This window comes from Acipenser ruthenus, chromosome 16, assembly GCF_902713425.1.
Source record: "Acipenser ruthenus chromosome 16, fAciRut3.2 maternal haplotype, whole genome shotgun sequence".
NCBI lineage: Eukaryota > Metazoa > Chordata > Actinopteri > Acipenseriformes > Acipenseridae > Acipenser > Acipenser ruthenus.
The window spans coordinates 21,532,785-21,653,867 of NC_081204.1; the positions used below are offsets into that span (position 1 = coordinate 21,532,785).

Below are 121,083 nucleotides of genomic sequence, written 5' to 3' on the forward strand. Positions count from 1 at the left end.
TGTTCCTGTATATATAATTATTTGCCATGATTTCTAAATTTCTAATTACGCACTACGCTGCTCAGCTGTAGTTGTACCACTGGCTGGTAAAGCAGCATGCTTTGCCTGTTAAGTCAGAGTTCTGGCTTAATAAACTGTTGCAACCCGGTGTGAGTCTGCCTTCATTTCCACGCAGCGCTACAGGATTTTGAATTATTAATTAAAAGATGTGACTGGTTTGCTTAATTGAAAGTGATTGTTTTTGAAGAAAGACTGCCCATTGCTGATCTGTGTGAGTGAGTGCATGGGCGCATCTGCATTCTGATTGCAAATAAGCAGAAGTGCATTATACCCAAGGGGACCATAAAACACTTTCATGACAAACTGCCCCTTTAGATAGGCTAGCTCTTAGCAGCATTGGAGTCAATACAGGAGAGAATGCAAAATGAATGGTAAGGGTTACAATCTTTATGAACAGAGCTTAAAGATGTCATTCATAACCACCTGCTGAAAGTGAAAGCAGAAGCATGCATGTTTAGAGTTATAAGACTCTCAATAGTGTAAACTTAGAAATACTAAAATGTTTCAACAAAAAGGGTTTATCAAATGTCTTTGCGCATTGAAGACATTGGCTGGGTTCACGCCCCTTAGAAAGTCGATACTCTCTGTCCACCGTCATGATTTATGTGACGTAGCATTTGGAAGGAGAACTTCTCTGGCTAAAAGAAAACTACATGGAAACACGCACAACCCGAAAGTACTACCAAAATAGAGTGAGAAAAAGGTGAGACTTATTGTTCTTTTTCAATGGAAACTGTACCATTGAGAAAGACTTTTAGCTGAAGTGTTTGTCATTGAATTTAGTATCTTTTATTATTTCAAAAGCTAATAGTAAAGGGGATTTTGTGTCTCTACAGCTAAAACTACCACGAGGAATGTAACAGAAGGTCAATTAAAGAATAAAGTAAACTGACACCAAGCAATCATATGCAGTCACCACCACTTAGAACGTGTGCGTTTGTGTTAACGTGATTCACCCACAGTAAGCGATGGACGGTATAAACTCCCACACAATAACCTGACATTTAAAATGTCCCCCAATCACCAGTAAACAAAACAAACAAGCGTGCATGCGGTTAAAAATATTTATTAAGACACTAATAAAAAAGATGTATTAAAACCTATGAATGTAAAAAGTACAGTAATCCGTCGCATATCCGACTGCGATGGGACCAGAGTAAGGGCGGATATGTAAAAAGGCGGATAAATGAATCCTGTTTTAAATACCATTATACACAGCTGTAACAATTACTATATTCACACAATTCAACTTTTATTAGGGAACTCCTGTAAATTCCTTGTTTAGAAAAATACAGGGTATTAATGTGTGTGACAGCTTGTCACCAGCTTTTTGAAGCAACGTTGGTTTGTTTGCTGACTGACAGAGTTCCAAGCATGCTTTAGCAAAGGCACAGCATCTAACAGAGACATTTTATTTACACTGAATTTTTGTGCTGATGCTCATCACTTTTCTCTTTCTAGCCATGCTTGCTTGCTGTTGCAGTCAGTGCTGTTTTTTCAAAATGTAAATAAATCCGCCACTGCGTACAGGGATTAAATAGCCAAGGTACAATACAGGAGTAAACAGCTGATTGATCGATCTGTCAAGCTTTTTTACTACAGTAAGGCGCTGCCATTTTATTGAAATCAATGTGAATGACAAGGTAGGAGGTGAAAACAGCTGATTTGTGGACTAATAAGAGCGATTACTACAGTATAAGCAGTGTGTTTGTTATTTAAATGTATGTGAATGGCACATAACGAGATCCAAACAGTTGAGTTTGCCCGAAATATATGGCGTGCTTAACATGGTATAAATGATGCCTTTGTTATTTAAATCAATGGGAATGGCAAACAGCAAAGCTATCTGTCCGATATAAATGGCTGCCCGAAATAACCCTGTAGGGTGTAAGTGGTGGCGACTGTATCTGTTAAATTGAACATGATTGAAGTGTAAGTGGTGGCAACTGTATCTGTTAAATTGAACCTGATTGAAGTGAAGTTCAGACTAATGGAAGATGAGGACAGGCTACAATATGGCACCAAGAGTGCGCCCCTCACAGCTCTGCAAGCGAGAGAACTGAACACTCCTGACTGAACACCCGCTGCCTGTCGTTCAGTCCCAGCTGAACACTCCTGACTGAACACCCGCTGCCTGCTGTTCAGTCCCAGCTGAACACTCCTGACTGAACACCCGCTGCCTGCCGTTCAGTCCCAGCTGAACACTCCTGACCTGAACACCCGCTGCCTGCCGTTCAGTCCCAGCTGAACACTCCTGACCTGAACACCCGCTGCCTGCCGTTCAGTCCCAGCTGAACACTCCTGACCTGAACACCCGCTGCCTGCCGTTCAGTCCCAGCTGAACACTCCTGAACTGAACACTCGCTGCCTGCCGTTCAGTCCCAGCTGAACACTCCTGACTGAACACCCGCTGCCTGCCGTTCAGTCCCAGGTCTCTCTCAAGCAGAGACTGAAAATTGTACAGAACTGTGGGTGTTTCCATTTCAGACTACACTGGGGCTAGGTTAAGAGCATTTTGCCTGAATAGCCAGACAAACCAAAGAAGAAAGGGATCAGAGATTAGCCAGCTGGACCCTCCCTAGGTAAATGTACTGAGAGCTCTATCATGGGACATGGTTAGGGTTGGGGTTACTGCAGTGTTATCTATAGGCTGTGCAATTTCAAGGGATCACAGAGCCTACCAATATTTATAGATACCATGTATTGCTCTGAATTGTAAATTATTTTGCAGAGAGAGAGATAGAGACAGTGTTCTCACAGTAGCGGTTCAGATTTTGTAATTGAGTGTTGGCAGATAATTCTAATTCAATGGGTGTAAAGTGAAAGTAATACCGGCATTATTACAGAAAGTAGGAGGAGGTAATTATTGTTTTTTCTTTTGGTTTTGTTTTAAAGGGCCTCTGAAAGCTTTTCCCATTGCAGAGTGTTGAGCGTTTGAACCTGCCTAAGTACCTGAAGCTTGTGAAGAGAATGGGCCACTTGCAATTTTTTAAATCCTAGATGCACTGGTTCAGGAGTCATGAACAATAATTTTGAGAAGTAAGAGTCGGTCACACTCAACTGTCCAGATAAGGGTTTGGGTCTAGGAGTAACTTACCCTCTAATTAGCTCTGCTAAGAAATTTTAACACTGAGAGAGTAAAATGTATTGTCAGGGGGTAACATGCAACATTTCTTTGAAGTCATAAGTAATCTCGATAAATACTGTACAATCTTTAATGGTAATTAAAAAAGAGCCTTCCATTTTAACTGCAATGTTACTTTGTGTTTGTGGCAATGTGCCCCGTCCCTGTGTGCATTTGTGTGTTGCGTGCGTGTGTTAATGTCGGTGTATAGTCATTGGTACACGGGATATAAACGGGTCTGTGTTTCACGTGCGATTTAAAAAGGTAGATTTGTATTTAGGCACGAGGAGGGCACAAATCACTTCACGTGCTGGTTAAATGTAATATGTGAGCACGGGGTTGCACAGAATTAATTCACGTGCTGGGATTCAAGTGAATAATTAATTAGTAATTGAATCCCAGCACAACAGTATATATAGATGCACATTTTCATTCAGTCGGGGTTGGGTGTTCGAGAGTGGAGAACGGGTGAGAGAGAGAAGGAGAAATAAGTTTAAAATATCAATTGCTATTACGTGCTGGTAGGAACGGCACAATACTTGTTTATTTAAAACTCACCGTGTTTGTTTGTGTGTCTGTCCGTGCACTGTATAGTCTGTTTTGTTTGTCTCTTTATTTTGGCGTGAAGTGCCGTGTCCTGTTTTATGTTCAAACCTTTTATTTTCTGTTCTGTTTATTAAATGCTGAGCGACAGCATTCGCTCAGCTTCACCAAACCACATCTCTGTCTGTTTATTTCCTGCTTCTGGTCTGACGCCACCCACTCCGGCCGTCTTTGTGACAGTGTTCTACAAGGTTCTTTATCGGCTCAGCGAATTTTTATCACACTGGTATCACACTGACTCTGCAAATTAATTACGTTACTTATATTTTAACATTAAATTCTTAAACTCAGTGAACATGTTAAAACTTCAATATAAAGCCATACAGATACCTGTGCAGCTTTGAATTTCTTACCCTGTGATTGGCTGCAAAGACAAAAGAGCTAGCCAGAGACTGGATGATGTTTGTTGGGTTGTTTTTTCTTGTGTACAGTTTCCTAGTAACTGAAGACAATTTATTCTGGGAGATGTAGTTGTTAGTGGAAGTTTTAAGGGAGGCAGACAAGCTGTGCAGCAAAACTGCTTATCTGGAACGCTGGTCACACTATATTTTTATGTTCATGGTTAGTCAATATAAAGGATGTCCCATAAATCAGGCTTTATAGTAATATAACATATGTTCTGTCACATCAGGTGGCCACACCGCGTTGACTATCTGCACCACACAGTGACATTATCTGAATTCATTCTTCCTTACTTAAGACATTTCACACCTGAAAGAAATAGAGACAACCCAATCATTATGCCTGTGATGCCTGACTTCTGGAACACCCTATCAGTATGGCTATAGTTTTTTCACAGTTATCACGGATTTCACGATTTCGGTGAAATTTACCCACTGCCATATAATATAAAGTTCCCATGTGAAAATTCCCATTTCTGAACTAATAGTGTAAATATATATTTTTTATCACTTAAAAATAAATACAACAAACGTTTGCCTTATCGACGCACTACCTGTTACACTGCATTCTGGAACCTGGCAGCTGGTTTAGTTTGCTTCTGGTAAATGATTAGAACACCAGCTGCATCAAAGATTGAAAATATTTATGTTAAAGATCGCTCTGTCCAGTACAAGAAGGGGGCATTTCACTTGAACTCCTTGGGGTTCATCACATCTTCCAGACACACCCAGTTCTCACCCAGTTCAAGCCTTTTGCTCTAGTCCGGGGGATATCTTTTCCACCTTTCTCAACAGATCAGTTTCAACTGCTTAATACTTCTCTTCAACTCGATCCAGCAATGAACCTTCTGTCCAAAACATTTAGTCAAAACCGACACTTATTGTAAGCAACATAACACGAAAATACATGGAGAGTGTCAGTACTTCTGGATATCACAGTATACTGCACACATACAGCTTCAGATACTGTGGTCTGGTGTGATTTATTTTATTAACCTTGGCTTCTAAGTGAAAGCCCTGCAATTAGATTAGGTTGAACTACTTACAGCAGATGCACTTAACACAAGGAGAAACAGATACTTCTAATATCTCTACACACTGTTTTTAATCATTACACTTAGGAAAGCAGAACCACAGTGTCTCTTTCTCTCTGGCAGAACAGAACTGCTGATCTACCTCACACTCACAGCACAGGGTCTATTCTGAGACCCCTTGAACACCCACAAAGCCCTAACTGGTCAGGGCAGGTCATCTGAGGAAACTGTGACATCTGATTGGTTGTTAGTTATGGGCCATATCTGTGACACTGACAGTGGCTGTTTTGATCATTCAAGTTCTGTGTATAAACCTACCTACCCTAGGAATAAATCTTAATTATGGCGTCACTATCCTTATAGTGGCTTTTAAAAAATAACGTGTAACAAAAACTATGATAAAAGAGTGTAATTATTGAATTTCTTTTTCTGAATAAAACAGTTATCTGTCGCACAATTTGCTTTTTCTGTTACTATAAAAGGATAGCGGTGCTGAAATAAGATGTTCCCAGGGTAGCTAGGTCTTGTGGTTCAGGTTTCGTGTTCGGGCACAACAGGGTGTGACTGTGGTAGTATTGTAAAGTATTGGAGAACAATGTTTATAACATTCTCACAAATCATTATTGGTGTCCCTATTTCACCAGGACTGTCTTTTGAAAACCCCTCCAAAATGTGATATTGCATCTGGCTCTGTGTAAATTATTAAACAAATTTGTAGTACGCCGGAGGCAGCAATTACTTTGGATTCTAACAAGGATTCCTGATTAAAAGCCAAGAAACGTGTTAACAGCACATCAGGAACTATGATAGTGTGATAAGCCTCACTCTATTTGACGCTGCTTCCCTTTGGGGTTGAAGTCACTGGACTGTAAACAGAACTCCGAGGGGGAGACTGGGCAGTTCTGAGGCTGCTATCTGAACTGCTATCACATCCCCTCAGCTCCAATTTAAACCACTGCTGTTTTATCTGTGGGATTATATATGACCTGTCTTTCAGAATCTTCATCTAAAAATCCGGTCGGTTGTACTGCTCTCTGTAGCGGGTGGAGGGTTACATGTGACCTACAGCACAGGAAGTGCTTTGGTAGCAAAGGGTCTCCCCTGGTAAAGGCATGACTGCATGATGTGCAGGGCGAGACATGCTCCCTGGCACAGGGTGTATCCCTGGCTGAATGTGAGTAATCATGATGGGAGATGCTACATTGGGGATTAAAATGGGAATAAAGTAATTATAAACTCAAAAAAATTGACTAAACCTAGCGGTTGTCTTTCTGAAAAGATAACAGTTACAAACAGTGCTTCGATGTTGCTGTTGTTTTTTTGTGTAACAGACCGTTCTGCACAGGTAATAAGACATAAAGCAAAAAATATATAAATGAAAGCAAAGGGAGCATTCAGAGATGGGACAAAGGCAATCTTATCTTGGTTCTATTCAAATTTCAGAGATATCATTACAATGCAAATAGAAGTTTCTCTGCAGAGCAGGTCATGCAAATGACACAGGGAAGCATGTATGAATGATCTGTATAGTGTGGACAGACAATAAGCTCTTTCTCCAACCTCATTCTGGTCCCCATGGGGAGCTGTATATGTCAGCATACCAATAAAAAGCTCAGGGCTACAACAGCCTGCATTTCCACATGAACCAGCCTTATAAATAACTGTAAACTTGTGACTCTGGAACTGGAGGGCTTGCTATGAACAACAAAGCAGCATCATATGATTCACATCACACACACTCTGGGAGGATTTATACTTGGGTTATGCTCAATGTGATTGTCAATGATGTTTTTAACTAATTAGTAACACTTTGAAACCAAATAAAGCTCAATGTCAGTATTATTCAACAACGTCAGGCACAAGGCACCATTTTGTTCAGAAATGGTCAACAGGCGGCATAATTCTCTTCTGTTCAGATAATATTTAGTTTTATACGCTACTGTATGTATGGAATGTGGATTTTCTTTGTTCTTTATTTAATTAAAGTAATTATTATTTTTGTATTTATCTGTGCGTGTGTGTGCGTGCGTGTGCGTGTGTGTGCGTGCGTGTGCATGTGCGTGCGTGCGTGTGCGTGTGCGTGTGCGTGTGTGCGTGTGTGTGTGCGTGTGTTTTTCTCCCTGTGTTGTGTATATCAGTCTTATATGCTACCAAAAAGCTATAAGAAAAAAAAGATAAGAGGGCAGCAATTACTCGCAATTAATAACAAATTGCCCAACCCCACTATACCAGAAAACATTTCCCACTTAAGGAATCACCACACCTACAATTATCTCCTACCCTCTCTGTTTTTTTTTTCTTTTTCTATCCTTTCTTTACCTCCTAAACATTTTCTTATATATTTCACTTTCTACATTTCACTTTCTTCCTTGCCTGTGTGACCTGCTGTATCTAGCACCATTCACACCACTGCCAGGTTAGTGTCTATTAAGTGCAATCAGCACAGATCCATTCCTCTTAATGGGACCATTTACCTTTACAACCTGGGGATGCAATCCACATCACCCACCTATATAAGACCATGAATCAACACTGAAGGCATTGAAAAAGACTTCGAGCCAAAAAACATCAGCCATTGAATTTAAGTTGTATTTAGTATTTCTAAATGTAGCACTATTGTTTTATAGTAATAGGTAAAATAGGTATTTTTCAGGTTGCAGTCTGAGATACTCCTGTAAGTCTGGCACACACTATAAAACGACGAAATCTAGTGATCCTTCTCTTAAGGAATGGGTGCCTCAATTATATTTATATTGAGCATTCTGGGAGGGCAAGAGAACCATGAGAGTGTTAAACGAGACGACACTCTTATGCCAAAAGAGACAGGGTCAACTGTACATATTATCAATCACTGCAGCGTGGTGTGCAGGGTGAGTCGTACAGTCAGGGGAGTGCAGGGGTCCTTGTAAGTCTCCTCTGGTAAAGGCACGGCCGTGTGGTGTGCAGGGTGAGTCGTACAGTCAGGGGAGTGTGTGGGTACTTGTAAGTCTCCTCTGGTAAAGGCACGGCCGTGTGGTGTGCAGGGTGAGTCGTACAGTCAGGGGAGTGTGTGGGTACTTGTAAGTCTCCTCTGGTAAAGGCACGGCCGTGTGGTGTGCAGGGTGAGTCGTACAGTCAGGGGAGTGTGTGGGTACTTGTAAGTCTCCTCTGGTAAAGGCACGGCCGTGTGGTGTGCAGGGTGAGTCATACAGTCAGGGCAGTGCAGGGGTCCTTGTAAGTCTCCTCTGGTAAAGGCATGGCCGTGTGGTGTGCAGGGTGAGTCGTAAAGTCAGGGCAGTGCAGGGGTCCTTGTAAGTCTCCTCTGGTAAAGGCACGGCCGTGTGGTGTGCAGGGTGAGTCGTACAGTCAGGGCAGTGCAGGGGTCCTTGTAAGTCTCCTCTGGTAAAGGCACGGCCGTGTGGTGTGCAGGGTGAGTCGTACAGTCAGGGGAGTGCAGGGGTCCATGTAAGTCTCCTCTGATAAAGGCATGGTCGTGTGGTGTGCAGGGTGAGTCGTACAGTCAGGGGAGTGTGTGGGTACTTGTAAGTCTCCTCTGGTAAAGGCACGGCCGTGTGGTGTGCAGGGTGAGTCATACAGTCAGGGCAGTGCAGGGGTCCTTGTAAGTCTCCTCTGGTAAAGGCATGGCCGTGTGGTGTGCAGGGTGAGTCGTAAAGTCAGGGCAGTGCAGGGGTCCTTGTAAGTCTCCTCTGGTAAAGGCACGGCCGTGTGGTGTGCAGGGTGAGTCGTACAGTCAGGGCAGTGCAGGGGTCCATGTAAGTCTCCTCTGATAAAGGCATGGTCGTGTGGTGTGCAGGGTGAGTCGTACAGTCAGGGGAGTGTAGGGGTCCTTGTAAGTCTCCTCTGGTAAAGGCACGGCCGTGTGGTGTGCACAGTGAGCATACTTGCCAACATTTGGAAACTGTTCAGTGGGACGCTCGCCTCGGGGGGGGGGGTCATACGCCTCATACCCATGGGAGGAGTCATACGTCTTGTGACCGTGAGTGATCATACAATAAAGCACTAGCTGAGTCTCTGAAGTGTGGCATGTTTGTAAACTGACAAGAGGCGGGGTCACCTGTACATATGGACTTATTATGGGTCATCTTCATAACAGCACATACATATTTTGAGTTGAATGTTTTACTGTCATATTACTTTGGCATATGTTTTAAACTAGACTTGTACAAAAAAAACCTGAAAGTCAAAATTACCTTCAGGTTACTATTTACTAAACCAGTGTAACTGTGAACGTTTTTTAAAAAAAATCTAATAAAACACAATGCGATGTAAAATACAAACAATGCTAGAAGGGTCTCCATCTCAGAGACGTATTGCTTCATTTTACCTTCTTAGAATTCATTGCTTCATAGAATTTATTCTCATACATACTGGCTAATTAAAATCTTGGCCACTCATTGATCAATTACAAATGAGTACGGAGCCAATTAAGTGACAATGAAAAACAGACTCATCTACAGGCTGTATCATTCCATTACATCCAGTATTAAAATCCAAGTCCAATGAGTAAGATATTCTATATTTACACGTCTGCTTCCCAGGGCAGGAGAAACACATCCTCTTCAGCCAGGGAAATTTGCATAGTTGCTTTCACTTTATGTGTTTTTTTTTTCTTTTTTCTGGCTCATATTAAGTATTCACCATGCTTTACCACACATTTCTTGTCACGTTTGTCACTTGGAACATCGGCAGCAGATTGAGGTAGAATAGATTTCAACTGGGACTCCCCTCAGCCCCAGTTAGGATTGTGGGCTGCCAGAACCAGCAATCAATGCGAATGACGCAAGAGACAGTATTTAAATATCCGCCTAAACACAAAAAGAAAACAAGATGAGCATGAGGGCTGAGAATATATTATACCAGGAGTGTCCAATCACAGCCCAGGAGGGCCATTCCACTTCAGGTTTAACAGGTAACATGATATAATTAACTACTTCAGGGTCATGATGGAGGTTTAGTTGGTTGAATTGAACAATTTTGTTTATTTAGTTTAGTTTATTCACTTTGTGCCCGCAGGGCCAGCACAGGTACATCTCACTTTGGCCACCCCTGTATTATACTGTCAGGGAAGTATTGGTAGGTCGGTGAATCAATTTACAAAGGCAACAATACAAAAACATGATGCATGCAGGTGATCTTTGACTGTAGTCGAAGGTCCAGTTGCAGATTGCACTGCTGATGGAAGTGGCTGCAGCCCCAGTTTGAAATTGGAACAGGATGAGATTGAAACTTGTTTCACAGTACAGATCTACAGTAAATGTTGCATCTGTGATTTACCTTGCCTGTCCATGCTTTCACTAGGCTCTCAACTTCGCTATGCTTGTACTGTCACATACTGCAGTAATTTTGTACTTTTAGTGCAGTCGCTCCTTTGCCTGTTGGTCTAGAAGTCACTCTTATATTTTTACATGTTATTCATGTAGTCCTGGCAAGAATATTTGTTTTATATGGTACATTTGTCACTCCATGGAAGCAAAAACCTACTAATAAAGAGCAGTGCATTTCTCCCAGCAATCTGTCACATAGATAAAGAAGCACAGCCAAGCATTGGTTACGAGAGGCCAAAGACAAACAGACCTTGCTTCTGGAAAGGACCCTACACTAATTGATGCATTACACCGTTCATCGGCTGGTAGAACCTGCTCGTCTCCAGTTCCAGAACACACGGAGTGTAGTATGAATAGAGAGCTGAACTCACTGTGAGTCTCTTCATCTCTTTGATGTAGCTCCCTGAATTTAGGGGCATTATGAAATTAGAATAAGTTCATTTTATATCTTGATTTTTGACCGAGGTTTTAGAGGATAAGCAGCCTCCAGCACACCGCACCTTCTCCCAATTAACCAGTAGAAATATAACCCAGCTTCCCTAGTTTAATTATGGTCATGTGCAACCCCCTGCCTCCCAATCTCAGCCCTTTCAGCGACCCCCTTGGTTTACCTCAAATAAAACTGTTTTACACCTCTGTTACTGGACATGAAACATGCAATTTGTTGGTTTGGAATAATTGAATGTGGGTCCTGATCCAAATCTACAGTTTTTACCCAACAGAATGAAAACAATTGTAATATCTAGGATGACGGCAAGCTCGCTGTAGATACGTTCTTACTATACTTGCTTTCTTTTTAAATTAATCTTTTTACATATTGCTGAATAAAGCTGCTAAAAAGCCCCTTGACACTAATCCCTCGCTTGCATGCCAATGTATCTCCCAGGTTAATGAAAGTACTAATTAAAGTCTACTCATGTGTTAATGAATTTCCCTAGGAAAATAAGTATTTGGTGACAAGGACATTGGTTTTAAATTAACTTACTGTATTTACATATGACATTATTAGAACGCTGTTTAAAATTACCTGCAAATCACAATGCTTAAATTTCAGACTCATTTTTGTGTTTAGTACATTTCCAAGACAGTAAGTATCATTGCTGGGGACTCAACAAGCACCCAAAAGGGGCGAGAGGGTTGTTTGCAGCCATTGAAAATATAGCAAGGGCACTGTTGTTGTTGAATATAAGGAAGTTTTTGGTAGCTATTTGAGAGGCCCTGCTCATGAGAAGACAGATACACATACAGCGTGTTTAGCAATATTGCAGCCTGCTCTTTTCTCATTTGGTTTAGCACTTTAAAAAGCAATCAAACTGTGCGTGTGTCGGTTAGTGCGTCCTGTAACAAATTTAAACCTGGACTTTACTGTCGCACATTCTTCCTCTTTGCATGTTAATGGGTAAAAATGTCCTGGGACCAGGCGCGGCAATAAATCTGATGTTAACGACTGTCTAGTGGAAAGAAGCAGTACAGGGTTTCCATGACAACCAGGCATGATTCATTACTGCACACAAGGGCTTATAAACTCAGTGGGGGTGTTTAACAGTGTTGTGCAATAGTCCTCCTGTCTTTGGTACGTTGTCAAATACCTGGCTATTGTTACTGAAGAATAAGCTGTGTATGCAGTTACCAAGGCCCCTGACTCTACAATAACTGCACTGTTCCACAGTTAGGAGCTGCTATTGCCATGATGGAGATTTCCTGCTCACCACAAATCCAATTCAGCAGCTAATACAACTGTAAAGTCCACTGTCTGTTCCTTAGCTCCGGTCATTAGGGAACCACGCTGCAGAGCTGTCTGTTTAGCAGCTAGGCATCCGTTGATAGATTGCATGGGTCCAGTAGCAAGCAGAGGAATTACTGCAGTGTGAAACACAAGCCTCAGCTGATTAAGGTCAGCGCTGTAATGTAGGCGCATTTTAAGGTGGGACTACGAGTATTTGCTTCCATTATATTGCTGGTGTAGTATACTTCATTGAATAATGTATGTAAAAATAATTTGGTTCATTCGTGGCTAGGCAGTAAATTCTCCATGTAATGCACTCTATTGTCTAAGGGGCCCTCAATAATTTATTGCCTCAATATCACGGAATAAGTGGAATTATTTTTAAAACTATATTATTGTGATATGGGGGTCAGCATGGGTTATATAGAGAATAATACCTAGGATTTAAGTGGGATAATTCCATTCATAATCTATGAGAGGCCGAGCTGAATGTAATTTTGATAAGTCTCAACCACACATATGTATGGATAAAGGGAAGCGTAGCCTGCAAGCCATTGTACATTATATTGGATTTCAGGACTTTACAGTAGAAGGCTGACATCATTACCAGAACAGTTAGAGGCATCGACAGAATCAGCGCATCCAAAAACCTGCAGCTCCACGGGTCAACACACTCCTATTTTTATATATTTTGGGTGTGCAATGACAACTAATTCTCCACAAGTGTAACAGGGTGGAGGCTTGGCACGAACCAGCGATCCCATGCGCTGCAAGCGAGCGTCTTAACCACAATGCAGAACAACCAGGCTTGTGTTCATTCATGGTTTTAGCTTTTAACCTCTTCTCATCTCACCGACAGGGGACAGAATCCATCACAACAGTGTATCACACAACACTGTCCATTACACAAGCATAATGAATTGCTTGTTAGAGAACATTTACTTAAGGTAATAATACATTACAATTGGTATGCTACAATATGGGAAGTTTCTTGAGTCTCATCGGGAGATGGGAGAATCATGCTGTAAATCAGGAGACTTGGCAAGTATGCATGTTATAAAATGTTAACCCATGTTATACAAATAAGATTTCGGGTTGTGGTTTTGCGGCATTTATATCAAGACAGTATTTCATTATAAAATGACCAAGCAGCTTAGTGTTACAATGTCTGCGTTCATCAGCTGGACTATCTGTGTGTTTAGAGCCATTTCAAATGGGTGCTTTACTGTATTTACATGAGTATTTATACATAATTACAATGTTAGTATGCATAGTTACAGTGTACTTCATGTGTACATTTTGTACACTATATAACCCTAACCCTAACCCTAACATTAACTCTATCCCTAAGCCTTTTCTGATACAGTTGTATACTTGCATATATAGTGCAGAAAGATTTCCACATTCAGTGCATTGTAACTATGCATAATAACATTGTAATTACCGGTATGTGTAAGTACACATGTATTTACTAAATAACTACTATGTAAATACACAGTAATTAGAGACACTGAGGGGTAGGTTTACTAAGATGGGCCAGTCACAGCGCAAGCACACAATTTGCATTTCCGTTGCGACACTTAACAAAGTAAACATTTTGTCATATTCACTAAGAAAACATATGTTAATGAAGACAGCCGCAATATACTTATTTGAATATGTGTTAGGTCTTCTTAGCGAGATCTGTAGCATTATACATTGCGAGAGTCGTGTGACAGTGTTCAAATAAATAACGGGGACTGAGTTGTGGTTCACTGCAGCAGAGGGTGCTCGAAGGATAATGTCTATACATGCAAGGGTGCAAGAATCAAAATAACATTGTTTATGTTAAATGTAAACGTCATCTGTACAATGCATTCTGTTCCGTCTTCATTTGACCATTTTAATACTGATATATATATATATATATATATATATATATATATATATATATATATATATATATATATATATATATATACTGATTTTCCACGATCACGGAATCACGGACGGAATCGCGGAATTAGGCTTTGGGAACGGAATTGGCATTTTGGGAATGGAAATTCTGCTTTGCAACTGCACCTTAAACCCTCCCCCCCAAAAAAAAAATCAACAAAAAACCTGCGCAAACAGTCTTTTACAATTGTCCTATATAAAATAATGGATTGCTTTGAAAACTACACCACCCAGAAGCCCAGCGATGACGCTTGCATAAAACGTTTTTGCATGTTTATTTGGATCAATGGATAACGAGAAAACAGGTGGTGTTGTGGGCGTTACGCTGATGGACTGCCTGTCTCTGCTGCGGCGCTAACTTTGTACTGTGTGAGTCGAGTTGTTTAAAAAAGCAACTAACTCTTTTGTGAGCTCTATTCTGTGGAAAAAAACGGTCGTCACCCCCCGCCCCCCCCCCCCCCCCCCCGATTAAAAAAACATAATTGAATTTATGTATTAATTTATTTAGTTATTAATGGAAATATGTTACTCCATCACCCGCTCAACACAAGGAAACGACACGGTGGTTGAGGTGAAACCTTCGTTTTATAACGTATTATTTCCAATATATCATTAACTCCTTAATAATACTACGTATTCAGAGTGAAAATTGTAGATTCAACTTGAGTGGACCAATAAATACTTATTTATTTTACCAACTGTACCGAACGCAAAGCCAGTGAATGTGTTTATTGTGCAATGAATGTGTGTCAGTAGTTAAGGAATACAATATGAAAAGGCATTTTTAAACCAAACACGGAGCTTCTGGAAATACTTATCCAGAGGGCACAGTACTTAGAAGCTCTGCTAGTACTTTTTAATATGTCACATACATTTTAAAATGTTTGTAATGATACTCTGTTAAATTCTCACAATGTTGTATTATTAAAGTACTATTCATATGGTCATATGTGTAAGTCTTGTTCAGTATATGAATATTAAGTTATGTAATTTATTATTGCTTAAACATGTGCAGATTAAAATACTCTGGCCCGCCTACTCCTACCTTTTTTTTCAAATCTGGCCCCCTTAAATTAAAAAAAAAACTAGTTGAAGAGCCCTGCTCCAACTAAGGCAACTCTATCAGTCCAGGGTATAGGAGAAACACATGCAAGCAGTTTCACAGCAAGTACAAAACCAGTCTGCGTTGTTGGAGATGAAACTACAGATGGTAGAGATAAGTGTCCTGAACATTGTCTTTAATTTGTAATTTTATGAAAATTGTATATTTTTGTAATAATGTCTGTATATTGTAATGCCAGCAATAAACTGCTTTTTCAAAACCCCTTTATTTGTTGACTGACCTACGGTACATTGTTACTACCAGTGGACTGCTTGAAAAGTACAGTATCTCAGGGACTTAAAAAGCGAATTCAATAGATTTTTAATGTAAAAATGTTATTTAGGTTCAAATTACATCGTTAATTCTTAATAAATTGGTAAAAACATAATTGGTCATTTTGGAAAACGGAAAAAAATGGAATTGGTCATTTTGAAAAACGGAATTTGCCATTCCCAAGTATGGAAAATCAGGAGCCCTACACCAGCCCCTCGCTAAACCGCATATGTTTGTCCAACATTAAGAGGTGTCGGGTTTTAAAAATACAATAAAATCGCACATGCATACATTTATAGTGTTCAATGTATTTTAAATGTATAAGTCACTGCGCTGAAATTATTATTATTATTATTATTATTATTATTATTATTATTATTAACTTGGCAGCCTAGACAATTAACACAAAATAGATGATGGTGCCGCATTGACAAGTTAGGACAGTCAGTTCTCATTAATACGAATTTCAAGAGACCAGCAACAAATGTTGCATAATACTGTACCACTAATTCGTCTATAAGCCAAATGCATACTGTCAGTTTTTATTTAAGTTAGTCAGTGGTGCAGTGCCATATTGTGCACAATTACAAACCACCTGCACATTAATAGAATAGGTGTGTTTCCTGTTCCTGTACAGATGTTTAGAATGAGCTGGAGGGGTTAGCGGCACATGTGTGCAGTCTATTGCTCCCAACATGTTGATTAAACCAGAAATGTAATAGAAATTTGTTTTCAAGGCTTGTAAGTACACCCTGCTTTTAAGGAAAAATAGGTATTTGGCTGTTCGCCTCAAAAATGCATTGAGCACAACTGGCAATGCACGAGAACACAGAATATATTCAGGGATTCTGTTTACATAACAAGTTCATCAGTCATGCCAGACCATGTTGCACAAAAGCATATGTTTCTATTATTTTGTCCAACCTCAGTCTATAGCATACACGTCCTACAGTCTACACGGTTCAGTTCAGTTCTTGACAAAATAGCCCTGCCACACAATCCTTCACCGGTATATAGGTCTAAATTGTATCCCTGTATTGATTTTAGTATAAAGGTATTTTCTTAAATGGGCCAAATTGTGTATCTAAAATCAGTATTAAATACTTAATTTAATTAAATATTCTAACCCCTTTTAATCCTTTTCCGTAATAATTATTACTGGTGGGGAAGCATATTAATGAAGCGCAGGTTTCAGTGCACAGCTAACATGCTTCCCCCACCCAAAAAATCTGCCTTTTGCTGAAATAGTTGGTAAGCATGGCAAATAATGATGTAAGCAGAAACAACAACTGAAAACACCATGTAACAGTTTATTTTTTCTTTTTGGTTCCTGGGTAGTAAGTGTTATTTCCTAATTGCTTATGCCTCAAAAGTATAGAAAATGGCTATTATTCACCACAAACTTTGCTTTTGTGACCAGGACAGTGATATTTTGAAATTTACCTATTTCCAATGAGAAAACGGGCGAATTTGTGTCTTTTCGTTCACATAAAGTCAGAAAAAAACAACATATGAATCCAAATTAACATGTATTTATACTAAAGTAATACAAAAATGACTAAGGTAGAGGCGTTCAAAGTCCAGTATATCCTGGTGGAAGCGCTCGCCTTGCTCCTCCGAGTACGCTCCCATGTTCTCCTTGAATTTATCAAGATGAGCATCAAGGATATGGACTTTGAGGGACATCCTACAGCCCATTGTGCCGTAGTTCTTCACCAGAGTCTCAACCAGCTCCACATAGTTTTCGGCCTTGTGATTGCCCAGGAAGCCCCCAACCACTGCAACAAAGCTGTTCCAAGCCGCTTTCTCCTTACTAGTGAGCTTCTTGGGGAATTCATTGCACTCCAGGATCTTCTTTATCTGTGGTCCGACGAAGACACCGGCTTCGACCTTTGCCTCAGACAGCTTAGGGAAGAAGTCTTGAAGGTACTTGATGGCTGCCGACTCCTTATCTAGAGCTCTGACAAATTGTTTCATAAGGCCCAATTTGATGTGCAGTGGTGGCATCAGCACCTTCCGGGGGTCCCAGCCGTACTCATCATACTTCAAGGCGTCCAGCAAGGTCTTGATGCTGTTGTAATCCTCTTTGAGGTGCACCGAGTGAGCCAGGGGAAGAGACAGGTACTTGTTACCATTATGGAGCAGCACGGCTTTGAGGCTCCTGGATGAGCTGTCAATGAAGGACAGTATAACGAGAACATGATGGGAGACTACATTTGGGGGCTGATTTGTGAAAGTGATTTACAGTATAATCGTAAATCTCGAAAAATTACTCACTTCTAAATCTTTTGTAGTCATTTTTGTATTACTTTAGTATAAATACATGTTAATTTGGATTCATATGTTGTTTTTTTCTGACTTTATGTGAACGAAAAGACACAAATTCGCCCGTTTTCTCATTGGAAATAGGTAAATTTCAAAATATCACTGTCCTGGTCACAAAAGCAAAGTTTATGGGGAATAATAGCCATTTTCTATACTTTTGAGGCATAAGCAATTAGGAAATAACACTTACTACCCAGGAACAAAAATTGTGTTACACAGTGAAATCATACAGTACACATATAATAGGATAGTAAACAAATAATTAATTAAATATTATAAAACAAAAAGTATTGATAAAAAGCCCTGTTCAGAATGACCCTGCAAAATGCTGGCTTTTCCACAGGCACCCTTGGGCAAAGTACTGTAGCATTCTGCACCTGCCCTATTCACGTGTGAGAAGAAATGCAGCAAACCACCTGTCCTAAACTGGACCCTTAATCATTAGCATCCAAAACCAAAAAGGAGACCATGTGACACAAAGGGCTCCTCTTTCAGCCAGGTGTCAATATTTTAACAGCGATTCCTAAGTGCATCATTTCCTATAAGTGAATACCACTCTGGAATTACTCTCAAAAGAGGAATTCAGGGGTTGTCACGACAACCAGACGTGATTCAAAGCGGCTCTGATAGGTCTCTACCTCAGGCAAGCAACTAGCCTTGAGAGCTGAGCAGATGCTGGGCTGGACAGCCAATCACAGGTGAGCAGGGGAAAGAATGACATCATAGGCAAATTAGGACAAACAGTTGCAGTGCTGTGTTTGCAGTCTCCGCTTGCACAGGAATTTCAGAGCTGCCGGCTGTGAACCTGCATGGAGAGGCAGGTCTACCTGAAAAAACCCCGGCTTGTTTTGGACAGGCAACTCTCTTTATCATTATGTTTTTCCTGCGCATGGTTGAGGGTGCGGGGAATGTATTGGAGTTTATGCAGAAATGTACACTTTTTGGTGAATGAAATGTGTTTTTTTTTAGCAAGTCATGCTGGCTGGTTTTGGTTTTATACATTTAGCCCTGCTGTTTGCTTATTGTTGAGTAACTACTGGAAATGATATCAGTGACAGAGGCTCTTTAAAATGGTTTTACATTGCAGTATCATTCTGCATTTCTTAATTTTCAATTCATTTACTGATCCTGCTGAAGCTGAAATACTGGATTTTACACACATGGCTATATTTATGTATTTGTGAAAGACATTGTCCGGGTTTCCGTGCAACATAGAAAGTCGTCACTCTCTCCACAGTCATTATTAATGTGACGTAGCACGCATACACCACGCACATGTGGTATAGCAAGTGTGCGTCTAAGGGGCACGTACATCGTCTTCTCATGTTAAAAAGCCGTACAAATGACAGAAAACTCTGGTTTGTTGCATGTAAATATGTTCAGAAGTCGAACATTATGCTTAAGAGACTTCCGCACCGAAAATCCCGTTTGTGACGTAACATATACTATACGTAAAGGCCGTGCCAAGCAATAGTTTATTGGCAAGCGTCTTTGACCAAATAGGTAGAAAAAAAAAAAAAAAAAAACCACACACACACACAATAGGAAGGGTTTAGAGCGTTTTTTTCCCCCATGACATCATTTATTCAGTGTTTTTAGATTATTGCTATTTGACCATAAAAACTGCTTTGTAGTTAAATTGTTTTATAAGCAAGGTTATAAAACATACTGAAGCTACTACCAAAAAAAATACACTGCAAAAAATACATAAATAAATAATGAAAACCTTTTTTTAACGTTTATTTATTTATTTATTGCATTTTACAAAAGCATTGCAAAGCACTGTAAGTACATAGCAGAAAAAAAGAACAAACCACAATACATTTGTATAGCATGTCACACATACAACTGCCACAATCACACCATTTAAATAACAGTATACACATAATAATACAAAAGCAGCAATTTTAAAGTTACATTAAAACCCACTAAGATAAGAAAGCCGTTTCATAAAAGTGCGTTTTTAGTCTTGGCTTGAAAACTAACGGTCCCAGCTTCCCTGACAAACGAAGGCAGAGCATTCCATAATTTAGGAGCTCTACAAGAAAAAGCCCTTCCTCCCGTGTTGCTTTTGTTGACCCTAGGAATAACCAGCAGCCCCGCATCCTGTGATCTCAGAGTGCGGTTTGGAAGATACGGGGTCAGTAACTCCTGCAAATAACTAGGTGCTAATCCATTCAGGGCCTTGTAAGTTAACAGCAAAATCAGAAAATCAATTCTATACTGCACAGGGAGCCAGTGTAAAGAGGCCAGCACAGGGGCAATATGTTCGCATTTCCTGGTTTTAGTCAGAATTGTAGCGGTGGTATTCTGAACAAGCTACAAACGGGATACCACACATTTTGGTATACTAGAAAAAAGTGCATTACAATAATCAATTCTAGATGAAATAAAGGCATGCATTAGTCTCTAAGTGTGGCTATATTTCTCAAATATAAAAAATATACTTTAGTAACTTCCCTAATATGAGTCTCAAATGATAGATCAGGATCAAAGATGAGCCCCAAACTCTTAAAGGTTTTGATGAGAGACTGCCAGGGTCGAGCTCTTCGTGATTGGTCATTGGATAGCTGATTGCTTTAGCCTAGTCTGTTCTGTCCCTTAGCAATAAGATGCAAATCATTGTACACCAGCTTTAAGTAGCATCTATCATGGGAAGGAAAAAAAAGGCATGTTTGTACCGAAATATGTATTAAATTATAGCCGTATTATTGCTGCTGTCTTGAGCAAATGCATTGAGCAAGATTTGTTTTAAAACTACATAAGATAAAAAGAAAAACCTTGGTTTTAACATCAGCTTGCTGCAAGACTACATTATAACGAAAGTCCCGGTGGACAGCACAGATACATTTGTTAAACTCGCATGGACTACCGATATACTGGTTCATCAATAACAACAAGGACAAAATATCATATTAAAACATTGTACTGGTGAGAGCCTTGCACTGTCACTGCGGGATTCGGATTCACATATTATTATTATTATTATTATTATTATTATTATTATTATTATTATAATGTGTAGCTGGTATTTTAGCTCCATTCGTAGACTGTGTCAGATTTGCTGAAGCTACGATTCTGTAAGAAAACGTGTATATTGTATATGTGCATGTGTATCTATCCTGCGGATGAGACGTGTGACTCTGCAGAAGAAGCTGCATAGTTCACCCCTAGTTTTTATTACGTTATTTTTTTGGTGGTCAAATCAGGCAGGCTGCCTGCAGTGCTTTAACACATCCTAAAAAGTTAATGGAAACCCAGTTTAAGAAAGCTGTATGATATCAGTCAGTCGTCGCCCAAAGCCAAATTGGAAGTCAGACAGAAACATTGAAATATACCCTCCTGTGTTTTAATATTAAGTAGATTATTTGCATTTGGAAGGAGAATTTCTCTGGCTTAAAGAAAACTACATGGAAGCACACACAGCCCGAAAGTACTACCAAAACAGAGTGAGAAAAGGTGAGACTTATTTTTTCCATGGAAATTGCCCCATTGGTGAAGATGTTTCTCTGCCTCAGGGAGGTCCATATATGGCTTAATGAGCTCCACAAAACAGCTGTTGTGATTCAGAGGTGTAGACTGATTAATAATTTAGGTCAGTTATTATTTCGAATCCTTATCAGAGCTGTTGCATTGTTCATTCAATAAAGGGACAAAATGATTGTATTTGGTAAAAGGTCTAGACAAGATCACCAACTACCAGAGAAATGGATCGGGTCTCGATAGGCAAATCAAGTGGGACAGGTTGTGATCCAAATCCACTGGAGCATTTTAATACTAACCAGGATGTTTTGTATCAGTGAAGGCACTCAGTAAACACTTGTTACAATGGTCAAATGGGTCCATCTCTGATTGGTCTCAGTAATCGTTAATTAGAATTTATGACACTGCCGCAAGTAAAGAAATTACAAAAGGGTAGTGAAAAGGTAAATATTTGCAGTCCACCGTACGATTCATGCAGAACACAATCTGAATGCCTGGGTTAGTGGGCTCAACCCTCACAAAATCACCAACCAATTCAGCACAATCCACATAGACTGAGCCGCAGGACTGCTTGCAGAGCTGTAAAGGGAAGCTTTTATTATGCCTGTCTTAAAACTGTAACCAGCACCACTCACCTTTAAATGACAATACATTATCCAAAATAATAGCAGTAAAAAACAACCCAACACAATGAATTAGTTTAAAACAATTACCATAAGCCACTATGGTTTGTGGTTTCTGCTCTCTACCTCTCCTTCTTTCTTTGTCACAAAATGGCCCCTAAACAAAAGATCAATCCTGTCTGGTTCTCCTCTAGTTCTGTTGGCAGTATTATCATGTTTGCTGTCAACCAATGGGCTGTGCTGCAAGGATGACATCATGGGCTAGGGAACAGCAAGGCTCCAGTGAGGCAGGCTGCTGAAAAGCCAGGGGTTGGGGTCAGGAGCCGCTTTGGCAGCAGAATGGCAGGCTTGCAGATGGACTGTCACTAGGGTTCAGATATCAGGGATGTTTCCATCAGAACACTACCATCAAAGGGGCAGAGAATGACAAGATATAATTCAGGTAATACCTGCATCTCTGGTGTGTGTTTTTATTAAAATAACAGCATTCTCTATATTTTTGCTGTGGATTCTGCATTTCTAAAGTGGAAATGGGGGTATTGATGTGTTGTGTGTCTGTCAGTGCTGTAAATAAGCACAGATAGTCAATAGGAAGGTTTGATGGTTGATGTAATCTCCTTTTCAAGCTTTTTAAAACACTGTTCTTTTTCATTCCATTGCTGCTGTTTTATTTTTAGGCAGATCCAGTATAGGTGCAATGTATGGTTTGACTGGACTTTTTTTTTTTTTTTTTTTTTGCCAGTATGCTCATATGCTCAGCAGCAGTTCTGGTTTAATAAGCAAAATGAAAGAGACATACATGGCGATTACTGGGTCTCAGAATGCACAATTTGGTTTGCAAATGATTCTTTTTTTTTTTTAGTTTATTTTGGGTGAATGATGAGGCGTGTTTGTTTTATATGAGATTGATGTACCTTTGTTTTCCATTGCACATGATCATGTTTGAAGATCTGTCGGTTTTACATACTGTAGGTAAACATCCAACTCACATAATACTACTCGTATAGCAAGTCAGCGATTCCTGTTGGAAAAATGCATGCATTCAGAAAGAGATGGAGGGGCTTCAAATACAGAAGATTACATTGTATCGAGTAGATGCTCTTCGGTTTAGGGATTGGGATTGTGGGGATGACCAGAGGCTTTTAGATCCTTCTATCATAGATCCATGGAACCATGGAATGATTTGGAGAGAATCATTTTAAATGAATGCTTCCTATCCATCTGTTAACATTCTGGACTGCAGTTGTCTGAACTGAGCGCCAGTACAGTAATTGAATGCATATGCTTCAGTCTGAATGTTTCATGCTATTTCCGGAAGTGTGTCTCATAGAACAGAGATCAATGGTGGCACAATTAGATACTGCTTAATCATATGGTTCATTATCCTCCCAGCTCGTACCCTTTCACCAGTGTAACCTGTAATCTGTGACCCTGTATGACACGTAACCTTTTCACTTGACTAAACGGCTCAGTTAATTCAGGTGAATTTCCGAGGCCCCGCCAAAGGCTTGAATTATAGCAACGGGATTCAGAGAAGGACTCCCGTCAAGCCAGTGGATCCTCAATGGATCGAGCAGTGTCTGAAATCCAGAGCAAATCGATAGGTAAAAACTGGAGGGTTTGGGTTGAGAAACTGCTGTTCTGAGACTATTGAGCTGTGCTCAAAGACTGTGTGTCTCACTTAATCCCTCTCTTTGGAGCGCTGCTTTCTAGTGAAATACAGGTCTGCGGATGGATCACTTACAATTGTGAACTCAAGAGGCGCAGTACTGATCTAGAACACATGGAGGTACCACCCAGCAGAGGGACTGTAGCTGTTAACAGAAACATGGGTTATGTGGTATAATGACCACTGTGAGGTCAAGAGTAGGACACCTTGGTCCTTTGAGACAGGTCTCGTTCCAACCCTGCTCTAATGAAGTGAATGGCAATCTCATGGTCCCAATGCATGCTGATTGTGCATTACATAACAAACAGATCAAATTAAAGCTCTTTCCAGGCCCTAGAACGGACTTACCTGTCACACCTACAATGCAACATTCCTGAAGGACTGGAGTTACTTCCACCTGTTCAGGTAGTGGGTTCTACTAATATAAGAGAGTCCAGGTACCTATTCACATACCTCTGTGAATATTGTTAACCCATTTATAATGTGCTGTTTGAATCTGGATAGCTGGAGTCACTTTGCAGCTGGTACCTGGAAACACAGCTTTAGGTTAAACTCGTTTTCATCTTTTTGGCTGCTCATCTGAACTCCGAGGTGCAGGTCATCCTCAAAGATTGCCCGGGTTTCTTAAATTGCCTACACTACTGCAGTACATTATATTTATGTCAGAGATTTTTTTTTTCATCTGGGGTCAGAGGCTAGTATGCTTAGAGAGATTGAAGAACTGTAGAGGTCTTGATTATGGTGTGTGTTTTGGAGGCTGACAGTGGTAAGTTCAAGAGTGGTTTATCACCAAAGGATGTTATTAAGAGAAGAAATGATCTGTGGCACAGAGAGATGGTTCACTTTGTGGTTTGTGGCTTGGACTAAAGTTCAGGCTTGCTTTGGATAGTAAAGGTGGTTTGGACTGGAAAGGGTCATTCAAAACAAAATGTTACACAGAACTGCTGAAACTAAAATAAAAGCACCTTGTTTTAGCTGAAGACAAAAGTTGCAGTATTAAATGTATACAATTACTCAGTATATATTTTTCTCAATTTTCTTTTGCTCGTCTATAAATGGTCTGTTTCAGATTTGTGTTTCCCTATTTTTGTATCCATAACCTGGCATTGATACATGATAGAGCTGACATGTTTGTGCTTCTGTTTTTAGTATATATAAAATGTAGTTCTTCAGCTGCAAGCAAACAACAGCGGGACTCTCCCAAAGACAGGTTGTTTTTATCTCCCATTACTTTGCATAGCTAAATGTCGCTTTGTCTTCCTATGGTATGAATAAACAACAATGAAACATATTATATATATGTGTATATATATATATATATATATATATATATTGTGAAAGGACTCACCCACTCGGGTTCGTTGCCCCTTTAAAAAGACGACCCAGGACACTCAAATGGATTTTTTTCAGCGTGGTTGCGCTATTTTTTTAATAAACACAAACGTAACACAAAGCACACAAAATAAACACCTAGCTCTTTCTGAGCACTAACTACACACGCAGGAACCTAACTATCACAGGACGGCTAAGCCGTTTCCCTGTTCCACAAAACTTAACCACACAGGTTTGCACTGTACCTTTTTCCTCGGGACTGCCAGGAAGCAGAGCACTCCTTTCTGCCTCCTTCTCTTTAGCAGCCCCGAGCAGACTGCTTGCTCTCCTTTTAAACCCCCGCACCTGGGTCTAATTTCCAATAACGCCCAGGTGCGGATGATAATTAATAATAAAACAATTAAACAATTAAACTAAACAATAATACAATTAAGAAATCAATTAGAAAATCAAATGAAACAATAAAGCAACACAAATCAAAACTGTGCATTTCTATAGCAGGGAGGTTTTAACCCCCTCCCTGCTGTTTCTCATAACCCGCTACTTCACACATCCCCCCCCCTTGTCTTTACAAGACACAGGCCACGAGACGGCCACCTCCTCCCCTAAAACACAACCACCCACCCTCAAGTCCATAAATGTCCTTTCTTGCCCTCTTCCTCGGGCAGGCTTGAGGGTGGATCGGTCCACATCCCGGCTCAGCCAGGTAAGGACCGCGCACCGGCGACAAGGGGACCCAACGGTTCGACAGGGGCGACCGGAGCGTAGACCGTGGCACTGGAGGATGCAGCAGTGGGCAGAGATCTTCCCCTGGGTACCGGCGCAGTGATGTCCGATCACCCAGGGGAAGCGAAGCAGCGAACAGGGGGAGTGACAGCGACGTCTGGCAGCAGCCCAGCGACGTCTGGGTGCTCGGGGAGAGCGGAGCAGGGAACCAGGGGCAGAGCTGTGGCCAGTGCTGCAGACTCCTGGGCTCTAGGTCCAGCGCAGGAAGGTCCAGGAAGACCGGCCGGGTGTCCTGGAGCAAGGAGTGAGGGACTGGACGCAGCAGCGCCGGACTGGACCGTAGGGGTGGTGGTCGGGGCTGTGGTGGAGGTATGCGTTCCACCTCCTCCCCGGGCTCCAGAAGCAGCGGCTCCTCCCCTCTAGGCTCTGGCAACGGCAGCTCCTCCCCTCTGGGCTCTGGCAGCGGCAGCTCCTCCCCTCTGGGCTCTGGCAGCGGCAGCTCCTCCCCTCTGGGCTCTGGCAGCGGCAGCTCCTCCCCTCTGGGCTCTGGCAGCGGCAGCTCCTCCCCTCTGGGCTCTGGCAGCGGCAGCTCCTCCCCTCTGGGCTCTGGCAGCGGCAGCTCCTCCCCTCTGGGCTCTGGCAGTGGCAGCTCCTCCCCTCTGGGCTCTGGCAGCGGCAGCTCCTCCCCCTCTGGCTCGGGAGGCTGCGGAGCTCCACTAGCCTGCTCCCACTCTTGGAGCAACAGCTCCAATTCTGTTGGCTCCCTCCTCTTCACTGGAGCCAACCCCATCTCTCTCTCCCATCTCTCCAGCTGCTCTTTCTGAGCAGCGGCATTTCTATTGATCTGCTCGATCATCTGTAGTAGGTCCATTTTCTGGGTCTTAGGGGCGCCCACACTCTCTGCCACCATATGTGAAAGGACTCACCCACTCGGGTTCGTTGCCCCTTTAAAAAGACGACCCAGGACACTCAAATGGATTTTTTTCAGCGCAGTTGCGCTATTTTTTTAATAAACACAAACGTAACACAAAGCACACAAAATAAACACCTAGCTCTTTCTGAGCACTAACTACACACGCAGGAACCTAACTATCACAGGACGGCTAAGCCGTTTCCCTGTTCTACAAAACTTAACCACACAGGTTTGCACTGTACCTTTTTCCTCGGGACTGCCAGGAAGCAGAGCACTCCTTTCTGCCTCCTTCTCTTTAGCAGCCCCGAGCAGACTGCTTGCTCTCCTTTTAAACCCCCGCACCTGGGTCTAATTTCCAATAACGCCCAGGTGCGGATGATAATTAATAATAAAACAATTAAACAATTAAACTAAACAATAATACAATTAAGAAATCAATTAGAAAATCAAATGAAACAATAAAGCAACACAAATCAAAACTGTGCATTTCTATAGCAGGGAGGTTTTAACCCCCTCCCTGCTGTTTCTCATAACCCACTACTTCACAATATATATACAGTATATATATATAATAATTTAGTAAATCGCAGTGTAGCATTCCCAGTGTAGTGGCTGTTTTGAAATGGCCTTGTATTTAAATAGCTAATCTATGAGTTTTAGTTTCAGTTTTGTTTAACACATTTTTATGTGTAAATATCTATCACAGTTCCAGAATTACTGTGAAGACACAGAAACACTTGGTAGATATGTTTATATGGAAAACCATTACTTTAACGTATCGTAAGGGGTGAGAACGTACATTTAAACCACCAGCACCAACACCTCCAGAAAACTGATATGCGCTTATACAATCACCTGTTGTAATGGCACTTACATAGCGCACCTTACCAACTTTGGAGGATGCTTGGCACTAACCCAACCGATCACCACATTCCAAAGACCTGACCGTAAATGAAGTGAATGACAACCAGGTGGTTTGAAGCGTGCATTATTGAGGTAGTGTGGACAGGGTATTATAGTGTGGACAGGGTTTTATATTGAGGTAGTGTGAACAGGGTATTATGTTGAGGTAGTGTGGACAGGGTATTATAGTGTGGACAGGGTATTATATTGAGGTAGTGTGGACAGGGTATTATATTGAGGTAGTGTGGACAGGGTATCATCCACTGCGTTCACTCTCCCTACACAGATATCTCAACTGGAATGTCATAAGGGATCAGCGATGCCACAGTGACCTGCCACCTGGTCTCCATGGTACACCTTCATTGACGTATTCTGGGGCCGTTGAACCTTGACTATGCCAGCATCGGTCACAGTATCACAGCTGGCCCCCACAGGACAGCAACATTATTCACTTACAAAATGTGGCCTTAATAGAGGGTGGCCTTACTGCTGAAGGGACAGCGAATTCCTCGTCACTAATCAATACCATTTGATTTTGATTATTTAAAAGGTTCTTAGTTTAGAAAACATAACTGGTACCACTTTATAGAATATAAAAACAAAACAAAAAAGCAATTGGCATTTTACAGCATGGTGGTCTCATTGGAGGAGATTTTAACAGAGGCTTGATGATTTCAGGACATTAGATTGAGGGCTTGAACATTGAAGGTGACTTAACACTGCAATCAATAGGAGCCAATCAGGACTACAGCAAGTGGACTTCATTGTGAGGAGCTCTTCTTTACTGAGGATGCCTTTAACTAGGTTTCACTGTAGATAGATACGATGTCCACGTCCTCTGGAGAAACTCACCATCATGGTAGAATGATAGAAGCAGGAGAGGTCAAAAGGTCACAATAAAAAAAGAACAAATTCCACACGGCTAAAATCAATCCTTAGATTGACCAGTAGAGAAACACAACAGAACCCGAGCCACTCAGAATCACAACAGAACCCGAGCCACTCAGAATCACAACAGAACCCGAGCCACTCAGAATCACAACAGAACCCGAGCCACTCAGAATCATAACAGAACCCGAGCCACTCAGAATCACAACAGAACCCGAGCCACTCAGAATCATTGCAAATCATAGAAATGTAAGGGAGGGTCAAAACATTAAAAAAATGACAGAATTGAAATGGCATTTGTAGCTGTATGTTCTTAATGTAAAAGGCTTGATAGAGGAAACTGTTTTTTGCACAATTGAACCCAACTACTGTATAATATATGGCTGTGAGGAGACCTCTCTGATCAGTACCGGGTGTGTGTAAATTGTTATGGTAACTGGAAAACGGGTTAGCCATTCAGTGTGGTTAGTTAGAAGAAGAAAAAATAAATTAAAGTTTAGTTTAGCACTCCATGTGGGAGTTAGGTTTGTGTTTTGTTTGTGTATGTGTTATTTTGTAAATAAAAGTGTGAAGCAACACACTGCAAAAACAAAGTTCCTGTGTCAAGTAATTCAACAAACCAGAGCCAAAGCCTCGTTCACAATCCATCCATCCATCCAGACATCCATCCAGAAATCCATCCATACATCCATACATACAGACAGACATCCATACATACATCCATCCATATATACATCCGTCCATTCATCCATCCATCCATACATACATCCATACATAGACAGACATCCATACATACATACAGACATCCATACATCCATACATACATCCATACATACATACAGACATCCATCCATATATACACCTGTCCATCCATACATACAGACAGACATCCATACATACATCCATACATACAGACATCCATCCATCCATATATACATCTGTCCATCCATACATACAGACAGACATCCATACATACAGACATCCATCCATCCATACATACATCCGTCCATCCATCCATACATACATCAATACATATTGTTAATGGGTTGTAAATGAAACGTGAAATTAAAATGCTGAATTACTGTAGGCATGTGTAGCAATTAGGGAAGTCAGCAGGAAATATAGAGCAGCTGGTCTAGAAATACCATCTAATACATCTTTACCAGTCAGGTGTAAAAAACAATAAATATGCCAATATATAATTCAGATGTAAAACTGCAAAGGGCCTTTGATTGATGAATCCTTTGTACAAGGTGGTTAATATCAATCAATCATCAATCCAATTTTATTTGTACATAGCGCTTTTCCTGTAGAACATCTCAAAGAGCTGTACATAGCACAAAACACATCAGCAATTGTTAATAACATCAGATACATAAACAAAAAAAAACACATTAGAAACAGCATTTAAAATATGGTGAGATACTGCATGCAAATGTGAATTATGACTTATTCTGCTACTGTATGTTTAGGATACAAATTATACAAATTATATTTATATATACGATTAATTAAACCGTTGCTTAAAGATGTCATTATTAATTGTTAAAAATAAATTTATATTATTTATGTTTTACAGTTAGCCTTAGAAATACATTCTAACTATATATATATATATATATATATATATATATATATATATATATATATATATATATATATATATATATATATATATTTCTACACAGCTGAAGAAGGGCTTTTGTACGAAATGTCATGAAATAAATGATTTTTAATCATTTAAACCCTTTGCGTACATCCAAAAATAAACTTTTGCATGTAATTAAAGAGGGGTATGTAGATATTTAATAATCTGGAGTTGGGAACAATGGGTGCATAACTCCAACCTCCAGCACCACTAACCAGCTGGGGTGTCCCAGTACTTTTTGGAATTAGATTATCATTAAGAATGGTTGGCCATCTGGCACTATCATCCCACTGCTCATTACAGATCAAGCCCATTCTACTGAGTTATAGTCTGTCTTCCATTGTTTATACAGGTCTAATTAAAATACTGCTTCTTACGATTGGTCCAGGATTGACAAGTGACAGCTGTGTCATCCAATCCCTCAAGCATTCTAAAAGCATTTAAAACGCATTTACTCCAGATGACTTTAATTTGTATAGTCAAACTGGATACCAAAAGGATTGTTTTGACATTAAAAATGTCACGAAAGTGAAAAAGTGCTAATAAGACTAACGATTAAATGACTACATTTATAATGCAAAAACAAAAGCCTTGACTAAATTTTACATGAATGCATTTCTAATAGCGCTTTCCCTGAATGAATAATCAAACCATGTTAAGCATACTGTTCAATTCTAGTATTCCTAGTTGGGGCAGCAGTGTGGAGTAGTGGTTAGGGCTCAGGACTCTTGACCAGAGGGTCGTGGGTTCAATCCCCGGTGGGGGACACTGCTGTTGTACCCTTGAGCAAGGTACTTTACCTAGATTGCTCCAGTAAAAATCCAACTGTATAAATGGGTAATTGTATGTGAAATAATGTATAATGTGATATCTTGTAACAATTGTAAGTCGCCCTGGATAAGGGCGTCTGCTAAGAAATAAATAATAATAATAATATTGTGCGGGGTCTCAACACCGCAGAAGAACAAATTGTTGAAGCACAGCAATGTTATGCTTTCCCTGAATGTTATTTGCAGCTCACCCTAATGATTTTGAAATTGCTTCCTCGTAAACGCCTTGTTCTTGTTACATAGATTTTACAAACACTTTCTGTGAACCCTATTTGCTCTGCCCACGGTGACACGACAGCACCAGGGTTAATGAAGTGTCGGCCTCTCCCATCTGTGATGGTGCGTGTCCTTTCACTGATGACTGAACAGGCTATTTGCTACATATTTTGTATGACTTGTTTCTTCTAAGACATGAATCACCAGACCCAGACGAAAATGTGACCGAAGGGTGTTTTTAATCTGCATTGACACAGAATGACAATGTGTTCTCACTGTCTGGCTGGAGTGGCACTATCACCCAGTATAATCAAACCTCTTTGCTCTGCAGATTATGCACATTACTGATTGATGTGACCAGCTCACCCATAGCCTTATAACACATAACATGTTGACAAGACTAAAGGGCAGCATTAATTCAAGGGGATCAAGGCTTTTTTTTGCAAATACAGTTAATCCTAAATGAACTGGTCACCAAAGGCACTATTCCTATTGAAAAGCGTTAGGGAATATTCCCTTACACGCTCATCAAAGGCAATGCCGCAGTGATACTACAATGGGAATGCAGCGCTGTTTGTACGACAGGGTAATCTGGTGTGAACAATGATGCAGTGACACTGCAATGGGAATGCAGTGCTGTTTGTACGATAGGGTAATCTGGTTTGAACAATGACGCAGTGACACTACAATTAGAATGCAGTGCTGTTTGTACAATAGGGTAATCTGGTGTGAACAATGATGCAGTGACACTGCAATTAGAATGCAGTGCTGTTTGACAACATTAGAAATGAACGGACCAAGGCTGGGATTTGAGGCCTGCTTTCCACATATAACCCCCCCCCCCCACACACACACACTTGCAGGCCTTTTTTAGTTGAATAAAATATTAGGTTGTTTTTGAGATATTTAATTTTTATACAGTAAACTCATTAGTTTGTTATAGCTGTATATAAAAACGTGTTAGTAAAATCAAGTTTTACAGTTTGTATTTGAGTGTATTTATCATAGCCGTGGACAGCAGTGTAAGGCCTCATCTCATTGATTAAATTAAACAGGTACTCTGCTTCACAGTTTATAGGAATATCAGGAGATAAGACCTTTCTGAAATCAAATTATTATTCATTTATCTAATATGACAGAATACAAGATTCCACAAAGACCATCTCTATTAATGTTGGGACGTACATCTAACCTGAATTTACCAGAATACAAGGGTAATACTTTACGATGTTTGCAGTAATGTTACTGTATGATATGTTACTCTGTTCTTTATATAAAAGCAAATAAAAAATTAAAAACATTAATAAATGGTTTATATTCATAAGAAACCCTAAGTGTATTCTCAATGCATATATTCTATTAATATGTATATAATAATGTATTCTATTAATATTTATAACATGGCTTGGAAAAATAACAACCTCTGATTGGTTAAACGGCGTCACATGACCGTACGTATATATAGGGTATAGCGTATGGCTTGCATACTAATGAGCTGCTTCACACTTAACAAATCACTACACACCAGTACATTCTAAATTCCATGACAAACTGCCATTTTATTTGTTTATTAGTTACAAAACCACTGCCAAAAATGAGTGGCATTTCACCTATTTCCTTTAATATATAGGTGATGAGGAACAGCTAAATGAAACAGAAGAAAACAGAAAACAAACAAACAAAAAAAAACAAAAAAAAACTAAACAACTACAGCATAGGCTGGTTAATGTACTTAAAGAAAAAAATATGGACATTCATTTTATGGAAATAAGTCCAACAAATCTCAACAACATAAGGGAATTTTATGCCAGTGCATGAAGTTCAACTGAGGACCAGAATTCAGTCTCCAGTTTTATAACGCTGAGCTGGACTAAATACATATTTTATGCATCTTTGCTGACAGCGAGTTTAAAACCAGCAATAATGTATTCCTGTCAGTCAGGAAAACTCTTAGAAAAGCAGGTAACAACAAGGCCAGACACCACCCCCCGAATTACCGGCCTAGATTTGAAGCATTTGCGGGAAACTGAGGTACTGTCCCCTGACACCACAGTCAGATTGGTGCGTAAAATCTGGTTCGACCATCAACTTAATCTGGCACGACTTGGACACGAGGGTGTCCGACAACTAACAAAAACATATTTTGAGATCCAAAAGGGTGAAAACGTACTAGAATATGTGTGCCTCTCATATAACGAGTTTTCAAGATCCGGCTTCAGTCTCCATCGCAGCTGCTCCCCTTACTTCCTTAGTGTCATTAGAAACTCCGCCCATCATCACAGCTTGTATTCAGTCCTCCAGTTTCTAGTGAGATCGCACTTTCGATGCAGAAAATCACAATATACTAACGTGTGCAATTTATTTTTAATAAGCGAACAATGAATTAAATTAAATTAAATTTGGGACTATATTACACTGCGGATGTATACACAATAAAAGGTTCTGGTTTTGTCTTAATTTAAATGTGTTTTAATTATTTTTATTAGTTTTCTTCCCACAAATGACAGGTAGCCGTGTTATAAGCGGTACAAACCACTTCGGGCCTATTCTATTAATATGTATATCATAATGTATTCTATTCAGCCAGACGGGCCTCCCGGCAAAGTGGCTGTCGCCGCGCGGCTGAAAAAACCCGATCCGCCCGTCTTGCAGATGCTACTGTGCCTTTAACAATAAGGATTGATTTCACTTCTAGCAGACTAGATAAGTTGCGCGTTGCTGGGTGAAAAAAAAAATCTTGACACAACATTTAACCAATCAGAGAGTTGAAGGGGCGGGTTTTCTGTGTTTAGCACTCCGAGAGGCTAAAACGTTAAAAATGACGGCTAAAAAATAACCAATTATTTTCAAAGCAAAAATAGTGACAATGAATGCAGGGGGTCAAAAATAGCCGGTCGATCCATCGCCTAATAATATATTTGCGCCGCTACTTTATTAAAAAGCTGTATAGTTACAATGCTGTTAATGTGTAAATCCTTTTGCAAGATATACAGTTACACTATCCCTAACCTTAACCCTAACCCTAACCTCACAAACCCTATAACCCTCACCCTTTTCTGATACAATTGTGTATTTACATATATCATGCAAAAAATGTACACATTAAGAACATTGTAACGATGCATACTACCTTTGTAATTATGTAAGTACTACTATGTAAATACACAGTACTTAGAGATACTCAATGTAAAGTGTTACCCAGTAAGGGTTTCCATATATCCAGAGAGGCACCTACTCAATTGAGATGAAGCTTGGTCTTGGTTATTCCATGTGTGTGCAGTGCGTATGGGTCACATGATTAGCTCTGACATGCATGGGTCCTAAGGTCCTGCATTATGAATGTCTGGAGGAGCCTGGTTTGAGCCGAATTCAAGAGCATGTCATCCACCTCTTGCCACATGATATACAGTACAGGACCAGCCACAGTACATAACTTGGCACTGGAGTGGAAGTGTGAATGCCCAGTTAGCAGGTGCTTTGCTGGGCAGGAAATCAGCCTCATTAGCACTTACTGTACTAGGGGGTCTGGAAGGCACAGGAGCAGTGGATAAGATCTAGCCCATATGTCACGTTTAAATCTAATTAAATGAACCTGGTCAGAAAAAAAACACCCCACAACCATTCACAGCATTATAGAAAGGTCACCAGGAAAGGTTTTTTTTTTTATCTACAGTGTTGTTTTGTATAAAAAGCTAGCAAAGAAAAAAAGGAGGGGGGGTTGGGGGTTGGGGGTTGGGGGTTGGGGGGGGGGGGGAGTGATAAATCTGCTAATGCCGGTGTAAATAAGAGGCACTTTGCAACCGACTTGAAAGAGGAAGATGCAGCTTTTATATATTACAGAATGTCAGGGATGGCATTTGGATATTTTCCAGTCTTTTCATTCCGTTGCATCCGTTATTGGATTTGAATTCTCTGCAGCTGTAATTGCATCTCCGCTCTGTGAAGATTCAGAGCAGCAGGAGTAGGTTACCTATTCAGTGTCTTGGCAGATGTTGGTTGCCTGCCAATAATATTCACAGCAGTAATTAAAAAACCTGGAGGCTAATGGAGATCCCTGCGTTGTGAGATCTCTGTTATTTTGGGAGCCCTTATCTGATACGGTTAAAAGCACCCCACACAGTCACATCAACGAAAGTTATTGAAATAAATCAAGGAATATGGATTAGCTTGTATTTGCCGTTTGTTCTTTTGAGGGTACCATAGAGGCACACCCATTTTAAGATCATTCATAAGTGCAAAAACAGAGCAGATTTTTCATTTTGAAATTCAACTGCGCTAATAAATGTGGGCTGCCATAACACTGTCAATGTGGTGCAGGACCACCGTGTACAGCCAGGATGTGACAAGTCCTACAATTATTACTGCCCCCTTCTGGTAATTGATGATAAAATGAATCGCACCTGCGATGTTGACACACCAACTTTCTTTGCAACAGCAGCCTGAGAAACCACAAGAGACTCCTCCTTCAAGATTTCAACATGGTATACGCAAGTTACACAAGTCACAGCGTAATCATGTACTCTCTGCACTGCACTACGCAACCTGTCGTGCTCTGAAAAGCGATCTCCATTCATCATTTGAGAATACTGTATCCCAATTAAAAGAAGTGGCTTCCCAATTAAACAACATAAATAGCATTGGGAAGAACCGTCACCCGGAGTTGTATCCCATTTAAGCAGCAATCCCGATTCAGTATCCCGATTAGGCGGCGCTGACTGTATTTGAATCTACATCATTGCAACACGGGTTGGGAAATATTAAAACATGAGTTATGTTACGGTTTTAAAACAAATACTGTAGTATTAAGGTGCTCACTGAATGTAATAGAACAACTACAAAAACTGCCACAGGCTTCCTATTGATTGAAGCTTTATGAGTCTCCCTTTAAAAGTTACAAGCAGGAGAAGAATCAATGAATAAAATTAGCAGACATCACAAGCTAAAGATATGGAAATCCAATATTCCAATGAGAACGATAGGATCGCCTTGGGGGGCTGTATTTCTAAAATGATAGCAACTTGCAAGAGTTTATAAAAGACTGTGAAATTGAAATAGATCTTGTGACTGGGGCCTCCAGCTACAGCTCCCTGTCACAAGACAAGCTTGTGAGCTTCCTCACCTACAGGGGGGTAGACTGGAGACGTGGCACATTCATACTGCATGGCTTTCACGCCTGTGCAGCCAGAGACCTTGCTGCCTCCACATCACACTGGGGTCATGAATTATGCCCTTGGAACACTGTCTGCATCATTTAAATCAGTTCAATGTTGCAGCCCTGCCTTTAATAATAACCATGTGATATAAACCAGATGATCAGAATAAACAAGGATGTGATATTTGAGATATACTGTAAAAATGACTGCGATGCCTGAACCAAGAGTCTAACAGGGGGGGGGGGGGCGCACGGAGAGTGAGTAAGGGGGGGGCACGACTATGACTAAAGGGACAGTTCTGTAAGACTTGTAGAACCAGAGAAATTAAGTTTGAAGTGGTGAGAGTGTCAGTGAACCTGTAGTGAACGGGAGACAAGTGTATAAAAAAAATAAAAAATAAAAAATAAGGCACTAATTTTTAACAAAAACAGTCCAGAGTTAGCTAAATATATAAATGTTAACAAACACATTCTTAAAAGTGGGAGTGTAACCACAACTCTGCAGCACACAATGCCAAATGAAACGTGTCAATGGGGGGGGCTTCCATGTTAAAGGGCTTTGCACACCGGATGCAAACGACGCGAGCCAACGAATAAAATATAATTAAAAATATTGATTTAAATGACCTAATGCACACCGCAAGCGAAGAGAGCGCCGTGAATGAAACGAGCAAATATAGAAATACATTTGTTTTATTTGTATTTGGGCTCTGCGGTCTTCGTGTGGCAATGGACCAATCAGAAATAAGGTCAAAGGTAGTGGCTGTCAAGCTGTCATTGTCTCGCTCACGCAGAGATTACAACAGAAACAAAAAAACTAATTGACATCAATGAGAATTTAATTATTATTTAAGTTGAAAAATATATAATGCTCTTTATGATGCCAGTGTCTGGGTTAGAAAGACAATAAAAAGAAGGACACCACATGGCAAGAAATAGCAGAACAATTGGAAATTGATGGTATGCTATCTCTCTTTATTTCACATTCATTTTAGTCAAAGTGACAGGGAGCACCACACACTGGTTTCGTGTTTCTGTAAAATGACGCTTCTTTGTTTTAATAATGTTGACAATTAATAAGAATCACATTAGCTCTTTAACAAGGCAGTGGTATTCCCCAAACTGTTTCCTTTGTTTTAGTGTGTGGTGTACCCATACTGAATTTCTTTGTGTTTTTATTTATTTTGTTTCGTCTCCACAAAAGGAGCAACAGGAGACTTTTTTTCAACAAAATGTATGCTAAAAAGGGGGGGGGGGGGGGGGGGGCGGCATTTAAAAAGTTTGTGCATCACTGCTGTAAGTTACATGATGGCAGCTAGATCATTGGAGTGAGTTTGAACCGCAAACCCTAAAGCGATTAGGGTGAAATAATAAAAACTGTAACAATACAAGCACCACCCAGTGCTTCATCCATAACTATGAAACCAGCCATGGTGAACAAATTCAAAAGAGGCTACTAAAAGAAGCAATGCCAACGTTTCTCAATGTTTTCTTAGTATTTTTAAATTATGTTTTTGCTTCCCTGAGCTAAAACAAAGCATGTATACAGGTACAACATTCCTAACCTTCTGAGTGTTTGCTACAATGGAGCCAGGCAGCATTGTGGAGTAGTGGTTAGGGCTCTGGACTCTTGACCGGAGGGTTGTGGGTTCAAGCAAGGTACTTAATCTAGATTGCTCTAGTAAAAACCCAACTGTATAAATGGGTAATTATATGTAAAATAATGTGATGTAAGTCGCCCTGGATAAGGGTGTCTGCTAAGAAATAAATAATAATAAGAACCAACAAGCTTTGCATAAACAAACTAAACCCCATACAGTAAAATTGGAAGAATCCTGCTATCGGTTCATCTTCAGCAGTTGTTTATGTTCCTGCTATTGGCACCTGACGGCTGTATTAAACTGAAAAGATAATATGTTCTGCATGGTGGGTCACATTTCAAATACACCTCGTTGCATACTGTATATATTCAACGCTTATCATGTAAAACATCAAGGCTACAATATGTAAACAGCTTGTGTGCTATTTAGAATACTGAATAAGCATACTCAATGCTATTAATGTGAGCTGCGTATGTGTGATGTTTCTCTAAGCTTTTCCCTTTATGATATGCTGTTTTTATATCTATTCATCATCTGGATTTATTCTCGTTGTTTTTTCTGAGCGTTCTCATTCTGTTCTAGAGGTGTAGCATTCTGCTTAAAATCTTATTAAACCTCAAGAATAAACACATTGATTTAGCTCCTCAGAACGCATGTGCCTATCGAATGTAAATGACTGAATTATACCACAATGTTTTGAATTAACAGAACCCCTTCACGTCGTGCTTGTAATGACTTAGGTATGTGCTTATATCATGTCAACCCATCTCCTGTCATGCCTTAATGCTTCAGTGATAATGAGGAGGCTGCATTACATGTGCAAGAGGTTGCTATTCTACAGTCAATGTGTTAATATATAGCATCACTGTTTTACAAAATAAATATATACAACACAAATACCTGGGTCTGGAAGCGAGTCCACATTCTGAGGTTTATTGTTACTCAGACTTTAATCCAATTAGGTGAAACTGCTTCTTATAATTCTCTATTTACATGCAGCAATATACAGAAATCTATTTTATTAAGCATTCCTGTAAGGGGAGTGGTCATGTAATTGTCATTTTCAGTCATTTACATTGAAATTACATAGGAGTTAATAAAGTCTGGCGGAAACGCTTTGGAAATCTGGCCTACGGAAGCATCCACCTGCATATACAGTTAAAGGTTTATAGGATCTCAAAGTTATTACATTAAGAGCTTTGTTTTGTTTTAAGTTAACAAGATGGTTATTGATTAGGGATTAGAACTAGATAGAGTCAGAGAGGAGCAAAGGGTCCAGTAGAACATGTTTATCAGCAAGGCTTGTTATGTTTTGTCCCATATTTAGAAAAGATGTTTATGTTTTAAGTGCACCTAACCCCATTTTCAAATTTAGAAGCAATGTCCATTAGAACTTGTTTAAGCCTGGATCTTCACTGCAGAAAGATAAGGAGCTGTTAACAGTACAGGTGTACTTGCTTGCATGAATAGTGCTTTACACTTTTAAAAGGTCACCAGGATGTGATGGCTTAAACAATGCACATAAAGTGATTCTAAACAACGAGAAGAATAGATTCATCAGGATAACTCTTATATTTCACAATCATACCATGTTACTCTTTAAGGTGATTTGATAGTACCATAATTTAAAGTACGAGAAGCTTTCAAGACTGCACAGTGCAAGTGAGTGAGAAGAAAGAGCACTGACATTTGAATAATTCAGTGATTGCGAGTGCTTCTCCTTTCCTAGCTCCAGAGGATTTGTGAGTTCATCAGGCGACAAACTACAGGCCTGATTTATGTAAAAAATAGTAAGGCTGAGGGGGCTTCACTCACCATCATTCAGAGGAGAGCCCTGTGAATTGAATTAATCATTGCATAGGCGAGAGCTCATTAGACAAGAAATCATTTCAGGTATAATTAATGAATCAAACTCCTTTATCCATCCCCACGTCTCGGAGCCTGCACTAGTAGTGCACCTTGCACGTCTCAACACGTAGAGTGCAGTGCAAAGCCCTCCAGCCCTGCGAGGTGACATTGATGAGAAGTGCTTGGAAGGGCAAATGAGATTGTGCTAATACAGTGTGTCAAAAAAGCACCGGTGTGTACACTGCCTTGCTCCAAGCATCGAGCACAGCGCTGTCAGGGAGCTGGAAGGGAAGCTCCAGCGTGTACACTGTCTTGCTATGAGCATCAAGGACAGCGCTGTCAGGGAGCTGGAAGGGAGGCTCCAGCGTGTATACTGCCTTACTACGAACATCAAGCACAGCGCTGTCAGGGAGCTGGAAGGGAAGCTCCAGCGTGTACACTGTCTTGCTATGAGCATCAAGGACAGCGCTGTCAGGGAGCTGGAAGGGAGGCTCCAGCGTGTATACTGCCTTACTACGAACATCAAGCACAGTGCTGTCAGGGAGCTGGAAGGGAGGCTCCAGCGTGTACACTGCCTTACTACGAACATCAAGCACAGTGCTGTCAGGGAGCTGGAAGGGAGGCTCCAGCGTGTATACTGCCTTACTACGAACATCAAGCACAGTGCTGTCAGGGAGCTGGAAGGGAGGTGCTGCTGTTCTTGTAATTGGGTAAATGAGATTCTCTGAGCGCCTGGCTTCTACTACTGGGGTTGAACAGAACATTGTAGATGTAATCATGTATAATTTAGAGGGAAACAAAAAGGATGCATTTATCCTCACTTGTGCTAAAAGGGCTGTGTATCGCTGACATACCCTAAAATCATGCAAATATGCACATAAGTGAATACTCGCTGTTTTCTGTGAAAATGCACTCACTCACATATAAGCCCACGTGCTGTCTCTGATTATAAGTACATCTACAGCTGAAGATCAGTGTGACTGCAAAGCATGCGGGCCGAGATGTGTATACATCTGCATTACTGGACACCAGAATGGCAAGTTGTGACAGTAGCATTGATAAAAGACCACATTAAAGCATTGAAGTTGGATTTCTAATAGCTATTCACTTTACTTTCTCTTCAACGACTTTCTGAAATAGTTACGCGTACTGCACAAGCATTTTATGTAGGTATTTGGATAATGGGCTGAATTTACTGTTGTAATATTGTACAGTCTCATCTGTTCACAGCTCTGATCTTGCATATTATTGTGCTACAGGGACTTGCTGTAAATCCGTGTTTTCACAGGAAGATTGTGTTATCTGCCTTGACACATAAGTGGTGTATTCCTTGTTTATACAAATACATTAAAAGCGTAGAAACGCCCGCGGTATGTAGCTTGAGTTTTTGTATTAATGGGATTCCCGTCAAAGTCATGTGTGGTGGGAGGTGGGGCTAGGTGGCAAAGCAGGCTAATTCAATAGCCATTATAACCATTCAGGTCACAAGTGATATGAGTTTGCAGGTCTTAGTCCACAGTTGTCCATATCACAAAATCAACACACAATTCAGCACAATTCAGCTCGAGAGGGACTGAGGACAGAATGGCAGTCAGTGGGTGTTAAGGTCAGGATTGAGGTACAATGTCTTTCTATCTAATATCCTATTCAGATATACTGAAGTAATGCCCGATCATCATGGTTTAAAGTATAACTAGGTTAAATAGACACATGTTTCAGCTAGTGCCTTTTTCAGTGTACTAAAAAGGCACCAGGTGAACCGTTTGTCTGCTTGACTATAAGAAACTACAGGCTATATTTGCAAAGCGTTTTGCTCCAGTCTTTAAGTGTTTTTTAAAGGAGAAAAAAGCTGAACCAAATAACTCAAGTACTCCTGTTTATGGCCTTTGAAGCACTCCGGAGTTGTGAATCATTTACATGGAATGTTCTACTTTAAAAAAACAGGAGTTAAAGACTGGAGGAAGTGTCTTGAAAATACGGTCCATAATTTCTTATCGTTTTATCTTTAAAGGAATTCTGATTGATCGCTTCGAAGTTATGGATGATCATCACAATTTGTGAATTGAAGTTATGGATGATCATCACAATTTGTGAATTGAAGTTATGGATGATCATCACAATTTGTGGTTGAAGTGGTGTCAACAAGTGTTGATTGCACATTATTTACAGTGTCTGATTGAAGTTGCTTGAGAAGCGTACTGGTTTCAGGGTAACACTTTATATTAAGGTGCTGCTTATTAATGTTATATAAATATATAATATAACTATGTTATAGAGTGGTAATACAGTATTATAGATGGTTTATAACCATGCAATAGCCATAGACAGAATTATAGATGTGTCTAATTACTGTATCACTATAAATACAAGTTTAACTGATTTACAGAAGCGATAACTTTAGGGCTGGTTATGTGTACAAGGAAATAAAAAGCAAAACCAGAATATTGTAGGATATACCGAGTCGGAATCCCTAAAGAAGAAAGTGGGGCAGCCAGTTTCACTGCCATGTCTTTATGTATGCTTCCCACTGCTGAGACTGTACTGCGTACTCCTCTTCTCTCTTCTGGGATTACTACTGAGTGAGTCACATGCAGTGTGAAGCTGCATGCTATCCTTCCTGAAAACAGTGAAAACAGGACACAACTATAAAGGAGCGCTAAACATTACATACTGTGCTGAATGAGATCACTGGACCCAAGTCTCCAAATCGTTCCCCTGCTTTGCCCCTGACTTAAATACACAGGACTTGTTATACATGCTTACATGAACAGGTACTGTACAGTAAGTGGAGAATGCAGATGTTTCCAATAGCAAATAAAAAGAGTTACCATATTAAATGAATACTGTATACTTGATAAATAGGATAGCTAATTCCAGGCTAATAGGTCCAATGCTGTAGAATATTTACACTAACGTCACTTTTTTAAATCATATTTTCTGAGGAATTTTCTTAAAATGTATCACCACAAAATAAACCTTTGTTGTAAAAATATCTCAAAACTCCAGGGAGATTCATAGTTTAATGATTTAAAACAACAGGAATTTAGTTCAGACCAGAATCTAACTGGAATCATGTCAGCAGTGCTGCATGTAGATTCTTATTGTAACGTCATGACCAATGCATGCAGACTTTTCATTTTGCTTTAACCATATTAATGATCCCGACATTCAGCATGAACTGATTTGACGGGTTTCTTGAGCACTAGCATTCGGTATCCCTGAGTTCTGCAGCAGGACAGAGAGGCACTTCTTGGCATGTCCTGGTATGTTAGATATTTAATTTTTTACACCTGCTGGAATGAAGACTCATTTATGTTGAAAAAGATATTGGGGGAATATGCACTACAAAGCAGAAGGCTAGGGAAAGTAATCTGTTGTGTTTTAAACCCTACAGCCTGTACAGTAACACTGTTAGATTACAGCTGCCATGTTTACTCTTTTTATGTCACAGCCTTGAATGTCATCTTTGAAGTGAAGGGCTTTGAAACCATTTACCTGTGATGGGATCTGTTCCATGGCTTTAATCAGAACATGTCACCCCTGACATTCAGCAGTCTTTAGGGAAGCGCAGGAATAAAAGAAACTTTCTAAACATCCTGAAGTGGCTCATCTGGTATAAGCATGGCCACGTGGTGTGCTGGGTGAGTCATACAGTCAGGGGAGCGCAGGTTTGCGTCCTGGCTGTGCGAAATCGCTGGTCTTCACTGGGGATTCCGAAGGGAGTATCGCGCTGGCTGTGGCGCTCGGCAGGGTTAGGGAGGCAAAACTGGCAGGGACTCCTCATTTACCCTGCGGGCCAGGCTCCTAGTGAGCTCAGGCGGACACCTGCAGGGCTGGCCTTTGTTCTCCAGAGGCTGGTAGCTTGCTGACATCCGCTCTCGAGTTCCTGGGTGTAAAAGAGGAAGCTGACTTGGTCGTGGGATCGGAGGATGCCCACTGAACCTTCAGTTCTCCTGAGCTGTGTGGGGAATTGCTGCAGTGGGGGGAAAAATAATTGGACATTGTAAATTGGGGAGAAAATCAGGGGTAAAATAATTGGGCACAGTAAATAAAAAAATAATAAACTAATAATTTTCAGAGTACTTTTCATATAGATCAGTTTTATTTGGTGTAACAAAATACATTGGCCTTTTGTTGCTATCTGTGTCATTAACTTGTATTGTAACACTTGAAATGTATTTGCTTACGATTGTAAGTCGCCCTGGATAAGGGCGTCTGCTAAGAAATAAATAATAATAATAATAATAATAATAACTTGCAACACCTGCAGTTCCATGACACTGCCACTAGGGTGTTGAGCTACCACCAGCAGTAACTCAAAACTGCACATTATAGGTGTTTAACAGGGCACAGTCTCAAAGGGATGCCATTGATCGTGAATGATCTCATATCCCTCTAGAACAACGTTAACACCTAGCAGACATGTCACATTCACCCAATACTGATCTCTAATATATACAACAAACACGTTTTTATTTCAACCCTCATTAAAATCAGTGTTGCCATGGGAGGACAAAAACAGAGCAGGCACCACTAAATGCTTTGCAGACAGTGTGATTGTTTAAAAAAAGCAACTAACCTCAGCGGGAAAGCTTATTCAGAAACATCCATTTAAATGTATTTATTTACAGATATATCCTTGAGATAATACAGTGCTCCCTCATTACAAGGCAGCCCTTTATACTGCAGAACAGGCTATAAGGCAGCATGGCCATGGTTCCCTTGTGTCCCATCATGCCATTCCACTAGCACATTATACACAGACTCCTACCTAGGGCTCCCGGCTACAGCTTTATCAAGGGGGAGCACTGGACATGTCAATCACAAGGTATTCCTGGCCAAGCTTCCAGCAAAACCCAGCACGGTAAACTGGAATTTTGAGTGCAGATGCGGCCTTGGTCTTCACATGTTAAATAACTACGGTACTGTATGTGTATGCAAGCAGGCAGCTATGATGGGAATAGTGGCAAAACCTCGCAAAGCATATTCATCAGAAATACTGTAACATTTTTTCAGCTTTTTTTTGTGCAGTCAGTATAAGTCCTACATTTTTGTATGTGGTTAATCGCAAATATGTTTTTACCGCTACACTCAATGCATGTTAAATAATCCAAAAACCAATGTTGTTAAATAGTGTTAATTAGTGCATTGTATACAAATACTTTGGAATTTGGAAGTCATTAAAAAATGGGCAAGCGTTCCACCAGATCTGAAGGTTCCCACACAAACATGCAGGCATGTGTGCCAAGCTCTGGGAGCTGCTGCAGCACCAGCCAGGTGCACCCTGGAGATATGAATTTCCTAAATAGCATGTCATTAAACACTGTTATGGTCCTGACCCACATCGAAGCAAAGCTCTCAGCCACTTAGGAAAAAAGTATATAAGAACATACGTTTGGGAATGAGAAAAGGTCATTTGGCCCATCAAGGCTAGTTCCTTTTCTAGCATGCCACTCTCCCCTACTGAGGGGGACTAATTTAAAATCCCAGAATCTAGTCTTTTTTTAAATGTTCCCAGTGTTTTTCATCCTACTACTTTCCCTTGTTGGCTATTCCATGCATTTATAACTCTGTTGGATGCAAAGTTGTAAAAATTAACCTTAAAATTAGCAAAATTGCACAAGTGGGTCTTTATAGGATTCACGTGGAAACATAATACTGTGGCAATAGACCCATTCATTTCTGCAAATATACAATACCCTACAGTATTTCTATTACAGGTGAAGAAACATCCATGGTACAGATATCATTGTTGGCCATCACTTAAGGCAAAAGTCTCATATTTGACCTATTCTAAAACTGATCTATATTGTTATATAAGCACTATATTGCTGGTTATTAATTAATATATCCGTCCCACATACACCTGGGTTAAAAACAAAGAGGAAGCGGTGGGAATGCACATGTCATGCAGGTAATTATGTAGGTTTTTACAGTTGAAAATCTATTCGAATTACTAGCAGAGTTAAAAGTTATTGTACTGTATCGTTGTCAGTATTGCATTTGATAAAGTAAAAGCCAGTGCAAGCCGACAGGACTGCTCGTATCATTAGCACACTCTTTTTAATGCTTTTTTTCAATACTGTAGGTTTCAGTGCTGCAAGCTGAAGTTTTGCTATTTTTGTTTCAATGTGTTATTTAACTGCTTGAAATGCCATTTAAATTCAGCACAGAACTGGACTGTAAATGCTGTTTTCCCATCAATGCATTATAAACAGTATGTTATAAATGTTGTAAATTTAATGTTGTTTTTTATACAACACTTATGTGCTTTTAGTGATTCTTTCTGGTATAACGGTGTTAGATATTTAGTTTTAGTTTTTTTCTGGTTCAGCATCGTAATCTTGTGGATGTGTTTATGTATCGGAGGAACCCGTGACGGGAGGGGTTGGATAAACGAGTTCTGAGTGTAAATAATTGAATAAATGAATAACCCTCCATGCCTCTTTTTCTGACAGGACATTGTGAGTGCCACTAAAGATGTCCGATAGTGTCGATATTGAAGAGAAACCGCCAGCCCCCCCCTTGAGAATGAACAGCAACAATCGCGACTCTCCCGCAGCGAACCACAGCTCCAAACCTCTACCAATGGCTCCCGAAGAGAAGAACAAGAAAGCCCGCCTTCGCTCCATCTTCCCTGGGGGAGGCGATAAAAGTAAGAGTGCCCACACATGCACTGTGTGTGAATAGTTAATGGTTTAACTATGGGAAAAAAAGGCATAACCCAATTTAAACATACACATATCTGGGACCTGTTCTCTAAGTAACAAAATACAAAGAATGCATTTCTGTATTGTAACTGTATAGGCTAATAATGTGTGCTGGAGTATGGGGCAAGGAGCGGGGGATCTGCTTATTAAATGTTTTTGGATCCAAATGGTTTTACAAAATCTAGCCGTCCTCCAAGTGTAGTGGTACCCTGGACAGGTGGGACATTTTTCTTCATTCTAGAGGTTGGCACAAGTACCCAAAACCCAGTTTATTTACTCTTTATATCAATTATGACAGCAAATGACAACAATACAGTTACAGTGCAGTTGATCCCACAGCATGGAGCACGTTTCTACTTGCAGTTAACTTTATCTGGGATGATTATCTCATAGTGTTCAGTACTGAAAGAGCCTACACAGGTCTACAGATCTGAGGAGAGGAAAGGTATATACAGTATGGTATTTAACTATGTACTATACATAGGACATGTCAATAATAGGGATTATTCTAACACTAAGTTTTTTTATTTTATTATTATATATTTTAATGTTTTTTTTATTCCCAGAATGGATACCACTTTTGTGGGGAAAGTGAAGAACAGCATTTGTAGCTGAAAGGTGAATGATGTAAACTCGAAGCCTTTTTTAACGCAGACCTCTGTATTTGTTTCATTGTTCAAATTACACAGTTGTGCAAAAACACCTGGGGCGGTTAGCCTCTTTTGCAAAGCTAACAAATAGAAGAAAGACAAAATAACCTTTTTAAAATGTCGAAAAGTACATCACTACCTGAATTCCCTGAAGGAAGACGCCTGCATCAGTACTGTGAAATTGAGCAGACACTGCAGGAATGTGATAAGCCAGTGAGGAACTCTTTGTTCAGATTGGTGGTCACGTAGAAGTGCTTCATCTGCGTTTATTTCTGGTGCTTTGGCAAGAAGGGAGCAAATACTTTTTAATAAAAAAATGTTGCTGGGTAGTCGAATGGTCCTTTTTCTTGCCTATTTTAAGCCTGTGTAAATATTTCACTATGATTTTAATTAGTTACATTTTATAGTGAAGCTTGTTTTAGCAATTACAGAATTGTAACACTGTATGGAGGCCAGTTTGAAAGTGGAATTAATTTAGAGTAGTTAAAAGGCAAAATGACAGACCCCTTAGTAATGCAGTTAATTGATCAAACAGCCCAACATTGTATGTGGCACCTCAGTAAGGTCTGAAGACAATGTGAAGCTCTCCTGTTGTAGTATGAATATTAATAATACACTGTACAGGTACAGTTACCAGATTGTAATAGGTAGTAGGTATCTTAGCCCCTTTACACACCAAACTGATCAATAATGGGGTGTGAAAATGTAAAGCCTTAAGTATCCTGGATTTAGAAGGGTGTCTGATTTCAATATTTCCAGTACTCTGGTCTAGCACCCTCTATAATGGCACGTTTTTTTTAAAGATTTCCAATGGCAAATATCTAACAAAGTCAAAGTTTCACAATATTTCCGATGTTAATCATCCTGCTGTTGTTTTTTTTAGCCAATAAGAAGAAAGAGAAGGAGCGCCCTGAAATCTCTCTCCCCTCAGACTTTGAACACACCATTCATGTGGGCTTCGACGCAGTAACAGGGGAGTTCACTGTGAGTCCCCTCCACTCTCACCGCCCTCCTGACAGCTAGCTGTGTATTGAGGATGGAGCACTTCAACACTGAGAAAGACACCCTTCCTTTAGTCCTTGTGTATTTAGTGTCAATGAGAGTTTAAGGGAAAATGGCATAAGCTACATTCTCTTAGCACTGCCACTACCGCAATCTTGACCTCAACACCCATCGTCTGCCATTTAGTCACAAATAGAGTACTGAACTGTTTGTGCTAACACTTTACATTAAGGGTCTCTCATTACTGTGTATGTATACAGATAATTACAATGTTATTATACATACTGGTAGTTACAATGTACTTTAATGTGTAAATCTTTCTGCATGAAATAATCCTATCCCTAACCCTAACCCTAAACCTAACCCTATACCTAACCCACCTAACCCTAACTAAGCTTTTCTTATACAATTGTGTACGTACATATGTCGTGCAAAAAGATTACACATTAGGGGCACTGTAACTAATAACATTGTAATTATGTGTAAGTACACATGTATTTACTAAGTAACTACTAAACTTACAGTAATTAGAGACACTTAATGTAAAGTGTTACCCTGTTTGTTTCTGTGCTGTGGATTAAACTAATGTCCACAGTGGGCTAGGCTGAGACCACCAAACTCGTGTCACATGTGACCACCAGTGTATTACCCTGTAGACCCCAGCAGAACCACTGAAAAACCACACTATTACCACGAAATAAAACGGCACCGCAATCAATAGCAGTCCATAGTTAAACATATTAACTGGAGTGTTCAGTCTCTACAGAAATGTGAAATAATAAATTAGCGCTTCAGCAAAAAACAAAGATAAGGAAGTTTGCTTCTCGAGTTTAATTACATATCTGTTCCATTAAATGAGCTTTCTACTCAGCATAATCAATGTGTGAATTTATATCGGCATATACCTTTAAATAAATGTGAGCTATTGTTGGTGTTATTGATCATAGGCTTCGCCGAGTTTATCTGCTTTAGTGAGGAAAACAATCTATTGAAAATAGGGTCGTTTAGGTAAATGTGATTAGTACTGAGAGCCAAATTCAATTAACCTTTATAAATACACACTATAAACAGAGATTGTGGAGCAATTGGTTTGTCACTGGAATTAGAAAATAAATTTTAAAAAAACCCTCAACATTATTTAGATTTTTCTGAAACAATTGCAGATCAAAGTATTTGAATTGGGCCCTTAGACACGAACTGCCTTACAAACTACATACCTTATCTCTTTCTCCGGGTTGAGGTTTTCAAAGACCTTTTCCCTTCCCCTTTTTGCAACACATTTAAATAACCATCTGTGAATTCCTGTGAAACTTAAGAATTGAGAATAATGATATAAGCATTGTTTGATGAGAAATGTCTTGTTATGGATCAACCTGCACAATATTATTGCAGGCTACGGATCACATATACCATGGTACAGCAGGAGTTGTTCACTATGTAAGTGGTGATTGTTTCAGTTTTGAGAGTTAACTCTAGAGACCAGAGAGCCTTGTTAGTTAGAGTAATGGAAAGTGAGCCCTCATGCTGATGCAATTCCCCAGCCAGGAAGCCTTGTGGTGGTGACGTAGGTACCGAAGCAGCCCTGTTTACTGTGTCTGTCCCCCCCAGGGAATCCCAGAGCAGTGGGCCAGGCTGCTCCAGACCTCCAACATCACCAAACTGGAGCAGAAAAAGAACCCTCAGGCTGTGCTGGACGTGCTCAAGTTCTATGATTCCAAAGAGACTGTGAATAACCAGAAGTACATGAGCTTCACTTCTGGAGGTAAAAGACAGCATCTCGGTGGGGACTCCACCGTGCTGAACACTGCATATCGCAGGATTTCAATGTCTTCAATGTCTTTGTGGATAATTAGCACTCACCCATCTATCTTAATGTGACCATTAAGAGACCATTCACATTTCTACCAATTGAAGACATTGAAAAAGACTTCTAGTCGAAACGTTTGTCATTGAATGTTAGTTTCTTTTAGTATCTCTATACCCTAGATTTGTACTCCTCCATTAGTGCCTCCACCAACCCGGTTTCATTCTCTCTGGTAGCAAAGCAAATGTTTTTTCCTCAGCAGTAATGGCATGTCCCTGTAATCACCCTGTACTGTATATTTTCACTGCACCGCACATGATCAGTAACAGCATTGTTTAAATTACATTTCTGATGTATGAGGGCAATCAGAGTCTACTTCAAACCCAATTTTTCACATATGAAGATAAGGTTTACACTGTTGGAATTGAAAGATATGAGAATTGATAATCAGACCTGAAGCGTGCATGTGTGTTCTTTTGATATATTAGAACAGTTTCAATTAAACTAGAAAGTCACAGCTAGTAAACATAGCCCCCATGGCACTATACCTGTCTGTAATGTACTGCCAGGGTGGCAAAATAATAAGAGGTGTTTTTATTCACTTTTTCCATTGTTTGTTTCTTTTTCAGACAAATCTGCACACGGTTACATAGCACCCAATACACTGGTAAGTTGGTTGTTGTGTAAAAATATTTTCCCTCTGCAAAGAAGTCTAATTTCTTTTGGTTTAATATAAAACAAAAAGGATATGCGGAGTGGTGTGCCAGGGGTGTTCAATACATTTTACGCAGAAGCTGTAGTCAAAATCCAGCTTGATATCTGTCAGAATCGCCTGGGATGCAGGGCCCTTTCCAGTGTGGGGTTGTGGGGTTTAAAGACCCCACAGTAAAATACTGAACCTCACAGCAAATGTGGTGAAATTGAACTACACAAAAAAAATTGAACTACACAAAAAAAAAGCTACCACCGTTTTGTGATATAAACAAATTGCTTTGATAGATCCTGAGAAGAAAAGCACTGGCCAGCTGAACAGTTTTGCCTGTTTCAATGGGCAAGTAGACCATTGCATTGCATCAACAAGTATTGGTGCAATATGATAAGGGTGAACATGATGGTTCTGTGTGGGTAACACAAAAGAATCAGTTAGTCAGGAACATACCACAATACAGTACGTTTTAGAATCCGTCCCCCGTTGCTTAATCATTAACTGTGTTCTTTTTTATAATATATATTTTTTTGCATTCACACTAAGAATCCATACCATATCCTCTACCTGCAGTATTTGATGCTGTCTGCTGTTCTACATGCTTCCCTGAAATATGTGTTTCAGCATAATTGCAATTCAACCAGGTATACTCTGTACATATTATTTGTTGGAGATCAGAGTGATATATTCCCATTGATGAACATCTTAATTCAAGCTCTCCCCAGCACCGTTCCCTCTTAGAACCACACTGCTGCTGATGCTGTTGGGTTTCTGTCTAGACGTGTTCAGCGAGGCTGTGAGGGATGTGTTTAGAATTAAGGTAGCAGTACAGTTCTTTTAGAATAAAACTTAAAGCTCCTATGTAAAGGCTTTGTTTGTGCGAGGGCTCAACTGACCCAAAGGGCTAATATGAAGATTCCCATAAGAGACGGGGGAGTCTTTTAAGTTGATTTAAACAGGGGTGAGTTTTAATACAGGCACTGCCATTGATTTACTTTAAAAACAAACTCTGACACACTGTTAGAGAAGTTGCTTTTCTCAAGGTCCTGCAGTATTGAGACCCATCACTGTTAAGATCAATTGAATTAATGCCTGGGTCTGCTGCATGAACCTGTACACATCCCTGCCTTAATAAGTTGTACAAAAAAAGGCGAAGATATAAACTCGATTCAACACATTTATATAAAGGGAGATCTCCCACTAACATTGCAATGAAATACATTGAACTACATTAACTTGGAAAGCTATCACGAGGACCACCAGGCAGGTAATAATCCAGATCCCCCGTACACTTTCTCTGTAGGTGATTGTTATGCTGTCCAAGTTTCAAGTTGATGCAACACATAGCCCCATAGACACATGACAACCAATACAGCACACATGAATCAGGACAGGCAACGCTTTGGACTGCTCTCTCTGGAGACCTCTGTTGCATTGGCTGTTGCTGGAAGTGGTTTTCATCTTTCTGCAAACCTGTGCTCCAGTGCCCTTCCAGCTGCTGCTTTCTCTTTGGAATGTTGCAGGTGGATTCTAGAAGCATTACACAGCACCCTGCAGTGCTTACGAGATGCGCATAATTTTACCAGTGTATTCTGTGCTGTCCGTATTGCAGCAATACATTTTTCAATGCAAGCCCTGGGTAACAAATCAGCTGGGGAACATGTTTTACTCAGGAGCGTTCAGCAGGAGGTAGAGAATTACGTAGTGTACCCAGATCACGCTCCCTCCTGCAACAATGCTGCTGCTCTGATTGAAATGAGCGTGGTATTGTGGGAACATAAAATGAGCAGTGTTGCAGGAGGGAGTAGGATCTGGATGCACTGCTGTGTTTAGAAGAGAAACTCTCTTTCATCTGGCGAATGCTCTTCAGTAAAAGCTGAGAAATGGATTCCCCAGGTGATTTAAAACCTGTGGTGTGTGTGAAGAAAAAATATTTTATTTATTCAGATCCAGACTTATTGAACACCCCTTGTATAGCCCAACCAAGACTTTTTTGCAGGTTACTGTGATGTTTTATTGAAAGTTTAATACTTTTCATTGTAGTTATACTAAATAACATTACAATTAATGTATTGGTTGCTGGTTATTATTATTAGTGAACAATTAATCTCTGCCACAGAAATTAAAGAATTACGTTGGTAAAGAGCTATATACATTTTATTAGAAAATAAAATGGAGAATTCCTTCAGCGTTATTTTACTGCCGCGGTTTTGAAACGGCTTTGTCTCATGCTTTTCATCATTTCTGCCTTTTAATCCATAACAACATGGATTGCTCTTACTTAGGTAATACAGCACCCTGAGTGCTTGTTAGCTGTTTGAGAAAAATACGTTTTCCACTTGGCCAGTTGTTTTAACCAGTGTGGTCCTTAGGCCTACATATTTAGTTTAATACAGCCCTCCACATGTTATAGTCATAGAACAAGGTCATTTACAACCATACAATCCTACCCGACTGCTCTCCAGTACAGTAACAGTGACGGAAATCTGGAATGTAAATGACCACTGCTGTTGTAGGTGATGAAACAAATTGAATTCAAGTGAAGAACATGAATGCAGTTAATAGAGGGCTTTAAAGCATTTCATCAAGTTTAAACAATTTCAGCATCTCTTTCTGCCTCGTCATCAACCATCATCACAGGCCAGACACTCCCCCTTCTATTGCATCATCGGCTTATCAAGGTCGCAACCCCCATGGGATGAAGTAATACTTCAATGTCCCCAAACAATTCAAGAGAAGTAAGAACAGTCCAATCAAAGTGGAGGGCTGTTGTGAATATGAATTAATTTACAAATGACAATAACACGATTTATAATTATAAGATACATACAACTGAGCGTACCTATAAGCACTTAAATCCATAAAATACAAAATACATCAGTTAACAATTAATACTGAGAAATTACTTATTGACTACAGTATAATGACTCTAAAATTGCTCACTAGTTTCTGAACTTTGACAGAGCTAAGAAAAATAATTGAACTGCACCCACATGCAACTCGGCTACTAAGCATGTAATTGCCACTGTACCTTCAACTGCTAATATTTCAGAAATCATTTCCGTTTCTGACTTATTTTCAGTTCTAGGAACAACTGTATTCTATGATTCTCTAGGGTAATAATGGATATCCTTTCATGAGCCACCACAGACACCATTTTGTATTTGCTGGTTTATACAAACGCTGTATGTTAAATATGTTGACCCTCTAACCTCATGAAACTGCCACACTAAGGTCATGTGACTAAGTTTCTTGGTCTTAAAGTGTTATTGTCTTAAAGTGTTGGTACACGGCCGCGTTCTATGATTTACAGTTAAGTTCCATACATGTGATACATATCCATTCACCATCGAGTTTACTATGCATTCCCATTACACAAAGCCCCCACAGTGGGTAATACAAGAACACTCAGTGTTCTCGCCTTCCCTCTCCTGTTGATTATTTTTGCATTACCCATTACCTACTGTAACTTTAAAATAATGTTGAGGAAGCACTAGCCTTCCATAATACTGATACTCTGTGGATCACTGGAGTTATGGACTGGGTCATGGTGAATACAAGTGTATGTGCGAAATAAACAAAAAAAAAAGAAACAGCACTTCTCTCTCACACAGTTTATATTCTGTTTACTTCTGTTCGCACATAGGTGCCCAAGCCTATATTTAAGCACTATTAGCAGTCGAGAGGGCACTATCACTATTAGAAAGCGATTTTTCTCATTACTTGCTTTAAAACAACACTTTAAAACCTCGATTTATCTTGAACTTGTAGTGATTCGTTCGGTACCATTTCACTGAGAAAAGTTTGAGGAAAATAGTCCCGAAAATATTCAGAAAGGATCACATACATAATGAGAGAAAAAAAATGTACTTGTAAGAGTTGCTTATAGTTTATCTGGACAGTGCCAGATATATGAATGGAACAATATTACTGAACTGTCCGTGTCTCGGTTTGTTAGGCTGGTTTTGGTGAATAATAAAATTAATTTGGACCAACTGTGTCTTAGTACTGTTTAGTAGTATTTGCTGTCTAATAGATGTGAACTGAGCTATCATTCTGGCAACTCAAAATGAAAAAGGCGGTACTTGCGCTGATTGATTTTAAATTTGATTCACAGTTAATGCCATCTCGTAGCAGCGGGCATCTGCTGTCTGATAGAAGCCGGCTGGAGCTGGAAGCTGATTGGCTGATGGTACTGAATTGTTTTCTAATTGTGCATAGCATCCACCAGGTAATTGGTAATTGTATGGGAAATGAAATGAGTATTTAATACTGAGGCAGTAAACTCCGGTCCTGCAAGGCCATTAACAGGAACATTGAAAATCAAAGCCTGGTTTATTAGACAAAGAAGAACATGGTTGAAACTAAGTCTGGCCTGGAAGCACTCAGAGTAACCACTGAATAAAAAAGTCTAAGTACAGTACAGTATATAAAATATCAAAGCATTTTGTGGGCAACTAAGTAATTCATGTATTAATAATTAAACAAGTTTTAGTTATTTTTGTTCTTTTAAAAATAATACAATGGTGGAGTTTTTATATGCAAGCCTTTGGACCATAGTCTGTATTTGCGCTTATATCTGTGACATTACGGTAATGGTCAACTACATACCAAGAGGATGCAGGGGGGGGGGGGGGGGGGGGCGTTTTTGGTACTGAATGTGAGAATCCAGACGTTTTGCTTTCTTTGTAGATTGGTCTGGTTTGTACACCTTTACAGGACCACAAAGTCAGTCATTTTAAGCAATTAACTTGTTTTGCCCTTCATTTAATGCCTTGAGCTGCCAAGTTGTATTTCCCTGCGGAGGCAAGTGGAAATGATTTTTCTGAGCAAACGGTATCTTGTTGTTTACAGCCATATCATTTATTATTGGCAGGATGTTGGAATAGTATCATTTAGTCGAGATAATAAAGTTGTGCATTTGTTTTAGTTTAACAGAGGAGAAATCTGCCCATGTGCTTTAAAAAAAAAGATTGTTGACACACATTATACTCTACTACTACTACTACTAATAATAATAATAATAATAATAATAATAATAATAATAATAATAATAATAATAATACTAATAATAATTCCTACATTTTATTGGAGACTCCGCTTGCGAGATTTAAAACAAATTATATATATATATATATATATATATATATATATATATATATATATATATATATATATACTCTATATCTATATCTCTCTCTCTCTCTCTCTCTCTCTCTCTCTCTCTCTCTCTCTCTCTCTCTCTCTCTCTCTCTATATATATATATATATATATATAGGAGGCTGTGTGGTCCAGTGGTTAAAGAAAAGGGCTTGTAACCAGGAGGTCCTCGGTTCAAATCCCACGTCAGCCACTGACTCATTGTGTGACCCTGAGCAAGTCACTTAACCTCCTTGTGCTCCGTCTTTCGGGTGAGACGTACTTGTAAGTGACTCTGCAGCTGATGCATAGTTCACGCACCCTAGTCTCTGTAAGTCGCCTTGGATAAAGGCATCTGCTAAATAAACAAATAATAATAATAATAATAATAATTACAATCAGGAATGGAGGCTTGTTCGGAAGATTTAAAGCTGTATTACAGTTAAGATACAGAGGATTTAATACAATGCTGAAATGGCGAAATGTAAAAAAATGCCTACCCACAAAAACCCCAGAAGAATGTGCCCGTGACCATAAGGATTTCGTCGTGGAAGACAGCAAAGGAAAGAAGGTACTGTGTGCAAGTACTGTCGAGTTACGACTATACATATTTTGACAGAAAAAAACACCTAAGCATTTTGGAATGTAAACAAAAACAATAATTTCATACAGTATATAAAAACCGAAAAGGCCCAGAGGAAAAAAAAAACAAAAACATTTACGTAAAACCCGAAAATAGCTCAAAATAAGCACCGAAAAATGAAATTTATCAAAACCGAAACACTAAACCCCTAGTTATAAAGCATGTTAAAAACAGCATTAGACTGTTAATGATAATGAAGTTTAGTGAGGGGTAGTTAGGTAACAGACTGTACTGAAGGAATGAAGCGTTAGAATGGGTGGTTCTGGGGAGAGTGGCACTTATTATTCATAATGAATTATGCGCTTAGATTTCTTTTTTCTAATTGCATTTTCAGTCTTATCCAACTACCGTAGTCATTCCTGTCATCTTTTAATCCATTCCCATTCTTGTGGATATAATACCGTTTCACTTTCCTAATACATAATAAAAACTGACCAGAAGCCATATTCATACCCCATAAGCTAAAGTACTACCAAAATATTAAATAAGACTAATTAAGTAAAATAAAAACTAAAGCTGTAGCAGTAGCAGTAGCCGTATTCTGACCATTAAAACATTTTAAAAACATGCTTTAACAGATTGTTGAATTAGCAGAAAGTATATGGCTTTAGAACTGTCTGAGGTGTGCCATCTTCTTGTAGGAATCAGTTTTAGTTAAACTCCTCTTTGGTTTCTCCAAGCCATTTGTAAAGTGGATTTAATGCTTCTTCTTACTTGCTTGTTTTTTTTAATACTGAAGCTCTTGTTTACTGCATGAATAAGTGATGGAGATGCCGTACCTTTATTAGTGACAGAGAAAGTGACAAAGAGCTAGAATGGGGTTTATCTAACATGGTGAATCACAACAATGTCCGTGACTATGCGCACAGATCTATTAACAGCCAGCAAGCAGGTTACCAATGGTTTGGTTTGTAAATCTGTAACAGTGCCTGACATTAAGATGATTTGTACATTTCAAATCAATCCAATAAGGCATTCAGAAGTTATAAGCATCACAAGCTATCAGAGAAACAAACTCCCAAACACAACAACATATGACAGCTTGTGTACATAATAACCAATAACAGCATTTCAGAACGTTTCTTTTCTCCGAATCAGAATCCATTCTCGTTTCTTTCTTGCTCTTCCTTGCTTGAACGCAATGTTCAGTGACACAGCGCCATCCTCCTAGATTTCTAAAAAAAGAAACTGAATCTAAACAAATATAAACCGACAGCATCTCAAACCGTCTCTCGCAGGAAACCCAATTAACAAAGCCAGCAACCTAACCCAACGGAGAAATCCTTTTGATAGCAATGAAAAAACAACAGAACAAAACCTTCTGTCTGAAAAGCACTTTCTATTTTTGCTCCTCGGATCACTGAACACTTCTGTTATCATTGCACATGGGATGGGTAATGGGAGATCATTCGGAATGCAAACAAGTCATCACCACAGCTACTGTAAATAACTTGTAAAGAACAGTTTCCAAGTAACCTTCTAACAACATATTCAATATTAAGTGATTATATTAATATGAAGGTTATAGAAGTCAATATTCATCTCATGTTTAATCCCTTTTACACCATGTTTTATTAACATGCTTAGCCCTGATGTCCACATGGTTAACCATGGCCAGTCCATGATTGGAGGACATGGCACCACAGCCAGATCTCATTGGTACACCGTGAGTGACCAGATAACAACATGGTCAGCAATGGTACCATGGTGTACTCAATGTCTGAGCGGAACAGAGACAGAGACGGAAAGATGTGACCTATTGGTTTCAGGGGATAAATTAAAACAATTTGGAGAAGGTGCTACATTTTGTAAAGATGCTCAGACTTTGCGACCAGTTCCATTAACATCTCAGATGAGCCAGTCCTTAGCTACAGAACTGAGCTGAAGAGATCATTCATTCCACCCAGGCTGGGCCCCTGCTTGCTCCCCATTAGGCAGGGTCTCATCGTCTCTCCATGTGGAGTCTGTACTGTTTATTAGATGATATACAAACGATAGCTTTCCAGACATCCACAGTCTCTTCTTCAGGTCTAAATGGACATTTTGACAACGGGTTTCTGTGAATTCCCTACTTAGGAACGCTTGCTGATTATTTTTATGTCACAGTTAATCTAGTGAATTTTATCAGCTCATCAAACCTGATATCACTGCTACTTTGATTAACACAGCACAAACTGTCAACAATGGTTTCTTCAGTGATACTGGTGCTAAGCAGCGCTGGTAAAACTTCATCTAGTAAACCTGTTCCATGCACTTTTCACTCTCTTTCACTTCCATTTGTATCTTTACCCAGGAGCAGATTATGGACCCTATTCCTCCAAATTGACTATATTCAAGTTGTAGGCATTACAAATGAGAAGTGACCAAGTAAACTGCCATATTCACAAATAACACTTGGCTGTTAGTATTCACTGAAGTGTGCCGAGATAATGGTGACTCACACTGAGAAAGTGCATTTAAAAGAGTAAGTAAGTGACCTTTCACCTCTGCCAGTCCCACCCTCTGCCTGTACATACTAATAAAGTAGGTGCGGCCGGCAGGTCACTTTGTCACATGATCTGAATGGAGTAGGCTGTTTAGTGCTGGCACTTAGGATTTTCCAGGCAAACTCAAAGTAATGGCAGATTTAGAGAAAGCTGGTAAGAACTTAATACTGGAGCAACTGAACCCAGAACACTGAGGCTGATTTCAAACACCATATATATATATATATATATACATATGTTACATTCATAGTCAGGATTCGGTCAATGTCCAAAAAAAAAGAAAAATAACCATTTTGCGATTAGAGCATTTACAAATTATCAAATAATTTTGATCAAATTGCGAAATGGAAATGATCAAACAAGCAAAGAGTGAAACGCAAAAGAAGAGACAGCTTCTTCAGTCTTTGAGTAAAGCGATATAATCAAATTGTGAAATGTGCTTTGAGCAAATGCACAGTTCCTGAACAGATGTTGAAGATGCTGCTCAATCTGCGATTAGCAATTAATTGCGGGTGTTAAAAATGGGCATCAAGTGAAAATCAAACTTTTTATTACAATATTTTTTTTTTTATTGAATTAACATCAAATCAGTCAATTATGTTTATAAGCTACACATCATTGATTCATTATTTATGTATTTTTTATTTATGCATTTATGCACATTTGCAAGGGGGTTGTGGTAAGCAATTTAGAAGGATGACCTCAAACATTAAACTCCAAGCGAGTTTGAAATAACATTCGTAATGTTCTCGCCTTGTTATTTAGTAAATACAGTTTTAGAGAATAAAACGAACACAATAAAAAATGTATTGTTTTATTCATATTATAAGACTACTGCATACACAGTATTTAAACTGCAAAATCAAATGTCAATCCACGTTTGTGTGATCACTGTTTTTGAAGCGGAAGAAAGAAAGAAAGAAAGTGTGGTTCTTAAACATTTTATATTCTCATAAATCATAGGAAGGGTTGAGCTCATTTAAAAGAATCACAATTTAGATTTAGAAACATACAAATCACTGTATTTGTTTTGCGCAAGTCTTGCTTTTGCATTTCGCTCTTTGCTTATCTGTTATTTTACATTTCGCAATTTGATCAAAATAATTTGCTTTATATACCCGGGTACCCGTCAAGTTTTAAATGACCTGATCCAACCCGGGTCTCTTTTTACTACCCGGGTACCATTGTAGAAAAGATGACAATGCAGTTGTAAGCGCTCTTCATGCAAGCATTCCAGGGCGCCTTACAAAAGAAATATAAAAAGGCCTGTGTCTAATATATAATCCAGCTACAAACAAATACGTTTTCAAACAGGATTTAAAACATTCAATTGTGCTAATTGTGCTAGCAAGTTCCAAAGACAAGGGGCATTATAACTGAATGCCCTGGCTCCGACAGAGTTCAAACGAATTTTAGGGACTGTCAGAAGATTAGCTATTTCCAATCTCAGGGAATGACCAGGAACATATGGGATCAGCAGATCTTGAAGATAAGAAGGTCCAAGAACATGCAAGTCCTTATAGATAATGAGAAGAAGAACTTTAAAATAATAATAATAATAATAATTATAATAATAATAGCATCAGTAATAAAACAAACTTGAATGAGATGGATGCAGTAATTGTATCGATTCAATATTTTTGCTATATATACACACACACATTTAGCATTATGTATTTAAAGGAAATTGAGAGCAATGTTGCATTTCACAGCATATTTAAGTTTACCCTTGATGTTTTCTAGACTGTTGATGGTCTCTTTAAAACAGTTTAATGAATACCCCACAGATTTTTAATTAACTATTTGTTCACAGGGCCCGATATTTCTTGTTTTGCATTTATGTTTCTTGTTCCCAATTTATTTATTTATTTATTTATTTATTTATTTATTTTTTGTTGAAACTCAAATAATAAAATATTATCTTCCACTGGGGCAAGATACCAGTTTTGGTAAGATGTTATTTTCTGATTCTGTTTAAGAATTTATTAAAATGAGATTGTTTTGTATACTTAAAAATCATATTTAATAGTAAGCCACTGAAGCCCATTTGCTTTGGTTTGTCTTGCCGCTGTGTGTTCAATAAAACCTCCCATTTTCAACCTTCATATCCAGACTCGACTCCTGTCATTCGGGGCTCCTGTTACCCTCAGAACCCACTACGCTACACTTTATGACAAGGTAATAACTGACATACTTTCTCCATGTATGTATTATACAGTACAGTACTAGCATATATGTAGCCTGGCATTTGTCATTCCCCTTGGTTGGGTATGGTGTTTTCAATCATTCACAGTGGTTCTGGGTTTTAAAGCTCCATTATGAAGTCATTACCATTGTCTCTATATTTATATCAGCCTTTACCTGTCTTTGAACTTGCCTGGAGAATACCAAGTGCTTGACTGAACTGCCTTCCTCATTCCATTCAAACCATGTGACAATGTGACCCTTCAACTCTGCCTGCCCTACCTACTCACTCTGCATGGGCTCGCAGAGTTGACAGGTCACATTGTCACATGATCTGAATGGAATGGCAGTTCAATGCCTGGTAAAGACTGATATAGATACAATTCTCAATATTGTAGCAACAGGACCCCTAATCCTGCAGAATGATGTCAATAAATAAAAAACGGAAATGACATTTGAAAATACTTAGTCTTTTATTAATCCTGCATTCAGACCCCCAAATAGTCCATTGTTAATTATACAATTTTACCAATTAAAACTTGGAGTGGAATGACCCTCCTGGCCTGGGACTGGTCACCCTTGCTGTTGAAATCCCCCTTTCAAACCCCTGCTTCTCTGGATGAATGTGAGTTTTCTGTGTTTCTGATATTTTGTCCACCCCCTGTTGTATGTGCATCACCCTGTCAGGCAGGCCGGTCATTATGATGGCCTGTTAGCTCAGAGCTTCCCAACTCTGATCCCCAGTACAGGAGCGGCTAAGAAACCCTTTCTCAAAGCCTTTTATGAAGGTACTCCTACAAACAGAGTCAAAGCTAAGTTGAGTCTCAGATAATACCAGCTACCCCTGCAGTGATATACTGTACAGCAAAAAAACAGGAATAAATTCTCATTTCAGAAAGTGCTGTAAAATGCTTTGAGAAAGGGGCAGTTATTTATTTGAAAATAAGTTACACACATGTTTATAATGCATAGCACACACATGCTGGATGCACACACAATTTGTTTACAACCCTAATACTAATAATATAAAAAAAAAAACACCATTGTATACCACAGAGAATGCTGTTTTGGAACATAACGCAAACCCATTTGCAAATCATACATGGGTTCATGTTATATTCTGAGAATGAGGGTAATCTTTAAAAGTTCCAAGACTAGAACTCAATATAACTCAAGAGTTAATTTGAAACTCAAAATGAATAAGCAAAAACAAAAGATGATTTAATATTGAAGGCAAACATTAGCTTTGCATGCTTGGCTTATGCTAAAACAGCGTCAGATAATTCAGCCAGAACTTCAGCCTCTGTGACTTCCATGTGTGGTGGTTTTGCTGTGTACATCACCACCATAGCCTAATTCAAGTTTAAACTACATTATTGTATTAGGACGTGGTTGATACAGCAGCCTGTACTGTGTATGCTCCCCGAGGATCCCTGGCGATTTTGCAGTGTGCGTTTCGTTTAGCTGATTTTAGCTGTTTCATAATACCTTGGTGATGCAGCGCAGCTTGTTCATCTTTATACAGCATGCACAGCGTATGGTGGAACAGTTTGCTGGTATAGAATAGCGCAGCCATTTTGTAGAACTTTATTTTTAACCAGAATGTGTTTTTTAATAGCTTGACACTCTGGCTAAACAATAGTGGGTATAATGTCAATAGTATAGCCCATATGCCCACCCTTTATAATGTGTTACACATATACTACAGACCATTCTATTCTGACATGTTATACAGACTGTGTCTGAAGAATAGTCAGTAACACTTTACATTAAGTATCTATAATTACAGTGTATTTACATAGTAGTTACTTAGTAAATGCGTAACACACAATTACAGTGTTATTATCCATAGTTACAATTTACTTAATATGTAAATCTTTCTGCATGATATAACCCTAACGCTAACCCTAACCCTAACTCTAACCTTAATCATAACCATAACCCTACCCTAACTCTAACCCTAACCCTGTGTACTTACACATATCGTGCACAAAGATTTACACATGAAGTACATTGTAACTATGCATAACAACATTGTAATGATGTTTCAGTACACATGTATTTACTAAGTAACTAAGATGGAAATACACAGTAATTAGTGTAAAGTGTGACTCGACAGCTGATGTGAGCAGTACAGGTAGTAATCACAATGGAGGGTTTAGGTTGCCAATTACTGGCGCTAGTTTTAAAAAGTCCTTTTTTTATTCTTGATTAATGTCGAGCATTAAAAACACTTTAATTGTAGTTTAGATTAGTGCTAATCTGGGTCCATATAAGCAGTAATGCCCAACAATAAGCCTGACCCATGGAAGCTATCATTGCAATGATATGTCAGTGAAGGCACCAAATTCAAATCCATGCCTGTCTTTCATTTACAGTCCCTTAAAGCAGAAGGGTACTTTATTTTTTCATTCTCTTAGTGTACAGGCTAAAAAGGATTATAGCCAAGCAGCTTGCAAATTTCCAGAGGCTGACACTTCATATTCTTGTATTGTACAACGCAAGTCCAGCGTGGTGGTCATGTGACTTGATTAGCAGCTGTCTGGTCACATGCACATTGGATCTTGTTTGCACTGAGGGGACACCTACCCTGCTTGAGACCTATCTCCTGCTGTTGCTGTTCTGAAACCAATGTGAGCATGGATGCTGTCTCTAATTGAAAAGCCTTGACTGTGGAATAGATGATTAAGGCTTGTATTGAGGCAAGAGTAGCACGAGTAAATGGACAGAAAATGTACCAGGGGATTTATAAGAAACCTTATTATTACTTTTTCACATAGCATAAAGCATTACATCACTCTAACGGTGCATCACTGTTAATAATGCCAAAACACATTTATAGACGTGTGTGACTTTTGCATTGGCCCGTCATCCACCTTGATAACAGAATGACCCATTAGACATTGCCACTCCCTCTGTCTAAATAAAAGATGCAGTACTAATCTATATATATATGACAAAAACAGACAAAAGTATTTGGGCAGATCAAATAATGGGAAAAACCACAAAGAAAGTGATTTCTATAATTTCTAATTGTTCTATTGAAAGATATAAATTAAAGAGATTCAGCTTTATAATAAAACAACACATTATTACGCAACATGCATACAATGAAAAATAACGTACAAAAACAAATTTCATACTTTGACAAAAGTATTTCGGCAATCAACATATGTCGTATGAAATTATTCGTTGCTAATTATTGACAATTATCATGATTGAAAACCACCAGCTGATGATAATTATAGGATAAATAAATACATAATCATAAAGTGTTGAAAAATAAATTGGAAATTTGTGATTAAAAAAGCAACAAAAATGGTTAAAAATAAACAATAGAGCAACAATCTCAAAATGGCAGTGATACAACTAAACGAAAAAGGAGAAATTACCAGAAAATTGGTTGGCTATTGCTGACAAACACAGGAGAACAGGAGCTACTGCAGCTAGCTCCAGGTGTGCAAGACCAAGAAAGATTTCTGCAAAATCTGAAAGAAGAATCATTCGAGAAGCCCGGCAAAATCCTCAGATTATTGTTTTAAGATTTGACACAACAATTGAGAGATGGTCAAGAAATTCACGAGTGAACAATTAAACGATACCTTAACAAGATGAATGTCCATGGACGAAAACCAAGATGCAAACCTTTGTTAAAAACAATACACAAAAGAAAGTTTTCCATTGAATACTTGAAGAAGCCTGATGATTTCTTCAACCACATTTTATGGTCAGACGAATCCAAAATATAACTTTTCACCAAGAAAGCAACAATATGTTTGGAGGAAGAGAGGAGAAGAATTTAAAGAAAAGTTCATCATGCCCAGTGTTAAACATGGTGCTTGTTGTGTGATGGCATGGGCTTGCTTTTCTTCCTCAGGCACAGGCGACCTTTGTATTGTAGAAGGATCAATGAATGCTGCAATATATCAAGACATTTTGCACTCTCACTTGTTATCCAGTGCTAGAAGGCTTATTGGACGGAAGTTTGTATTCCAGCAGGATAATGATCCTAAGCATTCTGCAAAGTCTACAAAGGATTTTCTGAAAAAAGGAAGATTACAGGTATGGATTGTCCCCAGACTTGAATCCCATCGAGATGTTGTGGATTGACTTGAAGGCTGCTGTTGCAAAAAGGAAACCAAAGTCGATTGCAGAACTCAAAGCTGTATGTGTTGAAGAATGGGCAAAAATATCTCTGGAAAGATGCCAGGAACTGGTTTCAAAATACAAGAAAAGACTGCAAGCTGTAAAGGAAGCAAAGGGTGGGCACACAAAATACTAATGTAAGGGTGTCCAAATACTTTTGTAAAAAACAAATGATATTCTGGAAACCATAATACAATGTAAAAATCAATATGTTCTAGACTGGTCTAGACTGTTCAAGAAGCCAATAACAGTCAAGAACAGTTTCACGATTCCCTGCAGTAACTGTATAATTTTTTTTTTAAATAACTGAAATCATATATCATATTTTAACTACATTTTTGAATAAAAAAATGATACTGAAAAAAAAAAAAGTGCTCATTTTGTTATACAACACGCTCACCATCTGGTGTATTATGTCTATGACTGAAAAGCCTGTTTAAAATGCATAATAAAAAAAGGAATGTAATATTGAAAGCTGACATTAGCATAGCCCACTTGACTTTGCTAATACTAGATCAGATAATGTTGATAATGCTTTATTTGTGTCAATACTCAAGAGTCTCGGAAAACTGAAAACTGAACACAGCAACATGACCGGACGGTACATTACGAGAAAGTGCCCATGTATGTCACCACTGTGATAACCGGAGTTAATCTGCATGGCTTTGTTCCCGCAGAGCACAAAGACAGCATCAGAGCCGCCGCTAGCGCCCCCTGTGTCGGAAGAGGAGGATGACGATGAAGAAGAAGAGGACGATGATGATAATGAACCCCCTCCTGTCATCGCACCGAGACCGGAGCACACCAAATCGGTATGCAACTTACTCAAATATATCACACACTATAACCCAAACCCTAACCCTAACCCTAACCTTAACCCTAACCCTAACCCTAACCTGAACCCTGACCCTGACCCTGACCCTAACTCTAACTCTAACCATGACCCTAACCTGAACCCTAACCATGACCCTAACTGTGACCCTAACCCTAACCTGAACCCTTTCATGATACAATTGTGTACTTACATTTAACATGCAAAAGGATTTATACATTAAATACATTGTAACTATGCATAATAACATTGCAATTATGTGTACGTACACATCTAAGTAACTACTATGTACAGTGTTGCTCTTTATACTGGATAAACTCCAGAAATAATAAACTGTGCAGAAATGTATGATATAGTGGACTGGTCCTCATACCGGATGTACATCAAAGGGACTTGTGATCACTTTTTAATAGAATAAGCTGAAAAATGTATACAAAGTACACTGTCTGTATACAAAGTGCACTTGTTTGTGTGTGTGTGTGTATGTGTGTGTGTGTGTGCGCGCCCGCGCGTGTGTGTGTGTGTGTTGAAACCTTACTTTAAGCCCAGATCAGAATTAAATTCACTTTCTACAGCAACTAAAATAAATAGCATCTAGAATGGTTAAAATGTTCAATAAAGTCCAATAATTTGGCTTCTAAAATCGTTTTAAGTAATCAAGCAACCTACTGTATAAATGTGTTACAAGAAATGAATCAGCTGTGTTCAGTGTATTATGGTTGCATTATTGCACAAGTCAATGTTTTTAAAAATACATTTTAAGGTAATTTTTGTGGGGTCACAAAAAATCATTTGTCATAATAATCTTCTGACTACCTCCCTTTACAATTTGATTGAAATATTAACATCCATCAGGACACCTTCCAACACCTTGTAGAGTCTATGCCACGCCGTGATCAGTCAAACGGTGGACCAGCCCGAAATTAGGTGCAGGTCCTAATAAAGCGAGGCAGCAATTTACTTTGTGATAGATGCGATACCGGCTCTGAGACACTGTGAACTGTATGTACTAATATGATTTATGTGTTCGGAAATACTGCAAATTCGTAGCCTCCTTGCGTCGTAGAATTTTTGCGTGTAATGTACTAAACAGCTCCTTTTCTTGAAACAACTACTGTAATATCTGAATATTGGAATTTTTATTATCTTACTAATAATCAATAAAATGTTAAGTGTTTACCAGATTTCTGCACATGCATTTCTGCACATGCTTCATCTCTCCAATACATTTAACTCTCATTTCCAACATATGTGGTTTGGACGGAGTCTCAGGACCATGCTTCTCTCTCTCTCTCTCTCTCTCTCTCTCTCTCTCTCTCTCTCTCTCTCTCTCTCTCTCTCGCAGATCTACACCCGCTCTGTCATTGAGCCCGTGGCTCCCACAGCGCCAGTGAAGGAGGCCAGCACCTCACCAGTGTCCTCAATCCCTGACAACACCACAAGCACGACCAGCACTTTGTACAGACACACCGACAGGCAGAGGAAGAAGTCCAAAATGACAGATGAGGAGATACTGGAACGACTAAGTATGTTACACATTCATTCAGAGGTTTAGCTCACTCGTAGCGTCTAGAATGGTTGTGTATTTCAGTGTCTGGTAACACAGTAACTAGAAAGACAATTAATTGAACTGTTTGTCTAATTGATGTTAGAGATGCAATAATGAAAACTGATTTCTACTGTATAGAAAAGACTGGGTGGAGTACTACCATTAAATAACGTTATAATGTTCAATGCTACAGTGATTGTTGCTCATCAGTTATTCAGCCTTATCCTTATTTGTGGAATAATGTAACTGTATGGGGAATAAAACTACAGAGTAGTCACTTAGTAAATACTTACAGTGTCATTATGCATAGTTATACTATACTTAATGTGTACATTTTCTGCATGATATAACCCTAATCCTAACCCTAACCCTAACCCTATTTCTTTCAGGAAGCATAGTGAGCGTTGGCGACCCCAAAAAGAAATATACACGTTTTGAGAAAATTGGACAAGGGTAAGTTTTAATTGAAATATCCAAAAGACCTGTACAGACGTCTCAACACTGCTCTCTCAGGGCTGTGCTACCTGTGCATCAAACAGACCTATACAGATGTCTCAACACTGCTATCTCAGGGCTGTGCTACTTGTGCATCAAACAGACCTGTAAGGACGTCTCAACACTGCAATCTCAGGGCTCTGCTACCTGTTCATCAAACAGACCTGTAAGGACGTCTCAACACTGCTATCTCAGGGCTCTGCTACCTGTTCATCAAACAGACCTGTAAGGACGTCTCAACACTGCTATCTCAGGGCTGTGCTACCTGTGCATCAAACAGACCTGTAAGCACGTCTCAGCACTGCTATCTCAGGGCTCTGCTACCAGTGCATCATGCAAATTTCGATTTAGCATTGTGCAAAAACATCAGGAAGGGATGCTTGTCTATAGCTCTTTTTGTGCTGTATTGCACTTGACACTAGTCTAGGCAACCTGACTTTTTCATTGCTTCTATTGGAATCAAATGTGGTAATAACTGGGTGTCATTCCACAGGAATGGCCTGTACCGTGGTGTCAAAACACGTCGAATAACCATTTCTTCCCTTGAGTGGTACGCGTTTCCATACATATCTTCAGATTCTTTGTTTAAAGCATCCATTGTGTTTTGTGTATTCGCCAGTCCCCAGTTTTGAAATGCGCCATCGTAGCATTTTCCTGAACTGTATATTGTGGTTTATTGATGAGCAGTGGTACTCAATTCTGTCCCGCGAGTATCTAGTCCAGTCCGGGATTTTATTCCAAGCAAGTTCTAAAGTATTTAATTGAAGCTGCTGAGAGACTAGGACCTGCTTGGACTGGACCTGGACTGGAATGGATCTCAAGGGACAGAATTGAGTATCACTGTTGTAGAGGCTGGTATTGCTTTGAGATGAATACCCCAGAAATGCTGAAATCAATTCTGACATAACACTGACGTGGTCGATTCACACGGGACTAAAAAGGCACAGGACGTCTGAGTTTGAAATTTTACAGGAGGTCCTGAAGTCCTGTAAAACAATCAGAGGACCTCTGAGAAAATGATCTGTGATGAAAAGAAATGGACGATTCTATTCACAAGGGATGAAATTTCACCAAGGCCACCTGTTTATTTGGTAATTTTCAGTCCTGTGCGAATCAGGCTTTTGTCTCAATGGGAAAGACTTCAGCTCTGACAGGCTTTGTAGAGGGCTGATTGAAGGGGTTCAGTTGGCAGTTGCTTCCTTGTCCAAAACTGCTCAAGCAGTCTTAAAACCTTTCTAGGGACATTCTGGAGCTCACATTTCACTGCAGATTCTATCCCAATACAACATCCCTGAAGCAATTAGAAGTAATTACTGTGGAAGGAATACATATGCATCCCTCCAAAACTATTTAAAAACCTTATAATTATCATGTGAAAACTGTACCCATGCTGGCTTGAGAGCCTATTGATTGACAGTGTTTTGGCAGGGGCTTGCAATGTTGTGTCCAATCCCTACTTAAACTGTCTGCCACTGACCAGACCTCCTCTTGCTTTTCTGAAGAAATCATTCTCACAACAAGCCTTTCCTACAATGTATATTGTGCACTCATCCGTTGTGGCTTTTAAAACTGATTCATGACAAGCTGAGAGATTTGCAGATCCATATCTTTGCTAAATGGCATGCCTGCACTGTGTGATCTAGGTTTGAATTCTTTTCACTGAGCATACGTGCTCATAACAATGACTGGAGTAACCTGTTGTTGCGAGGAGGGGAGGTTTATGACATTTGAACCACCTCGGACTGCTTGTTTGCTTTAGGGAGCAGGGAACGGAACAATGCAAACAGGGATCAGGTTTTCTCTTGTTTGATCTACAGAAAGGAGAGCTTCTCATCCTTTTGAAAAGCACAGTCCCGGGGAGGTGACTCTGAACAAACGAGCCCTAGTGTCCAATATCTCCTAGCCTACGTCTCTTAAATAATGGATACAATTCCACCTCCCGTCGCTGCATGTGTGACAGGGAAAAGACCTGGCTACCACCGTGGCCTGATGGAAAATGAAACTGAACACGTAGCAGAGAGAGAGAGAGAGAGAGAGAGAGAGAGAGAGAGAGAGAGAGAGAGAGAGAGAGAGAGCAAACTAGATCAGAGTTCATTTAGCAGAGCAAATACTAGCTAGAAAGTGGTTGTCTTGCTTTAGTGGAAGAGCATTAAAATGGTGCCTGTGAACAAGAACATCCTTCCTGCATTTTTGTGTAACAGTTTGTTGATAAAGGAATTATTAAGGTGTTATGAAGCATTGTAACCAAGAGATCCCTGGTTCAAATCCCATCTCAGCCACTGACTCGTTGTGTGACCCTGAGCAAGTCACTTAACCTCCTTGTGCTCCGTCTTTTGGGTGAGACGTAATTGTAAGTGACTCTGCAGCTGATGCATAGTTCACACACCCTAGTCTGTAAGTTGCCTTGGATAAAGGCGTCTGCTAAATAAACAAATAATAATAATAATTAAAAACAGCATTAGACTGTTAATGGTAATGATGACTATACAGCTGCTCAGGGCTGCTTTTTGAATTCACAGTTTAGTTTGGACCAACACTGAAAGTTAAGAAAACTAGTGAAAAGTGTAGTGAGGGGGTTGGAGGGTAGTTACGTAACGTACTGAAGGAATGAAGTGTTAGAATGGGTGGTTCTGGGGAGAGTGGCACTTATTATTCATAATGAATTATGCACTTAGATTTATTTTTTCTAATTGCATTTTCAGTCTTATCCAACTACCGTATTATTATTATTATTATTATTTATTTCTTAGCAGACGCCCTTATCCAGGGCGACTTAGTCACTCCTGTCATCCTTTCATCCATTCCCAGTCACCTGTGCTGGAATTATTGTGGATATAGTACCTTTTCACTTTCCTAATGTTTAATACAATGTAAACGATTGACCCTCGCTCGGGTTCGTTGCCCCTTTAAAAATACGACCCAGCACACAGAAGTGGATTTTTCAAGCGTGTTTGCGCTATATTAATAGACGGACTGCTTGCTCTCCTTTTAAACTCCCGCACCTGAGTCTAATTTTTAATAACGCCCAGGTGCGGATAATAATTAATAATAAAACAATTAAACAAAACAATAAGCAAATTATTTTTTTTTTCCTTGCAGGGAGGTTTTAACCCCCTCCCTGCCGTCTCTCACAACCCGCTATATTACAACATATATTGTACTGTCTTGCACATTTATGCATAATGGAATAATCCTGCAGTGAAAACGATCACTGCAGCAAGGGTCACATGACCACTCAGGGAAGAAATTTCTCTGTTGCCTGGCACTCCTGTGAATCTGTCTTCTGACAGCACACAGTAAAGTATCTACATTTGAAATATTTCTACACTTATGGCCCTATTTTCCATTTTAATGTTTCATTAGGAAACAATCAGGATCTGCTACAGATCAAACCTCGCTAAGGCCAGTCAAGGGACGAGCAGAGTGAGACTCTAATAGAGGTGGCCTTACTCATTTCTTGTAACAAATTACTTTTCGTAGTTCTTAGTTCAATTTATTTTGAACTGGTTACCATAACTGATTGATATCTTGGTTTTATGAAAGAGGTCATTTAACAGAGGCTTTACGCTTAGGACTGCAGATTGTGTGACTTTACAAGGCCGTCAATAGCAACAAATCTGTACTGTAAAAAAGTGGCCTTACTTGTGAGGCGGCCCGTATATGGAGGGGCCTTTAAGGGTTTGCTGTACCTGTCACAAGGAAAGCTAGAGAGTTGTGTGGGGCAAAAGTGAAGTTCTAATCTAGAAAACAAAAATATAAACAGCTAAACAATAAGGGTGATACTGATGTTATGCAAATGTGAGTTGACACAGTGTTTGTTTTGAAGTCTTGAAATGAAGCCATTATAATCAAGCTGTGGGGCGCAGCGTCTGGAAGTTTACAAATACAGCAAAGGCCATGCTTATATGCTGACATTTCGAAAATGACATTCTGAATAGCACAAGATGACAATTTGTGTTATTGATTTTCCTTTACTTAGAGCCAGATTGGAGCCCTTTGGGAGTTGTTGCCTCTTCATTATGAGCAAAAAATAAATATTCTCTCAATTGTCTAGACATTATTTACTGTCTGTAAATTTCAATGTGCCGGCTGTGCTGGGATTTACTATACAGTAAGGTAACACTGCCCTCTAGTGATCGTTCTTTTCACCTGCAGTTGGATTTACAGCATGACTGCCTCATTGCAGCTATTTACACTTAAGTAACAATAACAGGGAGCTCTGTACAGCCCCAGATTCTCTCAATAACTAAAGATGTTTTGTTAAATATGGATAACCGTTTCTCTTAACATATGTAAAACTCTAAAGTGTCAAATACTTACAGTATACACTAATGATAACCTTTACTGCATAATGACTGCCAGGGATATGCATCCCAAAACAAATGGATAGTAAAGCCTTCGTTAGCACTCATTGAAAGAAGTGCTAACCCATGCTTTAAAGCACTTCTCTCACATTTTATTAGATTTATTACCATTACTGCTGCCCCTCTTTTGTTGTGTGGAGAAACCTTTTGTCCTTCATTTTTTTAAATAAGTAAATACTTGAAATCAACACTAAAAGCCGCTGCATCCTGGTACCTTTGCTCTAGGTCACAAGGCCTGATTGCAGCAAGATCATTGGAGTGAGTTTGAACTATGAACACAGGAAGTGATCGGGTAGCAGCATTAGCAGCATTTCACATCCATTGTGTTGTCTTCAAAATATCTGCCTCTTTCAAATCGAAGTATAAAAGAACCAAAACATTTTCAACAGAAGAAAAGGTGCCCTTGTGCTAGTAAGAGGTTAAACTCAGGCTGTATGGTACTGTGGTCAGTGCTCCTTGAAGCCATGCTAAGAGAGGATGCGACAGCATGGTCCAGTTCCAGCCTCAGCTGCACACGTTCAGATATTGAGCCTTGTGACGGCAGACTCTCGAGGAGGAGCTGCTGTCACTGCTCTTTATCAGCCTTGCACGCCTGGACACTGTGACTGACAGCTTGGGGGGATCAGAACCAGCCCTGTGCAGAGCACTCACTTCCACATATATTTAATCTCACAAAAAGATCAGAGACAATTTCAAGCTCCCCAACGCTTTCCAAAAGCATTGCGATGTAACCACTATTCACTGCGGATGGTAGAGATTTACTTTTAGCTTTCTCTTTTTTAGAAGTCAGACTCAACAGTATTTTAGTTTCTCACTTTCTATAGTGGAATTTGTATTTTATAGCTTGTATAGCTACAGCAGCAACTAAGAGCTACAGCTCTGGCCAAAAGTTTTGCATCACCTAGAATTTTAGGATTGAGACATAATTAAAAAAAAAAAAAAAAAAAACGATATGAACATAATATAGATCTTTTATTTAACATCATGTAATCAAAGAAACTACAGTACGAACTTATAACACAAAAATCTGACCAAACTAGTACATCATGATCAGACAGGCTTTATTAAAACTCGCTTTGCGTCTGATAACATCCGCCGTCTCCTACATATTATACATGCTGCTGCTGACATTGCTTCCCCATGTGCAGTTCTCTCATTAGACGCTGAGAAGGCATTTGATAGACTCGAATGGGATTATTTGTGGTCAGTTCTGGACTATATGGGTTTGGGTTCCGGGTTTATTGATATGGTTAAACTTTTATATGCCAGTCCCTCCGCAATGGTCTTGACAGGCCAATCATGTTCTCCCCAATTTGCTATCTCTAGGGGCACTCGTCAGGGTTGTCCACTCTCGCCTTTGTTGTTTGCCCTATCTCTTGAACCTCTAGCTCAGGCAGTCCGTCAATCAACTGACTCTACCCCTATTTCTGTCAATAATACCCAACATCACATATCGCTGTATGCAGATGATATATTATTATACGTAGACAATGTTTCCCAATCCCTACCTCGTCTGCTGACTATTTTCGATGATTTCAGTGCAATATCGGGATACAAAGTTAACTGGTCTAAATCTGCATTGCTACCCTTAAATTCTGTAATGACAAGAACCAATATACCCTCGATAGCGCCGCTGGTTAAACACTTCAAATATCTGGGTGTTGAGATTTATCCTTCTTTACATAATACCACAGTAAATAACTTTAGTAAAGTCTTTAAACAGGTGAATGCAGATTTGAACAGGTGGACGCACTTTCCTAATTCTCTTCAGGCTCGTATTTCCATCGTAAAAATGAACGTGCTTTAACCTCGCATTAATTTTTATAGCTCAATGATTCCTTTATCTCCCACATCAGGGTATTGAGATAGACTGCATACAAGAATCTCCAAGTTTATATGGAAAGGGAAATAACCACGCATCAAATTTTCCACTTTGCAGCACAAATCCATGGGGGGTTTGGCTCTCCTGAATTTTAAATTTTATTTCTACTCATTTATTCTACGCCCAGTCTCTATTTGGCTTGCTCCTGATAGTCCTGTATCTTGGCGTCCTCTTGAGGAAGACATAATCTCCCCTTATAGAGTCCAAGATTTAATCTACGCCAATGTCCCCTTCAGACAGTGTAAATTGCGCTTTGGCCCTATAATTTCTCATTTAATTGCTACGTGGCGTCTGGTAGAGAGACTTACAAATTCCCAAACTAAATGGCATTCCCATTCACCTATCTTCCATAACTACAAACTCCTCACAGGCAATTCTCCTTTCTCTTTTTCACATTGGAGTATACATAATTTTGCAGATATTTTTAATGTCAATGGTCTGCGTACGTTCCATGATTTGCAACTTCAATATAACTTGCCAGGATCTTCTTTCTTTTTCTATTTACATCTCCGTTCTGCAATGCGTGCCTATGGTGTTCCCTGGGGAGCACAGCTGCCTATGCACCCACTTCACAATTTATTAGATAAACAGGGCAAAACAAAAGGGTTGGCTTCAGCCATTTACATCTCTCTTTTAAAGACCTCTTATAAACCTCTAGCACTTTTTACTATATGGAATAGAGATCTGAATTTTGGAGATGACGAGATTTGCTGGAACACTCTCTGGGACAATATAAATCTGGCTTCCAGGAACCCTAATCATCAAATGATTCATTTCGATTTTTTTCACAGGGTATATTTAACCCCTCGCAGACGTTTTCAAATGCGACTTACCCCCAGCCCTTTGTGCATGCTCTGCCCCCAGGGTGCTATGGGTACTTTTTTACATATGTTTTGGGTGTGTCCAGATGTGGCTCACTTTTGGTCCCGAGTATCCTCATCCTTATCCACTATTCTTAACACGAATATTTCATGTTCTCCTCGGGTCCTTCTCCTGAATGATGACTGTACTCTCGATCTCTCACGGTAGTAGAAGAGGATTTGGTTGGCTGGCCTCACAGCAGCTAAAAAGTTACTGGCGCTCCTCTGGGAGCCGCCCCACTCCCTCCCTTGGCAACATTGGCTCCTCACTTTCCTTGACATTATCCATATGGAACTGTCTACTGCTCGAATCCATGGTGCCAGGGGAGGGACTGTGGAGGCATGGAGTGCAGCTGCGACCATTGTCAGGTCATTATTATAAGATCCAGTGGGATGAAATCCATAGAGGAAAGGGGGCACCGATGGGGGGGGGGGGGGGGGGGGGTTGTGTTTGTGTTTTTATATTATGTTGTGTTATGTATTGTTCCATGTTGTTCTTTTCTCTTTAAATAAATAAAAAACATTTGTTCAAAAAAAAAAAAAATCTACCGGAAGCCGTAATAGTAGTACAGCATTTTATTATTTATTTATTTATTTATTTATTTATTTGGCAGATGCCTTTATCCAAGTATTTAAGGTTGGATTTTTCATTAAGTATATGTCCGTTTTTTGTTTAGTATATGGAAAACTACAAGTGGTGTGTTAACGTAACATTATTCACAGGTTTCATTCGAATATAAAGCAAAATTAGATCATGCTATAGGATGATGCAAAACTTGTGGCCATAGCTGTATAAGACATTTTACACTGTAAACTAACAAGTGAATAAAATGCTATTTGAACATTTATGTATTCTGCACTGCTGTCCTGTCTTTAAACCCCTTAAATGAGTTATTTATTGGTAATGAAATCCTTTACACAATGGTCAGGAAAGCACAGTAAATGTTCAGTAACAGTACATTAAAGCAAAGGCAAGCAGTACACCATGATGCCAATGCCGACTATGATTGTAGAGCAATAAATAGTTGACAATGGAAGTCTATGATCTGACTTTGTAATTGAGTGTTTGAGTTCTGGATGAGTGGAACTAGAAAGAGCCAAATAGATAAGCTTTTGAGGCAGTTACATTAGCGATGCCAGGTTCCAGTATATCAGGCAGAGATTGCCGAAGCAATCTCACACACTGGTGCTACTGGACTGTTCCAGTGGCTAAGGGTTTGAAAAGAATGTTTGCAACTCTCATTCTTAACATCTTTATCCTGCAGTAATTGTTGAACATGTTTTTCCTTCCTCCCTTTGCAGGGCATCAGGAACAGTGTACACAGCAATTGACATTGCGACCGGGCAAGAGGTAAGCTGTGCTCCGAAAACCATTCAAACCTGTTCAATAACACGAGGCGCCTGTGACTTCAGACACCCAGGAGCCCATTCTGAAGGAATAAAATAGTTAGTATTCCATTATGGCTCGATTACCAAAGGGTAACTCTTTGCATTAAGTGTCTCTAATTACTGTTTATTTACATAGTATTTACTTAGTAAATGCATGTGTGCTTACACATAATTACAATGTTATTATGCATAGTTACAATGTACTTAACGTGTAAATCTTTTTTACACAATATAACCCTATCCTTAACCCTAACCTTAACTCTAAACCCAACCCTAACCCTAACCCTAACCCTTTTCTGATACTTGTGTAATTATGCACTTACATATATCATGCACTTTTCTTTACACATGAAGTACATTGTGACTATGCATAATAAACACATGCCTTTACTAAGTAACTACTATGTAAATACACAGTAATGTAAAGTAATGTAAAGTGCTACCTCTCAAAGCTATTTACTCCAAATCTCCAGGAACATCCACACTTCCAGAAGCATCTAGATCCACACCTAACCCTGACCTTTAACGTCATCTTAAAAGTCACTATGCCAACCCATTCAAAGTGTGAATTTTCCTGCAGCGTTTACTACTAGATGAATCCACACCCTGCGTTTGTCGTGCTGTCCACTGGCTAATGCAACTTGTTCATTATGCTATCAGCTGCCTCTGTCTGCATGCAGGCTGTGATCTGTAGTTGTCTTGTGGGGTGTTCTTAGACAAAGCTCTGACTTAGTCATTATGGCCCTTAACCCTCTGATTAATCTTTCCTTCCACCCATTTCACAGACAACTAATTAACTGCTAAGATAAGTGCGTAGCTATTGCAGTCTCTTTTGCACAATACTGCCACGTGATGGGTCTCTTTATCTCTGTATAGTCCCTCTCAAAGTGGCATACCAATAAGCAGAGGATCATATGAGATCTGTTTTGTAAAGCAAGGACCGTCTAATCCCATGAGCAGCAGTCCTCCCCTTCAGTTCTAACTCATCACCAGAGGCGATACACATCTAGCACTAGCAGTGTTCTCTTTGAATGAATCTGGCTCACTCAACACCAAAGAGCAACTGTTTAAGACCCCTGATACACCCACAATGCACTTCCAATCTGCACATCTCTCTTTCCCTGCAAGGCACAGCATGTCACGGTTGATGTCCTTTAATGTAGTCTAGTAAAGACACTGTCAATTTTACAATGTTATTCAAGAGGACGTGCACAAGGACAGAGCAGTTTTGAGCGTGGATGGAATACTTTTTACACTAGCGAAGGAGAAGGTTGTCTCCAAAGAACACGAGAGGCCTCCTGTAGTTATTGCTGTTAGATGACACGTTCTTTCCAGGTTTTAAGGTACTAAATTATAATAAAGAGTCACTTGCTGGGAGTCATGTGCTGTGAATGGGAGCCTTTGTGACATTAGTTCAATCAAACTTTTAACCCAGGATGTCCAGATTTGGAATCCCAATACAAGTGAATAGCAGAAAGATTCAACTTTTCATATATTGGAAGCATTTGGAATGACCTGTTATATACAATACCTTCCAACAAAGATTTATTGCCAGTTGCACTAAGATGCTGAATATTATGCCATCCTTGAATAGTTCATCATCTTCAGATACATGGAAAATATAATTTTTATGAGAAATCCATCCCACAGGAGCAATGGTACCCAAATATATTTTCTATTTTCTAGCGACCCAATGGGCCATTTTGGGGCTCTACCAAGACTGACCCCCTGTTTATTTGTTCGTTTCAGGTGGCAATCAAACAGATGAACCTGCAGCAGCAGCCCAAGAAGGAGTTGATAATTAATGAAATTCTGGTGATGAGGGAAAATAAAAACTCCAATATTGTCAACTATCTGGACAGGTGAGTCCTTCATCACGGCACTGGCTGATTCAGTCTGGTGTGGTTTACTGCTCCTGTTTTCAGAATTCAAACAACACCAATATGATCTAACCAACCCTTTCTAATGTAATGTAATCATGTTATTTACCTGTTATTCATTTTGTGTGGTAATGCAACAGTTTCCATCATACATTTACATTAGAGTATGTAGTACACAAAGAGCATTTTTGTTAACTTAGTTCATTTAAGATTTAGAACATTTTATATAAGTTGTATTGAAAGCCACACTCACTGGGGTTCAGAGAAATCCATGCTTGTCAGCCTGTGTGCACTTCAATCTGATTAAACCCTCACCCCCAAATGCAAAGTAAAACATGGATGGTTTGTAATGATCCTTTACTAATTGGTTATTGTACCTTTAAGTAACGTAAATAATTCATTTGCACCACCTACTGGGTGCACTCTGTGGAATATCTCTCAGCTGTGAGGAGTGTGGAGAGCTGTGTAGACGTGCCTCGGGTGTATCCGGAGTAGCATGGGTTAACTAGCGGGATAAATAATAGAAGTACCTGACTGTGTGGCATGTATGTTATAGAATGAACTGTGGATTAACATTAAACCAGCCTGCCCATCATTACAGGCTCAAACTGCTATGGAACAGAAGTAGGATAAACAGAAAACACAATGGTTCTGTGTGGCGAATGTTGAAAACACAATGGTTCTGTATGGGGAATGTTGGAAAGACAATGGTTCTATATTGGGAATGTTGAAAACACAATGGTTCTGTATGGGGAATGTTGAAAACACAATGGTTCTGTATGGGGGATATTGAAAATAAGAATAATATACTGTGTCCCTTGGTGCTTATGTCTTCTGTCACTCACTGATTATTTTTCCATTTTCTACTTGCAACTATCAAGTATCCTCTTTTTGCACTCACTGAATGAGCTACTACAGATACAGGACCTGGGCATGGGCACATACCACATTATGTAGTAGTTCATAGACAGTTGGGAAATGGCAATATTGCTCGCTGTGACAGCAAGCTCTATTTTTTAACGGATCCACCCCAGTCCGGGGCTCAGGCTAGTCTCTGCTGTTGGAGATAGCCTGCAGGTGTCTGATTCGATTCTCCTGCTATCCCCTGCTCCTGTCTGCAGCTACCTGGTGGGAGAAGAGCTGTGGGTGGTGATGGAGTACCTGGCTGGGGGCTCGCTCACAGACGTGGTGACAGAGACCTGCATGGACGAGGGACAGATTGCAGCCGTCTGCAGGGAGGTAGGAGCGTAGTCTGATTATTTTATTAATATAATTGTGAGCAAATGACACATGAGTCATTTTCCAAAATATCTGGATCTCAATTCAATGAAGCATGTTTGGGATGAACGTGAATGATGCATGAGTCACTACTCTGGTAATGCATATTATAAAGCATGGTAAATGCATAGTGTAACTGTGAAAAAAAGACTTCAAGGTGATACTTTCAATCATATACATTTTTGAATACTGTACTGTGTGAATGTTTTTTTGCATAGTGACTTGTCATTAGTCCTAATGTATTTATTACATCACAAGGTGTTCTCACAATGTACTGTATGAAGGTTTTTTCACTATTCTAGTGTCTCCAAGCCTTGGATTTTCTGCACTCCAACCAGGTGATCCATCGAGACATCAAAAGTGACAACATTCTCCTTGGAATGGACGGATCTGTGAAATTAAGTACGTAGAAAAACCGAAAGGAAAAAATTCAAACCACTATGATAAACACAGCCCCACCATAACTAGCATTAGGGCAGCTGAATACAGCAGAACGACTGGTCGGGGAACAGACTGCCCTGCTTACTCAATCAATATATATATATAGGTCCTAAACAGATGATCGTCTCCTCTTCAAAAATATACGTAGGAGTTTAATACAGTGGTCCCCCAGAAAGGCTTCTCCAGGAATGCAGAATGATTGTAATGTGTTCATTTTACCACAGTGCTGAGACCCCCTGTGCATTAAACATCACTGTATCCCTGATGAGGTCAATCATCCGTTCATTTTACCACACTGCTGAGACCTCCTGTGCATTAAACATCACTGTATCCCTGATGAGGTCAATCATCCGTTCTTCAGATTAGGTTAACTTAGTAATGAGTAAGCCACCCTCCAAGTGCAGTGGCATCCCAAATATGATTTCTTACTAATGCAGAAGGACCCTTGTTGAAACAGGCATCTACTAGACTAAGACGTTTACCCATATTTTAGGGTATAAAGGGATATTATAAACCATGTGCATTTCAAAAATATTACATTTCGTACCTGGTTAATATTCCTGTGTTTTTTTTGTTCATTTTTTTTGTAATTCTTTATTGCTGTTTCTGGGTCATCCATTGTCAAACATGACGACTTCTAAAAAGACTCCCAAGAGCTGAATTTGTGAAGCAAGGTTGTTTCGGAAATGCCCACTACACACAATTATTATTATTTGTTTATTTAGCAGACGCCTTTATCCAAGGTGACTTACAGAGACTAGGGTGTGTGAACTATGCATCAGCTGCAGAGTCACTTACAATTACATCTCACCCGAAAGACAGAGCACAAGGAGGTTAAGTGATTTGCTCAGGGTCACACAATGAGTCAGTGGCTGAGGTGGGATTTGAACCAGGGACCTCCTGGTTACAAGCCCTTTTCTTTAACCACTGGACCACACAGCTTTGATATCACATTATACATTATTTCACATTATACAGATACCACATTATTTATTTTTTACATACAATTACCCATTTATACAGTTGGGTTATTACTGGAGCAATTCAGGTAAAATACCTTGCTCAAGGGTACAGCAGCAGTGTCCCCAACCTGGGATTGAACCCATGACCCTCCGCTCAAGAGTCCAGAGCCCTAACCACTGCTCCACGCTACTTGTTAGGAATTGCTTCACCCTGCTAGTAGTCATTTTTAAAACCACCTCACTTGCTGAAATAGATTCCCAGATATTTGTATCATGTTTACTCCATGTTACACCATGCTCTTCCCATGGTTAAACTATGAACTATAAACTTGGTCAGCCTTGATTTCCCATGGTTAACCGTTACCAAAGCACCACAGCCAAAGCATGTTAAACTCATTTTCATGTCAGACCATGGAGATTGAGAACATGGCTGTACATCACAACCAGTAACTATACCACAAGTGACCAGGAAATGATCGTGTCCAGCAATGATGACAAGGATTCCCTAAAATCTTGGTAGCAAGTAAGGTAAAGAATGATCTACAGTAAGCAGGAACAATAGAGAATGATAAAGAACATACGTAAGAGGATAATTAACTGGTGCAAAGTTCATTATGAAAATGTAGAAGATCATTTTTACTCTTGGTTAATTTATTTAAATAAAAACACCATTGGAATATAATAACTGAACCTCCCTCTCTCTCGGTTTCCTTGGCAGCTGATTTTGGGTTCTGTGCCCAGATCACCCCGGAGCAGAACAAGCGCAGCACCATGGTGGGCACCCCGTACTGGATGGCCCCTGAGGTGGTGACCCGGAAAGCGTACGGTCCCAAAGTGGACATCTGGTCCCTGGGGATCATGGCAATAGAGATGGTGGAAGGAGAGCCACCTTATCTTAATGAAAACCCTCTCAGGGTAAGAGACCCGCCTTCCCCTTTCTAGCTTCTTGATTCTTCTGACCGTCTGGATGCTGCTGTTAAAGTTTAAGGCTTCAACACGCAGTGCTGTTGTCCCGTTAATGCAACTGTCGGGTTTGAACCTGCCTTGTGATTGCATTTAATACGAAGTAAATACAGTGATGCAGTACATGGGTTGTGAAATTGTATGTTGGCTGTATGATTGTTTGAAACTGTAACCCCCATCACCCTGGGACACCTTTGTAAAAGAGCTGTTTGCAACTCATACAGTATGGCTTTTCAAGTAAAAAAATAAATACATATATATATATATATTACATGATTTGTGTTTGTTAGTGCTAGCGCCTGATTGGTTAATTATTCTTTTTCTTAATCACGATTTATGTTATTTATTTATGTTGAACATTTTGACATGGCTGTAAAACGCCCTTTAAAAGCAGCCCCGCCTGTCTGTATTATCTCAGTGTGTTCTCTGGAAAGTTCTCTGCAGTGAACCCCTTCTTCCTCCCCAGGCCTTGTATCTCATTGCTACTAACGGAACCCCGGAGCTGCAGAACCCCGAGAGGCTGTCCGCGGTGTTCCGAGACTTCCTGAACCGCTGTTTGGAAATGGACGTGGACAGAAGAGGCGCTGCTAAGGAACTCTTACAGGTACATTCACAAAGTCTTACATAAAATCGGAGTTCTATAGTCATGTTGCTCTCAACTGAGACCTATAGTAAGCATACAGTGCTGTAAAAGGCTGTAGTAGCATCAGTGGTTTTCAACCCCAGTCCTCATGTATCCCGAATGGCCCATGTTTTTGTTTCAACCACCAGTAAAAAAAAAAAAAAAAATTAAACAGTTAGGCTATATCTCAAAAATGACATTCAAATATAAAATAGAAGAAAAAGAAGAAAAAAGAAAAAGAAGATGATGAAGAAGAAGAAGATGATCCTGGATCACCTTCCTTGAATACTGCTCCTAGCTCCCACCCCTCTTGTGCACAATCTATCTAAACCTCACAGTGCACATACTGCTCCTAGCTCCCACCCCTCCTGTGCACAATCTATCTAAACCTCACAGTGCACATACTGCTCCTAGCTCCCACCTCTCCTGTGCACAATCTATCTAAACCTCACAGTGCACATACTGCTCCTAGCTCCCACCCCTCCTGTGCACAATCTATCTAAACCTCACAGTGCACATACTGCTCCTAGCTCCCACCCCTCCTGTGCACAATCTATCTAAACCTCACAGTGCACATACTGCTCCTAGCTCCCACCCCTCCTGTGCACAATCTATCTAAACCTCACAGTGCACATACTGCTCCTAGCTCCCACCCCTCTTGTGCACAATCTATCTAAACCTCACAGTGCACATACTGCTCCTAGCTCCCACCCCTCCTGTGCACAATCTATCTAAACCTCACAGTGCACATACTGCTCCTAGCTCCCACCCCTCCTGTGCACAATCTATCTAAACCTCACAGTGCACATACTGCTCCTAGCTCCCACCCCTCCTGTGCACAATCTATCTAAACCTCACAGTGCACATACTGCTCCTAGCTCCCACCCCTCCTGTGCACAATCTATCTAAACCTCACAGTGCACATACTGCTCCTAGCTCCCACCCCTCCTGTGCACAATCTATCTAAACCTCACAGTGCACATACTGCTCCTAGCTCCCACCCCTCTTGTGCACAATCTATCTAAACCTCACAGTGCACATACTGCTCCTAGCTCCCACCCCTCCTGTGCACAATCTATCTAAACCTCACAGTGCACATACTGCTCCTAGCTCCCACCCCTCTTGTGCACAATCTATCTAAACCTCACAGTGCACATACTGCTCCTAGTTCCCACCCCTCCTGTGCACAATCTAAACCTCACAGTAACTGTGCGAGAATCGGAAAAAAGGATGACTCTTAGTCCATATCCAACAGAAATCAATGAATCCAGGGGTAATAAACCTGGAAGATATCCTTTGGGACCAATCCACTGATCAACCCATGAACAGCGGACACTCCCTCAGTAAACCAGAATGTCCAGCATCACAGCACCTGAGCTAGCAGCAATTGAAGACAATAATACAGTCAATTAGTTAATTGAGTTAATTGACTCCTGAAATGTTGAGCATGCAGGTTATGTGACTAGGGTGATAATTAAGCAATATAACCCAGATTATTAATTTGGTCTAAGTCATAGGCAAAGATACTAACATACAGACAAGGTTTACTACCAAGGTAATTCTCAATAATAATTATTGTCATTAGAAGCTGCCAGGCTATAACTATACCCTGTTAGGCCTGCTCAGCCTTATGTATAGAGGTGCCTCAAGTATTTATACAACAAATAATTTGACCCAGAATTTTTGGTTCCATGACTTGTCCGTGCTGGCTGGAATATAGCCAAATTGTACAGATAGTGTGAGTCTGTGACCCTGTCAGTTCTAATGATAGAGACTAATTTGTTTGACTGTGTAAAATATGTATTGAGAGACTATCAGATAACTGATTTACTCGTTTACAGTATTTTAGTTTATTTGTCTCTTTTCAGCATTCATTTTTTAGAAATGTACTGTGTTTATTGGGTATTTTATTTTTACACCATCCCAAAAAGTGATTCCCCTGCACGTGAAATACCTATTTTTAGACTGTGATGCAATGTAATAAGTCATTTTTTACTGTGAAAAAAATACAGCCCAGTCTATATCTTGACTAACACAGATTTTTTTCTTTTTGGTCTCCAGCATCCTTTCTTGAAGTTAGCCAAGCCCCTCTCCAGCCTCAGTCCTCTCATCGTAGCTGCAAAGGAAGCTATAAAAAACAGCAGCCGCTGAGGAGTTGGTCTTCAACACAGACTCTTGAAAGAAGACACTGGGCCTCACAGCAAAACCCTCATCGACAGTGCTGTGGGACTGACAGCCAACAGGACAGCACAAGGAATTAAACAGAGCACTGCATTCACAAGCTCTGCCCCTCTTTTGTTCTTTAAAAACTATTGTGGAGCTTTTCCCAACACTGGGGTTATTTGCACCACCACCGCTGCTGTTTAGTGTCCTCTGAAAATTATTATTTTCAAGAAAAAAAACGGCAGAATTGTCTATGGTAGTTCTGTCATCTGCAGCCTCTCCTTTCCCTTCATCTCCTGCAGTCTTAACAGGATGTGGATTCCTTTGGTTCATGTTGATCACCTGGGCATTTCAAGGAAGTGTTACAAAAGGATTACTTCACACCCAAAAGGAGGGAATTGTACTTAAATTGGTTCATGGGTTGGTCTAACATTTGATTGGGAGGTTGCAAACACATTTGCTGGTCATATACAATTTCAAGGTGCCAATATGGCACATGGGGACCAAATTAGTCATTCAAATGTATTTTTCAGACAATAGTAGAATTATATTAAGGATGAAAATGAAATGATATTTTAAGTGCTGCAGTGCAGGTTTATTTTTTGAACTCTAAGAACCCTCCCTACAGGTTTCTCCTTTCAATGAAAATCTCCCTTGCCTTGATTAAATTGACTCATTTGAGTGAGTCACTGTTGTTCAGAGACAGCCGAGATAGTTAGTAAGCCATGGTACCATTGCTGACCACGATGAGTCATTCATGGTACACCAATGACTAGGTGTGATGTACAGTCCTGTTCTGAAACGCCATGCTCTGACAATGGTTAACCATGGAAAATCAGGGCTGCCATGTTAGCACTTCATGACAAAAAAAGCATGTTGAAACCTAATTTAAAAGTGATAGAAATATATTGGTCTTTTGCTTGTATTTTGTAATACAATTTGGAATATGCAGATGTTTCAAAGACAACGCTATGGCAGTAATAATTCCTGGAACCAAGCAACTTCCTGTGTCGTAGCTCAGTCTCACTCCAATGGTCCAACTGCAGTCAGGCTATTTGGCCTACCACACAGGAAGTGTTAAAATACCAGGAATGTTATAATTGAAAAAAAATCAGTGTATCTTCAATTAAAGTATAAAAAACAAGCAAAAAAGCTAAAGATTATCAATACAAGAAAAGTGGAAGCAGTGACAATTCTGTAATACGGCATGCTGTTCTAGACTCAGATCCAGTACCGCCCCTGGTGTTATGCAATCCAATATTAATGCCTTGTTTGTTTGCCTTGTTGTAATAAGATGGTTTGCCATGTCTTATTTTAGTAGCAATACGAAAAGAAACTTCACAAAATTGACTTAAAAACATCTTGACTAGTTTGTAAAGGTTGTATTAGGTTTCTTTTAGGGTTGCTACACATGCTACCATTGTGTTTCATACCAATGAATACTTAACAGAATTGGAAGTGCCGACGCTGCCCACCACTGCTGTAATATAGGAAAGCTGCATCTCCCTTTTATTCACAATGGTCAAGACAGCAGATCTGACAGACCTTGAGAGAGTGCTGGTAATACATTGTGGATTGAAAAATAAAGGCAGTAATTATTACTGAATGGAGCGATCCTGGTTGCACCATAGTTGGCCAACACCCTATTGACAGTGTTATGGCAGGTAATGGTGTTGTTAAACCCCTGTATTCTTTTTTTAAGATCAATGTTGGTCTGATAGGAGACAATATTATGATTTGCATTCCTTGGGCTGGCTATGGATTGTAATAAGAGATGTGCTTGCTTCTTGTCTCGAACATTGGAGGAGATTTCATGGCAGGACAGCGTCTGGGTTCCAATCAGGTTTTGAGTACCCTGGTAGGCTTTGGGTTGAGACAATGAGCACAAAAATCCCTACCTTGAACCCTGGGCTCAATCAGAATGATATTGAAGAGGACGTATTTAACTGTGTTCAGCATCTTCCAGCATCGACATTGTATCATAATTTCCTGTACATTCCTTTTTCGGATGATGTGTAAACCTGTAAATGTGACGTGGAACTCCTCTATAACTGTGTATTAAAAACAGATGTGTTTTCTTTTTTTAAATTATTTAATTTGTAAAGTGCTGAATCATCTCTTGTACTTCAGCATTAAATGTTTTTTTGTTTTGTTTTGTTTTTTAAAGAAAAAAATCTTCAATTGTTTGCGATAAGCTATTTTTAACTGTGGTTGAAGCAATAGAGATTTTGAATTATGGATTGTGCATGGCTGTGTCTTGAGTGTAAAAAAAAAAATACAGTTTGGAAATTGGACCTAAATAAAACATTCTAAACATAATGTTCTTTTTATTGTATTCTATTGCACTTGTGCTGTTCCTATTACGCAAACAGCTCAGATATTAGCATTCATTTCTGCAAAAGCTCTATGCAAATGAGAGGTATCCAGGAAAAAATAAAACCTACCCAGAAGTTATTTTACACATTATTAGTCCTTTTGAGTGTTTTAAGTTTATGTAAGCCTGCTAAATAATGACCAAGAAAGTGCAGGATTAACTGAAAACAAAACTTTGCAAACAGAGGTTGCTTGTGCCAGATGATTTTTTATAAAATGAAAAGACATGTTTGCTATAAAATGTGTTTCTTTCAAAACTGCACATTGGAGACCCGGGCGGCGAATTGATGTGCACAACAGATCCATGGGATATTGTTTCTTAGTGGCAATCATTTTAAAAGTTAAACAGTTAGTAGCTTCTGGTGACATTGTGTTTGAATTTGTATTACTGTTCCCTATCATTTTGTGTTTATGACTCTCAATGCAATTACTAATTACTTGATAAGGTGTTGAAGGGCTTTGAGTTCAGAAGCTGCCCTTCAGTTCTTGTTGCCTGCCATAGACATATGTAGCATAGGCTAGATCAGCTACATTGTCTTCATATTAGTGAGCACCAACACCATCTAGTGCACGGCAGTATATTGCCAGCAAAGCAAACTAGTTGGCACTGGCTCTTGCTTCTATTAAGAGCCTTTGTCTGATCGAGCCTGTGTTACATATATCTATGGCAGGCAACTAAACTGAAGAGCAGATCCTGTACTCGAGTGGAAGGAGAAAACACAAGACGAACCACACAGCAGGATTGCAAACATCATAAAAAGATAAAGAGGACAGTTAAAAAACAAAGACAATGACATGTGTAGCTACTTGCGCTTTAAATATGGAAAGAATACAAAGCAGTAAGGCAGGATATGCAAATACACTGAACTCTCTTATCTTGAGGCAGAGCTAACACGATGACTAATGCTTCATTCAACACCATGAGAAAGCGTTTTGCATCACGGCAGCCAAGAGTACAAAGGGCACAGTCACAGTAAAAAAATATGCTGTCTGCAGCATGGAAATCAAAGTCACCTCTAGGAGTCCCTCCGGATCTGTTTTTGTCTCCAATTCAATCAATAGAGGGAGCAGTGGAGTTATTACACACCCTACAGGTCCATCACCACAAGGTGTACTTGATACACACTGTATTAACACTTTAAAATACCTGTTGTCAACTTCAATTCACTATGAACTGTGGGTCTCAAATGTGTAGTTTCCAAAGAACCACGTGTTGCAGCAAGCATTGGTTTTCATTTTAAAACATGGTATCTGGTACTACTCCAGGTTCAAAGAAAGTATCAGGTTGCCTGACTCACTTTCTTCCTGCTTGCTTTATTCTGTTACTGTTTCACTTCCTAGGTCATTTCAGCTGAGCAGCGTCTTTGGGGTCAAATCATGTCAATGGTTTCATACTATGCCAGTCATTAGGGGAAGCAGCCGGTGGGTTAATGACAGGAAAGAAGGCATTGAAGGGGTGGAGACAGTACACATACTTTTAGATGTAAACATGATATATTTAGTAAAGTTTGGATACAATTCTTACACAATGGTTTTAAAGGCTTGTGGAATAAAGACTGTAGCAAGATCCCATGTCATTGTGGACAAATAATACAAAAAAACATGTTTTATCTGATTGCTTTAAAGTTACAAATATTTCACCTGGGTTGCATTTAGCTTTAAAAATGAACACCAAGAAACAGTAATTTATTCTATATAATTTGGGTTCCCCTTTACTACAAGGACTGACAAGCGCTAAGAATTCCAATGGAATATCTTCTTGTTCTTTTGGTGTTGCATTTCAGTTCAGTATGACTCTAGCCAAGTTTATCGGTATCAGTAGAAAAATCTTCATGAGCACATTTCTTTTCAAGCAGGAGAAATGCACTCAGTGAAGTTACTAAACCAGAAATATACAATTCAGGCATTTATTTTAGGGGCTTTTGAGTAGTCGTCATTTGTTTATCATTTTATTTCCTTCTGGAAAAAGATTGTGCTAATGACTATTTGGAGTAAATACTGTAGCTTTGAGTATCTAGTTTTGACAAAATGTGTGCTAATAATAGTTTGGAACAAAAAAAAACTTTCACAGGCAACCATATGTCAATAGAAATTTGCAGGCATTCTATTAAATGTGTTGCCATGTAGTGTTTAATAAAATATATACAATTGTGCACCATTTACTATGGCACTGTAAAATACCACATGCATACCTCAACACTGAGCTGAGTGGTGACTGAAGTAATGTGCAGTCCCTTTTGATCACCACCATTGGTTTTCATTCACTTTGGACATGCTGGCAGCAAGTAGCAGAGTCTACCCTAATATGCAGTGTTGCACCCAGACCCCTCTGGAGTCAAGCTGGAACAGAGATTCAAATGCTAAATGAAAAACGCTCTCAATGTATTCAGAGACAAACATTATCAGTTTTGTGTTGGGTGGAAGTAGCACTTATTGAATTACAGGTAGCAATATAGGAAAAACACTGACTGAAATACTAATATAAGGCAAGCAATTACTTTGACCTTTTACATTTGTATATCTATAACAGTTAACATGAAACAGTTATACAGTTGTTAAATATGGTCAGAATGTGACCCTTTAAGAGTGTATTGCTTGGTTAAGGTAAATTAATTAAGGACCTGGGTGGAACAAGGTTTTGACTAAACTGGACTGGCTGCCAGAGGCTTGTTGTCAATACACCACTGGAGCTGGAGGATGCAGCAGCTGTCAGTCAGCGCATTGCCCCTGCGCTCTTCACAGGTCTGTGAGGTTTTCACAGGTGATAGTCCTGAGTGTGATGAACCCTGGCATCTCATCAGCCTTTGCCCGGCCTTTCTTCCTGAGCTGCAGCCTCTGAGTTGTGGAGGGGTCGTTCGTGGAGGCTGCCAAGATAACCTGGCCCATGAACTCGTCCTGAACCGTGTTTTTGTTCCAGATCTGTGGGGCAAACACACAGGCTCTAAATCAGAAAGCGTGTCAGACACAGTAAATGCATCTCTTCTGCCACAATGTCAATACAAAATCAGTGCTATTGGTAAGGGTGAAATAAGGAGAGGCAGACAGACAGACAGACAGGCAGACAGGCAGACAGGCAGACAGACAGACAGACAGACACACAGGCAGACAGACAGACAGACAGACAGACAGACAGACAGACAGACAGACAAGGAGGCAGACAGGCAGGCAGAGAGACAGGCAGACAGACACACAGGCAGACAGGCAGACAGACAGACAGGTCTCCCCATATACAGCACCTGCCCTGATTCTGATACTTTATAACAGGTTTTCTTAATTTTTTTTTACTGTCCTCTTATCTTTTCATGATGCTTATGATCATTCTGATTAATTCGTATTACAATTATTCAAATAAGAGCCAGCACCCTCTGTTGAACTACTCTCAATATCCAACAACACAAATTAAACGTTGTTCCACAGTCGGTGTTCACTAGACAAAACAGACACAATTTAAACACACTGACTGATCCAGCCTATGCTACACATGTCTATGACGTATTAGGTAAAGTAAATAGGATGCGTTTAGCTTCGTTAGTTAGGAGCCAAAACAGTTCATGTTAAAATTAAACAGCAGTCAAAGGGAAAATGAACTATAAATACTAATTATAATTTATAAAATATATAGATATTCCAGTATTCAAATTAATTGTGTATCCATTCAATAAACAACTGCCTCTTTCTTATTTAGGGTATTTACCATCATTTTCGAATGACCTAATATGCTTCCCCACCTTAGTTCCGCACAGTCAGCCCCGGGGAGTCTTTTCAGAAGCATGTTTTCCTAAACTAGTTAGTAAGCATGGCAAATAATGATCTAATGAGAAACTAATGATCACCATTTACAACACACATGATAGGATACCAGACATGAACGGAATGGAACCTCAGGACAATGAATTATCTTACCTGTACAGTGATGGGCTTCCTGGGTTTCTTCCTGTAAAAGATGGCCTGTGTGTCGAACTTTGGGTCCATGGTGTTGTTTTGGGCGGGTGTGGTTATCGTCTGTCTTTCACACTTAATAATCAGGTATGGGTCAGCTCCTGCAGAGAACCAACAAAAACACAGACCAACCTGCTAATGACAACTCTTCAATGGTTTGAACAGTGTTTGGGGTGCTCCTTTGAATCTATACAGCTGACCTTTAACAAATAATAATGTATGTGTTCATACATTTGGCGGTACAAATTACCAAAGCTCTGAGAATCATTAAAAAGTAAATCACATGACTAAAAGTATAATTAGAGCCCCTTGTTTTTCGTAAATACAAACCAGCACAAAATCAAATGAAATACAACATATAAAATGAAATACAATGACATGCAAATATAAAACGAAATAAAAAAAAATCATTATAAAGCAAACATAGAATGACATTTTTAAATTGGGTTCATACAAAAAATACTTTAAATAAATACTTGCAATTGTAGTTGTCAAGGCTCAGCCGTTACCATAGACACGGTCTGAAGGGAAACAGCAGCCCTGACTAGCACTTGCGCAGATGTATAATTTGGCTTGTTTGCTTATATTTTGTATTAGTATGCTAATTATTTGTTTTATTTAAAGTGGTGCAAACTTTGCACTGGAGAAAATGCTGATTTGGTTTTGAATGAATTTGAATGAATTAATCTACTTTGTTTGGTGTTTAAATACTGAGAAACCCCAAGCTTGTATACTGGAGCCCTGCTTCAGTGCAATGGGATTGAAATGCAATTCCTATCATTTTAATGAGTAGATTGCTGTATGTGAAATAATGACAGCCCCACAATAGTGTAAATATATATTTATTTTATTGTACTTTTATAGAGAGCATAGGCGTGGGCTGTATTCACTGTAAATAGGCAGTTAATTAAAAAGAGTGGGCGACTGTACGTTACCCTTACTGCCGCTAATGAACAATTATGGTAATTCAATTATTTTTCCATGCGAGATCTGTTTTTGTCAAAATGTTAAAAAACAGCGGATAATGTTTAATAAAAAATATGTCCCTAGTTAAAACATGATGTATAATGTATAAGTATAATACATCAGATAATGTAAGGAATGACCAAGCCTAAGAAAACCAGACCAGTGGTTTCCAAGAACTAAGTTTCATAAGTAAGTCCATACCAAGTTTCATAAGTAGGTCCATACCAGGTTTCATCACTATTGCATGAGCAAGTTCTCTAGATATATCTAAAATTGTGACATGACCAGACATGTGGGCGCCTCAACTATATCTATGTCTCTGAGGGTTGTACCGTCAACATTTTTATTCCGTTAATTTCATGACTGTAGAGTTGAAGGTTGTTTAACCAAAGTTTTAAAATCCATTTTCCGACTGCTTCAATGCTCTGACTTCTTCATCTTTTTTTAAACAAAGGCGCAGCACAAAGCTCTTACACTCTATACTGTCTGAGCAGACTTTGCAGAACTCTAGACTTGCAAAGAATGCTTGGAGAACGTTTCCCCAAGAAGATTTTGAACAACAGCAAGCTAATCGTAGGGAACAGGGTTGCAAACTGTTCTTCTAGGAAGCTGATTGCAAGAAAGGCAGTTTTACTCACCCCCCGAGCTATCCTGGTTCTGTAGCCCCTCAGCACCGACAATGTGAACCTGAGTCACTGTCTGTGCATAGCCACACAACCCAATCCAGCAGGTCTGCAAAGGCTTATCCATCACCAGCTCTCTGGGTGCAAAGACAGGTCATTCATCCACAACCTATAACTTTTTTACTGCCCATATATATAGATATACAGAGGAACTATTAAGAAATGTAGTAATAAATGAAGTATATCATTAGTATAGGCTTATATAGTACTAATACCTTTTACAATCCAGCTTCAAGTGAGATGTTCATTTTGTTTATGTTTTGAAGGGCATTCCTTTAGGTGTCTAAGGTAATTGGTTATGATGTGAAGAAGGAATGAGGCATAACCAAGTGCACTGTGCATAACATTACAAATCACAGGAGCAACGCTGCCAATACAAGAGTGGGATGGTGTCTTGTACGTCCAGTTTGTTAGAATACATAGTAAATAAGGATGCTATTACCGGCATCCGGAATACACATCTGTGAACACCCTGAGCAGGAAATCTCCCAGAATGCTGTGCTGGAACGTGGAGGGTATGATGACGTAGCGGCCCTTCCGTTGTGTCGTCCTCATGAACACAGTGCGAGCGTTGATGTACGTGGAAGTGGCCACGTTCTGCTGCGTCTGCAGGCTGTGGATGCGGAATTCCCTGTTCAGTTCCACCTAGACAAAAGCAGATGGGAAATTGCATTTCTTTGTGAAAATTTTAATGAGTAAGTAGCTTCAAATGTCATTTGAACGCCCCTTACTATTTTAAAGGTGGTTGCAATAATTCGGAGTAGTTCTGGGTTCTGTTCCTCCCATATTGTCTTATTATCATGTTTCTCTGAATCTGCCTTAACCTGGCTTTGAACTTAAGCTAGAGCTCCTGAGTGCCGGGACTGAATGGCCTTCCTTGTTTCATTCAAGTCATGTGACAAAGTGGCCTTTCAACTCTGACCGCCCCACCTTCTGTTGCTGTAAATGTCGAGTTAGCAGGACTGGCCCATTGTCACATGATTTGAATGGAATTATGAAGGGTGTTCAATCCTGGTACTGAAGCTCAAGCTCGAGGAAAGCTGTAAGCCAGATAAAAAGAGATTTAGAGAACAATTATTATAATAACTCAATATCAGTGCAGCAACAGAACCCATAACCACTGAAAAACTATTGCCAGCAGAATGCAATAGCAAGGGACATGTCAAATAAATAAACACATACAGCAGTGACATTTGAAGCTACTTATTGTGTTGTGAATAGGGCCTGTTTTTTCCAAAAAACACACACACAGAAAAGAAAACCACACAGGACTGCAAGCCAATATGACAATGATTGCAAACAACACAAAAATGATACAACTTTGGGGAACTGTCTGAATACTTTTGGTGCCACTTTTAATATTTCAACATGCTAACTGGTATATAACAAAATATATATCCCCCTTCGATCATGGTGTGCATAATTCTAAGTGTCCTATCTATGTATTTATTTGTCTGGGTCTAAAAGTGTCCTATCTATGTATCTGTTTTATAATGCATAATTCTAAGTGTTCTATCTATGTATCTGTTTTATAATGCATAATTCTAAGTGTCCTATCTATGTATCTATTTTATAATGCATATATGTTTTTCCAAGTTTTAGCAGGTAAAGCTATCGATTCCCCATGTAGTTCACACAAGCTGTTTTAAAATGTTAAATGTCTAAAAAATGACATTTAAAATGATGAACGAAAGGGATATCTGTACCTTTTTCCAAAATCATTTGAAACATCCTCCAAAAATATGATTTGATTTTAGATGAGACAGAAAGCTGATATTAACTCAGCAGCCCTCCCCTTCAACTCAGTGAAACCTAGAAAGCAATGCTTTCCTCTTTCCTCTGGGACTTTTTAAAGATCCTCTTACTTTGAATACCATGAAGCCGATGGTGAGATTCTCTCCTTGGCCTATCTTTTTGTGTATTTTCAGGTCCCGCTGCTGGAGCGAGATCAGGACTTCATCCTCGTCTTTCTTCACATCAAAGACATACTGTGGAGGACAGAGGGATATTAATAAACTTCAAACCTCCTGCTCAATCAATAACGTGATGAACCTGTTAATCATTTTTCATACTCTGGCTGATTTGATTATCAGTAAAGGTTTTGGTTTTAGGTTTAAACTAGATGAAGCCAGAATTCTACCCCCAGAATAGGTAGAAACCCCAATTCACCCAAAAATGGTACGAATAGTAAATCACAATTCATGCATAGGACATTGCTCACCCTTTATAATGTTGTAGTCAAGAGCCACAGTTAAGATACTGTGCAATTTGTGTTCTGCCTTAGTACAACAATACAAGTGCTTGCGTAATGGCATTATGGGGCAAATGAGAGCCACAACCATACTGAATTATAACCTGTTCCATGGCATAAAGTGCCTTCTAACGAGGGAGTGCTGTATAAGCATAGGAATAACATGTGAAACTGATCAAGTCATTTGTACTGTAACATTCTCAAGCACTCTCATTCAAAGTCAAGTCTAAAATATACCCAACATTCAGGTTGTGCATTATCAAAGTGTTGAATTGATATGTTAGCATCGCTTCAAGTAATCAGATTTCTTGGCATTTAAATCGCACACCATCAGATCAGATAACTGTAGCTTCCAGTAGGTTTGTGCTTGCTCGATTGTTCCTTGATTCTGTCTGTTACAGCAGACAATTAATTAATGCTGCTTAATGATTTTCCATGTTTAGTGTTTAGCTCTTGGTTGTGCAACAGATGACTTGGGAAGTACAGAACAATGCACTGCTGGTAGTGCACTAATGTACAGGTTTCTGAATCAAATTGATTAAGATTGAAACTGGATGTGTCTGTAATCCTACTGGGCAGTTCCCCATGGTGTGTTACTTAGCCTCACCCTCTACATAAAAGTTGACAGACTGTTTCCAGAAAGTTGAGAACAGATAAATGATTAACTTGTTCTTACTGACTTTGGCTGCGATCAGGCTAAACACTGCTCTACAAACTTCCCCTGAAGATCATTAGCAGTTGGAGGCTATGGAAATAGGACAAGAAGAACTCTCCAAGACCCCAGCCCAGATTCAGACTCTCAATTGTTTCAGCTGTTTCGGATTAAGCTCTGTTTGGAACCCTGGAATTCCAGACTCCCTCTCCCTGTCTCCCGAGATGCAATGCTGGCTTGAGGATTCATGAGTAAACCCACAGGATCACCCAAGTACCGCTCACAATAAAATGCATGCAAACACACAGAATGAAAATAATTGCCATGGGCCACACATACGATTAAGCTGTGATTTAATTGTTTTTAAAATGCACAGTGCAGCTGATCCAAAAGGTTGTCAAAAGCACTTGTACAAATAAACCTCTATACAACACGAGACAAGCCATGTATATCCATTCAAACAGGCAGGGACCCAACAGTCCTTATTTTTTAAGTAAAGAAAACTTGTTGGAGAGCTTGTTGGATAGCACTGTTATTATTATTATTGTTATTATTATTATTATTATTATTATTATTATTATTATTATTATTATTATTATTATTATTATGTACATATGGCCAGCTAAAGCAATACAGTGTTAAAGAACATGGATTTATAAAAACCTTATAATTACTTACTTGTTAATTAAGAAACCTTGTTACTACTTGTTAATAACAGTCAAAACCTTTAGTAACACTATTTATTTATGTTTTATCAAATTGATCTTTTAACAAATATGTGACCTGTATTTTCATTTTACATACAGTCACAACTAACTCAGATTGTTGTATTATGTTAAACCATGAACTATTAAACCATGAACGAAGCTGAACTAAGGGGACCTGTTTGTGTAAATGATGATTAATGGGAGTGTTCTCCAGGTTCTGCATCTATGCTCTGAATGTTTTTGCAGCTGACTGTAACAGTGCCAGTATTAGTTCGATTAATAACACAGTCAGTGCTGTGCAAGAAAACTACTTGGGAGGGTTGTGAGTCATTCAGCGCTTAAGACTTAAAGTATTATGTGATGAAAAACAGCTGACTTGATTTGGAGAGAAAAAAAAATAGTTCGACCTCTTCTACCTCCACGTTCCGACAGATATTTGTCTGGGTCTAAAAGAGGTTAAGCCATGCACTATTAACATGCTCAGCTTTGATTTCCCATGGATAACCATTGCCAGACCAGGCTTGGTATATGGCACCACAGTCAAACCATGTTCAACTCATACACCATGTCAGGCCATTTCAGAACATGGTTGTACATCACAGCCAGTCATTGCTATACCATGAGTGACCATGAAGCAATCCCAGTCAGCAATGGTACCCTTGGTTTAGCCCTTGCCAGGGCCCTGGCTGGCTGACCTGGGGGTTTTGCAGGAAGGTGGTCTTGTAGTTCATGCAGCCCCCACAGCGGTTGTAGAGGGGATCAGCATGCTTGGTCCAGCAGCCTTGCAGAGTCGTCTCGTCCCAGGTCTTGTGAATACTCAGGATGGAGGTGTTTATGAGGCGACAGATATCCACCCCAGTGAAATATTTACACCAGTCATCGAATGCCATCCTGAAGGAAATAAGGAAAATCAGTTAATTGGAAGTAGGTTTAAATACACTGGCAAAACATACAGCATGTATTTGAAGAGGGGCGATTATCTATTACGGGTTACCAGCACTATAGCAGAGTGAGTAGTTTCAAATGCCATTTAGATTGCTTCAGTACTTCAATGCTGTGGTCACGCTGTTGCATGATTTGAATGGAATGAGGAAGGCTGTTCAGTGCCAGCACTTCGGATTCTCCAGATGAGCTCCAAGCAGCTCAAATCCAGGTCTGAGTCAGAGAAGGATGATAACTCAATATTGGAGAATGAAATGTGAAATGCAATTAAAGTGATAGATGAAGCTAGTTCCTCTTTAAATAAAGTGGGTTGATGATTTATGAGAACATAGTCCTATTTCAAATGGAATGCACAGTTCAAATGTGAAAAACCCTCACCAAAACTCGCCATCGTCCTTGACTGTGACTCCCATGTTCTCTCGCTCGCTGCTCCCCACCTTCTCCCACTCTTCAGAGCTAAAAGAAGACAGTGAGAGGAAGGTCAACCCAACACATCTACTGCACATGTATATTAAAATACTGAGGAACGGTAGTTCAAGTTCAAAAAATAAAAAGATGTTTAGCTAAAACAGAGCTGAACATTGGGATAGCAAAAAGGCAACCTGAGTACAATGCCAATGCTCTGTAAAGAATGAGTGTGTATTCTTCAGTTTAGAAAGCAGTTATGAATATGAATGATGCATGTTTTTATTGTTGCTGTTCCATGCTTTGTTTTATCTCTCAGCGCAGGTTTCTAGCTCTGTGGGGGCTTGTTGCTATAGGCAGGTATCACTCATTCTCCAGCGTCGTGTTTGAATCCAGGAGCCTTTTGCATTGTGGTTAAGACGCTCACTTGCAGTGCACAGGGTTGCCAGTTTGCACCCAGCCTCTGCCCTGAACACAATGTGTAGTAGAATATGGGGCATGCATAGCCATGTAATAACATTGTAATAACTGGGTAACAACCAATGTGTTCTGATAAAGTAACTACTGGTGAAATAGCATATACTGTGTAATTACAATTTAATTACATGAGGTAAGTAAATATTCCATGCACTGTAATTACACAATAGTTACCATTGAATGAACCGCTATTACAATTTAATTACATAGTCTAGCCATGCCCTGTAACCTAAATTGCTACCAAAGGTTACAGCACCCTTTTATTGGAAGAATGACTCATTCCAAAGTGCAAATTCACTCACGAGTCGCTCCACGGCCCGTTCCACTCTTGTTTGCCCCAGGGGTTCCTCATTTTGATCATGAAGAGTTTCTCTGCCTTGAAGAAGGACATCAGCCCTTGACCCAGACGGGCTTTCCGCACGTCTGTCACCGAGTAGGCGTGACCCTTTACCAAGCCACAGCTCATCCGAGCCTCCACCTCCGACTGTGAGGTTGCCTGAGAAGCATGGCGGGTGTACAGTTTGAGACACGGCTGGGTGTTTCACTTTTACACACATTTATAAAGGAGTTCACTTACTGAGGAAACATTTACAAAGAAGCAGCAGCAGCAGCACAGTCAAGGGACCAACTCACACAATCAAAAAGGAAGCAACAAACATTCAGAAAGCGGGATTAACTCTTTTATCAGTAAGGAGTTGAGTTGATCGTGTAATTTGGTTGAGCATTTGGTTTGCATCCCCCAGGATATGTGGTTATCCTGGAATAACTTGTGAAAATACAGTAAGTGGTTTGATGCAAACCGGGGAATTCCTTTAACATCCTCCTAAATATCCAGCTGTGGCTTATAGCAACACCCCTTACTAACTTCCCAGTAAGACTACCCTGGGATAATTAAATAGATTGTGTGTCGTGTACTGGCAAATAAATACAAATTGACATTGGTATAAAGATTTGTAAGTTAGAATGGTCTGCTGTTTTGATTGGACTTGTCTTTCCTATATCTGTATAAATAGATGAAAACTACTTGTCTAAAGCAGTGCTCAGCATTTCTTAAGCAATACAAAAGCATGTATGTGTTTATGTGTGTCTTTATGAGCTTGTAATAGTCGTCATTATTAAACAATTCAATAACTGATTCATGGCTCTTTGTGCTAAGAGAGTGCAGACAGCCCATAGCTCTTTATTAAATGGATGTAATGCAATAGTCTAAACAAAAACGCACATTGCTTCTGTTAGCTTCTAATTCCTGCTGGATTGTTGTAGGTCACTGGAAACAGCAAATGAGTCAAAACCTCAAGGGACCTTTATATGAGCAGCATGGAATGGATTTAAAGCTGGCAATCAGATCATTTAAAGGGACAGCTTGAAATTGTGTAATAATCCTGTTTGCAGTGCTTGTATCTATAAGGAGCATTACATTATTCAGTTGGTTTCATTCTATAGGGTGGTGCTAAACTTTTATAGCTGAAGAAGGATACATTAGTTAAGATAACTCACATTCTTCACACCCATACCACATTGCTCCCTAAGCTTCACATATTCTTTCTCTGCAGAATAAATTAGCAAATTAGCAAAGCAACTGCGACCTGCTGCAGAATGAACAGTAGAAGGTGAGTGATGCACTATGGTAGTCATCGCAGTACAGACACACACCTTGATAAAGCAGCTGATGATCCCTCCCCTCTCGTTGACTTTCAGCAGGTCTTCAAATAACTTGAGCTGTTGTGGGATATCTGTTGCGTACTTGCCCGCCTCCAGATCGATGGACTCAGCCACGGCTCCAGAGAAATCCACCACAGCGTCGGCAGTGTTGCCACCATCCAGGGCTTCATAGCAGCCAGCGAGCCTGGAGGAACAGAGGGGTCACTCACACATGACAGCGCAGGAGCTGGGGCTGCCCTTGTAACACTGTAACAGCAATTCTTCAGTTCTACAATGCTTTTCACATCACTATACTCTGCGTTTACAATAGTTTGACACAGTTTTAATGTCTCTTACTGTACCTCTCCATTCTTTACTGAGCTTGCCTATGCTTAAGCACCAGGTTCAATATGCTATACTACAATTTGCTATGATTTTATTAAGGTAAAGGCTTCAGACTAGTCCTATTACAGTCAGCACTCACATATCCAACCCTATAAAATGCAGTGATGGTTAAACGCATATCTGATTATTTCATTCTGGCCCATTCCAAAGATACAATGTCAAAAATATATAGCTGAAAAGACTGCGTTTTAAAATAAGTAGGCTTTCATTTAGATGTACTGTAGGTGGTTTTGTTGGTACAGTACTATATTTTCAACAGAAGAAGTATTTTAATTCAGAACGATATGATTCTGAAAATAGTACTTGCCAAAAGAGACAACTGTGGACACTGTTTAAAAAAACCCCAACAGTTTCCAGAATTAAAACAGTATCCAAAGTCAGTATTCAAAATTGCAGAATACAGTGCTCGATAAGGCCCTAATGTCACAGTTCACTTGCAAATGAAAATGCACAAAAGCAACTAAAGATCACAGATTTAAAAAAAAAAATACATCACAGTATCTAAAACTGTTTAATGATTAACTGTTTTACATTACAGTATCTGGTCTTGTTCGCTTTGTTGCTGCTGCATTTTCGTCAGGTGAAACTGGAAGAAGCGCTATGTAACTGCACAATAAAGACAGACTGATTTGCGCATGCGAGAAACAATAACATTTTATGTTTTGTATGCATGTTTAAGTTAGAGCAAGGACAAGTTTTGAGAAAATGCATTTGTTTTCTTACTGAGCTGCATGACCAGAAATATGCTCCTGAAAATATCTGTGAAAAGTTAGCCAGCGTACTTTGCATAAGCTTTTTCCAGCAGTGCACTCCAGAACTCATTGCGCTCAGTTGAGTGGCAGTAGATCAGTTCACCGTTGATGGTCGGAAGACGGTCATCCACAACCACGTCAACCCACTTCCCAAAACGCCAGAATTGGAAGTGGAAGATCCCGGCATAATTCTCTGGTTTGTTTGGGTCCCATTCCTGTTCCTTGTTGTCTGGGATCACCTGAAAAGAACATATAAATGATTATAAATTCAAAGGTTTCACATTGTCCTATATAAAAGACACACAGTAAACATGCATTTTTTATGTTTTGTTTTTGTGCAGCAATTACTGCTCCCGTAAAATGTCTTGCGCTTCCAATAGAAGTCACATGATGAATGCAGAATATGTCATAAGAAAAGCAGCAACTGGTTACTGGTTAAGAAGCCAAACGTCAGTTTCACAGACCCTGATTAGCTCTAATCTTGGATTATGGTACCTAAATGAACATTGTCAATGGTGAGCCTACCTTTCGCCAGAGATCCTCTTTGAGAGCCAGACAGGAGCAGGCTGCTACAAACCAACAGTTTCCCAGGCTTCCTTGGTTCAAGTCTTGGGAGCTGATTCCCTCCACAAACAGCAGGGGGTTATCAGAAATCTCCTGTACAGAAACAAAATAGTATACACTTAACTAAGGAACAGCCCTTGAGGTGGAGCTTCTCCATTACAACAGAGACCAGGTGCATTTCTTGACATTACCTAACCATGCCTTGAAGTTTCCATCCCTTTACATTGAAACTGATTGTGGATGCATGACGTATACGTTGAGAAAATATATGTCCCTCTGTAGTGAAACTGATGGGGGGGATGCATTTTTACATGTTACATGCACACAAAATATCCAAATTGGAAACATGCATACCTATATAAATACACTGATAGGGCATACAGCTGGGTGCTGCAGTGTTGTCTGTAATGTGCCATGTACATGCTGCAGTGTGAATAAGGAATATTCTATTCAGAAATTAATCTAATCAGGTGTCTGTAATGTAGCACATGCCAATTCTTCAATAATTTTAAAGAAATACAGTTTAGGTTAGAAAAAAAAGGTTTTGATTAATGCTTTCAGATTTTGTATAAACACGGTTTTAGGGGGACTCTGTAGAGCTGTGGGCTGATTCACAACTGGAGATCTGGGTTCAAATCCTGATTGGTGTTCTAACCATTAGTCCACAGCATTAAAACCACAGAATATTTGACACATACAGGGATCTCTGCTGGAGAGAGGCCCAGGACTTTATGGCAGGCAGTGGGTGTTCAGATCAGGATTGAGGGGCACTCTCTCCTGTCTCTCTTTTCAGCTTGCTGAGATGAGCACAAAAAGGCCCCATTCTTCTTCTTCTTTTTTTATTTATTTATTTTTAAGTAAAAATGCAAAACATAAAAGCTATGTGAAAAAGTGGTTGCCGAAGCATAATAGCCATGGATTTTATTAATAACTGTCAACTGGGCAGTCACAGCTTGCTATATTTGAATATCGTTCAGTGAGTGATGCGGTCTATTAATGTGATACTCCACTTCCTTGCTGACAGTTTGAAGTGAGTTTGAATAGAAATCATCTAGCAACCATTGGTGCTGCCAAACATCTAAGCCTCCCTTGTTGTAAAAGGGCAGCGGTCCATTTGAGATTATCTTTAGAGTTACCTGCCAAAATCCTGTCAGTCTTTATAATCTTAACCTCTTGGAATGTTTTATGTTCACACATTTAATCTCAGAACTTCAAAAAAGCTAAAGACTGCCAAAAAAAAAAGAACCAAATGATGATAACCGTCTAAACTAATTTCACAAGGGAACTATTACATTTACTATACCAGTCTGGGTCAAATGTATGTTGTTGTGTTTTTACTCCAAAAAATGAATTCCCAGCAGAGGACCATAGTTAGTGATGATGGCTGCACACCACACAAACCCTCAGGGATTGAGTTTATCATTTACTGCCATTCTCACAAAAAGGACAACAGTACTTTTTGAACCCCTATGAAGCTGTTTTAAACAGCATGTTCAACTTTTATTTCGTATTTTCTATTGTGCTGGTCACAGTGTCCTTCCTCACATGATCTGAACAGAATGAGGAAGTCTGTTGAGTCCTAGGCAGATGGAATTTTCCAGTCAAGCTCACAGACAGATAGAAAAAAATGACTCAGTATTGGATCAACAGAACCACTTCAAGTTCTTGCAAACATCACAAAAGACATCAGAAAGCTACTTGCTTTACATGCCTTATGTAGGTTTATAGACAGGGATAACCATTCAGCTGGAAGCTTTCCAGTTTAATTTGTATTGTCACATACACAGCTTGAGGAATCATGACCTGTTTGTGTAAATGATGATTAATGGTCCTGCATCTATGCTCTGAATGTTTTTGCAGGAGAATGCAACAGTACGATTAATAACACAGTGCAGTGCTGTGCAAAGAAAACAACTTGGGGGGGGGGGGGGGGGGGGGGTTGTGGGTCATTCCGCTATTAAGACTTATTAGTGATGAAAAGCAGCCAACTTGCTTTGGAGAAAAACACCATTTCTACCTGCTGTTTTCCCAGTTATGTGTATCATGTTCAAATTAGGTTACACCATGTTTGTTTCAAGAACTACGGTATTAACACGGTCAGCGTTGCACCACCATGATGGTTAACCATTGCCAGACCATGCTTGGTATATGGCTCCACAGACAAATGAATATGGCCTTGCTCCACATCTATAATGTTAGAAACTGAACCTACAGTACCAAAGCAATCATCAGGAGGTCCATAACAATGTAAGACAAAACATCAATATAACATACGCTTTCATTTCTCTTTGTATGTGATTAAAAGAAGGCATGCTTAACATTGTACTATAAAAAAAAACCTGCTGCACACCTTCTACATATCCAATCCTTATCTTTACCCTGGATTGCATCAACCACCTATCCGCGGTCTATCCCTTAAAACATGTGGTTGATAAAATCCAGAAAGATTTTACAGTGCTGTAAAATACTCTAATAAAATCCATACTTTTTTTATATTTTGCTAATATTTTAAGAAACTTATGAACAAATAAATTCTGCATGTAATGATTTACTTGGTGTCCTGAACATCAGATTTAAAAAGTCAATATGTCATTTAGCAGATACAGGTGCTTATGCATTTAGAATCTGGTCATGAGTTTACATTTCAGATTCACAAAGGGGTGGGGTAAAGAGGCACGCAAGCTCATGTATTTCTGCTATGTATGTATTTGTCTTTGGGACTGTCTCTTCAGCCCACAATCTGTCAACAGATTAATGTTATAGCAAATTCTACTCGAAGTCTAGCAAGAGACTGGGGAGCTGTTGGGATATGGTTTGTACTTATTTATTTGAATTTCAAAGCTCTAAAGTGAAAAGTTGTAATTTGTAGTCTAAAGTCCTTGGTATTGTAGAAAAACACTTGCCACACATTTATATTTGAACAGCAAGATTTACAACTACAACAGCAAAGCTCTGGAGTTATTAATGCTGCAGACACATGGCCTGGAACAGGAGGCTAAACAGAGCCAAGAGCTCCCTCAGCCTCTCCACACACTGTAAATCTGTTTACATGTTCAACAGGGTAAAAGTGCTGTACAGTAGGACCCCATGCAGCCCGGCATTGTTAACACATACCTCTTATTTCCAAATTACAAGTCAACATTTTGCTTTGCTCTGTAAAGTGACAGGGGGATACCCTCTATATTGTTTTCAGATGTGCGTTTGGGCAGCACGGCTGTAACAAGTTCTCAACGAGGGATAAGGTTGTCAGATGTGGTTGCTGTAGGAATACTTCATCCAGCCTGGGTGTGCACCGTCATGTTAATAATTGAGTGGAATCCCCTGCTGAATGAGTCCCTGTTTGCAGTCACGTTTCACTGAACATGAGGATTGTTAGAGCGGTGGCATGTGTGATTGGGTTGGGATCACATGATTGAGGTAGGCGGAGAAGGGAGAGTCAGAGAAGTGTGGCCGTGAAGTGAGCTGTCAATAAGAGAAGCCCATTCATTTCATGAACTATAGTATTAACATGCTCAGCACTGAATAACCACGATGATTAACCATTGCCAGACCATGCTTGGTATATGAGCCACAGACAAACGTTTGTTTCACTTATACTTAAAAGGCCCAGTTTAAGATTGTATAGGACGGGAACCAGGCAGTTTAACACCAGTGTCCACAGGACCTTGAGTAAACATCTTATCAGAGAGGGGGAGTGGAAGGGAATTCTTTCTTGTAATTGATCATTGTAAAGTGCCTTTCACTTTGAGCATGTGGAGTTTCTGGGCTGGCATGTTCTTGGAAGGGGATTCTCCTAGGGGTTTGTTTTACTGTGCATGTTGAAGTGTTGGGCACTGTCTGAGAACAGACATTCAAGACCCTTCAACACTCCTCTGACAAACCTGCTTATCATCACTCCTGAAACGACTTTCAACAAAAAGAGAAAAGCATTCATTCCTCCAGGGGCAATACATATTTGTCTGGCTAAATCAATACCCTGTTCCTGACCCTAGCTAACAGTCACATTTAATTTACCAGCATTGCCAGTTTGGCTAGACAGACTAAAAAAGAATTTCTTTTTAGGGAGTAGAAAAAGGGAACACTTTATTATTTACAAAGAAGTGCCAAATGTGCGTACTAGAGACCTTAGACGGAGTTTGGCTCTCACTGCACAATTTATTATTTGAACAAAGACATCTTGGTTTGTAATAAAAAAAAAAAATGCTAGTTAGCAACAATCTGTAGGAACGTTTTCCAGTATCACATTTGCTGTAAGAATAACTTACATAATCTTTCTTTGCTGTCTGCGATCCATAGTTTACATACAGTAATTCCGTCTGCTCTCCCAATATGCATGCCCTCCCTATAGTGTTTTATGTCATGGAATTATTAATATTATTATTCACTTGTTATGCAGACTTTTTGACATAAAATATGTTCTGAATATTTGGATATTTGTTACAAATCATACAAAGCTCAACTGCCAGAAAAATGTATCAAGAAAACCAATTCAAAAGGGAAACTACTCTGATGAAGATGTAGAGACTAAACTAACAGTATTATAAGCATAAATTCTTCCGCATGCTGTTGCAATAATGTTCAAATGCAAAGGGTGCTGGCACTCAACAATGCTGTTATTTTGTAAAAGTGTCTCTGGAACGGTGTAGATTTTTGGTTTATATCCCCAAATGTCAGACTGGGTGGCTGCTCCATCCCCCAGGAGGAAGTCTTTGCCCTCCCTGTTCACTGCTCACAGTGTGGGGCTCAAAGATGGTTCTTTTCTAAATATTTTCCCACTCTTTAACATTCTTCTGTGATACAGTACATCCACAAGTGGAATTAAGAACAAAATCTTCAAGAGTTCTGAATTATTCCAGAGGGGACTCCGAATCCCACTGCGCCCTTCTTTCCCACAATTTAATAAATAATAACATTCCACTCGACGTGATTGAATCGTGTTTATGACTTATGATGCTAATGGAAGGTGCCAGGAGAGCTTCTCTCACAACTAGACTCAATACATCTGTTTGCCAACTTAGTGTTGCGCTTTCATGATCATTTCACCTGGAGGATGAAACTGTCCCCACTTTCAGTAACCAACCAGCTGTTTCTCCTAATGAGGGTCATGCTATGTAGCCCGTCAGATGCGTGACCCTGAAGACACTGTTGAGACGAAATGACCTAGGAAGTGCAGGTGTAACATATTTCCTGGCAGGAAAGTACCAGATGTCACTTTAATTAGGATTGAAATGTGGTATTGTATAAAGACAGGTACAATACAGTTATAAAAGTGATATTTCCACAACACAGTATCCATAAAATAATAACTTAATGGTAGATAAACCACCTGCAATGTAAATAGAAGGAAAAAAAGAATCATGTGGCATTCATATCCCTTTGTAGGGAAATGGAGGGACGGCTGAACGCTTCAAGGAGGGAGGAAGCTTGTATGCATGGAGCTAAATTGACTGTTGAGTGTTTTATAGTTGCCAGTGAATTATCAGTTTATTTAAAAACTAATTACATTACAACAACTTTGCTCCTGCTACTAGAGCCACATTACACTAGACACATCAATATTGTTAAAAAAAAAAAAAGTTCCATCAAGCTCACTTCAGAATTCCAATCTCAGTAAAGCACCAATATGTGTCTGCGCATCCTGTACAGAAAAAATAAAATAGAACAAAACTATGCATCTCAGATAATTGTTGAAACCGTGTTACTCTATGGTTAAACCAAACAATTAATAAGACACATCTTGGTTTTGTTAAGTCCACTACAGTGCCTTGCATAAGTATTCATCCCCCTTGGACTTTTCCACATTTTGTAGTGTTACAACCTGGAATTAAAATGGATTTAATTGGGATTTTTACCATTTGATTTACACAACATACTTAACACTTTGAAGGTGCAAAATATTTTTTATTGTGACACAAAAGTTAATTAAACAAAAAAAAAATACCTTTGTTGGTTGCATAAGAATTCACCCCCCTGAGTCAATACTTGGTAGAAGCACCTTTGGCAGCAATTACAGCTGTGAGCTTTTTGGGTAAGTCTCTACCAGCTTTGCACATCTGGATCCTGGCAAAATTGCACGCTCTGTCAAGTTGGATGGGGACCGTTGGTGAACAGCAATTTTCAAGTCTTGCCACAGATTCTCAATCGGATTGAGGTCTGGGCTTTGACTGGGCCATTCTAAGACATTCAGGTTCTTGTTTATAAACCACTCCAGTGGAGCTTTGGCTGTGTGTTTAGGGTCATTGTCCTGCTGGAAGGTGAACCTCCGCCCCAGTCCCAGGTCTCTTGCAGACTGAAACAGGTTTTCCTCTAGAATTTCCCTGTATTTGGCTCCATCCATCTTGCCCTCAATCCTGACCAGTTTCCCAGTCCCTGCGGATGAAAAGCATCCCCATAACATGATGCTGCCACCACCATGCTTCACCGTGGGGATGGTGTTCTCAGGGTGATGAGCAGTGTTGGCTTTGCACCACACAGAGCGTTTTGCGCTAAAGCCAAAAAGTTCAATTTTGGTCTCATCAGACCAGAGAACCTTTTTCCACATGTATACTGTGTCTCCCACATGCCTTTTGGCAAAATCCAAATGGGATTTGATATGGGTTTTTTTCAGCAATGGCTTTCTTCTCGCCACTCTTCCATAAAGCCCAGCTTTGTGGAGCGTCCGGGTTATAGTTGTCCCATGGACGGTTTCTCCAATCTCAGCTGTGGATCTCATGCAGCTCCTTCAGAGTTACCATTGGCCTCTTGGTTGCTTCTCTGACTAATGCCCTCCTTACCTGGTCACTGAGTTTTGGTGGACGGCCTTCTCTAGGCAGAGTCGCGGTTGTGCCATATTTTTTCCATTTTTTAATAATGGATTTAACAGTGCTCCGGGGGATGTTCAAAGTTTGGGATATTTTTTTATAACCCAACCCTGACTGGTGCTTCTCCAGAAATTTATCCTGGACTTGTTTTGATAGCTCCTTGGTCTTCATGATGCTGTTTGTTTAGATATGCTCTCTAACAAACTCTGGGGCCTTCCAGAAACAGGTGTATTTAATCTGAGATCATGTGACACTTTATTTGCACACAGGTGGACTCCATTCAACTAATTATGTGACTTCTGAAGGCAATTGGTTGCACCAGAGCTTATTTAGGGGTGTCACAGCAAAGGGGGTGAATACTTATGCAATCAAGACTTTTCAGTTTTTTATTTGTAAATAATTTTGAAAAATATGTAGATTTTTTTCCCCACTTCGACATTATGGACTATTTTGTGTAGATCAGTGACAAAAAATCCTAATTAAATCCATTTTAATTCCAGGTTGTAACACTACAAAATGTGGAAAAGTCCAAGGGGGGTGAATACTTACGGAAGGCACTGTATCCTTGCAGCGCTGTCTACTTCAACCTGAGGATACTACTGTACCTGCGCTGGACCAATTACCACTAAGCTCACTAGATCAGTCATGTCTAAAAACCGTAGATAAAAGAAACCACAATCTTTTACATCGAAAACGTTGCATAAATGAAATACCTGAGCAACATCACCTGATTACCTTGAGAACGATTACAGTGCCTTCGGCTTGTGTTAATACTGGTAGCGTGTAATATCCCTTCAGTAACCGGGCTCGGCGGCTTCATTATTCCATATAAATGCACATTACCTTTGGCCTCTTCCATTCCACAATCCCAGGGGGGGAGTTCTTGTAGAATAACGACTCACTGGTAGCAGGGAACTCTGGGTCTTCGAAAAGCTGCTTGTGTTCTTTGCATTGTTGCTTCAGCTCCCAGTACCTCTGGTTCTTGTAGGGTTCTGCAGATGAAGACATCGCTCAGATCATGGAACAGCTGCAAAAAAAATATGATTGCCAGATTGAGAAAGGAGTGGGAGCTTATTGAAAGTTGTTGGAATGTGTGGAGACAGCAACTGTGACATATCATACAGGAAGGAATACGCTTGATTAAGTTTTTGAGAATGATCACATGTTTTTAGTGATTAAATTAATTCCAGAAAATCTTAATATGTACCACACTTTGCTTTCGTGGCAGTTATTAATAAATAAAGGACTTCTCAGTCCTTGAGGTTATCTGCTACCTGCACTTCCAGTTTGAGGTCACATGATTACATGGACATTGAGTCAGTGGAAAAGCACTGATTGGGTATTTGTGGAGTCTTTGAACCCCTATCTCCCACACTACAATGTCTTTCAAAAATAAAAGAACCCTTTTGATTTTGCACAACTACATGCAGTTCTAATATTGTGAATATGTTATGCAGCAAATCCAGCCCCTCTACATACCAGAATTCTGTGAAATCATGCATGATTTTTGGGTCCCGACCAAATCCCTATTAAAATGAATGGTGTGATGCCCTCTACAATACTGAACCTATTCTGGAATCCATCATCATTTCTTCAGCCAAAAATCAATGTAAATCTGACTGTGCAATCCGGTTACCGAATCATGTGATTTTTTACCCCCCAAGTTTAAAACTAATAAAAAACCAAACAAATACAAAAGCAAGACGTTGCATATATGCTCGCATGTTCCACCGGCGCCATTCTGAATTGTGCAGCTGTTGAACAGCAAATACATGTCTAAATGTCCACACAATAAGCTATCAAAAGCCTTGCGGATTCAAATCCGCAAGGCAAACCGTTTCAGACATTCTGAAAAGATTCCGTAATATACTGCTTCCAGCACTTGCGTCTGTCACCCAGGTCAACCCTGCTTTATCAAAAGCAGTGTGAAATTGTGTACCTGACTCGCATGACACCAGGTCCCGACCCGGGTAGGTTCTGACCCGGTAGAGCATGCCAGTGTGAAAGGGGCTTAAGTTTAGGTGCTTCGTGGGATGTAGTTGTCCGTCTATTTTTAGTTATTCACAGCAAGTTAAATTAGCTGATACCCCTACGTGCATTTATTAGGCTTTTAGGACTTTCCGAGTTACACCTGCTTCTACTTGGTGTAACTTCAGTCGCTATTGTTTAAAAGATTCACTACCCTTTTGAAAGCGAGAATGGCAGATTTATTTTTTGAAGTGGTTGTGGTGCAGGCAGAGAGAAGGAGAATAAGGAGAAGGTATCCTTTTGCTAGATTATGCAGACCCCGTATTCATTTTTTTAACCTTTTTTAACAGATGATCAGATTATTAGTGGTTTTCGACAGAATACACAAGCAATATTAGATTGACGTGAGGAGTTATCAGAGGATCTGGAGAACTCCACAATGCGCGGCTTTGCTGTTCCTGTGGCAGAGAAGATAACCACTGGGGCTTTCAAATATTTTATGCCAAAATGAAAAAAAAAATGTAAATAAATAAATGTCTAAATAAATAAATAAATAAATGTCTATATGTTTATTTATTTATTTATTTATTTATTTATTTATTTATTTATTTATTTATTTTTCATTTTGTCATAAAATATCCTCCATATCAAAGATTCATCAGTGATAACTCGGCTATAAGTCAGTCTACCATTTCCAAAATTGTGTGCGCGTGAATAAATATGTATGCTTTCCGAAAACTACAGTTGTCACAAAAAACAAAAGAATAATTGCATACAATTGCGGTGGTTCAACAACCTGTTATCCCATCCTGTTTTGTGTATCATCACAGGAAGGTTTTATATAAATGAAGAACTGCATCAACAAGTATTTCTACTTTCTCAGGTGGACAATTAGGCTTTCTGTTGTTTTTTATTTTCTCCAAAAGAGGCAGACTCTCCATTTGTATTGGGGGCTGCAGCTATGTATTGTAAAGCATACCTTAGTGGATTCTCAGCCCAGTCAATGAGCACGTTAGTGACAACAGGCTTCGAAAATCACACCTACATTGACACCTCTAAATCAAATGTTACCTGTAGGAGAGAATTTAGTCATCTAGACTAGTATAAGTGATTTAGATGCTTAACCCCCTAATTAAATAAATCGGGACTACAGCCTTGATTACAATTGCCTAAAAAAACATAACTTTAGTCACGATGAAAATAGTCCCCTGCATGTACAGTAATAAAGTTGTTTCCTTTTTTAGGTGCAGTATTACATTTTTTACAGTAACTCTGTAATCCAGCACACTGTCTAATCCGGCACAATTTTCCAGTCCCAAATGATGCCTGATTGCACAGGTTCAGTCGTGTATCCCCTTTAGTAGTTTGCTGCTTTACCGTGGTAACAGCATAGCACGGCAAATACTTGGTAAAGCATTGTACGTGTATGTGATACAGTCTAGAAAAGTCATGGCAAGGATAACAGGTTTGGAAGACAGGAGGACTGCTCCATTACGTTATTTGATTTGTTTGGATTGAGTACAGATGTTGTTAACAGATGTGCTGTGCTTTTTTTATATATAACTTTCTTTTTTTCTGACATGGAATATTTTATTATTATTATTCTTTTTAATGGGATGCAAGAGATGCCAAAGTTGTAGACCAGCATTTCAGATATGTTTAAAACAGCTGCTTCCCTTTGAGAATATTACCACTGAAACAACTGCAAAACAATGTTCAGTTGCAGAGCAAAGCAAACAAAATCTAATCAGAATGTACCATAAACACATTATGAATTGTGTGCTATAGTATTTATTTGTAGTATTTAAATATGAGTACTACTCCCACTACAGTAATTAGTCATTATAATACAGTATATTTAATATACTCTCCTCTATAATGGAGGAAGCGGACCAATAGGTGCCCATATGCCAATGACACTGTATAATGCGTCAATGGCTGGCTACAGAAACACAGAAGCATGTCTGTGTGTCCACTTTACCAAGGTACATTTGCAGTGTACTGTGCTCTTCCTCTGCTACAGCACTATTTACCATGCTTTACAGTGCTCTACTGAACCTTGCAATGCTTGGTATATGGCAGTCTGCTCTATTGCTGCTCATTTCCTGTGGAATGCCATTCCGCTCTGCAGTACCTCAGAGGAATCAGATTTACATTCAAATCCCATTGAAACCATCACTCTTTCAGGACTGTTTAACTCATTAAACTCATTAAGAATAGGGAAGCATGAGGAAAAAGCATGGGATCTGCATAGGCTGCAGTCATGGGAAACGCTCTACTGTTACACTGCATTGGTGAGTCTCTAAAGAGTGTCAGCTCTGCATACTGCCACCCTTCAACTCCATATTAAACCTGGTTAGTGCATGCTCTTTCCAGATTGATATCTGGATGTGTTGTGGCAATACCCGCTGCAGCCTATGAGCTGTGATGCGTAGTGGATGGACTGGGAGCACGAACAGGAAATCCTGTATGTTTCCTCTGTGAATGCTTGCTTTCCAGTGAGTCAGGACGTTTCTCATGAAACTGCAGTATAAACCCCACAGGTCAGGACAATGTGTGCATCTTCATGAAGCAGTTTTCCTGGTGACAATTACTGTAGCAAATGTCATCTTTCAGACTGCTGTAAGAGACAGTAACTAGGCCTTTTATTTTCTGTTTTGATACCAAAAAATGCTCGGGTTTTGCAAGTTATTATTTCTTTATTTTCACTGATTTGGCCCACTCAAATCGTAAAAATCCCTATTTATCCAACATAAATTCACAACTTTTGAAAACAGTAGACACACTAGCATATATAGCTATGGCCAAAAGATCAGCATCACACTATAGAATTAACTCATTTTACTTCATAAAGTCGAATGAAACTTGCTGAATAATGTTGACATGTTGAATTGCATACCGCTTTGTAGTTTTCCATATACTTAATGAAAAACTGACAAAAATTGGAAAATGTGACATTTCGAAATACTGTACTCCGATTATGGCTTCTGATAGACTTCTGCAATATCATTATTTGATTACATAATGTTAAACTTACACTTTAGTTTACTAATATTTACTTCATGCACTTACATTTATTTTGTTGTTAGTTTCTGTATTAAATAAAGTAAGAAATGCACAGCAGAGTAACAGTGTAGTTAATGTATTTTGAAGGGTATCAAATTATAACCTAAATTAAAAAAAAAAAAAAAAACTCAATGCAGCCTTATTCATTGTCTGTCCACGATACCCTCATTCTTACTTAAAAATCTATTCTTTCAATTTTGAAATATAAATTCCTTGGTCACATAGATGTAAAATCTCATCATTACCTCGTCACTGCTCTTTTGAATTATTTGTATTTTTGGGGGTGTGTGGAGGTTAATGCAGAGTCCAATGCAAGTAGAGGTGAGCCCACTCCCTTCCTCGCCATACACACACAGTATTCACATTACTGAAATTCCTAAAGCACAATGAAACTGAACATACTGGTGTGCCCACCCCCGCTCAGTTGTTTAGCTAAATGCATTTGAATGAAGGATTTGAAAACTATATGCAATTTCAACAGGAATAATAATATACATGTATGTAGTTTTAAAATCATTGCAAAACATCAGTATACAACCACAAAAGTGTAGAAACTTTAAATTAAATCATTAAATTATACGTTGACTGTACACACTGCTGCAATGTGACACACCACAACCTCGGTACTCCCTTTAGGTGAACACACCTGCAAAATACAACAAGTTTAAACCTGCTAGGAAGAACATATGTCATTACCTTCAACAGCAACTTCAATGCAATCTCGAAAATGCAGCACAAGGAACTAGGGAACAGGGAACAGCCATTAACTACAGTAAAGACTACACAAAGTGAAACAAGATAGTAAAACTCCATTTACCTCTCAGACTTGCAAAGGTGAAAAGAGTGGAAGATAAAAACCCTAAAAAGAAAGTTGAATGAACTCCTAGTTAAAGTTGTGTGATGGTTTTAGCAGGATTGTGTTGTCCAAAGGAGAGTGAGGCAGTGAGGTGTGTTGCTCTGTACCTGTGTGTTCTCCAGGTTTACGGTTCCCCTCAGCTGATTAGTCTGTTACCACACCCCAGCCCCAAGGGAGTGGCTGTCATGTCATTGATTGAGGCGTGTCGGAGACTCTGTGCTTCTTTGCAGTTCTCACCCCTTGAGGAGCAGAACCTCTGGTAAAGAAGTAATCCTGTCCAGCTTCAAACGTTCTCATTGGTGCAGCGGTGTGGAAGTTGTACTCTGCTTACGTTTGGTTTAGGTTGTGTCAGGTTGTCAGAAAGACACGACACAGGTGCTGTGATCTCATACCGGGTATTGGTGCTAGAGTTTGTACACTACGTGCTGGTGACAAATTTTATTAACTCCAAATTATAGCCAAAAGTTTTGCATCGCCTAGAATTTTAGGATTTAGACGTAATAATAATAATAATAATAATAATAATAATAATAATAATAATAATAATAAAAACTATAAGAATATAATTTAGATCTTTTATTTAACATCATGTAATCAAAATGGTATCGCAAAAGTCTACCGGAAGCCGTAATAGTAGTACAGTATTTCATGTTAGATTTCAAAATGTCACATTTTTCAATCGTTGATAGTTTTTCGTGAAGCATATAGAAAACTACAAAGCGGTATGTAGCATTATTCAGCAGGTTTCATTCAAGTTTATATGAAAATTAGTTTATTCTATAGGGTGATGCAATAGCTGTAGATGTGTCAATAACAATCAATGCCTACCTTTTTATATCAAATTAAAAGTGTGTGTGAATGTAAAATATGGGGTAACATTTCCCCAGCTCTTTTCTAAGTTTCGGCACTGTGAATAAAGTGTAACCCAAGCAACTTCTCCGCAGCCCTTTCATTCCCATTGAACCCAGGTTTTATAAGTCAGCGATGAGCTTATCAGAAGAATATTACAATTTACAGTCTCATAATGAAATGCCAGAATCAAAATAGATCAAAGGGGAATAAACGCAAAGTCACATTTGAATTCTTTTTTAAATCTTTCTGTAGATTTTGATACAGGAGAATTATATAAATTCAGTAGCAGAGCAACAGTTATTAGGAGTTTATACAATTTGTCACAAGCAGGAATAAGCACAAAGAGACAGAATTGTAGTCACTTCCGCTGGTAGCTAGTCTGAGCCCCACACTCAATTCCTGTGTGGCCCGAGTTGACTCATTTGAACTCCGCTCTGTAAAGCTAGCATCTGTTGATAATTGATGCACTGTATAGAATGCATGTGAACATGTACAGTATGAGAGTACTTTCCAAGGTTGCTTAACTAAGTGGTCGTGTGGGGCAGTGCTTGAGGTGATGTCATCGTGGATGTGTTTTGTAGTTTTTCGTTCCCATGTGATTGTCATTAAATGAAGGCACTTGGGTATTTCTTGCTCAATGGGACCTGACTCTAGGGAAGTGTTTCCTCTATTTGTGGTGTAAACCTACATGTGATTCAGAAAGGGTTTGAGGGTAGGTGCTGTGTAATGCACAGGGTGAGAAACTGTCTGAAGGTACAAATGCTCATTGTGAAGGCTTTTTACAGTATCTTGTATTTTTCCATATGAGGCATGACCTGGACAAATAATGTTGGTATCATTTTAAAGACTTTTTCAAGGGCTTCGCAACTAATACAATAATTGACGTAAATGGTGAAGCAACCTCTTTTACCAGTAATGAAGTTTTTCTCTAACCTCTGACTTGCCTGTGTTAATGTTGTGGAATTCTGGGGGTGTTTTGGCTCAGTCTGGCGATTTCCCATAATAGATGTACAGCATACAGCATCTTTACTAAAAAAAAACCCTCACCAGCTACTTATACGCACAAGAAAAATAATTATTGTTGGCAGGTAGTGTGTACTGTATTTGATAATATTACTGTCCTAAATGGTTACACAACACACTACATTATTGTTTACAATAAACATATTGCTTTACCTGCTATAACCTATGTACTATATGATTTAGATTGGGATAATTGTTTTGATATTTCTATTCACAACCCACTTATTTAATCTTTATTTGTAAATTCCTATTTATGTATCTTTTTGTATTTTCCTTTTTATTTATTTTGTATATGTTTTATATATGTGCTTGTTTTGCATTTGTATTGCCTGTAATTTATATACTTTCAAACTTTTTTCTGTAAGTCGCTTTAGATAAAAGTGTCTGCTAAATAATTACATAATAATAATAATAATAATAATAATAATAATAATAATAATAAACAGCAATGCTATGAGGGTGCTCAGATTTAATTGATACTACTAGTTTTGTGCTTCTGTACTTGATCGTTTGTAACACTATGTAGACCCAGATAAGTGCTGATCAGGGTGTGTGAAACCAGCTGTGTTCAAGTTCTGGATGGATCACCAACACCATCAAAGGAGCCTCTCAAAACAAGAAAAACAAATATTTCCTGAAAAGGTAAACCACGTGTCAAAACCACAAGTGAACCTTTTGTTGTGTAAGCCCACATCAAGTACTGGTCCTGACAGCATACAGTATAAACTACCAATCTGACACTACTTTGGAAGATGGGTTCCGCCTACATTACAAACACAAAATAAAATGAAAGATAGATAGTGAGCGACTGACACTGACAAGGGCCAGCAGAAAGATACAGACTGACCGACCACGCTGGGATAATGGCTGTTGTTATGGTATTAATACCAGCCATCTCATGTATTGTCCTAAGTGATAGTGCTTTTAACAGATCTCCCAATTTTAAAGTGAAGAATCACAGTAGAAAGATGCATTTTGTAATAATCCTTGCGGTACTCTTGCAAAAATATTTAACAATCTGGACATGTAAACTGAGAAATGACTATAAACCGTGTTTTGAAAGATTTCCAAGAAGACTGAACCACCCCATTTATTTCTCAACTGTAAACATTTCATGCTATTAAAGTATAACATTCTTGGTAGTTAAATTAATTAACTAGAGAATCTGCTCTGATTCCACTGGGTTTTTACTGTTCCCACGAGGGACGCCTATCCCAGGGGCATGCTGCTGTGGATGTGCTGCACTGCATATTTATTTAATATTTAGAGAAATTTTCTTTAGCCCGAGTTGTTGAGAGTACTGGGATCTGTGTATACAGAACCCCCTTCTGAAGTTAATGGTATTGGGTTCCTCACTTGTGTGTAAGGGCTGTCCCTTCTGTGTAGATACCTGAAATGTATTCGGAAATATCAACGTTTTACACCCCACTTTCCTCAAGGAATTAGAGGCAGGTAATAATTCAGCAATGATTGCGTAGCCCGCTAGAATCATTCAAACATGGCGGCCCTGCACTCTATTGACAGTGTTATGGCAGATGTTGCTGTGATACCCCATCTATTTCAAGAGTGTACTGATTCAGATAAAAAGAACCAACACTAAGTGCTAATAAAATTGGTTGACTGTAAATATGAGTTAAATAAAATATTGTATTATATTTCACAGCACATACACAGTATATGGTTTGTGTGGCGTTTGTTCACAAGTTTTTGCAGTCCACTGCATGTTGGTATCCAGTCACATTTCCTGCAGTAAATTTAATGAGAATTCCTCAATCTCTTGCCAAATCCAATTTGCTGGAAATTGGTGACCTTTTAATTTTTCCATCCACTAACCCTTAAAAGGTAAGACAGTTTTTAAAACATTTCCTAAGCACTCAAACTTATTTCAGCATTCTCAAGAGTGCATTATTGGCTTCTTCATTTTCCCTGTGATCGGGGTAAAGTATGTACAGTATATCCAGTCACAGCACTGAAGATCATTCCCTGTACGGACCGGCCACTAAAACAAGCACGATCGTCTTAACCCTACCCCAGATTATTACTATAGTCTATATATTAAAAAGGAATATCTTAACCCTACCCCAGATTATTACTATAGTCTGCATATGAAAAAGGACTGTCTTAAATTTACCCCAGATTATGACTATAGTCTATATATGAAAAAGGAATATCTTAAAACTACCCCAGATTATTACTGTAGTCTACATATGAAAAAGGATGGGTCATTAGAGCAGTTCCCATATTTTTTAAATTAGCAAAAATGGTTCTGGACTAAGATAAAAGTGTCCAGACAGGGCATTGAAAGGGATATAATCATCTTGAAACCTACATCAAATTATTACTTCTTCCCCACATGTCAAAAATAATTATCATTACAGTCCACATATCAAGAAGATTTATCATTTTAATGCTTCCAGATCCAGACCAAGATAATATTGATGATCACTTTCCCAGGCTTGGTTTCATGGTGCTGAAAGAACAACTTTCCATACTACTATGAAGAAAATCCAAACTAAAATAGACCGTGCCAGCAGAAAATACGAAATTAGGAAACAATCTGAGTAATGTAAACTAAGGACGATTTATATCTCTGTGCCCCTCATATGCAATTTAAGTAATTGTTTTAATTATAATAATTAGCGCTCCAGATAAGCTGCATACTGGGTGTTTAAAGCATTGAAGAAATATTAATTAAGCATGATATTTAAATCGAATGTGTAAAGAATGCTCAGAGCAATCTTGCTGCACAGTTTGAGTCGCCATGTTATCAAGCTTCTTGTACTGCGTTGGTTCCCGGTGTCTCAATGGTCATTTGTGAACATACTGCAAGTGGTAGATAGAGATGGATCACAGAAATGCCAGGACAGCTAATTGTAGCCTGAATCAATGGAAACACATGACCAGTAAGTCTGGGTGTTCTATAATAAAAAATAATAAAAAAAAACATTGAAATCCACCCACTTGCAATTCGTGTTTGTGACTGGTGAATTAGCGACTGGATTCTTGATCTTTAGGATTTCTTAGTCCCCCTCAACCTAACCTATCAATGTTTGGAAGGTAAATCTATATGACAAATACAATATTCTCTGTTTGGAGAGAATCGGTGTGCTTTATATTGCGATCACAAGGCGATCAATAAGGAATACAGTAATAGTGTTTCTTTATTTTTGCATTAGTGCAGAATCAATACATTTTTTTTAAATATTAGAAATATGTAAAATGTGCATGCAGGACTTTAAAGTATATTCCATCTGCAGCGTTTGAATTTTAAAAATGAATTAACTATGTTTATTTGCTTCACAGCCCTATTCTTTGTGGTCAATAAAGCAAATAAGAATAATTGTTGTTTTTGTTTTTATTTTAAGACCAAGATTGTGTACAGCAGTTCAAAGTAACAGTACAGTTCAAATGCAAGGCTGTAGTTAATGCATACCGCATACGTTAGCATGTGCAGTATTTATTAAAAGCACTCATGACTTTGAGGTAACGTTGCCTTTCACTCACCCAAAATACATTTTAGTCAAAACTGATCTAATGTAACAATTCCTGCTTCATACTTTCCCTTTTACTGGTACATTGCATTTCCACTCATAACACATGATCCCTAAACTGAGCCCCCCCCCCCCCCCCAATTCTTCTTTATTTCAGGCCAAATAGATTCAGTTCTTTCATCTTTGTAGCTCAGTCCTTTAAGCCCTTCAAGAAAGCTCAAGCTAAAACTTACTAGAATCTTCTACTTGACTTAGTTTCAAGTCTGAGTTAAAAGGAAGCTGCTGAGTTTAGACCTGCCACTGTTTACACAATTCAAATGGCCCCATAAGATGTTATTAATTCAAACTTCTCACTTGAATAAAACCTGATCTAAGTTTCTAAACAGCAACATTTTTAAACAAACCCAATTTTAATGCCATACAGTAATCTGCATGGAATTCCCTAAATCCATAGCCTGAGTCTTCATGTTTGCTTTTTAACTGGCCTTTCTATTTATTTTATAAATAGGTTGTTATATATTAACTAACCACTATTAAAAATTAACAACATTTAGTTGCTATGTAAATAGCCATTTATTAACAATTAAACTAAACAATTGCCCCTTATTTGTGAATCAGATCTGATTAGATGCTAAAGTAGAATTACAATATACTGAATGGGTGTGTACTCTTAAAGGTAAATAAAGCCAGTTATCTTCTGCAAAAAAAAAAAAACATAACTTATTACACTTCTCTAATAGCAATTGTGTCCATTAGAAAGTGCACTTAAAAAACTGTTTAAACATTCAGATCAACTCAACTTTGTTTCACCAAAAGAAAAAGTCCTTCCTACCTCACTACTGTGGCACCTCACTGCAGACGCGTGTTCTGAAATCTATCCAGACAAATGAACTGCTGGAGAAACCTGCACCTTTATTTTATTTAGGAATGTACTAACTTCCAGGGGGGGGGAGGCTCATTTAGAAATCCTAGCAGTTCAAATCACTTGTGAGATATCACGGAGAGCCAGTGCAGAATGCAGAGCTATTCTGAATACCACTGTTTGATGTTCAGTGCTGGTGTTTTCCTTTTTTTTCTCGCATTACTTAAGTGAAAATGCTGGTTACCATAACTGGTTTATCAGGTTTGATCAAGCCTGAACAGGGAATGACTGGGCATGTTGCAGTCTTTGCATGGTCACTAGCCTGAAGCACTGAGCATACAGGAGATAAATGAGAGAGAGAAAAGACTTGTAATAAGTTAGTTTAGTAAGTTTACAAAAACAGTTTACAATACTTTACAATAAGTAAACACATATAAAGTAAACACTAATTATTCTTATTTAACACATTTGTCATCAACAGAGTAAGTGTTATCATGAACAAAACCAGGGTTGCTGAT

The 121,083-nt window shown here is 39.4% G+C and overlaps 2 protein-coding genes across 7 annotated transcripts; one reads left to right on the forward strand and one right to left on the reverse strand.

The window, feature by feature from the left end:
- Positions 1-22,268: 22,268 nt before the first annotated feature.
- On the forward strand, positions 22,269-87,209 carry LOC117412197 (serine/threonine-protein kinase PAK 3). Of its 5 annotated transcripts, none has more exons than XM_058989040.1 (17): positions 22,269-22,455; positions 46,198-46,394; positions 47,983-48,083; positions 49,710-49,863; positions 50,535-50,572; positions 54,729-54,842; positions 60,993-61,058; positions 65,888-66,022; positions 67,388-67,568; positions 67,981-68,044; positions 76,495-76,543; positions 78,331-78,443; positions 79,583-79,700; positions 80,042-80,141; positions 81,861-82,057; positions 82,572-82,709; positions 84,789-87,209. In XM_058989040.1, exons 2-17 carry the CDS (start codon positions 46,220-46,222, stop codon positions 84,876-84,878), a joined length of 1,833 nt encoding a protein of 610 aa, XP_058845023.1. In that variant the 5' UTR covers positions 22,269-22,455; positions 46,198-46,219; the 3' UTR covers positions 84,879-87,209. The 5 variants fall into 5 exon arrangements, with proteins under 5 accessions (XP_058845023.1, XP_033876204.1, XP_033876205.1 ...); XM_034020313.3 differs by having other exon boundaries at positions 22,270-22,455; positions 54,729-54,803; XM_034020314.3 differs by lacking the exon at positions 60,993-61,058 and having other exon boundaries at positions 22,270-22,455; positions 54,729-54,803.
- Positions 87,210-88,738: 1,529 nt separating this feature from the next.
- On the reverse strand, positions 88,739-120,730 carry LOC117963331 (calpain-5-like). Of its 2 annotated transcripts, none has more exons than XM_058989038.1 (13): positions 120,536-120,730; positions 109,291-109,474; positions 101,609-101,740; positions 101,114-101,322; positions 99,939-100,131; positions 98,588-98,781; positions 97,782-97,859; positions 97,157-97,352; positions 94,717-94,839; positions 93,294-93,496; positions 92,807-92,928; positions 91,167-91,303; positions 88,739-90,182 (listed from the first exon to the last, which is right to left on the reverse strand). In XM_058989038.1, exons 2-13 carry the CDS (start codon positions 109,453-109,455, stop codon positions 90,000-90,002), a joined length of 1,935 nt encoding a protein of 644 aa, XP_058845021.1. In that variant the 5' UTR covers positions 109,456-109,474; positions 120,536-120,730; the 3' UTR covers positions 88,739-89,999. The 2 variants fall into 2 exon arrangements, with proteins under 2 accessions (XP_058845021.1, XP_058845022.1); XM_058989039.1 differs by lacking the exon at positions 120,536-120,730 and adding an exon at positions 114,299-114,465.
- Positions 120,731-121,083: the final 353 nt, after the last annotated feature.

What these genes read in the sequence shown, in the direction of transcription:
- LOC117412197 (XM_058989040.1), top strand. Translation starts at nt 46,220, where the DNA reads ATGTCCGATAGTGTCGATATTGAAGAGAAACCGCCAGCCCCCCCCTTG. An exon ending in TTTGAGAAAATTGGACAAGG is followed by an intron (nt 68,045 to 76,494) that starts GTAAGTTTTAAT and finishes CTCCCTTTGCAG; the next exon opens with GGCATCAGGAACAGTGTACA. An exon ending in GGACGGATCTGTGAAATTAA is followed by an intron (nt 80,142 to 81,860) that starts GTACGTAGAAAA and finishes TTTCCTTGGCAG; the next exon opens with CTGATTTTGGGTTCTGTGCC.
- LOC117963331 (XM_058989038.1), bottom strand. Translation starts at nt 109,455, where the DNA reads ATGTCTTCATCTGCAGAACCCTACAAGAACCAGAGGTACTGGGAGCTG. An exon ending in AAGGACGATGGCGAGTTTTG is followed by an intron (nt 97,353 to 97,781) that starts GTGAGGGTTTTT and finishes TATTTCCTTCAG; the next exon opens with GATGGCATTCGATGACTGGT. An exon ending in GGAAGCCCATCACTGTACAG is followed by an intron (nt 90,183 to 91,166) that starts GTAAGATAATTC and finishes TTTGCCCCACAG; the next exon opens with ATCTGGAACAAAAACACGGT.